The sequence below is a fragment of the Podarcis liolepis genome (genome assembly GCF_965112155.1).
Source record: "Podarcis liolepis genome assembly, chromosome: 4".
Lineage (NCBI taxonomy): Eukaryota > Metazoa > Chordata > Lepidosauria > Squamata > Lacertidae > Podarcis > Podarcis liolepis.
The window spans coordinates 86,852,819-86,996,997 of NC_139558.1; the positions used below are offsets into that span (position 1 = coordinate 86,852,819).

Genomic DNA, 144,179 nt, shown 5'->3' on the forward strand with positions numbered 1-144,179 from the left:
TCTCTCAAGTAACCTGGTCCTTAGCTCTATAGGGCTGTATATGTTAGTAAAACACCTTGGGCTTGGCCCAGGAACAGGTTGGCAGCCAGGGCAAATCCCACGGGGAGGGTGTTACGTTCTGAAAGTAGTTCCCCCTCCCCACAAGCAAGCTAGCAGCCACATTCTGCACCAACCCTCTGCCCTTCCTGGTTTTACTTTGCTTTTGCCGCTGTGTTTATAGTTCTAGATTTTTATGTTCCGTTTGCAACCTTTTATGGTTCTGCAGTTGACTGTAAACCACCCAGCAAACTTTTTGTTCTTGGGCAGTGCACAAATATTGTCAGTAAATCAATAGCTGCTCCCTCCCTTCAGAGGACCTGCTGCCTGCCAACTCCCAGAAAAAGCAAGACTGCTTCCATCACGGGCTGCGTGAGGTCCAGCTGCTCAGCTCCAAGATTTTGGCAGGGGCAGGGATGAAACTTAGCAGAGCAGATGCTCAGCACACAAAAAGGTCCTGGTTCAATACCTAGTGATTCCAGGTAATGGCAGAAGAGACCCATGCTGGAAACAGTGGAGAGCAGACGCCGGTCAGGGTTAAAAATAGTAAGCTATATAGACCAATGGTCTGGCTCAGTCTAAGGCAGCTTCCCACATTCCTGTTGGATGCTGTGGCATGAGGACTTGAAGTATCTTGGCTCTCTATTCACACCACGCAATGCAATTTCTGTCCATTTTAGATTGCATGTGCGATTTTCAAAACTCTTTGCAAACTGCTTTGGCAGCCCCTTGGGCTCCTATGTTGGGCTCTAAATGCTCCTATGTTGAACTCCCTGCCCCAAAGTTTTAGGTATTATCCCCTCTATTTGTGTCTTGCTGGCATTTGGAGACATTTCAACTCTGTCGTTGCTGAACTTTTTTTAAAAAAATAAATTATTTTATTAATGTATAAACCACATACATATACATTTACACAATACACGTACACAACACACTACCTTATCTTCATAACATAAAACATATCTACATTACTCTATATTACCTATACCATACATAAAGAAGGCTGATCACCGAAGAATTGATGCTTTTGAATTATGGTGCTGGAGGAGACTCTTGAGAGTCCCATGGACTGCAAGAAGATCAAACCTATCCATTCTTAAGGAAATCAGCCCTGAGTGCTCACTGGAAGGACAGATCCTGAAGCTGAGTCTCCAATACTTTGGCCACCTCATGAGAAGAGAAGACTCCCTGGAAAAGACTCTGATGTTGGGAAAGATGGAGGGCACAAGGAGAAGGGGACGACAGAGGACAAGATGGTTGGGCAGTGTTCTCGAAGCTACCAGCATGAGTTTGACCAAACTGCGGGAGGCAGTGGAAGACAGAAGTGCCTGGCATGCTCTGGTCCATGGGGTCATGAAGAGTCAGACATGACTAAACGACTAAACAACAACATACTATACATATCAACATACATACACACCTACCCCACACGGACACGGGAAAATATCTGTCGCTGAACTTCATGAACTGATTAGTAATAGTACTACTCTATTCTGCCTTAGTAAGACCACACCTGGAATATGGTGTCTCCAGTTCTGGGTGCCACAATTTAAGAAAGATCTTGACAAACTGGAACGCGTGCAGAGGAGGGAAAAAGCAAGATATACATTTTTGTAACAAAGAAATCAATAAATGTGAAGGGAGAAGAAACGCCGTGGTGCATCTGCAGCAGCAAAACTGGGCGCCTTCATCTGCCCCAGTTGCAATAAAATATGTCTCTCCCGTATTGGTCTCCACAGCCACAGCAGGCGCTGTAACTCTCCAATGGTTTGGAGCACTCCTCCACTGTCTCCTGAGACAGACAGATGCCAATGAATGAGTGCACATGTGGGCATTAGGCTACTCTGGGCAAGTGTGGCTGAGTCCAGGACCTACTGAGCCCTCAACTTACTTCTAGCGTGGCCCCCCTTTATATACAGAGGGCAGCGCTCTATTGAAAGAAATGTCTGAGGTCAACAACACCTCAGAGCACAATCATGGGAGGGGTTTTCCCGCTCTCTCTGCCGCTGCTTTTGGAAGCCCTGTGAGTTGCTGCAGGAGAGGGACTGGGAGCAACATCATGAGAGGGGTGTTTCCAGGGTTCGAAATTAGCAGGGCGCCAGATGCATTTTGCGCCTCGAGATTCTCCATTTGCAAGCACCTCAAAAAGCCTGGCGCCGTTTTTTGCGCCTGGCTGACACTCAAGGATTACTGAAACGTATGAGCTTTGAAGCCTCAAGGTATAAGCTAGGTTAGCCAATATGTTAAACAGTTTAATAATAGACTGCTTTGAAAACTCAAGTATGGTACCAATATTTTTACTGAAAACACCAAATTAAACATGTATCAACAATTTCTGCTAAAAGTGTGATATTAACAATGTGTCACTTCTTGTGAATTGTGTATTAATTCATGCTCATCAAAATAATAAATGAAAATTGTGGCCCACCACCCGACCCCAGTCTAGACATTCTGGACATAGACATTCTATTTTGGCCCCCATAACCCTGGTCCCAGAAGCCATTTGGCTCCTAGCTTTTCTATCCCAGTTTCTAACACTGGCTGTTTCTAGGACCAAGGTGATACCGTCCAGCTGTTTTGCTGTTACCAGGAGGTGCAATGTTGTGAGTGTAATCTTGCTGTATTTATAGTACCGAAATGTTTTCTTGCATGTTGCTATTTTCACGATCATGTTCCTGTTTTATTATGTTATTACGAAACTCCTCTTGCAACCGTTGGTTTTGAGGCGTATTCTTTTTTTTTCTTTGCTGTAAACTGCTTAGAGCATGTTCCTTTTTGTGGACAGGAGACATGCAAATAGTATAATCATGATGTTGATGATGTCGGCCCTCTCATTTCATGGGCCTTCAGAAGATGCAGTGGTACCCACTGCTAGGCCTGGCCAAAGGTGTATTGCAGTAGCACAACCACCAAAAAGATACAGGGGTCAAAAATAAGAAGAAGAACAATAAATGAGTCCCCAAACCCTTGTTTGGGTTAAAGATGGGCCCGGTGTCTGAACAGTATAACGACTACGGGTCTATGTCAAGTAGTCCACATCCAGTTTAAAGATTTTATTTTCAAGAAACTGTAGAGAGGCCATCTTTGTTGCAAGTCCATGCAACATCTTTTGTTTTGTAGCTGTGTGATTTGTGCTCATCCTGTATTGCAATGGCCACTGGCTATAAACAATAAAATTGATTGACTGACTGATACAAGACCTGCTCCCTGCCTTGCTAGCCTGTTTCCACCAGGCCTGGGAGGGCCCTGACTGACTCCAGCTACAAAAATGCTGCAGAAGCAAGCGGTCATCCTTGTTGTGAGGCCTGCAGGACCTGCTAGAGGGTGCTTACAGACGCTTGGGGGGGGATGTTGTTTAAGGGTTTAATGTTGGGGGTCAAGATTTAATTTTCAAGGAGCTTACTTTCTGCTGCTCTTGGTATTACATTTTTTGCAAAAAAATAAAATAAAATAGTGCCAGACTTTTTTTTTTACGTTGGGCCCGTTTCATTTTATTGTATACTTCTTGATACGCTTTTCTCTATTGCTTATGACCACTTGTTATATTTCTGTAATGATGAGAAAAGGTGAGTTAGCAGCTTATACAGTGGAGGCTCAGGTAGCGAACGTGATCCATGCAGGATTCATGTTTGCAACCCACAGAATTCGCAACCCACAGTGGCGCGTCTGCACACACGCGGGTTGCAATTCGGCGCTTCTGAGCATGTGCAAAGTGCAATTTAGCGCTTCTGCACATGCGCGACCGCCAAAACCCGGAAGTAACATGTTCTGGTACTTCCGGGTTTCGGTGGTCCGTAACCCGAAAAAACACAACCTGAAGCGTCTGTAACCCGAGGTATGACTGTACAATGGCATGGAGAAAGAGGAAAGAGAGTGGCTGGGGAAAACCAGCCAGATGGGCAGGGTATAAATAATAAATTATATTATTATTATTATTTCCTCCCACAGGTTTTGACCCTGTTGCTCTTAATCAACAATGGCCGCTGTTCCTTAATGCACAACTTTTTTGCAACCACCGCCTCCTTCCTTCGCTCAGTCCGCAGAGCGTGAGAATCTTCGCAGAACTGCAGAGTTGGAAGGGATCCCGAGGGTCATCTAGCCCAACCTCCTGCGACGCTGGAAACTTAGCTAAAGCATCCGTGGCAGATGGCCATCCAACCTCTGCTTTAAAACCTCCAAGGAAGGAGAGTCCACAACCTCCCGAGGGTTGCGCGTTCGATCCCCACGTCGGACGAAAGATGCCTGCATCGCGCGGGGAGGGAGGTATGAGGGGGGGCTGGACTAGATGACCCTGGAGGCCCCACCCAAATGCTACGATTCCCTCCCCCTTGCTCGCGCTCGGCGCTGCAAGTGGCCAGGCTCTCCCTCTCCGGGCGGGGCGCGCCGGAGACAAAAGGCCAATGGCGCGCCACTCCGGGCTCCCCGCCCAGGCCCGCATCCACCGCCCAGCCTCCTCCTAGCCCGTCACGTGGGAAGAGAGCCCCGCGGCTCCTCGCAGCAACAGGGGCAGGAGCAGAACCGCGTGGGGTCGGAGAGCAGCGCCTGCGATCGCCTCCTGTTCGTCGACCTTGTTCTCCTCGCTCTCTCTTCCCTCTCCACGAGGCCGCCATGGTGGCCGCGCTGCTGCTCGTCTGCTTTGCCGCCCTGTCGGGTAAGTCGCCTTTTTACTTCTTCTTCGGGGGCGGGGAAGACCCCCCGCCGCGAGCGAGAGAAAAAGGGAAAGTTGCCTTTGCTCCTCTCCACGGATCAGGTCCCCTCGCGCGCGCCTTCCCACGCCCTCTGCTTTTCGGAAAGGGATGCGTCCGAAGAAGGTTTGCTCATTTCCTTCTCTGTTGCAAGCGGGAACTTGCACGGATTTTTGTAATGTTTCCCCCCTCCTCCCGCCGCAGAGTCTGCTCAGCTCAAGAAGTGGGGTCGCCAGTTTTTAAAAGCCCCCGCTTTCTTAACCGTGAAAGTTATTTGGAGACCTCGGGGTATCTTTCGTGTGTGTGTTTGTGTGTTGTGCGCGCCGTCGAGGTTGCATGGCCGGCCGCAGAAAAGGAAGTGCACGTGCTTTTATTTTAATTTTTGCACGGAGAAGGTCCCCGGTTCAGTTCCAGCGCAGTTCCAAACCAAATCTCAGCTTTAAAAACAAAACAAAAACGGAGGGAATAGCAGGTCTGGACGGTCCCCAAATCCCTGCCTGTCATAATAGACAGTGCCAGAACAGATGGAGCAATGGGTCTTAGACGCTGTTTCATGTTTTCAGAGCAAATAGAACTGGGACGCCTTTCTTCCATCCCGACCGTGATCCTTTCTTGCACGGGAAAGGGACCTTCGTGTGAACGCAGCCAGAAATTGACCTACCACCAAGCAAGCAGTTTGCTTCTTGTTGGAAAATAGGTTTAGGGAGGATTGAGGTCGCTGAGGTTTGTGTCAGTCTGTGTGGCTTTATTGCAGTTCCGTGAGTAACAAACAGCGTGGTCTTGTTGTTGCTACCAAAAGAAAGAGGGTCGTTTCATTTCTAGCCCTTGGGAGGCTCTTGGGGGATGAAGTGTAAACTGCAAGCACTTCGCGATCCGTGCGAAATCATAGCAAAGGCCGGAGCATGTAAACAAAAGACTGACATGCTGAGGCAAAACATTGGCTTGGAAGTAAACCCTTCCAAGTAAGGCCTGCAGATCTTAAGACATGTTTGCTAAGATAAGAATCTCACCAATCAAAACTCTGTTCTCTCATTTATTTGCCAACAAAGGGCAAGTGTTGCTTTCTAGAGCAGCTTTTGCCCACCTGGTCCCCTCCAGATGTTTTTAACTACAACTTCCATCAGGCTCCAGCACAGCCTGGCTGATGAGAGCTGTGATTGAAAACATCTGGACTGAAGGGCACCAGGTTGCCAAAGGCTAGAATAGCTTGACCTGCTAAATCTTAATGACAAGGTCTACTTATAGGGGCAATAATTAGTATTAGCATTACAGTGGTACCTTGGGTTACATACGCTTCAGGTTATATACGCTTCAGGTTACAGACTCCGCTAACCCAGGAATATTACCTCGGGTTAAGAACTTTGCTTCAGGATGAGAACAGAAATAGTGCAGCAGCAGCAGGAGGCCCCATTAGCTAAAGTGGTGCTTCAGCTTAAGAACAGTTTCAGGTTAAGAATGGACCTCCGGAACAAATTAAGTACGTAACCAGAGGTACCACTGTATTTATGTAGGAAGCTCTACTTTTGCTTTTAGTCAACCATGGCTTCCTGCTTCATCCATGATTAACACCGGCCATGATTAGTTTAAAGCAGGCATAGTCAAACCTGGCCCTCCAGATGTTTTGGGACTACAAGTCCCATCATCTTTGACCACTGGTCCTGTTAGCTAGGGATGATGGGGTTGTAGTCCCAAAACATCTGGAGGGCCAAGTTTGCCTATGCCTGGTTTAAAGAATCCAGCTTCATAAGCTATGATTTAAAATGGTCTTGTTTTGAAACCGACTGCTGTTAATTGTTAAACCAACTTTAAACCATAGATTGCGCAGCTGGCTTCCTTTAATGAGCCATAGGTATTGTTAACCATGGTTCCTGGTTTGGGCAAAACCAAAAGTTATTTTTTCAAAGTCTTTCTCCCAGATGCAGAAGAGGATGGAGGGGGGTACCAAACCTTGAGTTTGCTGCAGATCATGCATGTTGCAGTGTACCATGGTTTAAATTTAGCATGACATGCTATGCATCTGTGTTGCGCTCTCACTTGCATTGGAGGAAGCAGGCAACGGTCCACTGCCTTCGTGTCTTTGGGGGAACTTGGAGGAACCGCAGTTGGTGCTCAGCACCCCAGTCGGTGACCCCACACCATCAGGGGGCATGTGCTGTAAAACCTGTCAGACTGATCGTGCCAACAAGTCTGAGTATCCACAAGGACATTGGGTCATTTGGTCCCCAGATTAGTGCCTGGAGGGTAGAAGAGCCCCTGAGAATATAGAAGAGAATATAGAAGTGGTTGATGTATAAAAAACCGTTTAGAGACTGCTCCTCATATATCTGGCCGGTATACAACAAAAATTACAAGAGAGAGTGTTGGCATCCATCTGTCTCGAGAGAGAGTGGAGTGCGCCTCCGGGGGTGAAATTAAATGGCTGCATTAGCAGCACCGAAGGGACCTCTCTGGGGCACAAGCCTGGGCAGTGTGCATGGAGTTTCTGGGCTGCCCAGATGGCAAGACTCCTCTCTTGGCCTCACTGACATGGTCCAAAGGAAAGCAGAGCAATACGTTCGGTACCAGCTTGGCTGGAGGAGTTGCCTGAAGGAGGCATACAAGGCACCCTCCAGCCATCTTAGGGACTCTATACTCCAGATTTGCATAGGGTTTACTCCTTGACCTTTTCTTCCCCCGAAAATACCTCGCAGGGCAGCAGAGGTTGAGGATCAAGGTTTTCCTTCTCCTGGATGGGCTACCTTCCCAGGTTGATGAGCCCCATCTGCCCCTCACATCCCTCTGCAGCAAGTGCATAAACCACCTTCTTGGGGCCACTATTGGTCTTGTCAGCTCAATTCGCCAGAGCCTGTCTTCGCATGCAGGGGAAGTCCCTCACCAAGGGTTTGAGACCAGTCGGCTACCCCTCACCTGGTTTAGCTAGCCAGTCAAAGCCATTTCCGAGGTGTGGCCTCCATTGCACGCTGACAGCTTCTGTGAGCCACAGGTGAGAGCTGAGTGCAGGGTAGGGGACCAAGGCTGGGCAAGCTACCCCAGAAGGAGCATGACATGCCCCCTACCACAGGTACAGTGGTACCTTGGGTTACATACGCTTCAGGTTACAGACTCCACTAACCCAGAAATAGTACCTTGGGTTAAGAACTTTGCTTCAGGATGAGAACAGAAATTGTGTGGTGGCAGCGGGAGGCCCCATTAGCTAAAGTGGTGCTTCAGCTTAAGAACAGTTTCAGGTTAAGAACGGACCTCCGGAACGAATTAAGTACGTAATCAGAGGTACCACTGTACTCCTCCTCTCCAAAAACCCTTCAAAAGAGACACAATTAAAGCATTAAAAGCAATGCATAAAAATGGCTGGCTCCTCTTGAAAGTTTAAGCCGCTGAATTGGCCTGTTGACATTAAAAAAAAGTCTTGAAGAGATGCCTGAAAATCAAAAGGTAGGGGTATCTGACAGGTGTGTGCTGCAAAGGTGTTCCACAGCATGGAACCAGTGGCGCTAAACACTCAACTTCTGGTTGAAGCCAAATGGGTTTCTGAAACACTGGGGGCAACTAACGTAGTTCCTCTGGATGATTTCAGTGATCTTGGTGCTATATAAGACTCGGATGAATCAGCCCCACACAGATGGAGCTGATGGAACAGCTGGCCTGACCTTGGAAAAGACCTAGGTAGAAAACATTGGCTAAGAAGATAGTTCAAGATTACATTATCTCTTTCTGGGTTGTAAATCGGTCTTCCTTGACCCTTGAGAAGCCTGAAGGGAACTGTGCTAAATTTAATGTGCTGTGAAATATCTAGCAGCTGAGGGACGTAGCACAGTTGCTCTGAAATAGATGTAGCATCTCAGGCAGCTTTTGAAATTTGCCAGGCGCATTTTGCATATTGGCCATTTGCAACCAAGTGAAGATAGCTGAGTGTCAGGATAGTGCCTGGCGTCTCTACCATCTGGAGGTACGTGCCTCCTTGAATCTGGAGTAGCAACACATCCTGTAGAATTCTAACAGTGATAGTTTATCTGCACAATCGGAATTAATTACAGGAACCAAAAAGTCCTATTGAAAAATACAACTTCCGAGCCGTCTGGCCCCAAAATGGCAACTAGGCATTCTGTTTTGGTGACAGCAAACCTGGTTGAAGGAGCCATTTGGCGCCTAGTTTTTATATCTGAATTTCTAACACTGACTCAAGATTCATTTGTGAAAAGGGGGGAACTTGCTAGCAATAAACATAACTTGCCTTCCTGTATCTAAAAAGAATTTATGACCCTTTGAGCTCATCTCAAGGCCCAGCCTGAAGTGGGTTGTAAATGGCCACTGCAATGTCTAGTGGAACTCATCTCACTGGGGACAATGTGGCCTGTTGTATCTTCTCCACCCCCCAAATTAGCAGATAATAATGTGAGCCTTATATGCAGGCAAGTGCAGAACATCGTGACACAAGGTAAACGAGGTGAAGTAGACAGAACGAAAAGGATGTGCATCAGCCATTTTATGTGGTTGCATTTCCTGTAACATCTACCAGAAAAGTCAAGTGGCTTTGAAAAGGTTTGGGGATTTGCAGGTTTTTGACAAGAGGTAAACAGACAATTTAAACACAGCTGATGCATCCAGTGTTATGCTTGGCTCCTGATATACTTCCCTCTGTCTTTCTTCTCCTTTTCCACCCTCCCGGTGTATTTTAGTTCACTGTTCCAACAATCTTTCTCAAGCTTGCGTGCCAGAGAGCAGCATCTGTATAGGAATCAACAGATCCATCAGTGTGGCTATTCTTACATATTGTGAAACAGTGTCATCCATGGACCAGTGCTGGTCCGCAATGTCTTCACTACAGGTTGGGTGGGATGCTTCAAGGACCAAATTTGGGACTGTTTCCTGGCCCATTGGGTGGGGGAAATCCCACTCCAGCACATCAGATAGCTTGAGAAGCACTTATAAAAATCATACTTTCACCACTTCAGTGAACTGCAGAAACATTGTTAGTAGGGCTGAGCCAAAGGGGGATATCTTGTGAATTTTTTCATCCGTGTAAGAAAGGCATCCCTTTGGGTAACTTCCCGAATTGCTGCAAAGGAAGACGGAAAAGTTTGCTTCTTTAGGAAGCACAGCTCTCACTCTGCATGGGTGTCATTGACTGGTAGGGGAGAATAATGATCCCCAATTGAGTAGGATCTCTCATGCAGCCAGTGCCGGAAGTATTAATAGTGCTCTGAACTGGTTTTGTCTGTGCTCAGAAACAACAGCAGGCAGCCAAATCGAATTGGGTAGCATTGCCAGGTGGTCTTGCTCACCACATAGGCATAGAAAGCGTTAGAATAGCAGTAGGGGAAACAATTGCAGCAAACAGCCTTAGGAGGAAGTGGAAGATTTACACTGCAGATTATATTGGAAAACATTGTTCATTGCATTTTTAAACCCCTCTTAAAACCAGTTTTCCCAGGGTGTAACTTGCTCCCTCTCCTCTTCCGAAAACACTACAGTGGAAACTTGGTTTTCGAACGTAATCTGTTCTGGAAGGCCGTTCAACTTGTGAAACATTTGAAAACCGAGGAGCAATGGGCAGTCGGCAAAATTCATTGAGAAAAAAGAGAAAAACTTGCAGTGGAATCCGTTCGACTTTCAGGGCACATTCGAAAACGGAAGCAATTACTTCCGGGTTTTCGGCGGTTGGCTTCCAAAACATTCGGCTTCTGAGATGCTCAAAAACTGAGGTTCCACTGTATTTTGAAATTAAGCTTTGTCCCCTCTTTGCTTTAAACCAGGTGTAGGCAAACTCAGCCCTCCAGAAATTTTGGGACTACAACTCCCATCATCCCTAGCTATCAGGACCAGTGGTCGGGGATGATAGGAATTGTAGTCCCAAAACATCTGGAGGGCCGAGTTTGCCTATGCCTGCTTTAAACCTTGCAGCTTCTCCCAAGGTGATTTTGCAGTGGTAGGGTGAGTGGTACCTGCTTAACTTGTCTCTGGGCCACCCTACAGTCATTTCACAGGTGTCCCAGGTACCTAGGTAAAGTTTTCTTTAAGGGGGGGGGGAATGCACATTATACCTTAGAAGGAGGGCTAAAAGCCATGAGAGCAATTTTAATTTTGGAGATTCCTGAGTGGGGGGGAGCAAGGGGGAAAGTGATGGGGTGGAGGAGAGATTTTCTGCATGCCATGAGTATTACCAAAAATGCCTGGAGATTCTTAGAGGTATTTGAAAAGGGTGAATTAGATATGGAGCATAACAGCCTGCAATTTCACTGTGCCCTGTGGCATAAGTTGGACCCTTGATCCCGCGCCACATCTCCAAAATAAAGACACAGACATCATGAGGGCAAGACATGCACCTTATTTTGTGGCTATGGAAACAAGACGGTGCCCCAGATTCCTAGTGTCAACAGACACTTCAGAACTTAAAAAGGAGGGCAGGCTTCTTTAACAGGTGGAGAAAAGCAACAGGTGTAATTTCTGTGTTTGGGAAAGTACCGGTTGAATGAATCATCAGAATGATTAATGGGACTGAACCCCTTGTCGAGAAAGCTTGTGGGTGGCCAGACTATATTTTGAAGGGGGGAAATGAACGAATTCCTATTCCCCACAAATAATCCAAATAAAAGCACACATTCTACTCATGTAAAAACACATTGATTCCTGGACCGTCCGCGGGCCGGATTGAGAATGCAATTGGGCCGGATCCGGCCCCTGGGCCTTAGTTTGCCTAAACGTGCTTTATAATTTATAGTATCATCCCATTCTCATATATATATGATGGCACTCATCTGTCTCAAGAGACAATGGAGGAGTGTGCCTTTGGGGGTAAAGTCAAACTATTGGAGAGTTTAGTGGCTGTAGAGACCAGTGCAGGAGAGACATGTTTTGTTACAGCTGGGGAAAATGAAGGTGTCCAGTTGTGCTGCTGCAGATGCACCATGGTGTTTCTTCTCTCTGCGTTGCTCCCGGAGGTCATTCGTACTCTGGTGACTGCTATACAAACACAACTTGACTATGTGTCTCCAAGCACTGCAGTTTTCTGCAAGGGATTGTCACATGGCAAAGCTGATGCTGCCAGCCTTCGTGTCATGTTTGCAGACACCTTTGCAACACAGAGTTGGTTTGGCAATGGCTCTGGTGCCTTAAGCCAGCTCCCCATAGAGCACGTATATGTGTGCGTGTGTGTACACACACACACACACACACACACGTCAGAAGCATATATTTTGGCAAAATTCCTTAAAAATAGCTCAACACCCTTTGTGTGCAGATTTTCACTTTTTGAAATATGGCGACTGCTGTGGGTTAAACCACAGAGCCTAGGACTTGCTGATCAGAAGGTTGGTGGTTCGAATCCCCGTGACGGTGAGCTCCCGTTACTCGGTCCCTGCTCCTGCCAACCTAGCAGTTCGAAAGCACGTCAAAGTGCAAGTAGATAAATAGGTACCGCTACAGCGGGAAGGTAAATGGCGTTTCCGTGCACTGCTGTGGTTCGCCAGAAGCGGCTTAGTCATGCTGGCCACATGACCTGGAAGCTGTACGCCGGCTCCCTCGGCCAATAAAGTGAGATGAGCACCGCAACCCCAGAGTCGGCCACAACTGGACCTAATGCTCAGGGGTCCCTTTACCTTTAACATATGCCCATCTACACACCATGATTACAGTGGTACCTTGGGTTATAGACACTTCAGATTACAGACTCTGCTAACCCAGAAATAGTACCTCGGGTTAAGAACTTTGCTTCAGGATGAGAACAGAAATTTTGCAGTGTAGCAGCAGCGGGAGGCCCCATTAGCTTAAAGTGGTACCTCAGGTTAAGAACAGCTTCAGGTTAAGAACAGACCTCCAGAACGAATTAAGTTCTTAACCTGAGGTACCACTGTCCATGTCTCATTTTTTAAATCTTGGCAGTGAGAAGGCAGTTTTCTGCTTCATATACCTTATAAAAGGTGACCAGGTTTTCTCATTTTGCTCTTTTCTGTGACTTACCCCCCCCCCCAAACCCTCATTTCTTTATTTTTACCAATTTCTTTGGGGAAAACAGCATGTTCCCCTCTCCTGGCATAGGCAAATGGAAGAGGGATGCTTTTGCTTTTCCAGTGGCCCAGCCAACATAGGAATCTGTGTTTAGCAGAGTGCTAATTCCTAACTGCAGTATTTTGCCCTGTCTCCTTATACAAGCTCTGCATATAGCCTTTATCTAATCTGCATCTCTTCCTTTTTCCGCTTAGTCCTTTTTTGGGGGCAGGGCATGACAATCCGCTTACCGCACACCTAGCGTGGGTTGCAGAAGCTCTTAGCAAGCAGTCCAGGAGAACAGACTGCCTACGTACAGATCTGCATGCTGCTGTGTTTATCCCAAAGCTGGTCTCTGGAGGTTGCCCAGTCACCCCTGCCTTGCCCTCTGTTCCTAAAAGCGTTGGGAGAGAGATACCGGGGGTGAAATGTCTATGTGCTCTGCCCTTCCCCTCATGTTCCTGGCTTTAGGGAGGATACTGTGGTTTGTTCAAGTGGCAACGAAACAGGGAAACGATGGTTTAAGTTGGGGATGGGGAACAGGTAGACCTCCTGCAGAGGTGGCTGGAGTCCTATCAGCACCAGCCAGTAGTCAAGGAAGATGGGAGTTGTAATCCAGAACATCTGGAGGGCCACAGGGTCCCCATCCCCAACAAGGCTAAGAAATCTAAATCTGATCCATTTCCTGATTCGGATGTCACTGACGAAGTTCAGCAAACCACAATATCTTCTCAAAGGAAAGTGTGGGGCCAGCGGTTAATGGCGAGAAAGCACAAAGACGCAAAGCTTTTTCCAATAAAGCATGGTAAATGATGTGATGTCTGAACCGGGCCACACTCAGCGTAGCCCCAGAATAGATCCCACCGGGGTCAATGGGATCTTCTCGCAATTAAGTTTGTGTGAGATTTCATTGCTCTGGTGAAAGGCCCTTCAAACAGGATATTCATCGAGCATACATTTCCAGAGAAACTCCTCTTCATGGGCAAGGCAGATCCCATCACACGATAACTTAATTGTCACAAGACATTACATATGACACAGTGGACATTCTGTTTCAGTGTATGTACAAACTCTCAGAGCGTTAAGACCTAGGCTGGAGGCGTAAAGATGTTTTTTTCGGACCGGTTCGGTTCATAGTGTTAACGTTGCCAAATCCAAGCTCCTGGAAATTGCCGTGAATATCCCAAGCTTTATGAGCCTTTCACCATAGTACTTGTAGTTGCAAGATTCTTGTGTTTAGCATGGGGTTGAGCAAGATCAGGGCCGAGGATGTGGATACAGCTGGCAACCTAGATCTGATGATGATGATGATGATGATAAAATGTTATTACTTATACCCCCCCCCAAATCTGGCTGGGCCTCCCCAGCCATTCTGGGCAGCTCCTGTTGGCATTCCATTCCTCCGCTGTGCAGACGTGTGGGATTGTTTTAATTACATGTCTGTGTTTTACATTCCAGCACTGATTGTTGGAGTCTTGTGAACGGAAGTTCCGTTCTGTATTGCTTTTGTTTCCTTCTTCTCTCTGAGAGCAAGGAGAGGAGCCATGTTTTTCTTTGTCCTGATTTGTATATATAAATAAACTAGCTTAGTGCTCACACCTCAGGCCTGGATTCTGCTGATGTTGTTTCTCTGCTAACCTGTGCTCAGTGTCTCTGGGCATGAGTCACAGAATCTCATCGGGGAGGAAGAATGATGGATTTCAGGAGTGGCACGCAGACCAGAGAGACGGGCTGGCATGCCAGATGTCATTTGCCTGGTCGCCCTCCTTGCCTGCCAGCCATTACCCCAACAGCTCCCAACAGAATATCAAAAACACGATAAAACATCAGCCATTAAGAACTTCCCTAAACAGGGCTGCCTTCTAAGACATTAGTAAAGGTAAAGGTACCCCTGACCATTAGGTCCAGTCATGTCCAGCATGACTAAGCCACTTCATTAGGTGCAGCATAACTAAGCCGCTTCTGGCGAACCAGAGCAGCGCACGGAAACGCCGTTTACCTTCCCGCCAGAGCGGTACCCATTTATCTACTTGCACTTTGACGTGCTTTCGAACTGCTAGGTTGGCAGGAGCAGGGACCGAGCAATGGGAGCTCACCCCGTAACGGGGATTCGAACCGCCGACCTTCTGATCAGCAAGTCCTAGGCTCTGTGGTTTAACCCACAGCGCCACCCGCGTCCCTCTAAGACATTAGATGTCTTCTAAAAGTCAGATAGTTGTTTATTTCCTTGACGTCTGATGGGAGGGCGTTCCACAGGGCGGGCACCACTACCAAGAAGGCCCTCTGCCTGGTTCCCTGTAACCTCGCTTCTCGCAGGGAGGGAACCACCAGAAGGCCCTTGGTGCTGGACCTCAGTGTCCGGGCAGAACAATGGGGGTGGAGACGCTCCTTCAGGTATCCTGGGCTGAGGCCATTTAGGGCTTTAAAGGTCAGCTCCAACACTTTGAATCCTAGCTTCCCCCACCTCTGGCAGGCAACTTTAATAGGTGGATGGGTTCTGCCCACCTCTCAGACTTGAAAGGTAAAATAATGCAAATGTATTTATCACTATGTTTTGTGTGTTTGTTTCAGTGACTGCTGCAGGACCGAACGTGACCTCCGCAGCTCCCCCTTCAAGTTCAATAACAAGTAGGTCTCTACTTATTTTTTTTTCCCCTTCTGCTTTACTAAGATGAAAGCACTTGCATCTGTGGCCCCCAAATCCAAGGCAAATGATTTGCTTATCCAAACGGCTTGTGGCAGGGGGGTTGCTTCTCTGTTCTGAGAAATTGCGTAACTGGCATTGGGAAAGAAGGATTGTGTTGAAGATGTCAAGGACATCCTTGTTGGAGTTGCTGCTCAGGAATGACTGATATACTTTTCACACATTGGGCAGGTCAGATTTATTATTATTATTTGGCTGAGAGTCTTCAGGTTGCAATTCCAATAAAGCACCCTTGCAAGCTATTCCATTTAGGGAGCAACCCTATGGCCAAGAGCCTTGGGATGCAGGTATCTGGCTCACAGGGCTACAGTTCCCAGAGTTTCCTCTGAGATTGATCATTAAACCACTCTGGGAACCGCAACTCGGAGGATGGGGGTCTCTTAACAACTCTCAGCACCCCTCACAAACTACATCTCCCAGAACCCTTTGGAGGAAGCCATGATGGTTTAAAATGCATGCCTGAAATAATGGTGTGTTGTTATATTCTGGAGTGACATCCGCAGTTGTATTTTAAGCTTTCTTTCTTTCTTTCTTTCTTTCTTTATCTATCTATCTATCTATCTATCTATCTATCTTATCCTATCCTATCCTATCCTATCCTATCCTATCCTGTCGTATCCTGCCTTCCAAAGGAGCCCGAGGCGGCAAACCAAAAGCATAATAAAATAATGCAATTAAAAATATAAACATTAAGAACATTGAAAACGATCTAATGATATGCATTCCTGTATCTAAAGCCCAAATACATACAAGTTAAGAGTAACTGAGTTCCCTATGTGCCCAGCACCCAATGAAATCCACACGTGGCACTCCAACGACCTTATTGTTATTCAGAAGAACTTTTTAAAAGTTATTTTCTTTCTCACCCGACGCCCATGAATCATAGCGTTAGAAGTGAATATGACGATCATCTAGTCCAGCCCCCTATAATGCAGGAAAATTTCTCCCATTGGGGGGGCTCAAATCCATGACGCTGATCTAAAGTTGTAGGGTTGATTGGTTGGTTCGTTTTTAATTATTCTGCTGACTTTTGAGAAACGTTTATTTTGGAGTTGTTGGTTCCAAACATCAAGCTCCAGTTTCTGTTTTTGGACCTAGAACAAAGGTACCGGGGGCAAAAAAAAAATGAAAAGGGGGGAGGGGACCCCCTAACTCAAAACAACAACCCAGCCTTTCAATGTTTCATCATAGATTAATTACCTGCTTTGGAGAAACCACAGCTGGGCATGTTGCCATGTGCGAGTTAAGGCAAGATGTGGCGCAAGTCATCGTTCCTTTGCCTTTCACTGGCAAAAAGCAAAAGTTGCCTTTTATTTGTAAAATGCTTTCTTCTCTATATTCTATTATTTGTCCTCCCTCCTTTTTGAACGCTCTGATGCTACTTTTGTCTTCTGTGTTGTTGGATTAATTTTGCTGCTCTTATAAACCTTGATACAGTGGTGCCTCGCAAGACGAAAAGAATCCGTTCTGTGATTCTCTTCATCTAGTGGTTTCTTCGTCTTGGGAAGCAAGCCCATTGAAGGATTAGCGCTATTAGTGGCTTTTAGCGGCTTATCTGCTGATCGGATCAGCTGATAAGCGGCTTAGCGGCTTAGAAAAGGGGGGGGGAACCAGCAGGAACTCGCAAGACATTGTCGTCTTGTGAAGGAAGCCCATAGGAAATTCGTTTTGCGAAGCACCTCCAAAACGGAAAACTATTTCGTCTAGCGAGTTTTCTGTCTTGCGAGGCATTCGTCTTGCGGGGCACCACTGTATTTTATTATGTGATTGAGGTTCAAGCGTTGTATTTGCAAAACGAGCTTGGCAATTGAAAAGTATTGAGCTTAATTTTACCCACAGCCCCATTCCTCAAGGCTGTGTGTGCGCGTGCACATGCTAAATGTTGATATTTTTATCTCAGAACTTTGTACATGTTCCAAGAGGGAACCAAGAAACAGCCTTAACTCTGTGCAACTGGGGATGCTTGACTCTGCAAATTCCCTAATTGTACAAACAGAGCCTACACACAAGCACTCTGTACATGCTCAGGCTCTTTTACGAGTTGCTCTGAATGTGTCACGAGGGCTGAATGGACAAATTCACCAGACTCAAGGCAGATAGAAGCCTCCCCATCACGGAGCTGGGTGTTCTGGTCTCCGGATGGAGGGGTGGGTTCAAACTGCATTTCTGGCACATCTGTTTTGGAGACCCAGTGTGGTGTAGTGGTTCAGATGTCAGACTCGGACCTGGGAGGCCCGGGTTCAAATCCCCATTCAACCATTGGACGACTTTCGGCCAGTCAGTTCCTCTCAGCCTAACTGACCTCACAGGGTTGTTTGGGGGGTTAACTGATAAAGGGGAAGAACAATGTATACCACCTTTGTGCTCTTTGGAGAAAAGCTAGGATATAAATAAAATAAATTAAAGTAGTGAGGGAGGGGCAGGAATTGTGGTTCCACTTCCTTCTCTATGCACAAACACAAACATTCCCTGTGATAGGTGGAGAGCATTGACGAGTCTATCTGTGAAATGTTCTCACACCTATTTGAGGACCTTCAAGCATCTACATTGACCCGTTGTATTGACTAAACAGGGACACGGGTGGTGCTGTGGGTAAAACCTCAGCGCCTAGGACTTGCCGATCGCATGGTCAGCGGTTCGAATCCCCGCGGCGGGGTGCGCTCCCGTCGTTCGGTCCCAGCGCCTGCCAACCTAGCAGTTTGAAAGCACCCCCGGGTGCAAGTAGATAAATAGGGACCGCTTACCACCGGGAAGGTAAACGGCGTTCCGTGTGCTGCGCTGGCTCGCCAGATGCAGCTTGCCATGCTGGCCACGTGACCCGGAAGTGTCTGCGGACAGCGCTGCCTCCCGGCCTATAGAGTGAGATGAGCGCACAACCCTAGAGTCTGGCAAGACTGGCCCGTACGGGCAGGCGTACCTTTACCTTTATTGACTAAACAGTGTGACTCGTTGCGGGTTTAACACGAGCATTGAAAGTGCTGCATGAAATAAAGCACGTATTGACACCCACCCACCCCCCAAAAGAGAGCACATTTTGATGTTTAGTGAAGGCCATCCTTTTTCTGGAGGGCTTTGCTTTCCATGTCTGCCTCATGTGTCTGATGTGTTCCTATATTTCACGCATGCTTTGCAAAGGAACAACGCTTCCTAATTGCTGCAAGGTGAGTACATCAGTGGAAGAGCCCGATGGCTAGCAAGCCTTAATTAACACTGTCTTTTGCATGGGGGGGTGTCATTATGCGCACTCTTGTACAACTCAAGAGATGGATGGGACGAGACTTGTTTGAGGATGTGTGCAGTTTCACTTGAGAAACCTCAGCTTGCAGGGTGCTGAAGTATTTCCTTTTTAAAGGTTTGCTGCAAAATGAGTCAGAGCAGCTTCTGCAACAGGCCTGTTAGCTTCTCGTTTGAAAACAGGCCTTTCCCCCTCACTAAAACATGGCTACAGTGGTACCTCGGGTTACATACACTTCAGGTTACAGACTCCGCTAACCCAGAAATAGTAACTTGGGTTAAGAACTTTGCTTCAGGATGAGAGCAGAAATTGTGTGGTGGCAGTGGCAGCGGGAGGCCCCATTAGCTAAAGTGGTGCTTCAGGTTAAGAACAGTTTCAGGTTAAGAACGGACCTCCAGAACAAATTAAGTTCTTAACCAGAGGTACCACTGTACTGAACTCTGGTCAGCTTGGCATGCAACAATTTGTTCAGGCTTGTGTTGTTAGGCACCAAAAAAAGTGCCCTGTGTTGCAAAACAGAACACACTGAAGAACAAGCAATACATCGGCTCATAAGATACTGACAATATTTTTATAACGCTATACTGTTTCAAAATTCACAAACCGAAGACATATAATATGTGCATGGAGTCACAAACGAATAAGAATCAAATAAACGTTCCATGAACAGGAATGGTAGGAGTGGTAAGTCACTATCAGAGATCACTGAAATGGAGGCAGAATACAGTGGTGCCTCGCAAGACGAAAATAATTCGTTCCGCGAGTCTTTTCGTCTTGCGATGTTTTTCGTCTTGCGAAGCACGGTCCGTCGCAACTGCGCCTCTTCAAGCGGCTTTAAGAAAAAAGCGCAAGACGTTTTCGTCTTGCGAAGCAAGCCCATAGGGAAATTCGTCTAGCGAAGCAACGCAAAACCGAAAAACCCTTTCATCTTGTGAGGCATTCGTTTTGCGGGGCACCACTGTACCTTTCCACAGTCAATATCCTACAAATGTGAGATGATGGGTGCTCCAAACATCGCAATAGGATGCTCCAAGCACAGCAGCAGACAGTACAGCTCTTCCAGGATAATGAACTGTTTCCGTGATAAATCTTCATCACCTAGCAATAATATGAAATGAAAACCAGTGAAAGAAATGGCAGGCCTGCATGTTAACCAACCAATAATAAATACATACCAAATTAATAGTCCCCAAAGGTACATTAAATGACCATGGATCAGCTATCATTAAAAAGTGTAGTAAGTGTTGGCAAAACCCAAGTGGCATTAAAATGACTCTCAACAGGTGCAGTGAATCACATAGAATTACAGGAAATTTAAAGGTACATTATCTGAAATATAGCAAAGAATATACAAACAGTAGCCATCTTGACAGAAAACTTAAGCAAAACAATTAAAATCTAATTCAGTATTTGTGTTGTTAGGCATCGGGGTCATGAGCCCTGAACAACCTCAGTGGTCACACGCCGGGGGGGCAACAAATGTTTTGTTTTGTTTTTCATTTGTACAATAGGTTAGTCCTAAGGGTCAGATAGAGCCTTGAGTTCCAGGTCTGAGGTTCCCCACCTCTGATGTAAATAATAGCAAAAATAAAGAAATTTGAGGATTGGGAAAAGATGCTTGGAAATTCCTGAGAATCCACTGAATTTTCTCGGTATCCTGCCAAAATGTGGATCATTACCAGGAATCAATCAACATTGACCAAGGCTGCTTTTTAGTGTAACAGGCAGCGCATACCTTTGTTCAAGCTGCTGCGCTATTCTCTACCTGCTTTTCAAAACACATCACTAAGGAATGCATACTTGATGTGAATTTGATTCCCTGCTCTCGGAGCATTGATGCAACCCATCTTCTTCCCGTTGCTGCAGCGGAAAGGGATGGGGGAGGTGTTTGTGGGTCTCCTTCCCAAAGGCTCAGCTTGGCTCCCCAAGGTTAAAACAAGGGAACGGAATGCCGTTTCACAAGTTCTGGTTGACATCTGATACTTTATCTTCATTGAGTCCTTGCTAAGTGGTAAGCAACAGTTTGATATGCAAAACACCCCATGGGGGGTGAGATTGGGGAAGATCATCGTGAAAATGTGGAGTGCAGTCTCTAAATACACAACATTATTATGCCGGCTCAGTCTATTGGATCCCATCAGCTCCAGCCAGCACAATTGTTCTGTATTCAAATGGCGTGCGTGCATCGCGTCATGTGACCAGTTATGCAGCTCTGCTCCCCCCAGTATTTTATTCAAGTTGACCCCCCTGTAGGGTGGTAGGCAAATTGAAGAAAGAATAATAAATTCCTGCAGAATTAAAAAAATGATGAATTATTGCTTAAATCGAGTCCCATGTAGTCTCTTTTAAACATTGGCTACTGGGTAGTCATAAAACTACTGTTTAGCCATAAATTTGTCTAATTTATGCTGGAAAAATGGGAGGAACATTGTTCCATATCTGGTGGAACTGCGAAAAAACCAAGACCTACTGGGGTATGATTCATGAAGAACTAAAAAAAAATGTTAAAAACATACAGTGGTACCTCGGGTTAAGAACTTAATTCGTTCTGGAGGTCCGTTCTTAACCTGAAACTGTTCTTAACCTGAAGCACCACTTTAGCTAATGGGGCTTGCCGCTGCACCGCCGGAGCACGATTTCTGTTCTCATCCTGAAGCAAAGTTCTTAACCCGAGGTACTATTTCTGGGTTAACGGAGTCTGTAACCTGAAGCATCTGTAACCTGAGGTACCACTGTACTTACAAAAGAAACCAGAGGCATATTTATTAGGCTTATTGGGAAAAGACATGCTGCAGAAAAAGAAATGAATTTTCTTACATGCTACAGGATACTATATGCCAGTAAATGGAAGAGCGAAGTAATACCCACAAAAGAAGACTGGCTATACAAATTAAGTCAATTTATAGAAATGGCAAAGCTAATGCCATACATAAGACAGACAAACCAAAAACTCAGACTAGAATGGCAGTGTTTCGAAGAATGCATGGACAAACACTGTTCAAGAAAGACTATGTTGATATGCTTAGATTAAAGGAGTAAAGTAGAAATTATTAATTAGGAATGTCATAATGAGATCAAAATTTAAAATTTAAAAAATGCAATGATGGTATTGAATGTGTAAGATAAGGAAGTCGAGATGTTGTGGAGGGGGGTCAAAGGGTGTGGTGGTGGGAAGATAAGGGGGTGGGAAGGATTTTTTATATGTAAATAGTAGCCTTATTTTTGTATGTCTTTGCACCTATAGGGTGCATTTTTTTCTGTATTACTAAAATTTAATAATAATAATAATAATAATAATAAACTTAGAAAAAAGAAAAAAACCTACTGTTTTGCCATGCCCGCAGGTGTTCTTCAACCAAATGCTACCACTCCTGCCCACAATGTGACAAACGCAACGACCCCTACTGCTCCTGCCACCACAGTTGGCACCAACGTAAGCACCAGTGCCCACCCTGAAAATAAAACAAGCGCAAAGCCCACCACAGTGAAACCTGTGTCTCCTAAGGTGACCACAGTGACTTCCAAGGCTACTTTGCCTTCTGCTTCTGCGACAGGTACGTGTTGATCTGCAGCTACGGTCCAGTAGGAAAGGAAAAGATCGATAGACTTATCCTTCATGGAATTGTTCCATCATAATAGTATTTTTATTATGTGTACTCCGCCCACCTGACTGGGTTACCCCAGCCGCTTTGAGTGGCTTCCAGCATATATAAAAACACGATAAAACATCAAACATTAAAAACTTCCCTAAACAGGGCTGCCTTCAGATGTCTTCTAAAAGTCAGATAGTTGTTTATTTCCTTGACATCTGATGGGATGGTGTTCCACAGGGCGGGTGCCACTACCGAGAAGGCCTTCTGCCTGCTTCCCTGTAACTTCACTTCTCACCGTGAGGGAACCGCCAGAAGGCCCTCGGAGCTGGACCTCAGTGTCCAGGTTGAATGATGGGGGTGGAGACGCTCTTTCAGGTACGCAGGGCCAAGTTGAGAGTTGGTTGTGAGAAATAAGGTACAAAGGTTCATTCGGGCAGTCTTCTGAGGACCTCATCTTTTTTAAGCCCCTCAGAAAAAGGGAGGTGGAAAAATGATAAAGACGAGGTTAAAAGCAGGGGTGAAGACATGTCATAAAGCTCTTGGGACTGTAGCCAGTCAGTGGTGTGATTTGACTGCAGTAAAAGAAGTCATGTGAACTGATAGATTTCATTCTGCACTGGTCAGACATTGTCATGGGTACTGTAATTGGTTCTGGATGCCACACTTTTAAGAATGATGCAGGTAAATCTGAACAGGCTTATAGGAAGGCAGTGAAGATGCTATATAAAAGTGGTCTTATGAGGGGGGTTGAAGGAACGCAGGTGGCGCTGTGGTCTAAACCACAGAGCCTAGGGCTTGCCGATCAGAAGATCGGCAGTTCGAATCCCCACGACGGGGTGAGATCCCGTTGCTCGGTCCCTGCTCCTGCCAACCTAGCAGTTCGAAAGCACATCAAAGTGCAAGTAGATAAATAGGTACCGCTCCGGTGGGAAGGTAAACGGCGTTTCCGTGCGCTGCTCTGGTACGCCGGAAGCGGCTTAGTCATGTTGGCCACATGACCCGGAAGCTGTGTGCCGGCTCCCTCAGCCAATAAAGCAAGATGAGCGCCGCAACCCCAGAGTTGGCCACGACTGGACCTAATGGTCAGGGGTCCCTTTACCTTTCCTTTATGAGGGGGGTTGAAGGAGCAGCATGTTTAGATTGGAGAAGATGAGGACCATGGTGGAGTGGGGGACATGATAGCACCCTCCAAATACTCCATCACACCGAAGAGGACCAAGACTTGTTCTCCGTTGCTCCAAAGGGCAGGACTATCTCTTAAAAGGAGGGTATTTTGGTTGAGATTCCTAGAATAGTTCAACAAACAGTCTCTCTTCACAGGGAATTATGTCTTGTTGCTCTGTAAGGGGTCTCTCTAATAACTCCCAGCATGCTTCACAAACTACACTTCCCAGAGTCCTTTGGGGGAAGCCATGACGGTGTGAAATGGTGCCCTGGTGCCATGACTATCGCTCAGCATTCTGGGGCATAAAACTTTGGGGAATGCACCTCGTATAATAAGTATGTCGGCTGGTTGTCTTGTCTTCTTTCAGTCACTCCCAAAGGCGCAGCGGCTCAAGTCTCATCCTCGGGGTTCAGCGCAGGCAGCTTCATCGGCGGCATCGTCTTGACGCTGGGACTTCTCGCGGTTGGCTACATCGGATGCAGGACGTACCACGCAAAACGGGGCGTCCAGTACCGAACCATGTATGTAGCGGTCAGTGGAGTGTTTCGTTGCTGACCTAGATTATGTTGGTTTTAATTTTTGTATTACATTGTGAGTCGCCTTTGAGATCACTTTTTTGTGACTAATAAGTTCCAACAAAACAAACAAACTTAAGAGGTCTCAGGTTTGATCCTGGCCACCTCCATGTATGAAACCTTGGGGAGTCATTGCCCACGAACAGATCTAAATGGATCTAAATTGTCTGGCACAGTGCAAGGCGACACTCTGCATTCACAGCCTGCGTGGCTCCAGTGAGCATCCAAAGTATAAGGTGTGGTATTCGGTGCTGCTCACACTCAGAGTAGACCCACTGGAGTTAATGGGCAGGACTTAAGGTTCATTAAGGTCCGTGGTTTGTAGTTAGTTGAACGCAGCCCATTGTGTGTGCCCTGGCAGTGCTGTGCTAGTATCCTCCTGCAACATTTTTGCAGAACTCCCGGGCCCCCAAAATGGCATTATACTGCCTTTGATTGCAGATTCACCCTCCTGGTGTCCCCCTTAGACTGGGCTCACAATCTTCACACATTTATTGCAGCGCAAGAACAAGTACTCTAGTGACCCAAATGCTTGCCTGTGTTTTCATCCATGCTGCAGTTTTTGTCCCTGTTCTAGGCAAGACTCGCATGAACGCCACGTTGCTTTGTTCTCCTGTCTAACCATGAAAGCCCTTTTTTTTGTTTGTTTGCTTGCTTGCTTCGTTTCATTTCGTTTGATGGCTTCCTTTGATTTTTCTCGGCATTGGGAGAGGCCAGGCTCTCTGTGACCTCCCCTCTTTTGAACTCCCTCAGCCACCTTGCTGCCCTCTTAGCTTCTGCTGCTTATCAGCGATAAACTTCCGTCCCTCCCTGCTGTTCGTAAAAAAACCCCACCTTACGAATGTGCACGTAGCCCCGTCTTGCTTCAGAATTGCTTCTTGCGTTAGCCCTTGAGCAAAGCTAAACTCCTCAGCAGTGCTGTTGGACTCTGAACGTTTAGCAGTGTGTTGGTGAGCTCTTTAGATTGAATGTGGGGAACTTTCAGCCCTCCAGATTTCTTGCATAAGTTCTTGGAGGCCAGACTGGGAGCAGCCTCCGGGACCATATAACACAGGTCCTAAAGGATCTACACTGGCTCCCAGTACGTTTCCAAGCACCATTCAAAGTGTTAGTGCTGACCTTTAAAGCCCTAAACGGCCTCGGCCCAGTATGCCTGATGGAGCATCTTCACCCCCATCGTTCAGCCCAGACACTGAGGTCCAGCTCCGAGGGCCTTCTTGGTGGTGGCACCCACCTTGTAGAAACTCTGCCATCAGATGTCAATGAGATAGGCAACTATTTGACTTTTAGAAGACCTGTTCAGGGAAGTTTTTAAGGGTTGATGTTTCATGACGTTTTTCATATATTGTTGGAAGCTGCCCAGAATGGCCGGGGTAACCTAATAATAATAATAATAATAATAATAATAATAATAATAATAATAATATAGACATGGTGGCTATACTCAGCCTCTCTGGTCAGAGGCTGCATACTTCTGAATACCAGTTTGCTGGAAACCACACAAAAGAGTACTTCTGCACTCATGTCCTGCTGGCAAGTTTGCCCCCATACATGTGGTTGGCCACTGAGAACAGGATGCCATAGAATTATAAGAATTGGAAGGGACCCAAGGGTCATCTATGACAGGCTTCCTCAAACTCAGCCTTCCAGATGTTTTGAGACTACAATTCCCATCATCCATGACCACAGGTCCTGCTAGCTAGGGATCATGGGAGTTGTAGGCCAAAAAACAGGGCTGAGTTTGAGGAAGCCTGATCTGTGACATACTAGAGGGACCAACAAGTTCATCTTATGCCCAGGTGTTTCTGAACTACAGCTCCCATCAGCCTTAGCAAGCATAATAATAATTTATTATTTGTACCCCGCCCATCCGGCTGGGTTTCCCCAGCCACTCTGGGCAGCTTCCAACAAAGATGGAAAATACATCAAAATGTCACACATTAAAAACTTCCCTGAACAGGGCTGCCTTCAGATGTCTTCTAAATGTTAGGTAGCTGTTTATTTCTTTGACATCTGATGGGAGGGTGTTCCACAGGGCAGGCGCCACTACCGAGAAGGCCCTCTGCCTGGTTCCCTGTAGCTTTGCTTCTTGCAATGAGGGAACCACCAGAAGGCCCTCGGCGCTGGACCTCAGCGTCCGGGCAGAATGATGGGGGTGGAGACGCTCCTTCAGGTATACTGCCAGGGATGATGGGAAGTTCAGCAACATCTGGAGGGCCAACAATTGCCCACACCTTTAGATGCCTAGGTGCGTTATTCCACTTGCTTCAAAATGTGCAAAGCCATGTCCCGGGCGCACCTCCTCCTCATTCTTCTGGCGGGGAGGATTAGACCTTTGCTCCAAAGTCAACTATCTTTAGGACAAAGGAAGAGGAATTGGCATGCCGGACATTGCCATGGCTTCTCAGCGAGCTCAGCCTGTTTTATCTTTGCATTTGTTTATTTGCAGTTCCAGACTCCCATTTATGCATGGAATGCTCAGCCCAAGGCTGGCTTCAGTGGTGGGGGGGTCCATCTAATCTCAACCATCCAGAGGTTTCCTTGCACTTAGCTTTGATGTGCTGTAGTTATCAAGCTGTGTTTTGCTAGTTCATTCATGCACATTTGTACGCCTGTGTGCAAGATCTTTCCGACATGCTTGCACATGTATATATCCTTGACATGTTTTCTTTGTTAACGTAGCTGGCTCCGTCATACCCCCCCTCCCATTTTTTAAAAGTAATGCTTGAAAATCCCTCATGTGTCCGCTACTTCTGCCCCCATATTAAGTAGGAAAATGCCAGTTATGATGGATTGGGGAGGGTATGTGGACAGAGGGAAGACTCACGCATGGCTTGATTGATTGATTGATTGATTGATTGATTGATTGAATTTATATCGCGCCCTTCCTCTCTAAGGAGCCCAGGGCATCAAATAGACAAACTATTGAAAAAGAAAACAAAGCAAAAACATTCTAAAGCAGCCTTTCTCAACCTGTGGGTCCCCAGATGTTATTGAACTACAACTCCCATCACCCCTAGCTAGCAAGGCCAGAGCTCAGGGATGATGAAAGTTGTAGTCCAACAACATCTGAGGACCCACAGGTTGAGAACTGCTGTTCTAAAGGAAGTTATAAACATTCTTCCATCCACTTGCAGGGACGGTATTTTTCTGCTGCCAAATGCCTGGGTAAACTGAAATTCAAATTCCTCCTGAAGGTTAATAATGATGAAGACAGACTCACCTTGCTAGGGAGCACATTCCACAAGCAGGGAGCTACCACTAAAAGGGCTCTGTCATGGGTTGGCACCAACCAGGGAGACCTTGGTGGGGGCACCACCAACAAGGCTGCACACAGTACTGTGACGCAGGGGGCCTATTCTGCTGCTCTCCCCTTCCCCACCCAATTTTGTAAGAGAGGGAACCCATGAATTGGGTTCGATCTCTGTTGGTAGTCCCTTCCCTTCCTACAGGCTTGAGCATTGTTGATCAGTCAGTGACTTCCTGCTTTTCCACCTCACAGTGCAGCATTATCTCTAGCTGTCTTGGCCTGAGAAACATTAGCAGCTGCCTTATACCAGATCACATAATTAGTCCATCTAATGGTAAACCTCTGGGATTCGCTGCTACTGGATCTTTTTCAGTGAAAATGCTAGAGAATAAGGCTTGGGTCCTACTGTACAGTGCACACTGCTGAACAGTGGTCACTCCCCATGGACTGTGGCTCAAACCCATAAGGTGGCCTTCCCCAAGGGGGTTCCCTCCAGATGTTTTGGACTACAACTACATCCGCTGAGGCTGATGGGTGTTCTAGGCTGAAACATCTGGCAAGCACTGCATTGAGAAAGACTGTCATAAAAAAACTTCACTGCTTAGATGTCACAGATACCCTAGGTAGCTTGAGTCTATTACTATTTATGACATTTTTAGTCACAGTGTAAGCAACTAACACTGAAATAATAATAATAATAATAATAATAATAATAATAATAATAATAATAATAATAATAATAATTTATTTATACACTGCCCATCTGGCTGGGTTTCCCCAGCCACTCTGGGCGGCTTCCAAAATACAATAACCTATTAAACATTAAAAGCTTCCCTAAACAGTTAAAACCAGTTAAAAACAATGGAAAACATTCCAACCAAGGAAGAGTAGCAGATTAAACTAATGGACTATTCTGAAATGTCAGAAACTTGCTGGAAGAATCGGAAACCAGGAAGAAACAACTTTTAATAAAGAACGGGGGGATTGTGTAAACTGTTTGGAAAATTATTGTGTACAAATAGGATCATCTTAAAACGCTTAGTTAAAACGATTGACTAAGAAATAGTGAGAGAATAAATGAAAATTGGACTATTGAGCAGGACTTCCGGTCGGTGCCAGCGCTTAATGGCGGTCCTAGCCCCGAGCTCCGGGGAAGGACTGCTTCGCAAGTTCGGGTCTTACCTGCTACGGCAAGCGGGGGACCCCTAAAATCCCAGGCGCTGAAGCCTGAGAACAAGGAGACTCGGTGGGCACCTTTGCGCCCCCCGGTACCGTGAAAGCGACACCGGGAGCGAGCGCGGTGCTGAGAGTCGCTACCCAGCCTGCGAAGTGAAGCCGCGTCGCCATTAGCGGAGAGCGCCGATTCCTTCCTGAAAAGAAAATTCGGACTGAATTCCCGTGAGTAAGACTTGAAAAATAACTGGGACCCTCTAAACTTTAAAATTTGAACTAAAAACGGGGGAGATCTAAACAAAGGAAGTCTGCCTCCCCCCGACTGCATGAAAGTGAAAGCAACGGAGCTCTAAACTTGCATCCGTTTAAACCAGCTCTTTAATCAGCTAAACCGGACATTTGGACCTTTGATCTCCCCTCCAGCTAGCAGGGCAGAGGGGAGGTGAATTGGACTAATAATTGCATGATCTATTGGAAGTTAAAAATCTCTGCCGTCTCACCCATCTGAAAGCATGAAACGGTCTGCCTTTTTTTTTTTTTTTAGCACACTGAACTGACTTTTCCCTGTAAAGTGATATTTTGATACAAAGTTCCCACAGTGTCTGGCTACTCTGTAGTATAAGAAGAAATAATACAAACTGGATAACTGTGGCAGCTTAAAGTTACAAGCTTTCTAGCAACATTGATTTGGACTGTGTTAAGCTCTTGTTTTGTATTCTGGACAATCTCCCCTGTTTTTTGGTACTTGGAACATTGTTCTATGGCCATTTTGATTTGCTCCCTCTAGAGGATAAAGTAAAGTTTGCCACAGCTTGACAGTGGAACTTTCCAAGGGAGAAAATTCCCGTGGGAAGTGACCTTGACATGAGTGGCCCACAAGAAGAGATAGTCACAAGAGCTAAGACCAAGCACCATCAGCAACAACAACAGCTGCAGCAACAACAGGCAAAGAAAAGAGGATCAATTTCAGGCCCAACAACTGGAGCAGCAGGAACAGCAGGACAAGATAAAGGGACAGCCGCCTCTATGGAAGCTGTGACAGATGCGCTGCTTAAGATCAACCAAACTTTGGAGTCTTTAACAAAACAGACCTCAGAGAACACACTAAAATTAGCAGAAATTTCAGTAAGATTAAACCAGAATACAGAATCTATAAATAAACTGGTGGAGGAAAATGCCACTACGCGTCAAATTGCGGAAGATGCCAAGGCTACGGCGGGAGAGACACAGGAGAAATTAGAGCATGACTCAACTTTGGCCTTGTGGGACTTACAGAGGAAAGAGAGAAACTTAAAATTAAGACTGATCCCGGAGAACGAAAGAGACAACCTTGTGGAATATCTGACACGGGAGTTTGTGGACTGCTGGGACCTTGAGGAAGACGAATTCAAAATTACGACTGCTTTTAGATTGGGAAAAAAGCAAGACAGAAAGACCCCGAGAGACTGTTTGATTACATTCAGATCCAAGGAGGAAAGAGACAAAATATTAAGACTACACTTTGAAAAGGCCCTGCAAATTGGAAATTCAACTGCACAGTTCTTCAAAGACATCCCAAAACATATTTTGGATTTAAGAAACTTCTACAAGGACTTAGCTCTTCTGCTAAAGAAAAATTCCATCCGTTTCAGGTGGGAGTTCCCACAAGGACTGTCATTTGACTACAAGTTAAAGAAGGTAAAAATAAAGACAATTCAAGATAAAGAAAAATTTTTGGCAAGATATCAGGAGGAGCTACAGAAGGGGATTGTGGACGTACTTGGAGAACAGAGGAGAGCACTGGAGATCCTGAATCTCTCGACTGGACAAAAACCACCACCATCAGAAGAAGAGCAACAACTTGGAGCTGTTGGAGGAGCCTTAGAAAAATAACAAGATGGCTCTGCAATTCCTTAGTTGGAATTGTAATGGACTCAATGTGCCTTTGAGGAGAAGACAAGTATTTCACATACTGAATAGAGAACAATTGGATTTGATATGTCTACAAGAAACTCACATAACCAGAGCCCACAGGAGACTACTTATAAATAAAAGGCTAGGACAAGAATTTATCTCATCAGACAAAGTCAAGAAGAGAGGAGTTGTAATATATGTTAAGGAAAAATGGGCTCCAAAAATGATATTTAAGGATGAACAAGGGAGATATCTGGCAGTGGAAATACAAATTCAAGGAGAAAAATTTTTAGTGGTTGGAATTTATGCGCCAAATGAAGGCAAATCGGACTTCTTTAAGAGACTTCATGAAACTCTTTCTGACTATTTGGATTACAATATGATAATCATGGGAGACATGAATGGTGTGGTCTCCACCAACATGGACAAGGCACAAAGACTAACAGTTAGTAAAGAAGGGAGACTCCCTAAGACTTTTTTTGAAATGACAGAAAATATGGACTTGATAGACATATGGAGAACAGGGAACCCTCTGGAGAGAGAGGGAACCTTCTTCTCCCAAGCAATGACGACCTGGACCAGAATTGATCAAATTTGGGTTACTAGTGGAATGGCTCCAAAGATTAAGAAAGTGGAAATCTGCCCAAAAACTTGCTCCGACCATAACGCCGTGAAGATGGAGATGAAACTTACAACAACTGGTCAATTCAGATGGAGAATGAATGACACCCTCTTTCGGGACAAGGAGATTCTTATGAAGGCCCAAAAGACTTTAAAAGATTATTTCGAAATAAATATGAGGACCGACGTGGAGAAAAGAGTGATCTGGGATGCAAGTAAAGCGGTCATGAGAGGATTCTTGATTCAACAAAATTCAATAAAGAGGAAAAAACAAAACGAGAAAAAAGAGAAGCTATTGGAAATGATAAAGGAAGGAGAGAGAAAATTAAGAACAAAACCAAAATCTCAGGACATCTTAAGAGAGATCAAGTTATATCAAACACAATATATGGAATTGATGAACCAAGAGATTGAATGGAAGATAAAGCAAATGAAGCAAAAGACTTTTGAATCAGCAAATAAATGTGGTAAACTCTTGGCATGGCAATTGAAGAAAAGGCAGAAACTAAATACAGTTACAAGCCTGGAGGTGGATGGAAAGAATATATCTAAACCTAATGAAATTAGAAACTGCTTCGTAAGTTATTTCAAAAAGCTTTACACTCAAGGCCCCCAAAATGAAGAAGATATAGACAAATTCCTGGGAAAATATGGATTACAAAACATCTCTCATCAAAGTAAGATGGACTTGAACCAGAGAATCTCAGAACAAGAGATAGAGGCTGCTATTCAGAACATGCAATTGGGCAAATCTCCGGGACCAGATGGACTGACTTCCAGATACTACAAATCGTTGAAGGAATGGCTAACTCAACCATTAAGAGAAGTGTGCAACGAGATCCTTGAGGGAAAAAGGGCCCCTGAATCGTGGCAAGAGGCATATATTTCACTCATACCAAAGTCAGAGACTGAAAAGACCCAACTTAAGAACTACCGCCCAATATCACTCCTCAATGTGGATTACAAAATTTTTGCAGACATTTTGGCAAAAAGATTTAAAAGAGTATTGATGGAGAAGATTCATAAGGACCAAGCAGGTTTTCTCCCCAAAAGACACCTGGCAGACAATGTAAGGAATGTAATAGACATTCTGGAAAAGCTAGAGGTGAATATAAACACTAAAGCAGTACTGATTTTTGTGGACGCGGAGAAGGCCTTTGACAACATTTCTTGGAGTTTTATGAGAAAGAATCTTCATGGGATGGGGGTAGGCCAGGGTTTTGAGAATGGTATGGCTGCAATATATTCTGAACAAAAAGCTAAACTGATTGTAAATAATGTTATGACGGAGGAACTTAAGATAGAAAAAGGAACACGACAGGGGTGCCCGATTTCCCCATTACTTTTTATTTCAGTTCTGGAGGTGTTGCTGAACATGATAAGAAATGACCAGCAGGTTAAAGGTGTGCAGGTCGGAGCTAAACATTACAAGTTAAGAGCGTTCGCAGATGACCTGGTATTGACTTTGCAAGAGCCAAACACTAGTACAAAAAAGGTTTTAGAAATAATACAACAGTTTGGCCAGGTAGCTGGATTTAAGTTGAACAAGCAAAAAACTAAAGTTTTAGGGAAAAACTTAACAGATATGGAAAAGGAGAAATTTCAAGAGGAAACAGGTTTGACTGTGGTAAAGAAGGTGAAATACCTAGGGGTTTATTTAACATCTAAAAATCTGAATTTGTACAAGGATAATTATGAAAAATGTTGGTCAGAAATTAAAAAAGATCTAGAAATATGGTCAAATTTGAAACTGTCAATGCTAGGCCGAATCGCTGTGATTAAAATGAATGTATTGCCTAGAATGCTTTTTCTGTTTCAGACCTTGCAGATTCTCGACAAGATGGAATGTTTCAAGAGGTGGCAGAAAGATATTTCGAAATTTGTCTGGCAGGGCAAAAAGCCCAGAATTAAATTCAAAATATTAACAGATGCCAAAGAAAGAGGGGGTTTTGCCCTGCCGGACTTAAAATTGTACTACGAGGCAGCAGCTTTCTGCTGGCTGAAAGAATGGATGCTCCTCGAGAACACTGATATCTTGGATCTGGAAGGTTTTAACAATGCTTTTGGTTGGCATGCATATCTTTGGTATGATAAAGTAAACAGCGCTTTTAAAAATCACATTGTTAGGAAAGCATTGATTAATGTCTGGATAAGATATAAAGATCTATTGGAAAATAAAACCCCTAGATGGGTGTCACCAGTGGAGGCCAAAGCAGTGAAGAGACTCAATACGGAGGCCGGATGGCCGAAGTATTGGGAAATCTTAGAACAGGATGGAGACAAGTTCAGACTACAAAGTCAGGAGAAATTGAAGCATAAAGTTGGAAACTGGTTTCAATATCGTCAAATAATGGAATTTTTTAAACAGGACAGGAAAATTGGTTTCCAGGTGGAAAAATCAAAATTAGAAACTGAACTGTTAGAACCCAATACTAAGATTTTATCTAGGATGTATAACTTGCTGTTGAAATGGAACACACAGGATGAAACAGTAAAATCTGCTATGATTAAGTGGGCTCAGGATGTTGGACATAACATCATGTCAGCTGACTGGGAATGGTTATGGAACACCGGTATTAAATTTACGGCATGTAATGCCTTAAAGGAAAACATTATGAAAATGGTATACAGGTGGTACATGACCCCAGTCAAGCTGGCAAAAATCTACCATTTGCCTGATAATAAATGTTGGAAGTGTAAAGAGACTGAAGGTACCTTTTATCACCTTTGGTGGACTTGCCCGAAGATTAAGGCCTTCTGGGAAATGATCTATAATGAAATGAAAAAGGTACTTAAATGTACCTTTCCCAAAAAGCCAGAGGCCTTTCTTCTGGGCATTGTCGGCCAATTGGTGACAAAGAAGGATAGAACTTTTTTTATGTATGCTACAACAGCGGCAAGAATACTCATCGCAAAGTATTGGAAGACACAAGATTTACCCACTCTGGAAGAATGGCAGATGAAAGTGATGGACTATATGACATTGGCCGAGATGACAGGCAGAATCCGTGACCAACGAAAAGAGACGGTGGAAGAAGACTGGAGAAAATTTAAAAGTTATCTGAAGGACTATTATAAACTTAATGAATGTTAAAAATGTCGTGGTTTTTAGAAACAAGGGGGTACAGGGATATATGGTTAGAAGATAGAAAAGGACTAAGCTGACAGAGATTTGAAAGCAATAATTGGGAGTTGCTAGTTGAAGTATGGACATTGGGATGCAGAGAGGGGGGGTATGGGGAAGTCCAAGAAAAGAGGTTTATAAGAAAATATGTACGAAACTATGCGTGTTTGTTTGTCATTTTCATTGTTTGTTTGTCTTTTTAAAACGTTGTAAAACCAATAAAAATTTTATAAAAAAAAAAAAGAAAATTGGACTATTGAGGAGATACAGTAAGAAAATTATAACCGAAGGAACCATGATAGTTTGGGGAGGGAAGCCAGATGGGATATTTGTATTGGATGTTCGTTTGAAAAATTGAAATATATATATATATATATATATATATATATATATATATTTACAAAATAAAAACAATGAAAACCGAAAAGCCAGAACACCACAAGTAAGCCGTATACTAAGAAGGTCCGCTACACACAATATATTGAGTGATGCTTCATCAGTGTAAATTTAATACTTAATGTTGTCTTCTTTTTTCCAGTGACGAACACGATGCCATAATTTAAAGCCTTCGCTCAGAAGACAAAGATGAAACCCCACTCTTGTTCCTGCTTTTAGAAGCAATCTCTTCCCCCTACGGAAAACAAGCTTTAAACTGTCCAGAGCCTACACTGGGTGCTTAATTGCTTTTTTGGGGGGGGGGTGTACCTTTCTGTAAAATTATGGTGGACCCAGATTCCGCAAGGATGCTGGAAATTTCAAAGTGCCTTCACTGAAGAGTTCTGAGGACCGTCTACACAACTGGTCCCTACTTGGGGACTGAAGACATGAGCTTAGTTAAAAGTTGCGACTTCTTAGCCATTACACGCTGAAAATCAGGGGATGTGGGCTCCACAACAGAACACAATGCTGTGAACATGCTTCTGTCTACCACTCTTAAAGTTACGCTGTCCTTCTGTTCAGCAAATAAACCAAGCTTCTGTTTTCAAGATGGCAGGTGAATCCACAAGCAACCTTTTTCACGTTGCTCTTCTTCAGTTTGTGGAATGAGGTTGTTTGGGCAGGGAGAAAAATATTTTTGTTAATGACCTGACGTTGCATGTGCCTTGAATTTTTGAGGAAAATATTTTTCTACTTTTAGCATATACAAGGGTGCGTGAAAGGGTTTTTTCATTCGGGCAGGAGAATTGTTTGCTTTCTTTCGTTTACCTTGTGTGTGTTTTTATAATGATGCATCATCTGTGTGCTAGTACCCACTGGGTTGGAGGTATATAATTCCAGTTAATTTTCAGCACAACCTTGCACCACAAAAGCAAAGGCGCGTTTGGCAGGGTACACTAGAATAATTGCTCCGCTGGTTCCGTGTGTGGTGAAATCTTACCAGGTTCAGTACTGTGTGTCATATGAATTGGCCATGGGACAGTGGAATACATGTTGCCGGCCTGCCTGATATATACAGTTCCTTGACTAGTTCATTGCTTGAATTCAGGCTTGTGTCTGTTAAATGTCGTTGAGAAGAAAGGCAGATTCGTAAGAAAGCTTCCACTAGGGATTATTTAAACTTGAATACATTCTGGGGATGTTTTTTTAAAGGACGAATCACTGTTTTGAGAGAAGCTTTGCGTGGCGTACACAATATATATTTCTTTTCCTGCTCTTGCCTCTGTTCTTTTTTTTATTTCATAGCGTAACATTTACCAGATGCAAAAGAGGGGAGTGCAGGCTTGTCCATGAGCCGTAATTCCTCTTCCAATGAACTAGTTTGCATTGTCACGCTAAGCCACAGTTTGTTTTAAACCATGGCTTCATCGCAGACCCCAGCAGCTACCATAAATAAGCCATAGTATGGATTGTGTTGCGCAAATAAGGACTGTGTTTCATAGGATGCTGTTTCAGACCTGTGGTGCCTTAAGCTCAGCATTGTCTTACAATGACTGGCTCTCCAGAGTTTCGGCAGGGGACATTCCCAGCTCTTCCTGCAGATGCCAGTCATTGGACCTGGGACCTTCTAGTTTTGCACAGCGACAGTATCGTAGCCAATGAGGTTAATCCGAGGCGCGATTATTGCTGATTGGACCTGGGACTTTCTGTGTGCAAAGCAAGATGCTGTGCCACTGAACTGTGGCCCATTCCTAAAACCACGAGCCATGAAACAGAAGGGGGGAAAGCCAGTATTTATTCTGGGTTTATTTCTAGCTTTTCACTCGTGTTGTGTTTGGAACAATCAGAGCACAATCTGGGTTTGCATGACATGTCCAGCCATGTTGTGCACGTTGACGATTAAGCCGTTGTTTGTAACAAACTATGGCTCAGCATGGCGTGCAAACCAATGTAATTTCAACTCTCTAAAAAGAGCTGTTCTCTGTCTCCAGCCTTGCTTGCTGCTGAGAAAAATTATGCACTGTTCACAGAGAGAAGGGAAGCTTAAACTCCTTTCATTTGTTGTTGTTGGGGGGCGGGACATCTCCTCTTCCTAGTTCAGACACAAAACTTCCTCCCAAGCTCCTGATTGTAGCCAGCAGACTTTCTCTTGCCCTCATGACTCCGACATCAGGTGCACATAAGGCTTTTTCTACTTCCCTCCCTTTTTGCATGGATGTAACTGTACAGATTATGGGATGCGGGCGGCGCTGTGGGTTAAACCACAGAGCCTAGGACTTGCCGATCAGAAGGTCAGCGGTTCGAATCCCCGCGACAGGGTGAGCTGCCGTTGCTCAGTCCCTGCTCCTGCCAACCTAGCAGTTCGAAAGCACGTCAAAGTGCAAGTAGATAAATAGGTACCGCTCCACGCGGAAGGTATACAGCGTTTCTGTGTGCTACTCTGGTTCACCAGAAGCGGCTTAGTCATGCTGGCCATATGACCTGGAAGCTGTATGCTGGCTCCCTCGGCCAGTAAAGCGAGATGAGCGCCCCAACCCCAGAGTCGGCCACGACTGGACCTAATGGTCAGGGGTCCCTTTACCTTTTTGACTGTACAGATTGCAGTGGAGTTCATACCTAAGTTGTTTTGAAATCTCTCTTTTTTAAAAACAAACAAACACAGAGAGTAATTAGCCAATGCACTTGTTTGTTTGTTTGCTTGCTGTTAATGTGCCCACTGTTTTGATGGTCTCTGATTACATATCGAAAGTTCCCTGAAGTTGATGGGGGGCAATTAATGCATCTGTTTCATCTCAGAAAAGAACATACTAGTTTTTCACCACATCTTCGATGGAAGATTATTGAAACTACTGCAATGTTCTAAGATATAAGAAGCAGAAGAAAGCATCACGGGGCTGGTTAATAGCTAAAGGCTGTCGAGCAATGCTATACTTACCATGTGCGAGTCTGTGAATTTTTTTAACAAACACTTCCCAAGGGAAGCAGCTGGCACTATATTTAGAAGCATTGTGTAATGGTGATTGTTGTGAATGCATCCAGTCTCCATGTACCCATAGGATGTTCCTAACAACCACTGCTAAGGGATGGATATTCATGATTGACAAATATCCCTCCAGGAAGCATATCTCAGTATTGCAAGTGGGAGTTCCTTTGAGTTACTTAGAAAACCCTTTGCTCTATTTAGCAGTTTTAAACCAGTTCAACGGACATTGCTTCTTCCTGAAGAATCTTGGCAACCAGGAAGTACATCTCCCGTTCCCAATCCCCATATTGCAATTCCTAGATTTTAGAATCAGTGTGAAGCTGGTATCTGTTTGTCACCAGGCTTCTGGGAGATTTTTGTAATCCTCTTCCCCACCCCTCTTTCCCTCAAAAAAAGTTTAATATTTAATATGCAAGAGTGCTTACTGTTAAAATGATGGAGTCTGTTCATTGAACAAGAAGATTGGGAATTGGGTTTCCATCTATTTTTAAAAAGATGAAACAATTAGATGATGCTCCAACCCCCCATTTTCCCCCCTGATGTGACAAGGATGCAAATTGTTCTGAGTAATTGTAATGAACATTCTTTTTTCTACCAAACAGTTGCCAGATTTATTCCAGAGGTTTTCAATATTTTTGAGTCCACGGCTCCCTTGACCAACTACATTCTTTCTGCATCTGCCCTGGGGAGAAATGCTCTCTGAGCCTTAGAAGCCCAATTATGTCCCCCCTTGCCTGCAGAACTGGCAGCCTCTCACCCTTTTCCAAACACCCTCCCTTGTGGATTGTTCCTTCAGCCTCCTCTCCCCTCTCCTTGGGAGTCCTCTGAGCCGCCACAGCTACCGCCCCTGCTCTCTGAGCTGCCCTCCCCCCAAAGAGAGGTGCCTCCTCACAATGCCCCACAGGGGCCTGAGAAGCACCCCCTAGCCAGCCCTAGAGACACCATTTGCCTGGGGAGCTTGTAGCCAGGGCTGCTGCAACAAACAGCTGTGCAAGCCTTTGGGAGGCAGAGATGCAAGAGGGCATCCGAGGAGGGAAGGGAAGGGAGACACACTGTTTGAAAACCACTGCTTTATTCAATTAAACTTGAGGGCCTTTATTCAACATTTTGCAACAGCTGGTAAGAAATACTCAGTTTCTGTATTTGACGGTTTCTTGTTGTCACCTACCTGCAGTATATATTTGATTTATCTCATTTTTTTCCTGCTGCCCTTCGCTCACAGAAATAAAGGTTAATGAAAACTTTTGTTTGCAATCTGAGTGCTTTAAGGGATCTTGGAGGTTACTCCCAAGCCTAACTTCTCAGCATGTTTGCATTCCTGTCTGTGGTGTAGTGGTTAAGAGCAGTGGACTCATAATCTGGTGAACCGGGTTCGCTTCCCCGCTCCTCCACATGCAGCTGCTGGGTGACCTTGGGCTAGTCACACTTCTCTGAAGTCTCTCAGCCCCACTTACCTCACAGAGTGTTTGTTGTGGGGGAGGAAGGGAAAGGAGATTGTTAGCTGCTTTGAGACTCTTTAGGGTAGTGATAAAGCGGGGTATCAAATCCAAACTACTACTACTACTACTTCATGACGTCTTTGCCAGCTTGGTCCTATCCACAGAATGGAAGATGGCAGAATCCCCAAGGTGCTCTACAGGGAGCTGACTTCAGGCACCAGGAGCATTGACTGACCAACTCTGTGTTACAAAGATGTCTGCAAATGTCTCATGAAGGCTGGCAACATCAACTCTGACCTGTGGGAATATATATATATATATATATCATTCTATAATGCTCAGATGAGACAGAGGTCCCCATAGCACTGAGGAGCGTATGATCCAGTGGAGAATCTGTGTTCTAGGTGTTGCTGAACTCACGCTGCCATCATTCTTGACCTTTAGCCATGTTAGCTGGGACTGATGGGAACTGGAGCTGAACCAAACCTGGAGGACAACAGCTTTCTCCACCCCAATCTTGTGTAAGGCCTAATTCTCGTATTGCTAATTATGCAGAGCCACTATGGGTCACCTTGGTGCATCTCAGTGCTCCCTCGTGTGGCAAGATATGACCTATTGCAGCCAGGTAAAGTACAGAATTTCACAAGTGCGACCTGCAGTGACACGTTACAACATGGATTGCCCCTGCTCAGGGTTTCAGCCAAGCCTTTTCCCTTCCACTTTTGGCAGTCAAGCATTCTACGTTCATGGAGCATGCTCAGTCTTTGCTGGACTTGGCTGAGCCCCACACCCCAATGTTCTTTGGTCTTCTGCAAGGGCCATGCCAAGTCAGCTCATTCTATGCAGAGAGCCCCAATACCCCAAGGACTGCCTCTCCATACATGAACCAACCCTACTCTTCCATCCTTGGAAGCCAGACCTTTCTTGGGTGCAGGAGGAAAGGAAGATGTCAGGAAGTTCTGGAAAAACTTGGGAAGTTGCCATATACCAAGGCAGACCAAGGGACCATCTAGCTCAGGCGTAGCCAACATTGAGAACCTCCAGATATTTTTGGACTACATCTTCCATCATCCCTGACTATTGGCCATGTTGCATTGGGCTGATGGGAGTTGTAGTCCAAAGCATCGAGAGAGCACCACATTACCCAACCCCTGAGCTAACTTATTAATATCTGCACTGCCAGGCAGTGGCTTTCTGGGGTCTGAAGCCATTTCAAACCCCGCCTGATGGTGGAATCTGGGTCCTCATTGCACAGCACGACCATCACTGAGGTACAGTCCATCCATTATTCACACGAATAAAAGAGCAGCTGAGAAATGATCACTCAGGATGAGGTTTCTTAGTGGCCTAATCTTTCCTGCCCTTTAACATAAACAGGAGGTTTTATGATGCTGACTTTCTGAAACCTTCCCCAGCCATTCAGCCTTTGCTTAGGAAACTGGTGTTTATCTTTGCCTTTTGTCTGCCTGGGTCTGTTCAAAACTGTTGTGCAAAAAAATTATATATAAAGGTCACAGGGAGTTCAGTCCTGCACAGCAGTTAAGCATTCCTATTTTTGCAGCAGTTCCTCAAGCAGGGCTGTCAGAAATGGTTTGTTTTATTTTCAAAGCTTCGACACTTTATTTTCAAAGCTTTCAACATCCGTGTGAGTGGGAAGGAAATTCACTTTGTTCCCGTTATGACGAACATTTCTATAGCTAAATATGTTATGCATTCTAGCTATAAGGGACTAAATTCATCCAAGCACTGATTATATAACTACATACCAACTCTTGAAACACCCAAGAGGCTTCTAATTCCTGCATTCCCTCCCACTCCAGCCCGTTCCCTGCCAAAATGCTCAACATTCTGCTCAAACTCAAAAGGCTGTGACTGGGAAGTGTTGCAAATTCATGTTTATAAATGTGCATATTTTCAATCCTGCACATGTGGGGGAAACTTGCCCCTTGTATGGATAGTGCCATAAAGTTTAGCCACTAGGTGGTGCTGGACATAGCTGTCTGCTGGGTGGAAGTCAGCAAACCTTTTCAACAGGGGGCTGGTCCACTGTCCCTCAGACCTTGTGGGGGGCCGGACTATATTCTGGGGGGGAAATGAACAAAGTCTTATGCCCCACAAATAACCCAGAGATGCATTTTAAATAAAAGGACACATTCCACTCATGTAAAAACACCAGGCAGGCCCCACAAATAACCCAGAGATGCATTTTAAATAAAAGGACACATTCTACACATGTAAAAACACGCTGATTTCCGGACCGTCCGCGGGCCGGATTTAGAAAGTGATTGGGCCGCATCCGGCCCCCCGGCCTTAGTTTGCCTACCCCTGTTCTTGTGTTTATTCTGTCCTTGATGGAGAAAAGCCAATGCAGACTGCACAAAGAAAACACAAAAACTCAGATTATATCTTTAATTATATATATCCATTGAGATCAGACATGGAATATTAGATAGAAATTAAGCAGGAAAGAATAATCACCAAATGCACAGGCAGTACCTGAAAACCAAGTTCATCTAGGGCAGTTTTCCAAGATAGTGATGTTATTACTCGGATTGTCACTTGCTCTCTCTGTTACACAGAAGCCTTCAAAATTTGGAGCTGAATGGCTGAATAAACTGAACTAATGTGATTTATTTAATTGTTGATGATCTCAATTAAAAGGCTGTGTGTGTGTTTATAGTGCCAGCATATATCAGGGAAGTGGAACCACAGGGCAGGGGCAAATGTTTTGCCCTCTTTGGCACCTTTTAGATGTTTTTGTCTGGCTAGAATGTGATGCCTCTCACCTGTCTACAGAGAGCAAGGTGGAGGTTAAGAAACCACTGACATTTGCATGGTTGGCATATAGGTAAAAGTGACATCCATTGCTTCACCCACTTCCATCTCTTCCACCAGTGGCATGAAGCATTTGAAATGAGCTAATGCAGACCCTGGGATGAAAAGATGAAAAACTTAAGTTGTCTTTAGAAACATCAAAATAGTTTTTCCTTTTAATATATTTAAGCTTCCAGCGTCACATATAATATGAAGACTTTGGAAAAAATATACATCTTCCATTAGGGCAGATTCTGCTAGGCGATGAACCAGTTTAACAAGAACACACACCCTGTTAATATGCAACATGGGCTGTAGGTACATATATTCCTCTTAGTTTCTCTGTGGCTCTAATGCAATCACAGCTAATAGGATACAAATATTATTGACACGTATGCAGAAAAGTATGTTTGCTTACGTTTTGACACAGCCAATAAGAACGACAAAGGCAACAAGTTTTTTTCTGAGGCTTAAAATTGAGGAGACCATAGAGGGACACACATACACGCAACAGCTGTTAAAGTTAAAAAGTTGTTGTAACAACCTCTTTTGACTGGAAATAGTGGAGGGAGAGGAGCCACCAAATAGATTTGGTTTCATAGTAGCAGAACAAACTCCCTCTGCTGCAACCAAGTATAATGGCAGGCAGCTAAAAGATGACAATATATATGCATCTGGTGCTCCCCAAACAAGTCTAGGAGTGTCCAAACACTTTAAATTACTGTTTCCAAACACACACATCCCACACACCAATTTGTCACATGGAGCTTGCGCTAAACTGGAACCACATAGGGTGTGATAAGGGGAAGCAGCTGCAGCAGTAGCAGTAGAACAAACAGATAATTATTTAGTTTCTGACACCCTGATGCAGCACCTCATTTAATTTTTTTTAATTTTCCACAGGATCTAGCAATGTTAGGTGCTTAAGAAACATTTTAAGAAGTTCAGCAAAAAGTTCAGAGTTAGAATCATTTGTTGCCTTCAAAGTTGTCCTTATGCACTGCTACCTACTTGGCTCGTGTCCTTTACGTTTTGACCAGCCTGCACCAGAAGCCTCAGCACTCCGGAGGGGGGGGGGTGATGCTAGAAAAGCTATTGTTAAGTGGACTTTATGATCAAGGAGCACAATTCCAACAATATTTGAAAGTCTATATGGCCACTAGAAGGCAAATATCTGAAATCAAGAGAACACAAGGGTGAGAGCACTGTAGTGACTAGCTATTGTTTAAACACAAGTATTTGGGAGCTGCATCCTACTTAAGATTTTAAAAACGCATGTGTAGATCTATAATACGGACAGTGCCTAAAACAGTTTTTCCTTCGCTTTAGTGATGGTAATGGAGCAAGTCTGAAAATGAGGCTGAAAATAAATTCCAACAATGTTCCTTGAACAACTTTTAATATTAAGTTTATTTCACAAATAATTTTTTAACATTATCAGATCATGTATAAAGCAACGTAGCACAAGTCTTTTGCATTGCATCTTGGTGGTATATAGCTTGTTTTATGACCAACTCAAGCAATTCCTGCATAGATGCTTCAATTATCAAACTTCTACTCATAATTCAGTCAGTTATCAGGGATGGGGAACCTGCAAATTCCTGGGAGCCATTAGACTCCAGCTCCCCAGTCACTCACAGTCAGCAGGGCCTATGGCTAAGGTTAGTGGGAGCTGCACTAAAACAACATATGGTAAAGCTACAGGTTCCTCAAATGTGGTCTATATAAAATATATTTTAGACTAACCAGTTATACGTGTCAGAAAGCTTCCCAATAGGTTAACAAATAATCAACAGCTACTTTTGTGAACCACAAACTGTAACACACCCTGCAAGGTTGCTCACCCCCATCTTTAGTAACATTTGGTTCCAAGGCACTACAAAACTAGACTGGATTAGCAATCCAGTCATTTGAGAAATAATAACTGACCCAAAAAAGTGCCCACTGGGCTGCAGTGTGAGGATCTTGCTGATCAAACTCATTTTATGCCCTTCATGAAAGAAATGTCCGCACTGTACCCTTGATTGTCCCTCTGCATATAGGGCATTTTCTAAGGGAAGGGGCACATTCTTTACACACAACTAAGTGGCCACATGGGATGAAGACAATGGACACTTCCTTGTCCATGCAAACTTTGCATGTTCTCTCTTCTTGCAATCGTCTCAGCTGTTCTTCCATGGGCAGGCCTGCAGGGGAGAAAACTTACGTTATATATGTTCCAAATTGCTGTATTTTACAATACAAAGAAATACCACTGTTTCCAAGTCTCTCCCCCTCCACCCCAAAAACTCCCTTTGTTTTCTTTTTCTGCATCCACCAATACACGTTGGAGTTATTCTAACTGACGAAGAGACTTCAAAATCAGAGATATAGTTTTCCTGGTATATATGCCCAAAGGTGTACCCATTCAGAAACTGCTCGCAAAAATGAATCATAGAATCATACAGTTGGAATAGACCACAAGGGCCATCGAGTCCAACCCCCTGCCAAGCAGGAAACACCATCAGAGCACTCTTGACATATGAGTCAAAAAGCAAATGTGAAGGTGTGCTTAATGATGCTATAGGGGAAAGAGGTGGAGGCTCCAGATAACAAAGTACCAGGGATGTGCAGAAGGCAAGTTTCCATTCCATTATTGTTACAAGAAGCAAGGACTGGAATTTGCTCACAATCATGGCACTTGCCCAGACTTCTTAACCTATGATTTCAAACTACAGATGTGGGAGAACTTTTATACAGTGGTACCTCAGTTTTCGAACGTTTCAGAAGTCAAGCGTTTTGGCTTTCAAACGCTGAAAACCTGGAAGTAACTGCTTCAGTTTTTGAATGCTTTTAGGAAGCCGAACGTGCCATGTGGCTTCCATATTGAGTTTTCCAGACGTAAATGCTTCCGGAAATGCACACTTCAGTTTTCGAACGTTTCAGAAGTCGAACTGTCTTCTGGAATAGATTACATTCGAAAACTGAGAAACCACTGTATATGGTGCTTCTCTATACCAAGTATCTGAAACTATTTAAAATGAGAGTTTTAAAATTTATTTTTATAAGCAATCCGTATTATTTCAAATGGTGTCCAAAGTTATTTTAGTGAATCCAGTTTTTACCTGAAACATCTTCTGTTGGAATATAAGGCATTTTCTTCTCCTCTAAAAAAAAAATTAAAAAAATTAGTTCTGTTCAATAAACTTAAGACTTCCTGCAAGCAATAAGCTGCCATACTAATAGACAGGGTTCTATGGTTTCCTGCATACGATCCCTAAAGCAAGGCCAATGACCTCTATTACTGCTCTGAATTATAACATGCTAAGGCTGTCATCTCTCAGAGAAGTGGCAATTAGATGTTAACCAGCACATTCTTTTCTCAAACTCACCGAACAAGTCTTTGTATAATACAAAATCGCACTCTTGTAAACAGTTTCTGAATATGTTTGCAGCTGTGTTTCCTTTCACCAAGATGGTATCAATCAGTTCTCTCGCTTGCAGTGGTGTCTGGGTTTTTTGTTTAATAACATGGTATTCAACGTCATTTATTACTTTGGATGTTAATAAACTTTCAAGGATAGGAAGCACACATGTCAAGCGCTGAAACAATGCATTTCGGTTCTTCCTGATTAAGGACAGATCTAAAATATAAATAATGAAAAATGATTATAGTTCAATTTGTTTAGCATTGGAAAATATAAGGAGAAATTTTGAAATCACAAGAGGGTGGGGGGAGAAAGGAATTGAAAATAATTTATGCTTCTGAAGCAAGTTTAGGTATGATAAAGAAAATACAACATTTCAACGTTCACAAAGCCTGCAGGTCTCCCTCCCCAGCCCTCCCTCACCTGAAAAATGAATGTCCCAAAAGGTTGGAAGAAAGTTGAATTATGCTTTAAGAACCATTTTCTTATGTGTTAACTTAGCATATAAAAGAGTATACTGTCTGGTGTACTGATGAAATGGATTGGGAGTGAATGCAGACAAAGCATTTGCATTGTATCATATTTACCTAGCTAGCCTATTCTGGACCAACTGAAGTTTCCAGGCCATTTTAAAAGGCAGCCCCACATTTAATAAATTGCAATAATCCAACTATGAGGTTACCAGAGCATGGATAACTGTAGCAAGGTTCTGTCCAAATAGGGGTGACACTGGCAAATCAGTGAAAGATGACAAAAGGCACTCCAAGAGCACTTCAAGTTATGAGTCTGCTGCTTTAGGATTAGTACAATGCCATCCAGAGAAAACTGATCACTACCTAATTGGGTAAACCAACCACCTAACAACAGTACCTCCAACTTGCCTAAACTGAATTTCATTTAGCCTCAAATGTAGAATAATAGTTTCCAAGTTACAGGAAGTAAAAGTCACAACTTTATTTTGCATTCACTTGACACACAGAGTCCAATGCCAGGTACCACAGTTTAAGAAGAATGTAGAAAAAATAATGAGTTCGGAGGGCAACAAAGATGGCTAATGGTACTGGAAGTAGGTCCTATGCAGAAAAACTGATGGAAGTGGATATACCGTATTTTTCTGGGTATTGGACGAGGTTTTTCAACTCAAAAATCATGTCCCAAAACTGGGGTCGTTCAATACACAGATAGTGCCATGGCGGCGGGGGGGGGGGGGGCGCAGCACCAGCCATTCGGTTGGCAGGAGCACGGCTTCCGATGCCGTGGCGAGCAATCTGGGGGATGTTTCCTGCCCACAGCTGCATGGGAGGGGGGGAGAAGCTGCGCGCCGCCAGCCAGCTCTTTGATGGGAGCGCAAATTCACCCGATACCACTGTGCGTGGGAAACGATCTAGGGAGTGTTTCCTGCCTGAAGCTGCGTGGGGGGAGAGGCTCAACAACTTGGGGCCATCTCCCCTCACTTTCTTAAAATTTAGTCCCCCCAAATGGGGAGGGGTGTTCTTATACAAGGGGGCATCTTATAGATGGAAAAGTACAGTATTTAGCCCAGAGGTTGATGGGAGAAACAGTAACACAATATCTGATGGATTGTCAACTAGCAACCATAGATGGCAGGACTAGATCTAATGAAAGCAATTTGATAATGGAATCCTTGAGGGCTGTGGGCTCTCCCCTTCTGGGAATCTTCCAAGTGGAAGCTGGGAAGCCATTTTTCAAGGAAGATTATGAAGAGAATTAAGCAACATAACAGATTCTATCCCTAGAGCTTTTTACATACCTGATGTTACTTCCTCTGCTTGTACCACCTTCTCTTCATTCTTCTCATCTCCTGCAGCAATGAGGTCGGACACAAGATCATTTACAGATTTATAATTCTCTCCGGTTGTTAAGATTTTACTCTGAACAGTCTGCTTGACTAGTCTTTTGCTGAATCCCATCTCCAAGGCAGCTTCAACCACTGGGGTTTTCATCATGATTGCATCTTCTGAAGCATTTTCACCAGGTCCAAAATGAATAACTGCTCAGAGAAAAATTTGTGGCATTGCTCATTAGATCCATATGGATTTTGAAAAATATGTTTTAAATTTAAATTAAAACAGAGAATAAGATCATGTTTACATCAGGTTCCATGTCCAACATTGAAAAAACCTTTGCTTTACTCTTATGCAAATTAACTTTTATATTAGGCTATACTAAAGGCATTTTCACACAAGAAGCTTACATCAGAAGTTTACATCAGGTTCCATGTCCAACATTGAAAAAACCTTTGCTTTACTCTTATGCAAATTAACTTTTATATTAGGCTATACTAAAGGCATTTTCACACAAGAAGCTTATGGATGTGAACATATTAAACTGTCTTATACCAAGTCAGACCACGGATCCATTTAGATTAGCAGCGACTCAGAACAGAAATCCAAAATCTCAGCAAAGGCTTTTCTGAATTGTACTATCAGGGACCTTTTTGACTAAACATACCAGGGACTGAATCTGGAACTGTAGGCACACAAAGAATGTGCTCACCTACAAAGCAATGAGACCTCCCCTTCAGAAACGTACAAACCCTATATCTTGCTGCAATAGGCAAGAACCAGCCAGCTTCTACTCCATAAGTAGAATCACTAATCAACTTACTAGATAGTAGGTTTGGAGGTTACAGCAGCTGATATAGGAACTATGCTTGACAGCAACACTAATTAATTCACTAGCTGTATTACTTTGGAAAAGCAGCTTTTTAAAGTCCAGAGCAAGCTATCAAACAAATATTTCAAGCCTCTATTATACAGTCTCCATAAGTGATCTTGGCTTTCTCCAACTTAGGTCAGATCAATTCACAGGATGATACCCAATATGAATCATATTCAAGTCCATTGATTTCATTGGGTTTACCCTGAGTATAACTTATTTGGATCACCAACAGTAAATTCAAAGCTATCCACAATAATTTTTTGCACCACTAGGGGGCCCCTATGAAAATGTTGAGATAGGTTTTGCTAGCAATCTCAATGAAGACTTTAAAAAGAAAACAACAGTCTTATCTGAGTGTGCTTTTTCAGGAACTGCACATTGAGTTTGGATTTTTTTGAAGTGTTTGCCATTGTTTTCCAATGAATTCTCATTTTTTGCAGTTTTTGTTATTTATTATACTTGCTGTAAGCTACTCTGAAGGTTCAATTACTGGTGGAAGAGCAGGAAAAGTTATTCATTATGTTCTTGCCAAGTTGTGGCAAGATATGAACTGCATCAACAGTCCACTTAGTAAGCAAGGCAATGCAAATAAGAATAAGACAAACAGAAGTCTCCTCATTTTGAGAGTACAATACCAAGTGACAACAAAGTTATTTTTGAGAATCCATATTTAAGTTGCTTTGTAAGACACAATACTTCTAGATAATTGATTAAAACCTGATAGTGCTAAGTGTTTTTGGTATTCCCTATTTAACAAACAGTGCTTTCATATTCCAAGTGTCCATACCAACTTAAATAGCTTGTAAAAAATACGTACTTGGCTCAACATTTTCATCCACAGGTGTATCTGAGGTGGATAACAGCTACAAAACACAGAAAGAGCGTTTTAAAATGAATGTAATTTTTGTGTATCAAAACAGAAGCGAACACAAGAAGTTTGCCAAAATTTAAACCACTTAAACAGTCACCCTAAACATCTGCATGCACTCTGTCCTGAACACCACAGCAATGTTCTTGTCAGACACTTTGAGGGCCGACTGTTGCTGTCACAATACATTGTCAACTGCCAGAAGAAAGGGGAAGCCCTCATCATCATCACTGCTTGTAGCTCCTATATGCAATTTTGATTGTTAGCTGCAGTGAGCACAGTAACAGATCACACGTCAAGCAATTTGCTCAATTAGCCACTTAGTCACTCAAACTATCTTAGGAAACCATCACAGTTGCCGTGCGAAATTGACAAGTTTCTACTGAATCATAGAAAACTCAGATGCTCTCTAAAAGACCACATCCTTTGACCTTGTCATTTAGTAAGTTCACACCTTTATTTGTAGCCACTTTCAGCATGCCTAACACATGGTTGGCTTTTACGTGATTAGGGGGAAGAGATTAAAATTAAAGGCTCTTCTAAAGAGCTTAGTTTGAAAGTGTTCAATTTAAAAATCTATGATGTACAGTGGTACCTCGGGTTACAGATGCTTCAGGTTACAGGCGCTTCAGGTTACAGACTCTGCTAACCCAGAAATAGTACCTCGGTTTAAAAACTTTGCTTCAGGATGAGAACAGAAATTGCGTGGTGGGAGGCCCTACTAGCTAAAGTGGTGATTCAGGTTAAGAACAGTTTCAGGTTAAGAATGGACCTCCAGAACGAATTAAGTTCTTAACCGAGGTACCACTGTAATACACAAGAATACTGCTGAAATCAGGGCAAAGTAGTTGTTTAAATACCTGTTCAAGAAGATGGGGGAATCTTACTTGAATCTGATGGACAAACTCTTGTCCTTTCATATGCCGCAGGTACTCACATCTAGAAGATAAAATGCAGTGTTTCAATTCTAATATACAGATTGTACATTGTTCCAGATACATGCAGAACAAAGTGCCTCAGATAAGCCATATGCATGCCCAGTTCTAAATGTTCACTTTTGAAGTGGAGTTTGTAATCTGGCATGACAACTCCTCCAGATACATAACATATTAACAGAGAATCTGCTCCGTTTAAACCACGGTCGGTCAATCTATGACCGAAAGGTCACATGCAGCCCTCAATCTAATTTCATGTGGGTAGGGGAAAGTCTGGATGGAATAAGCAGGGGAAATATGGAGGGAGAAATGAGAAGGGTGCAGAGAAAGCCTTCTGAGAATGATCAGTTCAGTCCCCTGCAAAAACTATTTAGTCACTCCCTGGCAGCCCACTTGGCAGGGGAAAAAAGAAAATAGAATATAGTCTGCTTACTGCTAGCATCTGCCCCCAACAGATTGCACCAAGGGGAGTACAACTCTCAGCAGGAGAAAAACAATACTCCTCTTAAAATAGATCTCTTTGGGATACTAGTTTTGCCTTTCAGTTCCAAATATATTAAGATTAGGACCATAATTGCTACTATTTCAAAGAAGTTTAGATGTACCTTGGAAACCATTTAGCATGTTCTACCCATGGATCATCCCCAGACTCCCAACACCTGAGTCCACCATCACAGCAGAAACATTTAACATCATCATTGCGACCTGAAGAGGGGAGGGGAAAAACAGTTTATATAATATTTTTAAAGATGCGTTCAGCAGTCACTGATTAAATAGTTCAAAAAAAATTTAAATAGAGTCCAAGTGACCAAAAATAGGCAGCTCACTTACCCACATAATAGAAGCCAGCATCTGCAAGCCGCGGTGGCTGAACTGGAACTGCAGCTGGCCAGCTTTTGAAAGTGTTGAGGCGCATTACGTAGGTCTGCATGCTCATATTGGAGACTGTGAAACTGGTCTGGTCACACATTTGTTCCACAAAAGGGCAGTTTGGAAAGTGCCTCCGATGTTCCGACATGGCATTATCCTTAGGCTCCCAGTTACTCAGTTGACCACCACAGGCAAAACAAGCCACCTTGTCCGCAGGCCCAATGTAATAAAATCCAGCTTTTGCCAAAGAAGATGGTGACAGAAATGTCAGTGGCCATGACTCAAAAGTGTGCAGTCTGTCGTCCTCTGCACTCATTGCATAATTGACTGTTTTAGGTCTCAAATGGGACAAGTCTTCAACTGCCCTGGATGTGACTGGATCATGAGGAAAGCTTGAAAAGCTTCCACTGAAATAGCCAACTTGATCCATATTTGCTGCTGGTGTCGGGGAATGCGAAGAAGAAAGGCCAAAGCCAGTTGGAGGTGAAAAGGCAGAATTAAATGATGAACCGAGATTGTTCAATGGAGTCAAACTCTTCACAAAGTTGCAGCTAGGGTAGAGTTGCTTATGCTTGTCCAGAGCCTTGTCACCTTTTTTCCAGTTATCCAACATCAAGCCACAACTAAAACATTTTACTTTGTCTTTCACACCAGTGTAATAGAAACCAGCACGGGCGAGACTCCTTTCAGATACAGGTACATTCTGAGGGAAAGTTGAAAAGGTGGACATCCTGTAGAGTTCACATGACAGATCGTACGTCAGTTCACTTACATCACTGCTATTCCTCAGTTTGGACGGTAATGAATCATATATGTTCATGACGATGAAATAAGATAGGAGAATGGGACGAGTCTGAAGCCTGGGAGATAGTTTTGTGCAAATCTGATTAACTTCCAGGCCATAATAAAATAAAAACCTGAAAGCAAAACATTGCATGCAATTTCTTTATAAAGTATCTCTTTCATTCAGTACTTTCATCTTTCTGGCTAAACATAATTTGTTCTCTTTTTCAAAATGCACACTTCCTTAAAACACTGTAGTTCCTTCTTTCTTACAAGAGCTAATGTTCCCCTTCTCATTATGGCAGAAGGGAGAAAGCCTTAAAAATAAAGTGTGAAGAAGAAAACTAAATAGCCTGTAAACTTGGACATGAGTCCCACCCAAACCAAAGAAAGTCCAAATAAATTAAGTTAGTATCAGGCTGCAGCATTAGTTTCCAAATCCTGTTACTATGTAGAAAATAAAAGTGCAGAAATGCAGGGTATTAAGGAAACGTGGAATCTGTAGGCATATGTATGACTTGCTTGTAGTTGGCTACATATGCTGAGAAGCCTTTTCCCCTTTAAAGTCAAATTAAACCAGGAATGTATGGGTTGTTCCCAACTAGGTTTTACGTAAAGGAGACCCACTGAAAGTAGTGGATGCAAATCTCCATTGATTTCAGTGGTGCTACTCTGAATATGACAAATATAGGATACCACCCTGTTTTGAAACTATGGTACATAAATACATCTGCTCCCTCTTAAGATTAGTTTAATTCTTGCCAAGAAGATACTCAAGGATTTCCCCTCAAATACATCAATGAAGTTTTGGAACTATTAAGCTAAGGGTGATCTCTGCAAACCACTATTGCTCTTGCCCTGGACACCAACAAGCTTTAATCAGCCCTAGAACATTTTCTTTCCTTATGTTGTTGCTGAAGTTTTATAGCATAATTTTAACCAGGTTGCTTTACTATTATTAGAAGTTTATTGTGTTTAACATAATTATATTGCTTAGGAGAGGAAAAATGGAACATCAGTAGGGCTGTATAGAAAGTTAATAAATAATAATAATACTCATTAGCTAAAATATTTAGGCAAGTCATGTCTCTCCTTAGTAAAAGCAAAAATAATTTTAGTATTTATGCACAAAACTATCTCCCAGACTTCAGACTCAAGTCCCTTTTAAGGGGCTTAGGCAGCCATATTGCAATATTGGGTCCACAAGGAGAAACAGTAAATGTAATGTGTGATAAACACAAGGTTACCAAGACCTGCATGAAGAGAAAAAGATATATGAGCTTCTTTAAAAAGTTACAGTATACTGTGCGTGTACACAGTTGTAAAGCACTACAAATATTCAATGGCAATAAACTTCACTTCACAGTTATATTTTTAGCCAGAGTCTAATAACTTGTCTATGCCAACTGTTAGAATGGACTGGTGTTGAACTGAAGCCAATTTAGCCCACAAAGCATCCTTTGTGCCTATACTGAAAGACCATAAAGGAATCAGTGTTAACACCACTGATGTAGAGTTGAGCAGTTCAGGTTAGCTGCAAATCTCTCAGAATGGTGGTGGGGAGCAGGGATCAAGATTCCCTGCTAACTGTACACAAGAGAAGGCCATATATGTAGGCTCCCATAAGTTGATATTCACCTGCACATAGGAAGCACTCATATCTGCCAATGTGTAAGCTTTCTACGCAGGGATTTTTATGTGGAAAACAAGGCATCCTCTGAAAGCTCTGACACTGAGGTCAATGCTTCCTCTGAAAGCTTACTGACATTGAGGTCAACGCTTCCAATTGCGCAGTGTATTTAACTATTTCAAAAGTTGTTCTGAAATTGACTGCCGATTACTACAGGTATTATTATATCAAAATTATTTTGGTTCACAGTGCTTTGGTCACAAACAATCAATACTTTTCAGAATTCCATTATGCTTAACATGTGACTTTTTATACACAGACTTTCCATCTAGGAAAGTGCCTGTGCTGCATGATGTACCACACACCATCATGGAGTGAACACATGCATATTTATATCCAGGGCAGAAAGAGATCTTAAGTTCACAGTTCTTCAGAACTCAAAAAATAGCATTTCTGAAGTATGGGAACACAGAAAATTAATGAGTTAATTAGAAAACTAAACAGTCTGTTAAGTAGTATCTAAATGAGCTAGCAGCCATAAATTAAGTGCATCTCAGCTACTGCCTCTTTGGAGGAGCTAAGGCATATTTTAAGTGCCTGATGTAGGTAGGCATCCTTAATACTCAAGTCTTGTACACCTACACTTTCTGAGTAATTAGCAAATCATTTTAACAAAGCAATACACCATTGGCTGTCAGCAGGGATCCATTTTTTCCTATGACAGACAACTCTAAGGTTATGTCAGACTTTAAAAAATAAATGGCACTTTGGATTTTTAGCATCTTCAAATAAAGTTATTTTTTATTTCCTATGAATCTGTCTGTGATAGTCTAGATAAAATCCCATACTCAAATAAATTAAATTACAGACCCTTATTAGCCTATTCTATTATTTGATACCATAAGGCTAGCACATGTACTGCAGCATAACCTTTCATGCATTCATCAGATGTTTGAAGAGCCAACATCAGAGGATAGGTATATAAAGCACATAGTGTGTGAAGAAAAAAAGGTATTATAAAAATAAAACAAAGTGAGGTCAAAAGGAGAAAAGGGATGATTTACAGAATACAAAATGAGATTTAGGCACAAACAATAAAAGATCCAGAATGTCTAAACTAGTAATGGGCTGACAGTAAAAGATGAACAGCACACATTACTACCCACAATAACAGAGATATGACAAGTCTATCAAGTAACCCTGGCTGTGCTACAAGTATATACCTATTTGCCTATACTGTGTTCCTACTATGTGAACCGCCCTGAAGCCTCCGGGTATAGGGCAGTATATAAATTCAATAAATAAATTAATATTATTATTTTAAGACGTTTAAGTATACTCAGCTGAATTAAAGTGGAACAGCAGTCTAAGATATAAAAGCACCTATTTATTAGACTTGCACTGCAGGATTGCAAAATAACAGTGCAGTCCACATAGGTCAAAGGAACATCAAACAAAAGGATGAAAGGTCTGGTGTGAGCAAATGGAAAACTACAAGTGTGAGGCCATTAAAGGAGGAATGAATAAAATGTCAACAGACTGTGCTAGATGACAATGAGGAGAAACAATAGTTACATTCCAAAAGTAATAACTAAAGGGAACAGTGGATTCAAAGTACCAGCAAAGTTTAGTAGCAGTTGTTAAAGCAGGATAGGAATGAAGTGATAAGGTACCCATCATCTACTGCTATCTTCACGTCCTGCTCTGACCACTGGAAGAGTATCCGTCTGGCTGCTGTTATAAACAGAATGCCGGACTTTGATAGACCCAGGTCTGAAGTGCTTGGTCGTCCCTTGATTTTATCAGTTGCTCACATCAGCTGATAATGTGAACATGTGGCTCTGATCTAGGTAGCCACAGAGACTGCATGCTACTCTATTTAGCATTAGCACATCAATTTCTTTTCATCTCTGAATCCAGCTGTCGCATCAATACGTAGTAGCCTCCAATTTATGCCTTCCACTTTCATGTCCCATTCCTAGCAATTCTCCCTAGTCATCACAGTAACATGAAACCACTTTCAAACTGTTCTAGGAAGCTTATCATTAACTACAGACAAACTTCTCAGAAAAGAAACCTGACCACCTCTAACTAGCATTTTCTTGCAATGTACAACAACTGCAGGAAGGGAGGCTATGTCCTAAGACCCTAGTCTTCAAATGACTGCCCAGTTGCTAATAATCTCATTCTGTTTGTAACCTGCTTTGGGGGGGGGGGGCTTTTTAAACAATCAAGCAGCATAGAAATTATATATATATATATATATATATATATATATATATATATATATATATATATGTATATGTATGTTCAAGTTAACTTTGTAAGCTTACTTGGAGGTGACTCAACAAAATAGTAAGCTCAGCCCTTACATAATATGCTTACTCCCCTAAGCCCCACTGTGCTCTGTGGGGCTTTGCCCACCGGGCAGCTTGAAGACTGCAGTCCCACCCCCTCTTTCCCTCTCTCCATCAACTGCCGTGCACTGCCGATTTGTCAACTTTGCGGTTAAGCTGTGCGGCTTTAATTTCGTAACCCCACCCCCACCCGCAAAAAAAATTAAATGCACACCACGCCTGTTTTGATCGGGCACTTACGTGTCCTCCTCCTACGAGCCCAAAGTTTCAGCTCCCCGCCCGGTTTAAATCGCGATAGTTGGCAGTGGCCCGATTTTTTAAAAAATATTCGCTTAAGCAGCTGCGTGTGTGTGTGAAAAAACAAAACTGCTCCTAACCGCCGAGTTCGTCGCCCTAATTCTTTTTGCAAAACGCTTTGAGGTTCCTCCGTTTAAAGCTGAAGCGGCACAAGGAGACACATTGCACTGTTCTGCACTTAAAAAGAATTTTTCGCATTTTTAAAGCCCTGGGACCGTCGTGTGAACAAAGGGCGAGCTACGGATGATGACGACGATGATGATAGTAGTAGTAGTGTGTAGTTATAACAGTATTATAATGATAAAAAGAACAGCAGTAGTATACTATTATACGGTAATATTATTAGTATATTGTTATGCAGCAATATTACTAGTATATTGCTATATATATATATATATATATATGCGTGTTGTTATACAGAAATAACGTATAAAACTAATAATAAAAATGATAGCAGCAGCAGTAGCAAAAGTGTAAAAAGAACAACACTCCCCCCCCCCAAACGCCCTCCAGCAGCAGCGGCGGCACAATAAGGCCCCACCCCGACCCCGACCCCTCGGCCTCACTTACCGTCAGGCCCTCCCAGGCGGATTTGGAAGTCTCCGCCGGCCGCCTACCGGCCCCTATATACTGGGGGAGGGTGGGAAAGGGAAGCTACGAAACAAGAGACTCGGAAAAAACCAAGGAGCGGGGCCAGAAAGCCGAGCGGGGCCCGCCCCCAAAGGAGGAGGGGAAATAACTCGAGGACGGAAATTCCTGTCATCAACCGCAGGCTCCTCCTCCACAGGCCTCGGGTTTCTTCCACAAACGGAAAAAGCCCCTCGCAGCAGAACAAGCCAGGCTCTGCGGCCGTTGCGGCGCATGCGCGGTTAAGCGCCCTGCGCGAGGACTGCCTGTTTTTATATTTACTTCAGGTATATTTACCTCAGGCTTGGTTGGATCCGAGGGAGGAGCAACGGCGGCAGCAGTGGCGGCGTCCTGGGTCATGATAAGAGCTGAAGCGACGCCTGCCCGCGGCAGCGTCCCCTCAGGTGGACGCCAGGCCATTCCACACGACGCTTGACGGTGGTGTGTGGGGTTTTTTATTTTTTTATTTTGCCTTCACGTTATGTTTTGCTTTGCTTGCTAGTTCCTGAGTGCTGCTGCTGCGTTTGTAAAGGGAACGCGGTTTAGGCCAGGAGGCGTTCCGTTTCTGAGGGGAGTCTTATTTATCGGAAGCCGTTTATGGAGAAGTTCTGTCGGGGTCGAATTGTCCTCCGCAGAGCCGGCCCAAGACCTTTTGCCGCCTGAGGCGGTCCACAAAAATGGCGCCTCTCCCGCCCCGCCGCCCGGGAAGAAGCGGGGAGCGGAGGTCGACCTCGGGACCCTGCCGACCCTGCCGCCTGAGGCGGTCGCCTCACCTTGTCTTGTGGGTGGGCCGGCCCTGATGCCCAGTCACGTTTAAAGATAGAAGCCATGATAAGGAAGGGGGAAGCAGGAAGGGCGTTGATGTTGCCCATCATGAGTGAGCAGCTGGACGGCAGACTCCGCAGCCACATGCAGGTCACACACTTCCCCCTCCGTGGTGAGATATATCCTGCTTCTCTCTGGGTTGCAGTTGCTGTTTCTACATTTGTGTCTAGACGTAGAGGAACACAGGAAGCTGCCTTATACGGAGTCAGACCTGTTGGGGCATCGAACTCAGGGTTGTTCTGCATTACTGGCAGCTGCTTTCCCCTTGGGGTTTCAGGCAGGGGGACATTCCCAGCCCTGCTTTGGAGTTTCTGCATGCAAAGCAGATGCTCTGCCCCTGAGCTGTGGCCTTTCCGAAATGTATAGTGTGCAAGTCTTTCCCCCTTTCTTTTGGTGATGGCTTTCCTATTTTGTGTGTGTATGGTTTGAGGCTGAATTCCAGTATTATCAGGATGAGGAATCGGTGTCCCTCCAGAGTCTTTGGATTGGGAGCATCACCCTCAGGCTGCATGGCTAGTGGTCAGGAATGATGGGAGTCCAGCAACATCTGTTGGGACACAAATTCCTCAGTACATCTGGTCCCATTGAAATCAGGGTGGTTAATTTCTGAATAGACATATACATGATTACGCTGTAATTCTTTTTAGGGGAAAGGAGTTGTATGTGTGCTAAATTAAGGTTGGCAATGCACAGGGGAGGACCACAGGTTGTTATGAGTGACAAGAAAAACAAATACAGTCTAACACACTCTTGCTCTAATTCTTACTCCTGTCCACTTTTCCCTACCCCTTTTCTTCAGAGATTCAAAGTATATTTTATCAGTTAAGGCTAACTGTGCTCAACCTCGGTGAGTGTAAACCCCTACTGAGTAAGCATGCATAGGATTGGGCTGTCAGATTCTCAAACTGAAGGACAAGACCCAAGAGTGGACACTTGCAGGGGTGAAGTGGGAGGTGATCTGCTACTTTTAGGAGATAAGGAAGCAGTTAGCCTAGTCATGTAGTGTCATCCTGCTAATGGTGCAAGGGTCTTCCTGGAACCTAGAATCCCCTGCGCACGTCAGCCTTCCTGCTATTCTGTCAGCAGCCTTGAAGCAAGGTCATTACTCTGTGTGGGTTGCAAAACTCTTTGCCAAGTTGCAGCATACCTGAAAAAACAGTCAATTTTTAGTTGCCTGAATTCTGCATATGCCCAAACGCATGAAGTTTACATATGAAGACTTGTGCAGTTGTTAATTTTGTGTATCTGTGACATAACTGGAGGAAAGAGAGGCAGGGGGAGGACTCTATGGATGTAATTCTCCTAGGCAACAGTGATTATGTACATGGACGGGATAGCTCAACCTTGACAGGTGCAACCGTGCAACCTATGTATTTCTTGGTGCAGTTCAAAAATCTGTAGTTGTAAATCACTGTAATAACAAGATAGTCATTACAATATTTTTAATGTCCCTATAGCATATTTATTCTGTGCTCAAAGACATTTCATTCTCCATAACCCTAACAAGCTTGTAATGTAGGCCAGTGTTACTGTCTGCATGTTATAGATGGGATGGGGCTTACAGTGAAAGAGTGGCTTACATACGGCTGCCCAGTTAGTTCATGTGAAATTTTCCTTTCAGAAAATTTCCAGTATGGGAAAAGAAACTGAGAAGAGTTAGGGTGAATACAGTGAAAATCTGTCACTGCTACATAGTAATAACAAAGAATGGGGGAAATTCAATTGATCATAGAAAGTAAACACCATTATTTCTTTTAAATCAATGCAAATTAATCTTGTACCAGCTTGGCAGTATTTGTCCAGGACATTAGGTACTTTTTGTCTAGGGGAAACCCAGCTGAACTATATTTTCACTTCACATGACCTTTTACGAAAGGGGGAATTCCACTCCCTGAATTATTTCCTGTGTGTCATGCCATTCTGGCAGACAGCCAGATTTGGGTTTTTTTCTTTTACAGTGCTGGAGATTTGTTTGAAATGACATACAAAAAGATTGTCTGACTACTAAAAGTTTCTTTTTAATAAAATTCTGGACTCTCCCCAGTTTTCCCTTATCCCTTTGGTTTCACAATCATTTTTCTTCCTTCAGTATCTGACTTCATGGGGTTTTATATGCAACAGTGAAAGGTACTGTATATTTAAGATCACTCATGCTAGTTGTGAATTATTGTTATTATTCCATTTCATACTTCCCCTTTATAGGGCCCAAGAGAGGGTTACAGTAATTTAAAAATGCAATATTTTAATTGCTGTTGTTGTTGTTGTTATTTACTTTTTTACTATCCTTTAAATTTTAATGCATCTGTAGGACAAGGATGTGGTTTGAGGCAAATCACCCATTTCTCAGCCCACATTGCCAGGAAGCCTAGGAGAGGGAAAAGAGAGTTTTGCTGCCATGTAGTGAACTTTAATCCTTCTGGCACAGTATCAGTCCTTATTGCCTCCCCCCAACCCATAAGGGAAATTTTGATCAACAATAAACCTTTTAATAGGATCACTGTAAAATATCAAAATGAGAAATCCAGTAAAATAGAAAAAGCAATCTTGTGAGTAGATATTTTAGACAAAATTTCTTTCTGCATGTAAGATTTGGGGGAAATTCCATGACAGAGCTCAATACAGGTAAATGATAATAATTGTGTATTTTTAAAATCATTAAATAAGGGACATTTTAAAAAGTCAATGATTCTGTATAGATAATTAAAATCACAATGTAATTTTCTGTATAAATATGTGACTATTAATCTGACACTTGAGGCCAAATCCCATATCTCTTTAAAATACAGACAGTAGGTTTGCTCAACTCAGATGTACCTAAGACATGACTTAAACACTCTTTCATAGATAATGAAGTAGCAGATTTCAAGTGTCTAGCCAATACACTATTTGTAGATTCAAAGGTTTAGAATAAGTGACCTTTCAAAAATTTGATGAGCTTCTTCAGTATTGCCTAATAACGATTTCTGTAAATAATTTACTTCGTAGTACACTATTGTAACTGTACCTAAGCCTAAGTACAGCTAACCAACCTGGTACCTAGTGCAGCTCTTTCAAGAGTGGTGTAACATGGTCACAGTTAGGTGCCTCAGTCAGTAGAATAGCTGTTGCATTCTGCACTAGCTGCAGCTTCTAGGACAGCCCCACAGGGTAATCTAGTCCGGAGGTGACCAGTGCATTTCTTTCCAGGGATGATTATAGTTGTGTATCAAACCAGCCAAGTATGGTAGAAAATGCTCCTTGCTACTGAGGCCACCTTAACGTCCAGTGGCAATGATGGGTCCAGGAGCACCCCCACACTATGTACTTGCTCCTTTAGAGAGAATTGCAACCCCATTTCTGAAGGAATTACCTAAATCCTGGAAAGAGAACCACAACCCACAGGACCTCCATCTTTTGGGGATTTAGTCTTCCATTGCATCCAGGCTCCGGTCCAGAACTTGTACAACCTCACCTCACTCAGATGGAAGAGAGAAATAGAGCTGAGTGTCATCAGTATATCAATGGCACCGTGTTCTAATTCCCATAATGGTCCCTCCTAGCAGTTTCATATAGATGTTAAACACCATTAGGGACAAAATGACATTTTGTGATACCCTATATTGTAACTGCCAGGGGCCTGACATAGACTCACCCAACACCACTCTGGAACTGACCCAGTGGGTAGGAGTGGAACAAGTGTATAACAGTTCATTCCTCCAGCTACCAACTCATGGAGTCAGTCCAGTATTAGCCCATGGTCAGTGGTATCAAAAGCTGCTAAGGGAGCAAGCAAGAGTAACAGGGTCACACATGTACAGAAAAGGAGGAAACAAAGGAAAAGGAAATGGAACTTTTAACGTCATTGCTGTGAGTTCTAGTTAAATGACTAGCAAAAAACTGTACACTCTACATTTCTTGCTAGGAAGCAACTTTGTCATTTTATTTATTTGAAATATTTATAAACTCAACATATAGCAGTGTACAACAACGAGAAAATATAAGGCAAAACAAACTATTTCCAAGGAGGAATTTGATACTATCTGCACACTCATTCATCCTTTTGAGAAAGCTTGCAGAAATAGAACTTTTAGCATCCAGTGGAAGGTCTACTGTGTTGGAGATTGTCTACTTTCAAAATGCTCTGTGTTTCACAAGGTAGGTGCCACTGAACTGAAGGAGCAACCACCATGGATTGAACCTCTGGCACGGCACCACAAGGAAGACCTCCTTAGATGACCACGGTAAACAGGCAGGTATAGAAGGGGTAAAGCAATCTCTCACATCCTGGTCCCAAGTTATGTAGGGCTTTATACACTAGCAGTAAGACCTTACATTTTGCTCAGTAACATAGTGGCAGTTGGTGAAGTTTAGTGCTGATGTTATGTGTTGACAGACAGCAACCCTGGCTGCAGGGGCAGCCCGAGACCTCACTCATTTCACAAAATCACTAAGAAGGTGCCTACAACATTTGCCCCCATTTCTTTCTTTCTAGGAAAGTTAGACACTTCTTTAAAAAAAATGAAAGCTCAGAGTCCGGGGCACCTGCCCTGGGTCACTAATGTAAGTCTTCATGGGTGCCAGGATGGCAACCCCTGCCTTAAAATGATTTTTTCATTCTCTTTGATTAGTCATTGATTGCTTCAGATGTCTTGTAAAGACTTACTGCTTTTTGCCCAGACTACCTGACTCGTAAGATTTGGCCCTGTTGTTACTGATTTCATCTTCATTACTGATCTTTATGGTGTATCTTTTTTAAAATGTTGCATTTTTTTGTTTACCATATAGAGTTTTTCTTAATATTAAGCAGTTTGGAAATGCTTTTAAATAAATAAATAATCTATATTTACTCTCTGTGCCAGTTTTGGTCTGTGTTTTACTAGATTCGGTGTCATGTTTGTGCATATGGTTTTTTTGTTTTTAAATTTCATTTAAATAAAACAATGAGTGTAATAAAGATGTAACAAATACAATAAACAAGCAAACATGCCAGTCCATATGCCTAGAATAGCCACCTCTCAGGTATGTTTCATCCAGCCTCCCAAAATCCAGTGTTGCTTTCATGTTACCTGTGTAACAAATGCCTATCCTTATCTGTGGTCTCTGTACCTGTGCAGAGTAGGCTAATACACACACACACACACACACGTGTGTTTCTAGTCCATACTGTTGCAGAGGACAATTTTAAAGCATGCTTTTAATGTTTCTAAGAAAAGACCTCTGGGTAGGAATTCTAAGAAGTCCGTTATTTTGCCTTTTCACTTTTTGAATTTCTTTTCAGGGTGTAATTTGTGCCACAGCAAACAAAAGATTAGAAATAGAACTGTTTATTCCTGGGGTGTAGTTCTAGAAAATGTAAAGCAATAATAAGTGATTTAGGCTGTAGCCAAGGACCTGCTTCCTAATACAGTAGCATTAAGGCACATGACAAATAGGAATGCATCATACAAATTTGCATAAAGACTCCATGGTTGTGCATTAGCCATTCTCACTGGTTGCAGAAGGGGAGGCGGGGATACCATAATGATTAGTCAGGTCCACATAGTCTCACAAGTATTTGCTGCCCACCCAAAAGGTCATTAGATGCAGATTTAGGAATTTTTCCATTACATGTCTTGCAGTGCAGGTCAAATCCTCCCACACAGATGAACCCCAGGCACGATTTTTACATTGCTTTCTGCTTCTCCAACTGGTAGTGGGGAAATTCTTGTGGATAAATATTAAGTAATAATAAAGAAACTGGAAATGAATAATGTGTGTTTTGAGTTTCCTGAGATGACTAAACATTCATGCTTATGTTAAGAAATGACCCCTCAAATTTAAAATAATTCAGAAATATAAAATAATAATACACTAAGATTTTTTGCCAAAGTGATGGTCCTTCTAGACTAAATGTCCATTTATTCCTTCTCTCTGTTTCCTGCTACTTAACAAACTCCTGATCGACAAGATGATCTCTCTTCATATCCCTTAACTGCTAAGCTTACTTAGGAGCCCTTGATAAGGACCAAGTACACTGGGCCAGCTGAATCATGTCTATTTATATGCTTGTTGACACTTTCAAAGAACTTGTAATAGGTTTGGAAGATAGGGCTTGCTTTTGCAGAAGCCATGCCTGTTCTGCTTCAACAATATTTCTTTTTTTATGTGTTTAGTTGTTTTATCTTTAAATACATGTTCCACCCGTTTTCCCTAGACAGACATTAAGCTAACCTGTAATTTCCAGGATCTCCAAATAGATCCCTTTTAAAAAGGGAGTGCAAGTGGCTCAGTGGTCTAAACCACTGAGCCTCTTGGGCTTGCTGATTGGAAGGTTGACAGTTTGAATCCATGTGGCAGGGGACCTCTCCTTGCTCTGTCCCAGCTTCTGCCAACCTAGCAGTTCAAAAGCATACCAGTGCAAGTAGATGAATAGGTACCGCTGCAGCGGGAAGGTAAACTGCATTTCTGTGTGCTCTGGCACTCATCATGGTACCAGTAGCAGTTTAGTTGTTTTGGCCACATGACCCAGAAAGCTGTCTGTACAAATGCCAGCTCCCTCAGCCTGAAAAGTGAGATGAGCTCTGCACCCCATAGTTGCCTTTGACGGGACTTAACTGTCCAGTGGTCCTTCATCTTTGTTACCCTTTTTGAAAATTGATATTGCTTTGGCTACTTTCCAGTTCTCTAGTATGGAGGCTGATCTGGGAGAGGAGTTACATATTTTTGTTAAAAGTTCTTTGATAATTTTGGGGGTGATGCCATCTAGACCTGGCAAATCCTCAGTTTTTATTTTGTCTATTAGGCCTAGAGCTTCATCTCTTATGACTATGCTGCCTCAGTTCCTCAGATCCCCCTCCTGCAAAAATTAATTCAGTTGTGAAGACAGATGCAAAGAATTTGTTAAGCTTCTCCGCAATCTCCTTTAGCACAGGTTTGACTCCCTTATCATCCAAAGGTCCAACTACCTCCCTAGACTGTCTCCTCCTGTTTGTTTGCATCCGTCTGTCTCGAGAGAGACAATGGAGTGCGCTTCTAGAAGTGAAGTCAGACCACTGCATTAACAGCACCAAACTGACGTCCCTGGGGTCCAAAGGAAAACAGAGCAATACATTTCGTACTAGCTTGGTTGCAGGAGTTGCAGGAAGGAGGTTTGCAAGGCGCCATCCAACTGTCTTAAGGACTCCACTCTGGATTTGTGTAGGGTTTACTTCTTAGCCTTTTCTTGTGAAGATATTCCACAAGACAGTGGAGGGGAAGGTCTCCTGCTACTAGCATATTTAATGAACATCTTGTTGTTGGTCTTAATGTGGTTCTGCTCTCTTTTTTAAAAGAAGATGTATAGGACCAGTCTTTTTTAAAAACAACAACTACAGTATATGCCATGGGGAAAATCAACACCTTCAGACAAAGAGGGATATTTATTTAGGTTTACTCATAGGGAGTTGGACAAATACATCCTTACCTGGGTTTAACCTCACAACACTCTTGTGAGGAAACGTAAGCTGTGAGGTCTACTTTGGTCTATGCTGTGAGCCTGAGCTTGGGTCCTTTGTAATCCACACTTGGCATACTGTAGCTTTCATGATGACAAATGAAGGTGATAATGGATGCTAAAGTTTTCTCTGGACTTTTTGATGAGCAAACTCTGACTTGGCCAAAATATAATTTTGACTAAGTGGAAATTATTTGGTCTACTGTCTCCTCCCTCATCAAAGTTAGTCAAAGCTGATGAGTATATTTTTAGTGAACTGTTGTGAAGCATATCAATTGCAGCCTTCTCCATTTTAACAGTTTCCTTACATTTTATGAGCAATACAAACTGTCCCTGCAGCTTAAACACATTTGTAGGTGGTTTTTGTTCAACAGTGAATAGGTTTCCTTAATTGAAAAAAAATATAATTTTCCTATCAATTTTTATCATGCAGGAAATGTATGACAAACATAAGGCAGATTTATACATTTTCCAGACGCCTTCCTTCCATGACATTTAACAATATAATTAGGTGGTGATGTCACTGCGGAACTGGGTTGGGAAAAGGAATTGAATACACAATTGCATCCTGCATATTTCAAGCCACACCTATACAGACCCATCCACATCATTCAGGAAATTGTGTTTCATAAAAGGACAGCATGACACTTCCACGTTCAGCAAATGAGACAAAAAGTCCATGTGGGCAAAAAGGATGCATTGGTAAAATATTAATTGATTAATCTGGTAATCAGCTTTGCAGATCTAGCATACACATAGATATGGCAGTGAAAATCCACCGTAATGGATTCTGCATGGATTCTGCACATTCTGCATGTCTACAATAGTATTCATTTAATAATCTACCCAAGGAAATAAGTGAACCAAATGCCATCAGTTAGTTTCGTTTCACAAATAATGACTTCAGCCTGAGGAGAAAATGAAACTAACATGTAATCAAGTTCAGGACACAGAAAAGAAATGCTGATGTTGAATCAAGGCAATTCTTTTCCCTTTCTCTTTGGTTTAAGTCATTCTAAAACAGCTGCTTACAAAAGGGCTACCATTCAACTGATGTAGGGATAATTAGATTCTTTGTGGTGAAATGCCCCAGAGCTTTTTGACTAAACCTTCATTAGTAGATCCAAGTAACAAGATGAGTGCATATTTCTACATAAAGTGTATAATATTTCTTTGTGATTATACTTAAAAGACACACAGAGAGAAAATGCTCTATAGCTTCCCCTTGTTACATCAGTAATAAAATAAACAGGGTTCAGTTGGGAGACTTTCAGGTAGTTTGCTCCTGTATAGTAAGACAAATGTCAGATACCTTAATGCTAAGTCAAAGATAGCCACAGCCTTATCCATGATAACTATGGCTGGGAAGTTGCTCTCAGCATAGAAATGTACATGCATACTTGTCCATGTGGAAGAAAAACATCAACCTTTGTATGTTGCTGACCTCATTGCTCTCAAGGTTTTTGCATCTCACTTTAGAAAATGCAAATGGAAAACTTGATAAGCTGTTGAAAGTCTCTTGAGCCAGGCTTGGATACAAACAGCACTGGCTCATAAAACCCTACCTCAAAGAAGAGACAAGCTTCTAAATCCCCTGAAATCTTTGCTTCAGATAAAAATCCAAGCCAGAGAAGGATTCTACTCATCCCTACCAGCACTCACCGTCCCCAACTCCCCAAACTGCTGTTCCCTGTCAAGCATGCTGCTACCCAGTGTGTGTGTGTGGGAGAGAGAGGTGGGGGGCATAGGTACCAAATCTAGGGGTGCAGTCACTTGCCACCCTTAATCTTTTTTTCTGGTGACAAAGCACCCCTAATATTTTCTCCCCAACCCGCACGCCTTCCTGCCTCCCAACCTCCCTTCCTCAGTCTGCTGCCTCATAGTTGGAGGCCACATGCCTGGGCAGCGGCCATAGAAGAGGTGTGCACCCAGCTGGAGGAAGGCAGCTGACCAAGGGAGGGAGGCTGAATGAGTGCCCTGGCCATGCTGCCAATGCCCACACTGCCACTGACCCCTATGTTTTGTTCAAGTTGGCTCCACTGGTGAGGGGCAGGCCTTCCTCTAGCAGCTCATCACAGCAATAACTTCCTAGTATCTCCTGTGCAGCCTTCTCTCTGTGTGCTTGCCATTCCCACCACTACTTAACAGGGCAGGGGAGAGACAGAGAATGTGTGTGTGTGTCCATGTGAGAAAGGATTAGCAGGGAGGAATTTTGAGGTTGTCAAGAGCTGGAGTGGATGGGTGACAGCATTTTCTGAAATCCCCAGATTGACTTGAGGAAACAATGGGAGTTTCTTTGGAAGATCCGTATCATTTCCAAGTTAATCCAAAGAGAGATTTGGAGAGCTTGCTCCTCTCTACTCAAAGCCACTTTATGCCAATTTAATTATTAGGGATTCCCACCAAGAACCCATTGGTGGGGCTGCTTCAAATTCTCTGTTAGAGATCCCTAGTCATCTGAGAGAACTACCATTGTCAAGGTTCCCTCTCAACAAGTTTAGACAAGACATTTAAAACAAGTTTAAGCTCGTATGGTAAATAAACGCTGGACCACAATCTCCTGGCTGCCTGCTGTATGTTGACAGATTCTCCATTTGTCTGGTAACACAAAGGTAGTTGTGAGGGTAAAAACTCCCTTCTTTGTTTTTGAGGGTAAAAACTCCCTTCTTTGTTTATAGCAATGCTAAGGAAATGTCCAGTCCTTCTTGGACTGGACTGGTTCCAGAAAACTCTTTGTTGGCACTCTGTTAAGGTCTTTCCACGTAATGCGTTTCCAGCACAACTCACAAGTTATTTCTTGTACCCAACCAATGTTGTAGTAACATTACATTTTCAGAGCAACTCTTTTCTGAGATAGCTCTTTTTATTTGGTGCGTGGCAGAAACATGAATCTTGTAGACATTTTTTCCAAACATAATGACATAATTCTCCATGTGTAGATATGCACACCCACACAAATCCGTAGGGCTTAGAAAGTCCTAGTAGAAGAGAACTCAGCTAGCGCTAAAAAAAAGTGGAGACTGAAGCAATACCCCATAATTTTGTAAAATGCAGTATTTTTATTAACAGGCCATTGGGCTATGGTCATTCAAAGGCAAGTACCACACAAAGTCTAAAATATAGTAGGGGTGTGTTTTGAAAACTTAGATGGAAAAGGCTTCTAGTTACAAAACAGAACAGCAAGTTTACACAATTAAGGGAAATGATATATATTTGAAGAGAAATATGTACTAAATCCCAAGGACAGAATGTTCCTTGCTGCCATGGGCTTTGGGGGTGGGGGGACTTTGGGTATTTCTTTTACACAATATTGACAAAGTTCACGAGGGCAGAGGAGAGTCTCGTTGGAAGTTCATATGTGTCGTAACGCTGATAAACATCTTAGAAAGATGGCCATCCCTGTACAAACTCCTGGTGATAAGAATGGAAGCAAACCTGGAAAGAATTCAATGACTTCTGGCTGTTTGACAGAGCTTCCCTTCCTCCCAGCCCCCAACTCTGCTCTGGAGGGTTGGGGCGCAGAATGTGTAGGGAGATTCCTCAGGAATGCAGAGTTGGGAGCAGGGAGGGCAAACAGGCAGAAGTCATTGAGTTAATGGGATTTGGGGGTTATTTTCTGCCTAGCATTCCAGATAAGAAAACTGAGGAAGTTGATACCAAGAGGTACATCCTGGCTACTCGGGGTATTCCCCGATAGTAGTATTAACAGAATTAGGAGTGTCTGCCATTAAAGGGGAAGGGGAACAGAGCAACCCCAAACCATTAACCAAAGCAAGGCAGCTGCCTCAGGCACCAGATGGAAGTGGGGATAGTGGAAGCATTTTCACCTTGTTCCTCCTGAAGCCATGTGGCATGACTGACTTTTTGCCCTGAGGTGTGGTGCAGGATGCTGAGGTGTGGTGCAGGATGCTGCCCCGTTGCTGGTGCTGAAGTAAGGTTTAACTACTAGGCAGGTCAGTTTCTGTATCTGTTAAGGGGGCAGGATGTAACATCCTTTGCCTCAGGCAAGGATGTCAAAAACTCTGGCAAAGGAAAGAAAGGAGCAGGGAGTACTTGCATTTGGCGCCTGGTACTGGTAGTTGATAGGACGCGGGTGGCGCTGTGGTCTAAACCACAGAGCCTAGGACTTGCCGATCAGAAGGTCAGCGGTTCGAATCCCCGTGATGGGGTGAGCCCCCGTTGCTTGGTCCCTGCTCCTGCCCACCTAGCAGTTCGAAAGCACATCAAAGTGCAAGTAGATAAATAGGTACCGCTCCGGAGGGAAGGTAAACGGCGTTTCCGTGTGCTGCTCTGGTTTGCCAGAAGCAGCTTAGTCATGCTGGCCACATGACCCGGAAGCTGTACGCCAGCTCCCTCGGCCAGTAAAGTGAGATGAGTGCCGCAACCCCAGAGTCGTTCATGACTGGACCTAATGGTCAGGGGTCCATTTACCTTTATTGGTAGTTGATAGGGATGGGGCTTACTGACCCAGCTCTTGTCTAATTTGTCCCTCAGAGTTTCTAGTCCTTATGCCAGGGAGGATAGTCTCCAATCACCAGTGGCGTAGCGTGGGGGGTGCAGGGGGGGCCGGCCGCACCGGGCGCAATATCTGGGGGTTAGTGTTAGGGGGCACAAATCCACGGGTTAGGGGGCGCAAATTACTTGCCTTGCCCCGGGTGCTGACAACCCACGCTACGCCACTGCCAATCACCCTCCAGATTTTGCTCTGCTTTTCTTGAAAAGGGATGCAATCTTTCAATCTGTTCCAATCTTTCACTCATTAGTTAATCAAGGGTGTGTGTGTGTGTGTGTGTGTGTGTGTGTGTTTCTCAATTGGTCAAAAATAACCCATCATCATGAGACCAAAGACTCTCTTGTCTTTTTTCTGTGTGGCTAAACTGATCCTTGAAAGGTCGTTCTCAACTTTAAAACAGGGTGTGGATGTGCATTTTGTGGCACCAGGAAGGGTCTGCACTATACTGCTTTGTTTTAGCACCACCGTGTGGTGTGAAAGAATAAAAGGAAAAGGAAATTGCTGGCTAAGATGACTTTACCATTTAGAACATGAAACTTGAAACCAAGAGTCACTGTGTCATAAGAAGAAAAACAGGTTCTCCTTCTTCTTTGGTGATCACTCGTAGCCAAGTAAGCTTGTCTTCCATAACAGTGAGTCCGTAAGTGACTGTGGAGGCTAATTCTGGATCCACACATCCTTCCACAGTGGGGACCTAGGTTTTCGGGTGGGAGTTGATCATGGTGAGGATTTGCCAAACGTGCCTTTCTCTTAGCTCATTGCTCCTTTTCACCCTGAGTTTGAATGTCTTCAAAGTCCATGACACCTTTGGTAAAGGCTGTTCTCCTATTGGAGCACTCACAGGCCAGTGATTCCCTGTTATCAGTGCTTATACCACATTTTTAAAGATTTGCCTTGAGAGTGTCTTTAAACCTCTTTTGTTGTCCATCGGAATGGTCATTTTCCATTCTTAAGTTGGGAACAGAGTAGTTTTGGAAGATGATAATCAGGCATCCAAACAACATGACCAGTCTAATGAAGTTGATGTTGCTAAGTATAGGTTACTCCTCAATGAGATCCATCCCCACAATGGTAAGGTGATTTGAATACAGATCAAAAGAGATTGTCAGGTGCATATAGTAGCTTACTATCACAAGTGTTTCACCCTTTTGTTAATCAAACAGGAACAGGATGACCAAAGATAGGCAAGGTAAGAATTAGGTAGGAAAAACTGGATTATAGGAATCACTCATTTCACAGTCCCCTCCCATATACACTGGCATGACTTGGCAAAAAGATATTTAAAAAGCTAGGTTCAACGGCTAATTAGCTCTCCTAGCTCATTGGGACTCTGCACACTTTCACTTTACTTTAGGGACAGGTATACTTTCTTCCCCCCTTCTCCTAGTGAGGGTTTATGGCAAAATTGCTATGCCTATGCTTCCATAGGTCTTTAGAATAGTTAGGGAATCTTTTACTCTTTAATAAGGTGTGTATGTATGGTCTTCCTCAAGTATCTGAGGAAGCTAAATAAATTCCACCACACAACAAATCATGCTACCTTCAGGATCAGAAATGGCATGCCTCTGAATACGAGTTACTGAAGAGCATCATTCCTTCATGTGCAGCTTCTGGGCTAGTTAACCACTGTGGCAAACAATATTGAACTAAATAAGCACTTTATCTGATCCAGCAGCTTAGCCATTTAGGATTCTGATTTCAGTTTCTGTTTTGAAGGTGAAGGAGAGTTGGGCAAATGTATTCGCTCCACGTCTTTCTCATAATCAGGGCCATAGCTGTCAATCTTCCCTTTTTTTGCAGGAAATTCCCTTATTCCAGCGCCATTTCCCACTGCTATCCTGGATTGTTAGATATCCCGTAGACTGTCCCCGGGACAGGTGAGGCTACTGATCCCTTATTTTCAAATCTGAAAGTTGACAGCCATGATCAGGGCACATTGACAAGAGAAAGGGCTTACAGTGCCATCCTCTGCATGCTTGCTCAGAAATGAGCGTTCAGTGCAGCTTGATCCCCAGTTAGTATGGTCAGGGTGCAATATTTAATATAATGGGACTTCAGAGTAGATACAGCTGGGATTGCACTGTTCAACTGGTAGTGAGTCTCCACATTAAAAAAAAAAGTTTAAAAGGTGGTAGTATTTATGCTGTCATCAGTACCCAGGATCAAAAGATTAACAATGTGAATTCCTTCTTGCGTGGACCACTTTTCTAAGTACTATGTATAGGAAAAGCAGTTAATGTACCTTGTGAACTGCTCTGAGATCTTAAGATGAAGAAATAATAATAAAACACTTTAAAGACCTACTTTCTGCATTTGCCCTCTCATCATTCTTACTTACCTTTGTTCCCTATGCAATGGCTTTCCATGCAAACAGCCTGCCGCTGCTCTGATTCATTCAGCAATTTCACAAGCCTGTGTGACCTTCGAGCACCCAATCCTCCCTTGGGAACCAGCTGATTAAAGAGAAGAGTGACTGATTGTGTTCCTACCCAGCTGTCTCCCAGGAACGAGAAAGACCATGTAGGAGAGGACTGAGCACAATATTGCCATTGTTAAAACTTGCCCAACTGTAGCCGTGGCTTCTCAGGATATAAATGGTTGCAAGTTTCCTTAATATTCTCTATAATGATCTTTGAGAGATTAAAGGCCAGAACATGACTGGCTGCACCAGCAAGCAAGAATTCAGAAGGGTGCCTGAACAGCCACTGTGCAGGTGGAAATATCATAAGCAGCGATGCTATGAGTCTATCAAGATCATCACACAGGTGCCGCAGAATGGGGTACTAGACATCATGACTAATAGCCAGTGCTGTCAGTAGATAACACACTAGACATTAGATAACACACATTAGATAACACACTAGTTCAGTGTTAGATAGATGGTGGCAGAACAGGAGATACCTGACGTTTTCTCATTCCAGCTGAGTTCAGTTCCAGGATCACCTCAGTTGAGGAGAAAAGCACCTCAAGGATAGTCTTTTTTTTTACAACCCTTGGTAATTTCAAAACTGGATTGCTGCAATACACCCTAAGTGAAACTTCCATTGTGGAAAATGCAGCTGGATTGCTGACAGGAATGGGTCTGTCAGCAAAGTTCTGTACCGGCTGCTGATTCTCTACCAGGTCAAGTTTAAGATGTTACTATTGGTTTGCTATCAATTCATGGATCACCTTACCCCATACACGGCTGTTTGATCATTTCAGTCTGCAGAACTTGCAGTTTTTTACAAGTGTGACACTATCTCTGTCAAGCGTTTGCGAGGGGCTGCCCTATTTTTGTGGCAGGACCTGAGCTCTAAAAATCCCTGACTGTTGACATTAGGCATTACTATGCTCTTTCAGACACCTGTTAAAAGTCTCTAATCACCCTCCCTAATTAAAGCCCAAATTTAATCTCTTGGAAACAAGTAACATGACACACTCGCCAACATTTCTCCTATGAAAATAGGGACGGCCCATTCCATAATGATAATTTTACTATTTATACCCCACACATCTTACTGGGTTGCCCCAGCCACTCTGGGCAGCTTCCAATGTATGAAAACATTAAAACATTAAACTTTAAAAACCCCAAAAACCTTCCCTATACAGGATTGCCTTCAGACGGCTCAGGGGTTGAATAACTCCATACCCGCCAACATTTCTCCAATGAAAATAGGGGAAATAGGAAAAGTAGGACATTCAGGGATCAAATCAGAAACTGGGATGGCTTCTCTAAATCGGGGATGTCCCTGGAAAATAGGGGCACTTGGAGGGTCTGCCATTACCACTCCACAACAATCTGTAGTATAGTATTTCTTGCCTTGGCAAAAACCTTTCATGTGAGTTACGCTATATCCCCACGCAACAAAAAAGGCAATTACCAGGCATGGTTTGCAATGTGCCAACCAGGCCTAGAAGCCTTAGTTGCTCCTCTGTGTGAAATGTACACACGTATGCACCAGCTGTGTGTGTTGTGTTTGCACTGGTACACAGAATAGGCTAGTTTATGGGATGGCGGGGGCAGTGGGTGGACGATCAGTCAGTCACACTTTTGGTGTGCGCGCTTGGCCCATTTTCAAGGTGTCGTTTCATCAGCTTACAAGGTCAAGGGATAGCAAAGGTGGAAGAAACAAGGTTATGAAATACGAATCCATGCCTAGGACAGGGTTTGCTAAACTTTTTGGATCAGAGGGCACATTTGGGATTTTTGAGAAAGTGCTGTGGGTGCCAGGCATAAAATGGCTGCCCTGGGGTGTGTGGCGTAGCACAAAATGGCTCCCCTTTTCTGAGTCAGACCTTTGGTCCACCTAGCTCAGTGTTATCTACCTGGACTGGCAGCAGCTCTTCATGGTTTGACAGAGGACATTCCCAGCCCTCCTGGGGTCAAAACAGGGAGATTCTGCACAGTGGCATAGCGTGGGGGGTGCAGGGGGGGCCGGCTGCACCGGGCGCAACATCTGGGGGGGGGCGCTCGCACTCGCAGCTCTCTGTCCCTACCGGGTTAGGGGGCGCAAATTACTTGCCTTGCCCCGGGTGCTGACAACCCACGCTACGCCACTGATTCTGCATGCCAAGCAGATACCCTCAAGTTCTTTTTGTGGGCTTTCCTGCTGGGCCTCTGAGGGAACAGGAAGCTGCCCTAGATACACCTTTGGAATGATCCAATAGGGCTTTTCTTATCTTTTTACGTAGGAACCTACAGTGAGCCTCCTGGATCAGGCCCAGGGCCCATCTAGTCCAGCATCCTGTTCTCACAGTGGCTAGCCAGATCCCTGTAGGAAACCCTGCATCTTCTGAAGGCAGACTTAAGGGGTGCAGTACGTCTTAGGAGCTTGGTTATTACAGTGGTACCTTGGGTTACAGATGCTTCAGGTTACAGACGCTTCAGGTTACAGACTCTGCTAACCCAGAAATAGTACCTCGGGTTAAGAACTTTGCTTCAGGATGAGAACAGAAATCGCACAGCAGCAGCGGGAGGCCCCATTAGCTAAAATGGTACCTCAGGTTAAGAACAGTTTCAGGTTAAGAACGGACCCCCAGAACGAATTAAGTTCTTAACCAGAGGTACCACTGTATAGGTTTGGGAGACACTGACATAAATGAAACCTAATCAGTTCAGTGGGAAAGAAGGACAGTTTGTTTAAAGTGGCAGCCTGTCTGAAGAAAGCAGTAGCACTAACAGCTAGGCCTGGTTAGGCCAACGTGCCCAGACCTGAAGTTTCACCTTTGCCTGTTTGTTCATGGAACGTTTGGTTCACAAAAGTACATCTGAAGGGAAGGGCGTTCTCCTGAAATATGTTGTTGCCCATCTCCTTTGTCAGCTGTGCAAGAGGGGGGAAAGCAAATAAATGGAAACACAGCTCAGTAGGCGGCTCAGAGGGTTAGTGTGCCTTAAAACCGCTTTGGGCAAAGGCCTGCCTGGCAAAATCAAAAACGGGCTGAGCATGTCTTTAAAGCCCAAACGCAGGTGTCAACAAACCCATGAAGGGGTCTGTGGACAAGCTGAGAGCCTAGTGACCCTTTTGGCCTTCCACCATCTAACTGCCCTCCCAGATGGCTTTGCACATTAATTCATTGCAATAAGTGCCTGCAAGCTGAATGAGGATGTTGCAGACCACGGCTTTTATCAAATTCCCAGTCTCTCCTTCTTCACTCTCCTGCTCTGTGAATCCAACCTACTGTTGCCTGGTCTCTGGCTAGGTGCATAACTTCCTGCTGCGCATCCCTGCCTTTGCAGCCCCATCTGAAAAAATAAATCTGCTGTACTTGTTCCACTGGAAGACGACCAAGCTTTCTCACACGGTGACAATACCTACAGAACCCAGCCCTTTCCTGGATTTGTGGTTTCTAGAACAAATGTGTTTCAAGTCAAGAGGAAAATGCACTTACTGCAATATAGCTTCCTGAAACTTTGTACCACAGGGATGTCAACCAGTGGCCCTCCAGTTCCCCTGTTGATGGGAACTGGAGCCTTAAAACAAAGAAACCAAGCCTTATGAGGAACGGTTTAGGGAACTGGTTATGTTTAACCTGGAAAAGAAGAGACTCAGAGGAGATATGATAGCCATCTTCAAATATCTCAAGCGCTGTCACATGAAAGAGGAAACAGGCTTGTATTCTTCTGCTCTAGAGCAGTGTTTCCCAACCTTTTTTGGGCAAAGGCACACTTGTTTCATGAAAAAAATCTCGAGGCACACCACCATTACAGCCCCGTGACGTCAGCGCGCAGCGTCACGCCGGGAGGGACATGAATTGCTAGCAAATTACATAATCACCTCCTTGAGGGCTGGCTCATCTTCTCCGAAGGCAGAACCCCATTAATTAACAGCACAGACTCACACCATAGCCAAGGCGAGGGGGGAAAACCTCAGTCATGCACAGTCATGCACATGTGGGGGCTAAATGAGGACGAAGACCGGGCAGAGAGCAGGGTTCAAATCACCCCACCTGGCCAGGACAATCCCTGGGTGCTCCCTTGGGCCACTCGCCTGACCCACCTCGCAGGGCTGTTGTTGCGAGGATAACACGGGGAGAACCACGCGCGCCCCCGGGAGCTCCTTGGAGGAGAAAGCGGGCGATGAATGCAATGCACGAAATATATGAGAGGCGACCAGGTTTTGCAGGTGAGGGGCCCCCGCCAGCCTCCGCTTCCAACACCCGGCACAACGACGCCGAAGTTTCCCCCCGGGCTCGGCTCGGGGAGCAGCGCTGCTCCCCCCCGGCTCCCCTTCGCCCTCCCGGCTCTCTCTGCCGCCCAGTGGGGACCCCCCCTCACCTGCCAAGTCCGGAGCGCCGGTGGAAGTTGCATGCATGCACGCAGGGTGCCGCGTTGCCATTGCATTGCACTGCACTCCATGCAACGCCTGCACACATGCATTGCCTTGCACGCCCGCCAAGGGGTCTCCCCGCGGTCCGATGCGTCCCCTCCGGCGCGGATGCAGCATTGCAAAAATACCCCCCCCGACGCAGCCCTACCTGGGGGGCAGCCTCCGCCGCTCCGCCTCCGTGGGGATCCCCGGGCTCCATCCTGCCGCCCGATCTCCGCGGGGGCGCAGGCAGGCTGCGTGGGGTCTGCGCGGAAGAGCCCCTGCCCGCCCGGCCGCCGCCGCTGCGCTCATTCCATGGCCGGGAGAAGAGCGCTTCAAACAAAACGCCCGGCCCGCCAGGCCACGCTGGGAAACATAGTTCGCGCACCCCGCACGGGCGCGGAGCCCAAGGGCGAGGGGACTACGGATCCCGGCAGCCCCCGCGCCGGGGACGGAGGGGGAGAGGCCGGGTGCAGGGATGGAGGGACGGGTGGGCGAGCGAGTGAGTGAGTGGCAGCCGCCAAGCCTTGGCCGAGAGCCAGGAAGGGCCTCCCCGGAGGAGGAGGAGGAGGGAGGCGCAGAGCGGGAGGGAGGGAGGGAACCCCAGGGGTCATCTAGTGACGGCGCCCCAATCGAAAATTTGACTTAAAAAAAAAAATCTTTCGAATTTTTTAATTTTTCCCGCGGCACACCAGGCAACATCTCGCGGCACACTAGTGTGCCGCGGAACAGTGGTTGGGAAACACTGCTCTAGAGGGTAGGACCCGAACCAATGGCTTCAAGTCACATGAACGGAGTTCTGACTAAGGAAGAATTTCTTGACAGTAAGAGCAGTTCAACAGTGGAACGGGCTCCCTCAGGAGGTGGAGGACTCTCCTTCCTTGGAGTTTTTTAAGCAGAGGTTGGATGGCCATCTGCCATGGATGCTTTGGTTGAGATTCCTGCATTGCAGGGGGTTAGACTAGATGGCTCTTGGGGGTCCCTTCCAACTCATTTTATGATTCTGTGAACATCTGGAGGGCTCCAGCTCTGCCTTAGCAGGACGGGTGAGAAGCAGCCCTTCCCCAGCCGAAGTGGCTCCTTGGGTCACTTGGTGGGACCTTCTGTCTCCATCAGTGACATATAACAACAACAACAACAACAACAACAACAACAACAATTTATCATTTACACCCTGCCCATCTGGCTAAGTTTCCCCAGCCACTCTGGGCGGCTTCCAATCAAGAGTTAAAAACAATACAGCATTAAAGATTAAAAACTTCCCTAAACAGGGCTGCCTTCAGATGTCTTTTAAAGATAAGATAGCTGCTTATTTCCTTCACATCTGAAGGGAGGGTGTTCCACAGGGCGGGCGCCACTACCAAGAAGGCCCCGTCTGGTTCCCTGTAACCTCACTTCTCGCAACGAGGGAACCGCCAGAAGGCCCTCAGCGCTGGATCTCAGTGTCCGGGCTGAACGATGGGGGTGGAGACGCTCCCTCAGGTATACAGGACCGACGCTTTAAAGGTCAGTTAGGGCTTTAAAGGTCAGCACCAACACTTTGAATTGTGCTCGGAAATGTACTGGGAGCCAATGCAGATCTCTCAGGACCGGTGTATATAATATAATCTTGCCATGTAATCAATGGCAACCAACCCTGATGGCTTTGTCCTGCCTCCATCACTGGAGGCAGAATGCTCCTGAATACCAGGACCCGCAGGTGTGCAGAGTCCTGCTGTGCTCAGGTCCCATTTGCAGACTTCCTAGGAGAACAGGGCACAATGGACCGCTGGCCTGATCCCACAGGCTCCTTCTTGTTTCGTATGTCATACTTCAGCTGCATTTTCCATGGGTTCCCCTCCTCCCAGTCAGAACACAACGAAGCAGAGCACACCCTAAAAGGCAGTGTGCTTTTTGACAAAATCTCTCCCGCTATAAATCTGGAAGCCTTCTTGGTACACGGCTCGGCCGTCCACTTGAAAAAGCCACACACGCTTGTTGTGCTGAAATTTTTTAATAGCCCCACAGTTCTTGCCAGGCCTGTCAGCGAAGCAGCAAGTTTTACAACTCTGTTGCTGTGCAACCAGATAGATGTCAGCTTGCTAGTGTGTTCTGTTTTGTCTGAACCAGAATTCTTGGCAGAGGCTGTCTGGCCGCCCCATCCCAAATTCAGCCTTGAGCTTCTTTGGTCGAAGCGCCTCTGGATAGGCGCTTCCAAAGCAGGAAGGACCTCATAGGAAGCGGGGAGTGGGGGGGGGGTGAGAAGTGCCAGTAAAGAGGTCCAGAGTAACTGGGTTTCCACAAAAGCTGCTCTGTGCCAGCATGTGGAACATCAGCCTAGTCGACATCTGGCCTGCAGGTGCCAGGCACCTCTGAAAACAGAATCACTTGATAAACCAAACATCTGGAAGTCTCCCTAGAAAAACATCTGCATCTCCAAACACAGTCAGATCCCCCCCCCCCTTGATGATACTCAATTCAAATGCAGTCAGGAATGGAAGTCAGGAATGCAGAAGGAAGAGCATCTCACTTTTTTCTTTTAAAAGTTACAAATTCTGTGCCTAGAATTCATGGTGCTATGTCATTTGCATACATGTAGTTATCATATAGTTCATATTCATAATTTGAAGCCATGGGGAAGAACTGGGGGGGGGGGGGGCAGAAACGGATCCCATGCGGAAATATTTCTTTAACTTCTTTCTCAATTGCTTTTCAAGGCTGGAAACTTCCCAAGGCAGTTTTCAATAATAAAAGCGAACATACCATTTCGTAGAATCGTAGAATTGCAGAGTTGGAAGGAATCTCAGCTAAAACAGCCATGACAGGTGGCCACCCAACCTCTGCTTTAAAAAGCATTCCAAATACCATATATTGTTGTTATTGCTATATTTAGATTAATTCAATATAATGCCAGGCACTGGACATTTGAAGTGAAATAGCCTGTTTAAAAGGTAAGGTGGCTACTGGAAAATGCAATTACGAACTTAGCCAAGCCCCCAAAACATAGGAAGATAGGAAGCTGCCTTATACCAATTCAGACTGTTGGTTCACCTGTCTCATGATTTTCTACACTTGCTGGAAACCTGAGTTTGGGAAACCCTGGTTGAGACCGACCAGCAATGGTTCTGCAGGGTTTCGGGCAGGGGTCTCTCCTAGGATAAACCAGAAGAGAACCAAGGAGCAGCATGTGAAATTAACAGCCAGATAAAACAAACAGGTCACAACTGATGGAGCCAGTTGTATAATACCTCTAGATGTGGCAAATAAAAACAGAACAAGAAATGCTTGCAGAAACTTTACAGGACAGACACTACTCAGATAGGGCATATCCTAAGTAATATGATCATGTAGCCAAGTAATGCTTCTGAGCTGGGCATCTTTAAAATTGCCCACAGGAGCAAGAGCAGAGTTATTCCTTTTGCTGCAGATGTGTTTACCATATTTTTCGCTCTATATGACGCACCAGACCACAAGACGCACCTAGTTTTTGGAGGAGGAAAACAAGAAAAAAAACTTTCTGAATCTCAGAAGCCAGAACAGCAAGAGGGATCGCTGTGCAGTGAAAGCAGCAATCCCTCTTGCTGTTCTGGCTTCTGGGATAGCTGCGCAGCCTGAATTTGCTCCATAAGACGCACACACATTTCCCCTTACTTTTTAGGAGGGAAAAAGTGAGTCTTATAGAGCAAAAAATACAGTACTTTGAGATTTCAAATGGGGGTGTGGTCAACAGACTAAGGACTTGGGAGAGGCACTTTTTTCATGTTGCTTCTTATTCCAAGTTAATGAAAACAAATGTCACCATAATCTAGGGTGTTAGTCATGCCATTGTCGACAGTTTTATTTAGCCCTGATAAGGTTTCAAATTATTTAGGGCCTTCCTGCAACTCAGCTGAACATCCCACTCCCCTCAAAAGACACACCAATAGCAAGGCTGATGTCCTAAACGTGATGGTCAACCACGTAAGGTTTCAATATGACTAAGTCTGGAAAGAAAAAAATAGAATCTTAGAGAGATCTTAGAGATTGTCTAACCTAACGGTCTCCCAGAGCTGGAAATCCACTGCAACAACATCCCTGAAAGGAGGACATCCAACCAGTCCTACTATTGAAGCAGCACATACTGTCAAGAAGTTGTTCTTCTCAGTACTGAAGAGTTGGAAGGGACCCTGTCTAATTCCTTTTTATTGTAAAAGTTACCGCCCACAATGCTGGAAAACTGGGCAGATTGGGAGCGGGGGAATCCTCATACTGGAAAAGGCCCAAAACAGGCGCTGCACAGGAGACGGTCAATGTTTGTAGCTGCAGGTGGTGGTCTGCTCTGCAGTCTGTGGTCCAAGGAGACAAAAAAAGGCCAGCTCCACAATGCATTGGGCTGCAGGCTTGCACAGAAACCATTTGCCTGGCTGCCTGCGGCAAGTAAGGATTTCCCCCAGCAAGGAAACTTTCTGAGCCGCTGGCTACTCTTTTCTGATAATAAAGAGCTAACCCAAGTGGATTGTGTTTTGGTCAAAGGCAAGGTGCCAGTTCCTGAAAACTGCAGAAGTGGGGAGAGGGGTCTTGTGTTCCTGTTCATGGGTTTTCCACGGGCATCTAGTTGACCACCGTGCGAACAGGCTGCTAGACTAGATGGGCCACTGGCCTGATCCTGCAAACCTCTTCTTTCATTCTTATTTGCAAAGCTACTTGGAGCTATGTAGCATTGAGGGCTTCACATGGGCTGTAGCACACCACTTCAAGGATCCCGTCATGTACCACTAAGCATATGAACATATTATATATAATATTCAAAAGAACTGCAAGATTGAAGTGGGGTGGGGAATAATTTAATGATTAAATACTACAAGTATTTAAGTATTATATCTACAAGTATTATACACACTCACATACACTTAAATTGTTGTAACCTGCCCTGGGGCTTTCTGATGAAGGGCAGGTAAGAACTCAAAATAATTATGATTATCAGCCTTCCTGGATCAAGCCGTCTAGTCCAGGACTATATTCCTACAGTGGGAAGCCAGATGCCAATGGGAAACCAGAAAGCAACACGTGAGTGTACCCGTCCTCTTCTGACTTGCGAGTCCCTCAGCAACCGGTATTCAGAGTAAACCACCAATACAGGAAAATACAGTGGACACTTGGGTTGTGAACATGATCCATGCGGGAAGCACGTTCGCAACCTGCAGCGCCGTGTCTGTGCATGCACAGGTTGCGATTCTGCGCAAGTGTCGAAACCTGGAAGTAACCCGTTCCGGTACTTCCAGGTTTGGTGCAGTGCGCAACCTGAAACCGCGCAACCCGAAGCACCTGTAACCCGAGGTATGACTGGGATACATGTATCCCAGGTATTAAGCGTTCTGAGGAACACTGACAGACTGAGAATTGGTAAATAAAAAGGGAACGCAAGACTGCCCATGCTTGAAGATCTGAAGTTTTCCTTCAAAAACATTCCTTATTGGAACTATGTAAAGCAATAAAGGAGAGGACTTATTCAGTGGTGGTGACCTGCTTTCCCATATTAAGTTTAGTACAGTGGTACCTCAGGTTAAGTACTTAATTCGTTCTGGAGGTCCGTACTTAACCTGAAACTGTTCTTAACTTGAAGCACCACTTTAGCTAATGGGGCCTTCCGCTGCCGCTGTGCCGCCGCAGCACGATTTTTGTTCTCATCGTGAAGCAAAGTTCTTAACCTGAAGCACTATTTCTGGGTTAGCAGAGTCTGTAACCTGAAGCATATGTAACCTGAAGCGTATGTAACCTGAGGTACCACTGTAGTGCAGTTTTAGAGCTTTTTGTTGTTTAGTGCCATGGAATCTACTGAATAAAGTATGATATACAAAAATACAAGCAAAGCTGGGAAACGCACTAAACATTGTTTAATGCCATGCCCCCCCAAATGATGTTACGAACATCGTAACCCTTATGGTCTTCTGCTGACTTTGCTGGTTTCTGCTGATAACATCACTTGATATGAGGAAAGTTCTGAACACGGCACATATGTGCTGCTAGACGAGGATGGCGTCTGGAAAAAAAATCTTAATTTTCTTTCCCTCTCCCCCCAATAAAATACCTTTATTTGTTGCAAAGTTGATTTCTGCCACCTGTGGAGAAAACATTGGCATAACGGCCAGAGTTTTACTTGTCCTTGGTCAAAGAGACCTTATCCAAAGACTTGCATGTGTGAATGTACTGCCGCCCCCTCACTACACACACAAGCCAATGAGGTTGGGCTGGCTGATTGTACAATATAAAAATGGTGACTGCCAGCAAACAGTTTATAGAATTTGACAAACACGGATATGTAAAATTTGATTGCTTTTTTTTTTTTAAAAAAAAATTAAACGTCTAAGGATTCTGCATTAGCTGTAAAGACCTGGTACAAAATTCCTCGTGCCTCTGCATTACGATGTGTTTAAATGTGGAAAAAACAAACAAGACACAGTAAGCGCAAAGTATATATTTATATCATGTAAAACAAAAAAAGCAATGGGAAAAAGTATTACATAAAAGAAAATGTAACAGAATTTACTACGGTACCTAACAGAGGCATGCTCTATAAAGAAAATATAACATTCATAACTTTATATATATTTGCAAAAGTTGAGTTTCAGAGTTCTCTAATAGAAAACATTTTAAAATATGGAAGTTTTTCACCCTAAAGTGTCGTTTTAGACACACACACGCACACGCACACCTGCATCTTGTATAAAAAAAATCCCACTATGATTGCAAGTGAAGTCGTTTTAATATGGATTCTCCAGATGTGCAAAAACTAAGTTACTGTTAATCACTCCAAAATTGTCTTTTCACCTTTTGCATTGCTTGAGCTCCAACACTGATTGGTACAATTTTTGATCCATATGATTTATAGAAACAGTACACATTCCAAAGAAGTTATGCTGTCAGACATACACAAGAATTCATAAGCTTCCATTGCAATCTGAACATAACTGTACTTTAAAAAAATCTTGAAGCTATAAAGTTAGGACAGTGATCTGTTTAAATATATACACCAATCAATACAAAATACTACTCATAACACTTTTCTTTCTTTCTTTCTTTCTCTTTCTTTCTTTCTTTCTTTCTTTCTTTCTGCATTTCAATACACACACAAAAGTTAAGCCACTCTGTCAAGTGATCAATTTGAATAAAAATCTAGACTGGCTTGTTTTTCTTCTCCTGTTAACGGTACAAATAATCTCTAAGGCACATTTCCCATCAAATGAAGAGGCTTATAAGGTAACTTGCGTTAAGTACTACATAAACGGTTTAGTGTTAAGAGAAATTCAAGAATTCCCAGTTTTATGTCGGTACCTCTCCAGCAGTGCTACTCCAATACAGTATAAGCTGTGTAGTGTATGTACAGCAAGGAAAAAAATAATAATTAAAAAGTTCCAACCTTAAAGCTGTGACCAAGAAAAGCAAACAGAAACTGTTTCTGTGCACTTCTATGCAATACCCAGGATAGGAATTCAGCAATTTCTACTTGAGGCTCAAAACAGATATAAGTGGTCCTCCAATATCTGGATATAAATGAGCTCACCGAAAAGCAGGAACGCTCAATGTCCAACTTCTCTTCACTTATACAACTGCTAAAGTCCAATTATATTTTGTGTCAGTTTGCCTTTTGAAAGGATCTTTGGAAAAATGTGGGGAGACTAGGAATAAAGGAATCCTCTTAATGGGAGTGCGATGTGTTCTTACAACTATGTCACAAATAATGACTTAGGAGTTAACATGGTGTTGCGGAAGGGAGCCACTGAGCCTCTTGGCCAAAGCTTTGCTTTTAGGTTTCATCCCACACGTCAGCTAGGGAGTGGGGTAAAATGAACCTAGGAGATATTGTTGACATTAAAACTTAACACGCAAAGTTTCAGCCTGAACGGTCTTTTGATGGCCAGGTTATAAACCCTTGAAAATAAGGACAATGAATGAATGGGAATGTTGAAAGATCCAGATGGTACTAGCTGGTGCCAACGCATTACGGAAAAAACCAAAACTTCATAGCTTATACTGTAACATTGATTCATGCTCATTTTGTTCACTTAAAAATACTCTTTGGAAAACGTCACAATTCCTACAATCAACTTCGAGGACAATCATTTCTGGTAAAAATAGTTCATGGTTTCAAGATGTACTCGGCTCCTCGACTTCAGTGCTAATCTCTACTACTAAAATACACTACTACTTGCTCACGTTACAATCTAACACATATCTTTACAATCTTCTATATGCACCATGGGCTTATTCGTCAGTATGCTTCTGAATGCGCCTTAACTTTTAGTGTTCATGCTGCTAGCGTTGTAAACTCAAGATGACAGTGCAGGTGATACCATAAAACTAACTATACGAAGGCATCTCGATTTTTATCCATCAGGGACTTTAGAATCTCAAGCCACCAATTTCATCAACATTTTAAAAAGCTCTCTCAAAAAGGGCAAGAGCTGTCCCGTGATGAAGAACCATAGTATACTTTTTTTTTGCTGTGTTTAAAACTCATGATATAAAAGCCATACAGGTTGGTCACTTTCAAGCGGTAGTCCTAAAAACATTTTGATGGATGTCAATTCCTCTGAAATTATTGGCGCGAATAAGCGTATTTAGGAATAGTGTTCAGTAGGAGTTCCAACTTTTAAAATTTGCTTTGAATTCTGGTACAGGCACAAAAGATAAGCCACCGGTCCTTTAGTCTAATAATACATTCAAAGCTATCTTTTAAAAAGTTATAAGCAAAACATAGAACTATAGATATTCACTGGCTATCTGGCTATACTAGTTAGGTATAAAAAAAGTCAACCATTTCAGACTTAAATAAGACTAGGTGAAGTCAGGAAATTTAGTTTTCATTATTTAAAAATATGAAACAAAAAAACCCACAAAACTGAAAACAGTTAACTTCTTAACCTACTGCTATATATATATTTTTAAAAAGAAGGCCTAGAATTTGAAAAAAAAAAAGCTAAAATAAGAGGCAACAATCAAGATTCTAATGATTTTTTTGTGTAAAATGAATCAATTATGGTGCCATAAAATGTGAACAAGCTAATAAAGAGAACTTTTAAGTAGATAATGACGGGCTTAATCCAATAGAAAAATCACGGCTGTGCATATTTCATTCCTTTCAACGTTGATCAAGCAGCCATAGTGTCTGATGGACTGTGCCCAATAGTAAGATCTCGGCCTTCTTCTGATCCTTATCTCCAAATCCGTATTGACTTCTATTCCATCAGATACATCATTTTTGGCTTACTGGACCAGTAAGTCATGTTTTTTTTTTGCAGCTTGCCACAGGCAAAAGAGCAAAACTCCAAGCAAAGCATAGCCAGCTACAAGAAGGGATGTGCAGAGTTGAATTCATAAAACATCTGCATTATTAGGTAAAAGGGCATACAAAACAGATAGCAGGACAAAAGGAATGGCAGTCATCATCCAAAACAGGGCCCTCGCCACTTCCCCATCCTTCCCTCTCTCCATTACGACCATGTGGAACAGTAGTTGCAACAGCAAAAAAAAAAAGGATAAAACAAAACATCTAATTCTTCAGAGTCAACTGTGAAAGAGGTCAGCAGTAAAACAGCAGCGTTTGGACAAGGAGGAACAAAACATTGGATGAAAAAGAATCTGGAGTATTTTGTTCATTTACTTGTTTTCCTCTCTGATCATAAGCCAAGAAGCCGTTGCCGAACAGGCTTGTTTTCAACATCAGGTACGTGTCTTATCTCCTTAGATCCTTCCAAGATTTCAAACTCCGTCTCCCTGAGGCCCCTATAACCAGGTAAGAAAACTTTCTTTATCTAGCTTGGTGGCTGCCAATACGGATTCCATGTCATTAAGGATGTCGGAACTCAAAGCCTCCTGTAGGCTTGGCATCAGTTCCTCTCCTTCTATATTCATTGCATCTCCTTCCAGCGTCCCAAGGTCCACGTTTGTCCCCGGAATGGCTTCAAGGTAATCTGGAAAGCGGTTCTGGTGGGAGGGTATGTTGCTTTGGTTGATAGTGTCACCTGGATGCAGAACAAATGCAAAACAGGAACATCACATTCACCAAAAGAGATCATCTAACGGCATATGAGCTGGAGAAATTTGAGGACTTGGTCCCAACATGGAAGCCAGTGAGCTGCATCACATCTCCAAAGACTCTTGACTGACCCGTTCTCTTCATTAACCTTTGCACTCAACATATGGGCAACATAGGTTTTAAGAAGAAAAAACAACAACCTCCAGTGGCCAGACCTGGAGAAAAGGTAGTGGTGGGCAACCTTTCTGGAAAGCAGCTTGTAAGAAAAGATTAAAATACAAGACAGCATGCAAATCCAGTACATAAGTGTGTGCCACCCTGCCCTAATTTGTTGTGATTTTGCCGCTAGTCTACAGCGGTATGTGTGAGTCCGCTGCAGCCAGGCCATGGGCCTCTGTGGACAAATGCTACACATCCCTGCTGTCTTGTAGAACCATGGGGCAGGCCATTTGCACACCTGGCAGCAAATGCATAGGACAGGTATTTCCCACAGGGATGGTGGGAACCACTCTATGAGTAACGGACTCATATTCACAATTCAGTCAAAGATTCGCATCAACCTTAATATTAAATTATATATGATGCATTGTTTAAAAAATATTTTAAAAATATTTAAGCAAACAAACAAAAGCCAGAAGCAAGATTACCTACTGTAAACCTCCAGCAAAGGGTCAACCCACCTCCTCCTAGGCAACTGTTTCCCTTATTAAACTGCTCTTATCATTAAAAACCTTTACATGTTCAACCGAAGCCCACCCTCCTCTAACTTCAACCCATTGGATCTTGTCCCCTGTAACAGGACATAAGCTACCAAAATTGAAAAAAATCTCAAGATTTCTACTAAAAGGAAAGGATGCAAACCTGTATCCATTTCATCGACACTGTTGAGGAAGTCATCTGGAGTTCTGGGGACGCTGTAACTGCTCATGCTAAGGCCACTGTCTGTGCTCTCATCTCTCGAGTGGTAAGTTCCACTGTAAAGGGGAAATCATCTTAGTTTTAACCAAGAACACTGAAGCACTCATTACCCCGAAGCATAAAGGCAAGTTTAATTCTGTTCTCATGTTTTTTAAAAAGAGAGATTACAAAAAACGGAAAAGAAAACTCTTTGGCTTCTCGATTCTGCGCGGAATATTCAATCCTGCAACAACAACAAAAGCACATGCATCGATGAGGCAAGTCTCCCTTCAGTAGAAGTACGGACTTGGCAAAGAACTCTTAACTTCTGGCTCCGTCTAAACTCAAATCCCCCCGGTTTACTATCCCTAGTACTTCAAGACTCCCATAAAAGTGCCTGGCTTAAAACCGTCTATCAAAAACTTCACTCTTGTGGCCTATCCCTACAACACCTACTCACTATGGGCCCTACTAAAGCAAACAGTCTAATTGGTCAACGTCTAAACGATATCGAGCAGCAGAACAACCTGGCCACTAGAAGGAAATTCAGCCCTTGGTTTTCCACCTCTCCATTTTGATTCTCTAGCCCCATATCTGCACAAACTTATTATCCCAAAATACAGACGTGCTTTTACACTTGCAAGACTGGATGTTTTGCCATCTGCGGTACTTGAGGGTTGATTCCAAAAGATCCCGCCTGAGAAATGCCTTTGCCCCTATGGAGATGGTAGCACCGAAACAGCGGCACACGTCCTCCTGTCTTGTACTCTTTACAAAGACCTGAGGAACAAGATCATCACCCCACTCGTACTAACCATCCCAGAGCACTCAACCACTGCCACCATGTCCTTTCTTCTATTAGATCAAAATGAGCAGATAACAACAAAGGTTGCTAGGTTCATAGCAGGGACAATCAGAATAAGGGCCACTAACTGACTGCTGATTCAGGACTTTAAATTGTGCTCTTATATCCAATTTCCTTTTCTGCGTATACTGTAATGTTTTACTGTTGCTATGCAAATAAAGTTTTATCTACCTACCTACCTATCTATCTATCACATGCATCCATGCCTAAAGCAAACACCAAAAAGGACCCGGCATTTTTTGGAACAATTTGTTCAGGCTGTTCAAGTGAAATATCCAGCCCCAAGTTTTTTTGCTATTGTTGTAGATACAGTTTGGTCAAGGTATGGTACCTGTGATGATGGGGAGAGGCAGGTTTGGGATGTGGATTTCATAACTGGTTAGAGATTGTGAACCAAAAAGAGAGGTGAGGGGTAGAAGGGGGGGTTCCCTGAGAAGGGAAATGAGGCTGGTAATTGGTGTGGGGACACAGATCTCTTCCTGGGATCCTTAGGATATGCCAGCACTTTATGTATTTCTGTAAAAAATAACTGATATTTCACATATACCAGGCCTAAGTAGCACCCCCTCCAATTAAAAAAGGTTCCCAAATGTGTGTGTAACACATTTAAGACACGCGGGACAGATTTCAAGTAACAAAAAGGCCTGCACCAGACTCTCAGAATGCTCAGGCTTCAGGATGCTGTAGCAGAAGGAAAATGAGACCAAGTCAATGTGGCTTGGGAGTTATTTAACAAAGTGATTCTACTAGTGCAAGGACTGTAGGCTCCCCTTCCTTCTCATCTCCCATTCTTCCCCTAAATCTGTTCTGGGTTCCTACCACTTTCTGGTGCAGATTCGGGGAGGTGCGCAGAGAAGATGAACGGAACCTCTGTTGCGCATCTGAAAGTCCTTGCGCTGGTGGAAGCATTTGGTTGGATGCCAGCCGAGAAGTGGGCAATGTGCTTACTTTTGCTACGTAGAGGGGACAGAGCCAGACTGGTGGGATCACTCCCTCCCACAGGACCCTAAAGCACGTATTGTGAGGCTGCCGCAACTCAGTGTAGCCCCACCTACAGTGATGGAATGTGAAAAGCTGCCCAAAAGCCAAGCGGGAGAAGGAAGCAGTCAGAGAAAAGGATGCCATTCCCTCCTACACCCCCCAACTCTCAAATCCTTGCTTAGAGCCACCTGACAAGAGAGAGGGGAGAGAGAGAGAGAGAGAGAGAGAGAGAGAGGCAGGCAGGCAGGCAGGCAGGCAGGCAGGCAGGAAGGAAGGAAGGAAGGAAGGAGGTGGCAGAGAGAGAGAAAAGGGAAGACTCAACATCTTTTCGTAGAAAAAAAAGGTCTTCTATCCCTGAACTAAATAATGCAAAAATGGCTTGTAGACCTTTCAACACACACATGAAATGTTATAAGCTACAATATCCACATTTATGCTCTGGAGTTATTCACCATAGCAGGAGTACATTGTAACATAGACCAGCGACAGAAAGTCTGTATATTCAGTCGTAATGAATATAATCTGCACATCCTGTGTGTGGGAAGGAAGATTAAGGCAACAATTTACACTGTCCTGGCATCTGGTACTGCCAACGTCCTATAGTCAATGAAATCGATTAGGCTGTTGAGACACCAGGAAGTTCTACTGAAATATATGCAAATGTGGTTATGACTGAGAAAACTTATATCAGGCCTCTGAATGTCATGTCCTCAGTGTAAGACGTCAGGAGAAAACTTATATACATATATCCCCAGTTTTTCTGAGCTCCTCAAATCTATATATTTACCGTTTTCAAGCATATCTTTGCAACAATGAGGGCTAGGAACATTTCTTTAAAAATAGATGCAGAAAACAGTTCACAAGGATCTATCTAAACAGGCTTCACAAATGAATGCCCAAAAAAAAGCCCTGTTAGCCTGTAACCTCTGCAACTTGATATGTAAAAACCTTATCACTGTTTCCTCTGTAAATGCTACAAAGGATAAAAATAGAACCAGGGCTGCTGCAGAAACTCCTTAAAGTGAGCCCAACGTTAGATCTCATTGCTAAACTTTTGAAAAGCTTTTCTGAGTCAGTAATTCTAAACGGCTGTTCATCAATTGACTTGTGCCGGGGCAAACATGTTATGACTTTGAAGACGAACCCTTCCTACAAGTCTGAACAGTTGACTTCCTCCCGCAGGAGACAGCTTTTAATCCTCAACTTAAAAAACAAAGCAAAACAAAACAAAATCTGGACTTTCCATTTAAGGAAAGATTCATTTACAGCTGTGGTTCTTGGAAAAGACAGATGTTCCAAACAGACGATTACATGCACCAAACAGAATCTTTTCTCTCTCTCTTTTTTTTTTGCAAAGCAAAACCACCAATTGTAGTTACAGCTACTAACCTGTTAAGAAAAGGATCCGAACTATTTGTGGTCATTGTTCTCAGTTCTTGAGACATTCCAGGAGAGGACACTGGATTTTGCGGAACTCCATCCTGTTCCATGCTGGGAAGCTGACTGCGAAGAGCCAATTCCTGCCGACCAAGTTGTAGCCGCGTTAGTATATTCTGTGTACAAAGTTCAAAATCCATCGGCACCACTAAAGAACAGGCAAGAACAGGCATCCACACTATGCACAACCAGAAGGGTGCCCATTTCACCTTTGTTTCACATTGTCCCAGCACACATTTTAATGCAAATCCTGCAATAACAATAACAATTATTATTTTATTAATTATATGCCGCCCATCTGACTGGGTTGCCCCAGCCACTCTGGGCATACCTATGTAAGAGTACGAATACAATTCCTCCCTCTAGTCTAGAATTCTGCATCTCATCTCAGAGCTGCATTTGGTTCAGAGCTACACATACATATTCCAAGTAAATCTGATGCAAATTGCCAAGGGAAGGCAAGGAAGGTGATCCTGAGATGGAACTGTGGAGTCAACCGGTTCTAACGACACAAAATACAGTTTAGCAGTGGAGGCACACATTCATTGTGATTTATTCACTTCCAGGAAGCGCATGTCTGCCTATTTAGCCAATGGCAGGCAGGCAGGCTGCGGCACTAGCAAAACCCTTTCCCTTAAAGAGGAGATATTTCCAGGGGGCTCTGAGTAATTTTTTTCTCTGAAAAAAAAATTGGTAGACCATGTAAGTTTGAGAACCTCTGCCCTAGCCACTCATTGAACTGCTATGTTATAGGCGCCTGGAAGTTAAAATTGCTGGGGTTCTGGTTTAATAATTCCCACTTGAAACAAATGTGGAAAATTTCAAGAGCAGCAGCAGTAGCCAATGTGGTGCTCTTCAAATGTTGCTCTGTGATTTTCTAACACCAATTCCTAATGTGTACAATATCCTCTGTTTTTAGTATTTTCGGGGAGGGGGTGAACCTTAGGCAGCAGTATTCATTATTCTGGGAATAACTGAACTCAATGGGGCTTACTTCTGAGTAGACATATATAGGATTGCACTGCTGGGAAATGTATGATACATTTTTATTTCAATACAGTACTTCAAAAGCATATTGGAAAGGTTCAGATTTTTGTCCTTGTTTCAAAAATATATACTATTCTATATATAAAAAGTAACATCTGAAAAAAAAATCTGGCTGAAAACTATTTTTATTTCATTGCTTTTTTAAAAATAAAAAACCCTATGTCAAACTTTTCTAACGGCCCTTGGGAAAGAAAGAGACTTAACACTCATTGTTAGTACAAAATTCTAATTTTGGATATTGAAAAATGAGCCAAAACAATCCATCAACTCCTTAGAGAAGCTACTCTAAAAATGAGGTTAGCTTTCTGAAAACTATCCAGTTGGTCTCTTAAAGGCATTTAGTTGTGTGTTTTTCTCTCTCTCTCAAGAGTCAGAAGGTCTACATAACTTCACTGCTTGTCCCTAAATGTGAAATCCTTAGCTTGGTTTTTAAAAAGGAGGGGTATCAAGCATCTTCTAAACATTTCCTTCACTCAAAATTTCATTTTCTGGCATTCCAGTTCTGGCTTCTTGTACATTCATTAATAGATGCTACAAAAATGTGCACAAATGTCACAAGTAAAACACTTCACAGGATCAAATTCCCATGCTTCACTCAAGCTCAGCCATTAAATAAGAAAGTGTTTGGCAGTGGGCAATGCTAAAGCCCCATCTGAGCCACACCAGGAACCAAATTAGAACTCTGGAAAAAAATCTACCCCAACAGCGAAGAAGTGAGCCTTCAAAATATGGCTTGCTGTTTGTTTTGGGGGTAGCTGACAAATCCAATTCAAACCCTCCCCCCTTAATATTTGCTTTAAAGGATGGAATGTATTGCATATGTAACAACTGCTATTTTTAAAGTACCTATCTTAGTAATTAATATGTGCGATCCCATTAAACTACTGTACTGTATCTTCCTCAGTTTGTCGGCGTCTAATTTCACTCAGTTTTTCCAGCTCAACTTAATCAAAGGTTTTTCTATAGCCACTTCTGCATAGAAAGAAGGTAGGCGAAGTCCAATTTCCAAATAATGTGTCTGAAAGATTTTGGCTGCTGGAACACTTGCTAAAAGGGTTCTCTATTACAGTAACTCTGGATTCTTTAACGGTGCTGTTGTATATAAACGGACAAATCATTTATGGCCCAGCCAAAAACCAGGATTAACCATTCCCAAAATAGTTTTTCAATATTGGTTGTGCTTTTCACATGCTCCACCACAGGTGGAGAGGAAAAATCACATCGGGCAGCCTGACATTTCCAGCACCAGAAAACAGTGCTATGATGCAGCCTATTAAGTTTTGATGGCATCAGATACCATCTATATAACACTTTTATATTTACTGGTTACTTCTATTGTAGTGAAGGAGACATTCTATTCAAAGCGCTTATGGCAATGAACACATAATTTATATCATTCCCATAAATGCTCTGGAATCACAATTCTTAAATCTTTGCACCACTGGATATTAAAAATTACTGCTCATCTTTGCAAATTCATCAACATACTTTCTAGGACTTAAGCAGGCTCCTTACATTTCCATTCCTAGTAATTTTTCACAATGGGACACCGGACACAACCCATAGTGATTTTTGCAGGAAGTAATCTCAAAAGCTGGCAGGAACCGCTTATATGGTTCTATTGCCATATTCCCTGCAGGAACAAGGATGCAAAAACCAAATGCAAAACATTTTTCTATCAGCATATAGCAACATATAAATTCTCACCATCAAGACAAATAACAGGTGATATTAAGATGGGCTTTAACAATAAGCTGTCTTCACAAACCTTAATAAAAACATCAACAACAACAATTTCCCTTGCTTATCCTTCACCATAGGGTCCCAGGGCGAGTTACAAAAACAACATAGAAATACAAGTTTAAAATCAGTTAAAACAATTTACAACCAGAAGGAGAGGTCCTAAAATCTCTGTTGTCATAGAACAGGATCAGGTCGTGCATCTTAGAATCATGCAACAAAAGCTGTACAGTGAAGTTGCCAGACGTACCTTTGAGGGGAGAGATCTTGTGGGCTTCTACAGAGAATGCCCTTCCCTGGGCTACCAACCCCTCTACTTTGAGGGAACTCAGCGGAAGAGGTGGTCTTTCAAATATTTGGGGGCTATGTCTTTAGGCTTTGCAACACTAATTAATTTGAGGACGTTGAATTGGACCCAGAAACAAACTGGCAAACTATTATAGATGTTTTGAAACAAGTTATAATAATAATAGCAATAATTTATTATTTATACCCCGCCCATCTGGCTGGGTTTCCCCAGCCACTCTGGGCGGCTTCCAACAAAATATTAAAAATACAATAAAACATTGGACATTAAAAACTTCCCTAAAAAGTTGTGCAAGTTCTAAATGGGGTCCGAGCTCGTAATCTCGAATTTTGGATCAGTTGAAATTTCCGAGTCATTGTCCTGGGCAGCCTCAAAGGGAGTGTGCTGCAACAATCTGATGTGGAAGTTGCCATTGCATAGAATACTGTGGCCAAGTCACCTCTGTCCAAAGACGACCTAGCTAGTGAACCAGCTGTAGATGGAAACAGGCACTCCCAACTAGTGACTATGTTTGAATGATACAAGTACTTTCATGCTAGTAGGAACCTATTCCTTTAAGGGGAGCGCAACCCTATCCAGAACAAGCAGTCTACCCAACCTTTCAGACTCAAGAACATGAAAAACATAACAACTTCTTCCTTATCAAGATTCAGATTCAATCTGCCCTATTCAATAATTATCCAACAGGTGTGCAAGGAAGGGAGCTTTTCCTCCCTAAGAAATAGCCTCTGCAGAGGGGGGAAAGTGCTGAAAGCCTACTTCTCAACAGGAAGTGATCTAGATTCCACCTTGGTTGAAGGACTGGCCAAATGCGTGTTCTAGAGAAGTTTATGCTCTATTTTGTCAAAGGAATCATGAGATCACACAACAGAATAAAGCAAGTGCATATGGAATTGATTTACAGCAGTGTTTATCACGGCATACAGAACACTAACCAATTCTATAAATAAGCCAACTGTAGGTATGTATCAAACTTTATTTTACTTTTTATGTGTCTGAATGCTGCAAGGAATACAGTTGCCAAAAATGAATGGAATCTTCCAAATTACTTTCGGCAGAACTGCAGAAGACTCTCATTTCCCATAGAATTGGATTATTTAAATTTGATCCAAAATAAATCCATCCCACTAATGGCCCTAAATCTTTTTAATGCTTTTTTTTCTAAGCCAGGCACCCCAAAACTCGGCCTTCCAGATGTTTTGGGACTACAACTCCCATCATCCCTAGCTAACAGGACCAGTGGTCAGGGATGATGGGAACTGTAGTCCCAAAACATCTGGAGGGCCGAGTTTGGGGGTGCCTGTTCTAAGCAGTGGCCCCTCTCTCATACTGGTGGCCTATTTGCCCTGAAAGCAGCTGAACAGAGTTTCAGGGTTTGTCTGCATTTGAACACTAGCAGATTATTTCAGAGGACTGAGGTTCAATAAATGAGGCCCAGATTCTACAGGATCATGTTATAGCCACACCCTTTTCCAGCATCACTGGGCTAGTTCTCAAGTCTTAAGACAACAAGCCAGTGATTGGCTAGTGCTAAAAAAAACTGCTCATACCAATAGTCTACTCCAGTGTTTCCCAAACGTTTTTGGGCAACGGCACACCTGTTTACCGGAAAAAAATCTCGCGGCACACCACCATTAAAGCCCCGCCCCGTGACGTCAGCGCGCAGCGTCACGCCGGGAGGGACGCACAAAAGTCAAAGTTTTTTCCCTCCCCGCGAAGCAACGAAAGAGGGCGCCTCAACACCGGGAGGTGGGCAGGGAGCGGGGGGAGCGGCCAGACGGGCTCCGCTGGGGGACTTTCGGCTGCCGGAGGCGGGGAAGGGGCGGCTGCAGCGGACCCGGAAGTGGTTGCGCCCATCGGGGGCGGTGGGAGCGCGCCGTGCGGGTTGGTGGGTGGGGGAAGGAGAGGAAGAGGAGGGGGCGGCGGCGGCGGCCGGAGGCTGGACGGATCCGCGCAGGGACGGCGCGCGAGCCGGGAGGAGGCGCGAAGAAGGAGGCAAGGCGAGAGCAGTGCGGCTCGGGATGCATTCGGACTGCCGGCTGCTGCGCCCGAGACGCGGGGTATGGTGAGCAGCCCGGAGCGCCCGCTCCCCCGGGGGACCCGGCCGGCGCTGGCCTCCCTCCTCCTCCTCCTGTTGCTGCTCAGGCGGGACGCGGCGGCGCAGAAAGGTGCGTGCGGGAGCCCCGCCGGGAGGGGAGGGACCAGAGCCTTCCCGCCTTTCTTGCTTGGCGCCCACCCAAAAGCCCGCCGGGTTTTCGCGCCTTCCTCCAGTAGGCCGGCCGAAGCGAGCGGCGATGGGATGTGGGAGCTCGCTCGCTCGCCGCCCCGCGTGTGCTCGCCGCCGCCGCCCCGCCTCTCGCCGCCCGCCTCGCCCGCCTCCCTCCCACGGCACACCAGCCGGTGTCTCACGGCACACTAGTGTGCCGCGGAACACCGGTTGGGAAACACTGGTCTACTCACATGGCCAGTAAAAGCACTTTTCATTTGAAAGAAGCTCTGACCTCACAAGCCAGTTTGCAGCTTCCATGTTTACACACTGCTCATGCCAGGTAGTTTAGCACATGTCAGCCATGGGCATTTTGCCAAAGTTGCCTTTCTCTGAATCTTCATCCATGCAGACAGAATGCTAACAACTTCTCGCAAAACAACAATCAGCTGTGAAGTCCTAAGACTTTCTCCTGAAACAAAGAAGGCGACCCACTTCGGTGTCATGGTGCAAATACTTCACAGATGCTGAGTATACGCGAAGCTAAATTTCCACTTAAACACACAGCGGCTCCCTTGAAGCCCAATTTTTCATTCAAACAAAAAAAGTGCTCCTGGCTTTTGAAAATATTTTTAATAAATCAAGTGTTTCAGATTTAAACACGAGGGACTGAACATAACTTATGCACAGAAAAATAAAAGAACACGGCAAAAGCTAAAGAATCCCACAACAGTATCAGTCGCTGAGCTCTCTTGATTTCATCATACCACATGTATTCAAAACCCTAGACACGTTTCCGCTATGTTTTAATTTACTCTGTATCACACACCTTACCTGTTCCATTGTAATTTGTTACTGGCATGTTTCCTGTTTTCCATCACAAGAGAATCAATAAAAAACACATATATGTGAAAAATTAATAGCCACAATGGCTACAACAATTAGGGTGGATTTGCTTTTCCAGTGAAAGCCAACCAAACTCGGAGCTGGTGCAGAATCTTGACTTAGCCATAGCTCCAAATTATGTTTATGCTTTGAGGAGCTGAGTGCTCCTTCACGTCCCCCCTCCTGGCAAACACATAATTCAAGCATTTAGAAAAATGCCAACCTATGGTTTGCCTCAAGCCAGGCCAGGAGCACGGAGTCACCACACACAAGCAAAGGAAGCGTGAGGCTTCTCAAAAGATTGCACACATACCACCAAATTATGGTTTGGCAGCACATGAGAACAATATGAAGCTTGCTTGCCCATGAAAATAGCTGCTTATGTGAATGGACTAACATGGCAGGAGGGGATTCATGAAACAGTGCAGCTTCTCTTGAGCAGTTAGAAAATACATTGCCTGCAAATAATTGCTCACACAAGTGATCTGCTCTGTGTGTTTTTCCAGTCACAGGAGGAGGAATAACAATCCACCAGGAGTTTTTCTGTAGCTATACTATTCACATGAATGGACCATTCACATGAAACAGGCCGTAGTTAACTTCTGCCCATTTCACAATGTATACATGCTTGTGTCAGTCAACATCCTGCTTTGAAGCTAACTACATAGGACTCACTTTCTCCCTGGGGAAAAAAGAGAGAAGAGAGCCTTGTTTATTTTTCTGAAGCACTACCTGTACGTAGTAGCCATTTCTCTCTCTCTCTCCCCCCAGAAAATAACTTCTTAGTGTTAGATTGCATCAAGCAACTCCTTCATCAGTTCTGAACAGCCTAAAAACTGCTCAGCAACCCGGAATGAATAGTATGTGCTTCTGAGGTCTGGCAAAGACTTTGAGCCACATTGGGAGAAGATGGAACACCATGACATCTGACTCATAATCACTCACTCACACACTTATTAAAGCTTTATTATTATTATTTCGCCAGGAATCTGAACACAGAAGGGCTCAGTTTTGAACTGAAGTCCTGAGTGAACACACAACCTCACTATTCACAACACCACATGCAATATATGCAAACACATTGGGTGGAATATGGATAGACTTCAGGTCTGGGCTTTGGCGCATTCGCTCCAGGTCCATGGTTTTAGTAACAAGTAAATTTGCCTAGTCTGCCAGGCCCGCAGCCAGATGCAGGCAAGCAAACAGCAATTTCAATAAAAAGGTTGTCAGAAAGAAGTCCAAATACTTTTAAGATAGACGTCTAGCCAGACTGGTTTTTACAAATTCAAATTCCTCATTTCAACTAACCTTGGTTAAAAGCATCAGTTACTTGCCAACAGGACAGACAAAAGGGAATTACTTTTTCACACAGCATATTAGATTGTGGGTGGCTGTGTGTTATGATGATTTTGCTATGAGAGGCAGTTGGTGGGGAACGTGACCAAAATACTACTATTGCACTTATGTCCTTCTTGTGGGCTTCCCACAGGCTCCCAAATCGCCACACTAGGAACAGAATGCATGGCTAGACGGGTCTTTGAATTCATCCCAGAACGGCTGTCACCTTTCATTTGAAGCACATTATTATAGGGCAGGTGATGGCGTCAATGTCCTTTAGTCCAAGAGCTAAGCTACATATTATGCAAATCGATGTAGTGGAGTCCTTCCTGGATTGTACTACTATATAGACTGCAGGTAGGATATCGTATTTTACAGCTTTAAAGGAGCTGCCGCCGAATTGCCCATTACATCCAAACTGGCCTACTGGTTTATTCTTGGGAGTACATACCAAGATACGAAAAAAGGATCAGGCAGAGTCTGTTGCTGATCTGCATCCCCAGCAATAAACATATTTTAGACCATACACTTTCTTAAAAGCGGTGCGAATTTAACACAACTTATATATAATCTTTCTGTATTCCATTGTTTTCCTTGATAGCTATTTTCAGTCTTATGGAAGAGCCTGTTTTACACGCATTACTATTATTCCTCTCCCCAAAAGGACCGTCCTCTTAAGGGCACATTTTAGCCACTTTGTTTCAAGGCTCAGTAGCAAGCACAAAAGGCTGCAAGCAAGGCAGCATGCAAATGTAATAGTATGATAGTAAGCCCTGCTTAGATCCTGATCGCTGCATCACCTTGCTTGTATAGACTGACAAAACACGGGCTAAAATGCAATCCCACTGATGATGTACAATCCAGGACAGACTAGCACAGATTAGCAGAATGCAGAATGGTCCGCAGCTAATACATTTGGATTCCTCTCAATCCATTGCATGTTACAAGCATTTTAATACGGTAGGCTGTAAAAAAAAGTAGGGGGTGAGGCTTATATTGGAGATAACTTGAGAGCTATTAAGGTAAGCAGGCCAAGCAACTGCAAGAAGAGCACAAAATCTTCAGGTCACTAACCAAACTGATGTCTGGGGGGGGGGGGGAGAGAATCCCCCCTCCTTCACAGAGTGTGGCAAGGAGTTTACTTTCACTGTAAAAACAACCACCACTCTACATGATGACTTCCACTTTAAGATTTGATTCTGTGTGCTGCAACCCAGACTCTATCCCAGGCGGGTATTTTTACTGGGGTGCAAAACTTGACTTCACTCTTCTAGCTGTGGCAGCCCCAGAATAAATGTGTCCCAAGCCTACACCAGCCCATTTCCATTTGTTTGAGGTCAATGTGCACGAGCCCAATAGCTTAAAAATGGAAAACATTTTATTTCGGCAAATTAATGGCATACATTAACGTGGGAGGGGAAGTGAATCACCGATTTTATAACACTAGGCAAGGACAGGCACCATCAAAACAGGCTGCTGCAGAAACTTAAAGGAAAAGAGAGAGGCGGTGCTCTGTTTCAACGTTTTAAAGAATCAGCATTGGGTTATTTTGCTCATCTGCTTGCCCTAAGGTAGGATATCTTACTTACCTAAGCATTCAGCAGACACCTGCCAGCTCAGCCTGTTTTTTCTTTAAAACTTTCAAGGAAAGGTGCTTCCTACAACTTACCTGGGCAATTAATTTTGTCGCCACCCCCACCCAGCTTATGTTTGAACCTTTAAAAAATCTATCCCCCTACAGTTTCAAACAGTTACTTCTTGACCCATATGACCAGTAGAGTGGATGAACAGTTTGTTTTAGAGTTGTCTAACCTTAATTTTTTTAAAAAAACAAACAAACTCTGACAACATGCTTCCTTATGACTTCTTTAGGGAAAATATTTGCTGGAACTCATAACTTGCTGAAACCTCTGTATGCTGCTTGTGGGTTTCCTCTGCGTTCTTTCAAACAACTGTCTTCGATTAGCCAGAATGGGTCATACAAGGACCAAGTACTTATGGCAGTATTACTTTCCTGTTGATCCAGGTAAGAAGATATAAGGAGCACTAAGAGGGGGAAGGGATTGGACCACTTTGGCTCCTGACACATGAAGCAGGGTAGGGAAAATCATGACTAACTCATTAAAATGGGTAATCATTTGTGTAAGATTAACTTGAGGGGTAGTCATTGTGGTGCCCCCCTTTCCCGATGTTGCTAGACTACAACTCCCATCATCCCTGATGGGACTTATGATCAAACAACACATTGAGGGTATCACTTGGCTACCCATAGTTTAGCTGTTCTTGCCTAAGCCATAGATCATATACATGGCACAATGCGTTACAAAAGGAGGGCAATTAGGGTGTTTGTTTGTCTCAGAGATTACTTATGCCCAGCCAATAAGCCGATATCTCCTGAGACTTGTTCCCACATTGTACTAGTAACGTATGGGGGGTTTAGAAAACCTAAGTCAGTGGTTTGTGCACATACACCCCCCCCCCCCGCGGACCACTTGCAAACTGCTAAGCACTTAATGATTTTTCTGCCTGTTGTAGAAATTGTAATGTAGATGCTGTTTGACTTTTAATTTCATTGCTACGTGTATCGCATTTTATTGTATTCCAGAGATTTCAAGATATAATACAATAACAGTGAAAATGCTATCAAAATCATTATATGGATGTGCCATTTCCTGTCTTCAAATTCGCAGACACCTGAATGAAGCTCATGGAACACTGGTGGCCCAGGGTTCAAGATTTCAGAACCTCTGACCTATTTTCCCCCCCATGCAATCTGCTTCCTCCCTTTCCCATGGGCAGATGATGAAGACTATCCTGTGACATGAGAACTAGATTTGTTGTGTTGACATAGTAGAAGAGGATGGCTTGACTTTGTGGTAGTTTGAATAAAGCACACGGCAGAATTCCTACCTTTCCAAGGAAAATATAATATAAGCAGTTAAGTTAAAAAATAAATAAATCTTGGGTTTATGGTAAAGCTTGGATCCAACAGCTTTGATTCTCACACACATTCTGAAAAGGATGCCAAAATGTGCAAACCACAGGAGTTGAAAGGCCTGACAAATGTATTCGAAGGCAAGTAATTTGCTCATGAAGCCAAACTTGAGAAGATGGAAGAAATTCCAGAGCCACTTAAAGGTACAGAAATGAGCATGGAGGTGGCAAGGACAGAACACAGCAGACAACACAGTATAGTTTTGCTTTGGTTTCTGTCACTTGTCTGTTACACCGAACACAGGAGTTTATCAAAAGGTTCTCTCAAGCAATTTCAAGCACACCTTTCAATATAAAAGCTGAAAGTTTCATTAGCTAGGACCAATATAAGGAACATACAGCCTACTGGGATCAATGTTTCATGTCTTGCAGCTTTAAAGACAACTGCAAATATGAAGGTATATTTGATATTAAGAGTTCTGCTAAGAAGGAATACTTTGCAGGAGAAAGAACTCACGTGGATCAAATTTCCTTTTCCAATCACGATTTAATCAATCACTTTACGGAGCTAGGAAGTATTTCTTCTCAGATGAGACAATTTCGGATGTTGTGATCTTCCTTTCTTCTATATCACCTTGTTCACAATTTTATCAAGAACTTAGCAGGATTCTACACATATCTCTATCTCCTGCTACCTGCTTACAGCACACAGAGAGATAACCTATCAATTCTATGATTCTATCATGGGCCATTATTGCATAGTGGATCTTGTACTAAATAGCTTAATATGTGAATTCCAACAGGAGAGGAAGCTGCGCTTTAGATTTCCAAGTGGCTCTGAAAATGTTAGACCAAAATCATTTTAAAACACAAAATGCTAAATCAACAGGATCTCACTAAAATGTAGAAATTGGAGTCAGCACCACTAAGAATTGGAGTCACAAACAGAAGCAGTGCTGAGCAAAACATAGCTCTAAAACCAACAGAAATATTAGGCTGATTCTAATAAAAGCAAAAACCTGATAAAGGGTATCAGCATTGCGATGTTTTTATGTGAAACAGCTTTGTCCCAATTCTCGCAGTGAAAGAAGGAAGAAAATACCATGCAGTTTGCTTAGTGATGCTCCTAAGCTTTACAAGAACCTGCCATGGGAAGTTTAAATTGGCCAAATCCAACAGCTTGCCCTGACAAAGCAAATGAATGACAGTCAGTCATGAGTTTCTGATAGAAGGCAGCTCTGAGTGTACAAGCTCTGGTGGTAACAACTTCCAAGCAATAAAGATCTTGGTAGATTCTCCAGAGCTACCAGATGAATTTATTGAGCCAGATTCTACTATTTACTAGAATCGGATGATTAAAAACAGCATGGGGCGAGTAGAGCATAGCACTGAGGTTGAGTACGTTGTTCTGCACACAGAAAAACAAAACTTCATTGCCTGACGGCAAAGCCCATAAACTGATGAGATAAAAACAAACTACTGGGTTGAAGCAGCAAGCCAAACTGAGTTGGAATGCCATGTGATGACACATACAAGATCATGAAGACAAAACCAGTGTGCTGTAGCAGATGGAATGTTGGCCTGGGCCAAGGAGATCAGAGTTTAAAACCCAGCTCAACTATGAAGCAAAGCAAATGACGTTGTTGAAGCCACTAACTCTCAGCTCCTTATTTCTGAGAATTTTCTGTTTAAGGGACAACCACATCTATGTCACCCTGAGCTCCTTAGAACGAGGGCACTTCTATGATGAACAGAACAAAGTTTTCAAGAGTTCTGCTTGCATGATGTTGTGTCGCCTCGCTCCTTTTGTAGCCTATAAAAAAAGTTTTACTCAAGGCTCTGCGGCCACCGCAAGAAGGTAAAAGAATCCAGGCCTGCATCAAGCTGATGTTACACCCTTGTCACTGAACAGCTAAATTATGAGGCATCTCAGCTGCCACAAAGGATTTTTGAGAGATATCAGATTTGTATAGCAAATCTAAAAATGAGAGGAAAGGCTGTTAATATAAAAGCACCTACAAATCTTGATATTTAGTTCAGCTTACTCGATAACTGAAGTTTTATGGCTGTGTGTCAATGTTGAGGTGAAAGGAGCTAGAACACTGCTAGAGGAAGAAGATTTGCAAGACTGACTGGGAGTCATATTGAATAGTGCTGATGCAACATAGGCTCTTGAAGTTGGAACAGAAATCTTGTCTCTTCTTCCTACTGGAACCTTTTAGGAGTGTTGAGGTCTCAAGTACCCAAGAGAGAACTTTACAGCAATACAGCTTTGTCTTCAGCATTATTCCTGGCAGTGAGAAATGCTATCTGGGAATCACAGCATCATGTTTGAGAAAAACACAGAGCAAGCAAGACGGTGTATTTTATTAAGCCAACTAGAGCTCCTTTTTCAGGCATGCTGAGGTTACTGGCAGGCTGTGGTTCATAAAATACAAACAGCTTCATATAGCCCAAGCACCTTGTACAGCTGATCTAAGTTAAAAAATGTTTCTTATCTTGCTGAAACATTTGTTAGGAGCCTACCTGACGTTTTGGAGAATTTGCTGTGCTGGGATTGATATTCCGCAATGCCTAAGAGTAAAAGAAATAAGATGGGTAAGCATTACTCTTTTTTTTTCTTTTCTTTTCTGCTGAGCGTGGTTGGGGTAGCTAGGCTGATTTGACAAACACATCACTCTCTTAGCATTCTGACGAGGCTAGTTCCTGAGACAGCCAAAGATGACAAAAGGGTAAGGGAGTTAAGAGCTGACAAAAGCTGCTGCATAATGGAACAAGACGCTTAGGGGTGCTTACAGAGCACACGAACACATGTCATTTAACAGATAGGGGACATGAAGGTAGAGAACACGGTCTGGCCTGAAGTTAGTCAACTTCTCAAGAGGAAGTTACCGAAGAAGAAATCCAAAATTAGAAGCCTTATCTAAAAGCATGCTGGCACGGCGGCATATGAATTTGTTTGAGGATTAATAGCAAAGCAGTTATAGGAAAAGCTTAGACTATTTCAGCTGAAAAGACCCTTCTTTTTAACTTGTCCAGAGAAAAGTCATCTTAAGTTTTGTTTTTAAGGAAGTGACACACATTCTGCAATAATCCAGTTTACACAAAGTAGTTGTGCCTGCAAATATTTCTTCGGTACAGAATGTAGTGCGAGAGTTAGACTCCAGAATAAGGGCAGTTAAAGCAAGAGGCGATGAAGTCAAAAGCCTGAGGAAGTGATCTCCCAAGAGCATGAAAATATTTCATGAAGCAGGACCCATCACCCAAAGGGGAAAAGAAGTTTAAAGAGGTTAGGATGTCTGCGATGCCCCATAACCTTCACAAAAGGTGATGCCAGACGTTTGAGGCAAGGAGCTAATCAATAATTAGCAAAAGATCTAGGACAGGAAGCGCTGGTTGAGAGCGACAGTTCTAGAAGGTAAGCTTAATTGTCTCTTTGGGGTTCATGCCTCCAGGGTTATTTTAAAAAAAGAAAAGCAAAAGCAGCAATCAGCCTACAACCACATTGGAAAAACCATTAAAAGCTTTTAAAAACTAATTAAAACTGAAGTGAAAACAATCACTTAATCCAGTTTGCTTTTAAGAAAGCTAGGCTCTTGAGAATAGCTTGCAACATACACGTTGCCTAATGTGGATGAATTCTCCCAGCCCACCCTTCTGTCTCGTAAATCACAGCGAAGCTGTACATAATGGGATGCGTGTGTACCATTGGCACACTCACATCAAGAATCTTTATCCAATGCCAAGGTTTAGCAAAATGCTAGTGACAAATTTCACATTTGCTTAGGAGGCCAGGGGTGGAGTGGGGATGAAGTGGTTGCTCTTAGATGGCTATTGTGAAGTAAATCCATGATGCCCAAATCATGAATCCAGTGACAGAGTTCATAACCTGGAGTTCTCATGAATGGTTCTGATTTTGTCAAATAGCAACTCATACTTAACTCACCACTACAAGATGTGATGATGGAAACAGGTATAGATGACTTCTTTTTTTACAAAAAAGTGGGGCAAACTCTGAAGACGTGTCTATCAATGGCTATAAGCTACGAGAGCTAAAGGAAACCTCCATGTACAGAGGCACTATACCTCCAAAAACAAGGATGCTAGGGACTGTTAACAAGGCCACTATCTTCATGCCTTGCCTGCGAACTTTCAGAAGAACTTGGTTGGTTCCTGATGGAAACAAAGCAGTGGACTAAATAGCCCTACAGCCCAACTGCAGTTCATATGTCCTTATGGACCGCTTTGTTTTTATAGACACTGTGGGGAGCATTTTAACTACAAAGGAGTTGGGAGGCCTCAACTCAACAAGGCCAATTCCATTTTACAGGCTCTGTCCTCTGTGAAGCTGGAGAACTCGATAGGAACAATTTTTCCATGCAGAGCATTAATAGCTTTTGCAAAGCATCCCAGCAGGTTGCAGTCCATGTGGCAGTGTTTTAAGTGCTGAAAGGAGCGCCAATGCTAGGAAGCCTTGCAGGAGAGGTGGGAAGGGGGGAACCCACCTTGCAACAGACGTATTCTGAAGAGGCAATTGACCCTGAGATACATTCACAGCTGTGGTGGTCCTGTCTGCTTGCAGCAATGTCACTTTGCTTGGGCAGTTTAGTGGAGGAAACATTCCTTAGGGTGCATAGGTCTGAATGCTTACCTTCCACACAAAAACAAGGTACCTCTTTCTTCCTCCAATCTATTGATGCTTGCTGGAACTACAAGTGGATGAGCACAGCGCCACCCACACATGCACAAGCAGCAATTTATGTTAGAGTGGAAGCGCTTGTCTAACCTGCGGCCTCACCTGCCGAAGCAGTTCTTGGTGTTTCAGCCGCAACCTCTCTTTTTCCATCTGCAGTTGCTGTAGCCTCATCTGCTGCTGTTGATTGGAGTTGCTGCCCCCCAGAACTCCACCAGGCGGACTTTGGGGGGCTATTGGGGGCGGCTGCTTCACGGGAGCACTTTGGCTGATTCTCTGGCTCATAGCTGTGGAGGCAAGCAATAGGGCAGGCGTTTTAAAAAGCAACTTGAAAGCCGAAGTTCAGAAAGCTATCCATTTGCGTTTCCAAATGGATTTAAGGTAGACATCCAAAGTCATACAGTGGTACCTCGGGACTACGAACAGCCCTGTTAACTAAATATTCAGGAAATGAACTCCACAAAACCAGAAGTAGGTGTTCCGGTTAGCGAACTTTGCCTCGGAAGATGAATGGAAGCCGAACAGTGGAAGGGCACCGGTGGCGGGAGGCCTAGGTCTAAGAACGCTTTGGTTTAAGAACAGACTTCTGGAACAAATTAAGTTCATAAACCGAGATACCACTGCACATTATCATGGCCCAAAATGTGACTGTGTAACAGGCTTTATGGATAATTTTGGCATAAAGGTATAAAATAAGTAGTGGCGAGTTTCATTTCAAAATTTCATTTCAAAATGGCAGACGCCACAGGCAAAGATATGGCTCAGCTCAAGCTTGTTGCTTATTTCTAGAGGCTGCTTAGATTCTGAAGAAGTGTGCATGCACACAAAAGCTCATACCAATAACAAACTTAGTTGGTTAGTTTTTTTAATTTTGTTTCAACTACAGCAGACCAACACGGTTACCTACCTGTTACTAGATTCTGACAATTAGGCTTGACAAGGCTTGCTTCATTACTTTATCTATAAAGTCTCTAGCCCTCATTGCTGCCCGTGGTTGAATACATTCATGTAGCATCTGTGGTGAGCTCTGATAGAGCAACATTTGCAGTCCCCCTATTCATTCATTCATTTTGGCTTTTTACCCATCTAGTCATTTCTACCCTTTTCTAAATTCCAGTGCTACTGAAAACAGCTGTTGCCGAAAGCGTACCAGTTATAAACTGCACAAGCAATTTATGTGCAGTTTATTCAGAGTGCGGAACCAGGGTTTTCTTGGTGATAAAAATATTGTAGGAGATCTATCTCGGTCCATAACTTTCCAGTACGCATTTATTGTGGGGTTTTTATATACACAGAGATTTTTCAAGTACCCAGTATATACCCGTATTTATTAAATTCCTATGCCTCCCCATAACCACTGGGCAGCATACATAAAATGCTAAACATGGTTTAAAAAACTGAAACATTTAATTCTACTACAGAAGAAGTGTTGTGGGCTGTTTTCTATTTTATTTATGCTGTCCATTCTCTGAATAAACTGGCAGGCCACTTAAGACTCTAGATTAACTTTCATATCTCAAATATGTATAATTGAAGTAAACACTGAAGCACCATTCACGGCATCATCCCCAAAATATCAGCCTTATGGTTGCTCTAAATCCAAACTGCGAGGAAGGTGTTCAACAGAATGGAGCATTGTAGTACATTTTCTCATCACATTTAATGTCAGAAGTTTAAAAGGAAGGAGATTTGCAATTATAGGTGGCAAATGGTAAATATAAGATGATTCTGAGATGAAATAATCTGAATTTAAACCAGCCTCTCGCTTGTTAGTATGCATTAACTCAGAGAGCCTCTGTTCTGAAGACCTAGACATTGTATGTAACTAGAATGCTTGCGTACCTTTCCCCCTTTTTCATTTCTTTTGCGTTAAATCATGGGCAAATCATACACAACTGCTGTGTGCTATAATCACAAGCAGAAGTGGAAATGGAAAAGGACGAAATGTAAAACTTAGGAATCAACAGCACAAAATAAATTCCTGTTTGTAAATACAAATATGTGTTTAAAAGAGAGAGAGAGAGAGAGAGAGGAAAAGGAAAAGAAATGCTTTTTGAATGTCAGAATACTGAAGAAAAGGACAAATCCTAAAACAACTCTGTCTTGGGTTGTGTTTTGGGATGCACCCACACCCAGAACTTTTACCAACCAGGGATTACAGAACTGAAGTCTTCTCTTAGCTGATAGAGACCATGGATTTAGATAATCCAGCAAACTTCACAGTGAATTCCACAACAGGAGGCCCTGCACTGCTTGAAAAGCCAATTCTGAAACGAGGGGGAAGTTAAAAACTAGTTGCTCGTACTGTACAAAGAGTGGGCTCTTTAAAAATAATAAATAAATAAAAGCCTCAATATGCATGTCCAACTTCCCTTGTGTGCATCAAAAGCAGTTGTTAAAATCATGGTCATAAGACAGTTTAATTTTGATGTCTTTTAAGTATTTAGTGATCCAAATCTCTCCCTATTGCTGAGAACAACCATCTTCCCATATATTTTCAACCAGAACAGTCTAATAAAAGGGGAGAACAAACTGAATTCAGAACAGCGGCGGCCGGGAAGATAGAAAGCAGGACGCCGAGATGACAGTTCCTCCCTAGGGAGGCTCACTTCACAATTTGGTTTACATCAAGAGCTCTCAAAGTCAGTTTAAACTAACCAAGCACTTGGGCAGCAAGGCTGCTATTCCGATTACACGTTTTAGCCAACTGGGCTGCTCCTAGGTCATAGAAACAAAATACATTTGACGATAAATATAGGCTCATGTAGAAATTGTGCCAGTTTCCATTTCGGTTGTAAATAGACAGCCATCGGCCAGCTCCACTGGGCTGTAGATCAAACCCAGGCTATTTATAGGCATGTGGCAAAAAATAACCAAACACTTTCAATTCCTTGAACATATTCTCAGCCAGTTCCAAGACGCTCAAATGATTAGCATTTAAGAACGCAATTCCTCCAGGAAAGATCTCCTACAGGAGGCAAAATAAAAAGCAACAGGGTGAGAGTGGGGGGCTGGAGTCACACGGGTACTTCTTGGCCCTGCCACTGTAATTCATAAAATGGAAGGAGGGGGCTGCCATGATTTTATGAAAAAAGGCAATGCCCCCAATACCTTCGCAGTGCAGAAGGGACACGTTGCTTAAAAAAGAAAAAAAAAACACTGAATGAATATATCCAGGCTTATCTGAAAACTACCAGGGTTCAGTCTGCAAATGGAGCACATCAAGAAAAATTAAAAATGTCTTCATTGTGTTATGGATTATTATACAGGTAGCCAGGGCTATTAAATAGCTTAGCAGGGGTCCAGCTTTGGAAAAAAACATTTGTTTGTGCTATTAAACATCCTATACTTGGCAAGCAACACTTTTTATTGGGGCGGGGAGATCATCGATGAGCAATCAAAGGAAGAAATGTTGCACAGCAAAGCCCATACAAATAAAGGCTTAGCTGTGCAACCTTCATAAAGGTAAAGGGACCCCTCACCGTTAGGTCCAGTCGTGGACGACTCTGGGGTTGCGGTGCTCATCTTGTTTTACTGGTCGAGGAAGCCGGCGTACAGCTCATGTGGCCAGCATGACTAAGCCGCTTCTGGCGAACCAGAGCAGGGCACGCCAACGCCGTTTACCTTCCCACCGGAGTGATAGCTATTTATCTACTTGCACGTTGACTTTTGAACTGCTAGGTTGGCAGGAGCAGGGACCGAGCAACGGGAGCTCACCCTGATCGGCAAGCCCTAGGCTCTGTGGTTTAACCCACAGCACCACCCGCGTCCCTATTAAAAACTGATTTCCTGCATGCAAAGTTTTTACGTACCTTCAACTCCACTTTGGAGGTTCGAGAAAGACATCTAATGATCTTTAAATAGTTAGCTTATTTTTAAAGTCTGCCCAGACGGAGAAGGTGGGGAGGGAGGCAAAATGACTTCCTTTATCTGCTAGAGCTAGGATTTAACCAGCTTCCTGTTCCTTACTTTCATGGGTATCAAGGAAGTATTTAACTATGAGGGTCAACACCCACAAATGGGGCAAGTAACAAAGACCTCACAGGCAGACGAGGAACAAAAATGTCTTTATTTCAAAGAGGAAAGAGAGGGATTTAGGAGGAAAGAGGGATTTGGAGCAAGGAATGAGGGGAGCAGCATTTTATAGCACATACCATTTAGCTACATTGTTTTTCTTAACGATCACACTTTAGTAAGTTAGCATTTTAGGACAGAATACAGTCTCTTCAGTTTTTCTACTCTACGTCTGCAACTTGGATGAAGTTTTAAGAATATTCTATAATCAGTAGGAATCAAGATACTAGGAATACCCCACCCCTTTCTATCTCAAGAGCAAGGACTGTGTCGTTCTTGGTCGTATTGATTGGTTATCTTTACAGAGAGTGGGACAAAGGGAATGCAAACTTTTATTTTATTTATTCAATTTCTGTACCACCCTTTGTCAGAAGATCACCATATTTAAGACTATTAATATTCTCTGCAATGCAAAATTCAGCAATATCTTGCATTAATGCAGGCTGCATTTGCTCCTTTCAAAAATATGGAGCAATCGTAGGCAGGACCCTGGCATTTTTGCTTCTTTTACATAAGGCTCCCACTGTTTGTATAAATCAAGTAAGAACTGGTCCCCTTGTATTCTCCACAAAGGAAGAATAATAGAAGTTATGACTAAGCTGTTTAACTTTGAAGTGTCAGCATAGTACACAAACTTCAACTGGCAAATCTGCAATTTATATTTTGCATTACAAGTATACTATAACCTTCCATTAACTTTGTTTTCATCCTCACATATGAACTGTGCATGGCACCAAGAGCAATTAAAATGGAGGGGAACTCTTTTGTATAGTATTTCTGGGGCTGAAGTTTGCAAGTGCCTTTGTGCATTCATTACGTTTAAACAATACCTTAAACAACATTTTTGCTTTTGAGGGCAAGCCTGACCCAATGCAACTGTTCAATCCTTTGCACTGTGGTAGGAAGTAGCTTGGATGGGTGGAAGTCTCCCTCTGTCCAGCCCCAAACCTTGGTCCATAGAGTAATGCTAGCATCTCTACTCTGGAAGAAGCAATGATTTCCATCACCTGCCAAAAGCTCTTGAACAAGGCATTTGGAAGGCAGGGAGGGGCTGATCTGGCCCTGGATCCAGAGCCAGCCGCACTGGCATAATTTGACAACATTGAGCCCAATCCATACCTGAATGCCAGGCTTTGGTGCAACCAAGTAGGGTTTTGCTTCGCTCACTTTTCACACCAGCTGATGTGAGTGGCAGGACCAAGATGCAGCTACACCATTCACACACACACACACACACACACACACACACACACACACAGCTGCCCAGCTGGGATTAGGATTATATCATGTGACACAGAGCTACTTCTTACTTTTGGGAACTTGAAAGCACCAATTTTCTAACTGTCAACTCCCTCTTGAATCCTTTGAACCACCAGCAGTGCAGTCGTACCTTGGTTGTCAAATGGAATCCATTCCAGAAGTCCGTTCGACTTCCGAAAACCAGGGCACAGGTTCCGATTGGCTGCAGGAGCTTCCTGCACTCAATCGGAAGCAGCGGCGGACGATCAGCTTCCAAAGAACGTTCGCAAACCGAAACACTCACTTCCAGGTTTGTGGAGTTCAGGAGCCAAAATAGACGAGTACGAAGGCGTTTGACAACGAAGGTACGACTGTACTTTAGAGGTACAGTTCTCCAAATGTGAAGTGCTCCTGTTGAAAGACGAGGGGTGTTTTCCTGTTCTGAGTACGTGGCCCTAGTCACATGCTGCCAAACACGCATGCTTGCCACTTCCCTATGGTTAGATTCGACTCCAATGATGTTTTGAGATAGCGACAGGCTGATCATGCAGGTACAACTCATGCCCATGTATCCTAGTCCCTGACATTGTGCACGTACCATAAGCATAATTCCTTCCTTCAAGCATTATAGGAGCAGGATGGGATTCAAGACGAAAGGAACTGGCAGTTGTGCTTTTCTGGTAATGAGAGGCCTGGTCTTGCTCCACTCACCTTCTGGGCCCTCAAATTGTCATGAGAATTGAGCAAGTGTTACCTCTCATTCACCCTACCTAGTTATACTTCAAGAGGCTCACGTCTGCTGCTACTTCACTTGGGAGAGGCTTCCTATAAAAACCACATATACTGTAAAATGGAGAGGAAGTACCCAGACAGGTTGCATCTTTCTCCAGCCAATGTGTCAAGAATTTATAAAGAAGGTCACTAAATTTTGAACGGTTTACGTAAGACTACCCACCTACCCACCTGAAAGGGTGAACAGCTGAATCAAAAAGAAGCTGGAATGTGTAAACAAGATGCTTCATTTAATTACCAGTGCTTGTATTCCAGTGAGAACAATACAGGGAAATGAGGACCACTTCATGATCCCACAAGTTGGCAAGGAAGGGGAATTCCTTGGTGGCCGAGTCTCAATGTGTTTGATTTCTTTTGTTCCAAAATGCCTGAACAATTGGGCACATGCTACTTGGTTTCTTTCTTTCTTTCTTTCTTTCTTTCTTTCTTTCTTTCTTTCTTTCTTTCTTTCTTTCTTAAGTTCTACATCTTATGTAGTAATAGAAGCTTCCTGTGGAGGAGGGTTAATTTCTGAGTTTTGCTCAGAAATTACATTTATTTCTCCTCCTTGGTGCTTTTTTTCAGTGTTTGCAGTGGAAATCAGACTGCAATGAGAGTCCATCTATTCTTGTGAACAAAGCATTTTGAAGTCTCCTAAATCACTGAGTGAGTTTGTTTTTTTAAAAAAAATCTACTTTTAACCTAGAGTTGCTAAATACAGTGGTACCTCGGATTAAGAACTTAATTCGTTCCGGAGGTCCATTCTTAATCTTTAGCTTATGGGGCCTCCAGCTGCCACCGTGCCGCTGCTGCGTGATTTCTGTTCTCATCCTGAAGCAAAGTTCTTAACCCAAGGTACTATTTCTGGGTTAGCGGAGTCGTCTGTAACCTGAAGCGTCTGTAACCCAAGGTAACACTGTACACATTTCTTAAAAGGGAGGAGGAGTGTGAAACAGGGCATTTTGGTACCTCAGATGGAAAACCCACATTCCCCTCAACTTAAACATGGTGCTCAGTTTACAAAGCAATTCATCTGCATGCTCTGAACTGGAAAGAACAACAGATGAACCAACACACAGTTGTTCATTGCAGCGGGTTTTGTACTGGACATCTATTCTACAGTTACATCTGCAGAATTCCATACCATAGCTCACATCATCCGAGCGTCTCCCAATCACCAGCAGCAGATTATTATTTTTTTGTACGGGTGGGTGGGATTATCATGGGGAGATCCTGATCTGTGAAAATTGATTCTGTTTGATTTGTGGGAAGGAAAGTTAAGATTCAAACCACTAATTTTGGATTTTCATATGCACTGTGAGCCAGAAGGGGAAAAGGTCAGGCGAGAGAAGGGTGCGAGCAGAACAAATTCCCTTGGCACAGACATTTGAAAACTGAAACACAGCCATCACTACCATGTAGAACTTAGAACGTTTCGAGGAAGGCTCCTTTCTCTGTTCAATAGCAGGCTGTCTCCCATTTGCCATCGCCCTCAATCAAAGAAGTCCACATGCTTGTGCTTCTCTTTCCCCTTCCCCCTTCAGCCGAGCTCTTTAACTGAAAAGGCCTGGAACAGATTAAAAGTTCAACCACAGAATAATTTTTTTTTAAAAAAAAAAAAATCTTCTGGCGTGTACTCAAGTCTGTCTGCACTATGCATACACACTGGGCCCAAAAAGGGAAACTATGCAGTGAAAAAAATAAAACAGCTGTATGCCTCTCTTTTTTGGATATTGAAGCTTTTGAGTTTAACTGATGCAGCACTTCACATCTTAGGAAAGGATGGAATGCTTAAGACAAGTAGTTGCATTGCTCGGAGTGAGGAGACACCACTATTCACAGCAGATTGAGTGTGTTTTTTCCAGCTTGTGACCTTTGCTCTAGCTCCTTATTCCAGATAGCCTTTAACAACTCTTGCAAGTAAAAGTGGGGGGGGGGGGAGGGGGAGAGAAAGAGATCAATGCATGGGGGAAAGGAGCAAAAAACGAAATAACCCCCCCCAACCCTTTCCTTCTCAGATCATCAACACATGGCCCTGACATGACACTTTGCAGATCACTCTTTCCTGGGAGAAGCAGAGGTTGCCTCGACCCTACCAAACATGGTTTGGTTCTCACAGTAACACAGTTCTAAGAGCTGCAGCTCTAAAATCATTTTGGTATGATCACCAAAAAATATTTTGAGCTGCCAGCACTCAGTGTAGTGATGGGCAAGTAGCCATTCAGTGTGCCTAAATAGCAACCTGCTTGGTCATCATTTCTTCCAGGTATCCAGGCAAGGAAAGTTTTTCAACCTAACAGTTGGTTCCTCTTCTACTGCCTTTCAGGTCACTGCTGAGCCACACAGGGTGGACCAATTTAAAATTACAAGGCTATTTAAATCAAATCACAGGGAAAGGGGCCAATTCATATCAAGTTCCCCATCTTTTGATTCATCTATTTCTTGAACAACTATGAATTTTAATTGGTTACTAATACAGTTAAAGCCTATCTGCTTGCCACTAAACAGAACATTTTACTACATAGGCGCACTGTTAACAGTTGCTCTGTTACAAAGCCCACTAAAGATATAAATCCATTAAGAGGAGTAATTGTGAAATTACGAGTTTCCGTTTGGCTTTATATACACATCCAGGCACTAAACAAGATCATTTACGGTTAAGTGCTCCAAACTTCCCAGAAGTAATGGCTGGTAATATTTTCATGGTATGGAAAGTGTCCATGCTAGTCTACATTTTCAGTTCACACAATAAATTATTCCACTTTGGAGCTAGCTATTTTAGTGCTTGACCTTAGGACAATTTTTTTTTTTTTTTGCCTCAGGTTCATCTTTTGAATAAAAAAAATCAGGCTTTTAACTCAGTGTATCTAGTAAGGTATACTTTCTGCAGGGAAGTGATCTGGGGTGTTTCAGAGTGTAATACAGGCATAGGCAAACTCGGCCCTCCAGATGTTTTGGGACTACAACTCCCATCATCCCTGACCACTGGTCCCGTTAGCTAGGGATGATGGGAGTTGTAGTCCCAAAACATCTGGAAGGCCAAGTTTTCCTATGTCTGGTGTAATACCCTGAAGCACAAATGTTGTCATTCGTGAATATAATAAAAGGGGAACAAATCTGTTACAGTACAAAGAAAGCTTTACTGCATCTGTGAGCAAGCACCCTGCTTTTGAAATTGTATAGCTATGAAAGCTTTTGCAACATACAAAGCTGCCTAAAACTTGACAAGTTAGTTCTAATTCCTAGCTGACATTCACTCTTCAAGACATACAGCCAGTTTCACTGCAACTGCAATTATTCAACCGGCCTACAAAGACCTTCCAAGTGACACAAGCCAATGGCAGTGGTGGAACAAAAAATGGTTTTCTGACCACTATCTTCATTCCACCTCCATAAACACCTTAACAAACCATCACCAAACAACCACAGGTACAGTTATACCAATCAGATTACAGCTCCTCCTATACAGCCACCCAGTGAAATCACAGCATTTCTGGAGAGTTTGATGCTTGGGTATGTGATTTCTCAAGGGTATCCGCTTATTTAAAGAGAGAAATGAAGGTCATGTAGCACGAGCCATCAATGGTTTAAGATTTCCAGCAGGGGTGGTGGACAGAAAAATGCATACCATGATGTTTTTGAAACTCTTTCCCCATACTATACAATGTCGTTTCAGGAGTGGAGGCACCCTTTTACCTTTCTTGTTCTCCCCATTTCTTCTATCTGGCAGTAAAGCGGTTAGGCTGAGGCTGCCAGGCAATCCTGCACTTGACCTCCAGTAGGACTGAACTATCTAGAACAGAGCAGAAAGGCTTTGGGTGCGTGGGAAAGGAGAAAGACATCTCTTCTTCCTTCCCTGCTGCTGAATGGTCCTCTTCCCCTAAGTTCTTAGACATCACTGCAATGTTGCTGCTTTATCCTAGCTGGAACTCTGAACAAGAGAACTCCTTAGAACACATTGCACTATTCCATTGTGGTTCATCACTTTTTCTTAAGTTCCATAGCACCTCAAATTTACTAGGTGTTTTGGCAGTCTGGTGTCAGAATGCTTCTCATACTGAACTGACCCAAGATCTAAAGATGAAGGACAGGAAACAAACAAACAAACAAACAAACAAACAAACAAACAAACAAACAAACAGGGCAGGGCACTAGTATGGTGTCTCACTAACTCTTGAGCTCCCTGATCTTTTGCAGTCCTCAGCCTTCTTCCTCTCCACAAACAAAATAGGGCTGTTAAACTTTTTGCTTTAGTTAACTGTATCGTGAAGAGTCAGGAGGCTTATTTAGCACTGAAAGGTGCAATTCTAACCCTACTTACCTGGGAGCAAGCCCCACTGAATTCAATGGGACTTACCACTGCGCAGGCATGGCTAGGATTTTGCTGTAAAACATTAACACACAAATACGAGTAGTGAGATCTAATACGGGAAAAACAAGAGCTGTCGAGTCTTCCAGCAGTGTGCACTTGTGAAGTTAATGCACCTCCCTGAAGAGGCCCACAGCTGTTGATAGGTCAAAAGCCCTGTGAAGCTTCAAAGCCTTTTGTACACCTTCAGCCTGACCTACTCAGTGATCTGCACATTATTTTCATTTCACTGCACTAAGGCCAAGACAAAACTTCAGAAGCCACAAGTATCTGCTTTCTTGCCAGTATCACGTCTGTTGTGTGGTTCTTTATAAGGACGCATGTACGGGTATAACATTCTAAAATAAAGAACCAGCCAGCAGAGTTACTGCATTTTTAAAGAGTATCTTAACTTCACATATCCTGCTTTCCTTTACAGAAATACCCAACAGCTTCCCTAAGATTCCAATATCCCTTTTAAGTACCAATGCTCAAGTTTAACAATGTGGCGTCACCACAAGCCTTCAGAGCATTCCCTGGCCATAGCTGTCTATCCCATATTAGTGGCCCTGTGCATGCATATTTAACATTATTTTCTCTTATCCAATATTATTATATCCTTACTAAACAAAAGAAATTAATAAACAGGTACCCAAATAAGCCTCGGTAAAGCCTATATAATATTTTGTGGAGAAGTTTCCATTAAGGCCAAAACAATTGTTTTTAAACACAACATGCCAATTTTTAGCTTTCTTGGGGGGGTGGAAATATTGTTTATGTGAATTCCAACCAATTTCAAAACTGCAATCCTAAATACTTACTAGTGAGTAAACCCCACTGGACACAGTAGGGCTTTCTCCTGAGTAAACACGCACAAGATTTTTCTGTGTGTGACACTAAAAAGTTTACTTTCAAGTCATTAGAAACCGCTCCTTCAGGAAGCTGGTTTCAAGTTCTGATTTCCCAATAAGCTACAGGAAGACAGAAAATGAAACCAAAAGGACCACACAGACGAATTCTAAAGGAATTGACATGGGGGGGGGGTATCCAAAAGGTGGCGCTTGGCCCTGGATCTTAGGCAGGTCAATCAAAAAATCATGTTTTTGTAAGAAAAAGATCAACAACTTTTGGGGTGTCATGGCTTTTACTTTTTCAAATATGGCAGCTCTCTAAATGGCCTACATAAAATTGATCGCCAAAAAGCATGGTTGCAAACATGGTTTGCTGCCCTGTTACCCACGCACTCCCTTCCACTCCCCAGCCCCAGGCGAAGAATCCCTTATTCACCAAGTATTTCAGCATCCTTCACAGCTGTTCAGCTTTGTAAAAGGGCATGCCTGGATCTCTCAACCATGCCAACAGATAAGAAGAGACAACACTCGTGTGTTGCTAGATTTGGAACAAACACTACAGTGCACCCAGTTCTTTGCTATAAACAAGTTTCCAAAGCTTTATGCATTATGTATCTGCTGAGGGGTTCTCCCATTGATCATTACAGCAAACTATAGTGCAAGGTTTATAACAATGCAAGTTATAAAACAAGTCTTGCTGGCATAGCAAAGAAAAAATAATGACGATTTTATATTAATGCGGACAATTGGATGGCAAGTACTTCTACTGCCAAGTAAACCCATGAGTGCAACAAAAACGGGCAACCCTTAAGACAAAGATCCTATAAAATCCTGAACCTTGGCATTAAAGCGGTTGTCACCTGTAATCTAACCTTGGATGCCAACCATTGGCTGAGGCATTGTGACATCACAGAATGTTCACAACAGTCCTACTTGCTGAGAAGAAGGGACAGTCACGTGCTTGCAATGTTGTTGCTGTGTAAGGAGTGGAAAATCAGCCATGGAAAAGCAAATGCATGCATTGATTAGCATAAGGGACTGAATCAGAGGTGCTTGGAAGATCAAGTCCTAAGAAATTGAGGGGGATTTACTTCAAGGAAAAGTAAAGGCTGAAAAGCTGAGTGGAAAGAGGACTCATGAGGCAGATCAGCTGTCTCTAATCCCTTTAGTGTATAAAGCTAGTGTAGATAGAAGCTTGAAGACCAAGCCATGAACTAGAATAATTCTGGGTCAAATTGTTTCCCTGAACTAAGCAGCCTAAGCCCTCTATGGGCATCATTAGGCTAACTTTACAGAATCGTTATAACAATTGTCAGCGTAAGTAAAGCATGTCAAACATTGTAAAGATGCAACATATTATTCAAGGAGCCTACAATACAAGAATCTGAGGAAGGGGTGGGAAGGAGGCTGCAGAAAACTCGAATGTGGTGGGCTGGAAGTGTCAATGAGAGGAGGACACTGGGGGGAAATCTATCCCACTGCCTAGGGACGGGAGTGTTATGTGTTAACAGAAGTGGGCAGAGGCACAAGACAGTTAAAGAGACATGAGGTACGGAGATAGGTGGGGGTGAATTTTAGAAATTAATCTGAAATACTTAGCCAAGTCTTTGGCTACAGGTAGCCAGTAAAAAGGAAAAAATATATGTTATATTTACCTAAGTACAAAGGTGTCTTAAGGGAGGGGAAACAAAAAAAAAAAGAGTCTTAAGTGAGAGGAACTTTTACCAAAGCGTGGGTCAAGCCTTGGATCTAGCCAAGATGTGGTCTTGTTCTTATGGTTTATGTAGTAAATTTCTCCATCCTGGGTCATGGCTTGTTCCCATCCATCAGGGAGCGGGCCTGTAACACAGAAGGAAGCAATTCATAGTAGGCTCTGCTTTGCCCCTACTGAAAAAGTTAGCCAATTTTTATTAAGAACCCCCAAAAATGATTTACACAGCACACAGCACACATGAAACTAATAGTTTCAGTCTCTAGTAGCTCTGGAGGTGTGGGGGACAGAGAAAGATGCTGTGTTATAGTAACACATTCGTTTCGCGCATCTGGAGTGAAAAATCTCAAACTACCCCAGAGTTCACCCTATTTTTTATTTGCTCAAAATTTGCCCTATTCCCAAGATGTAACGCAGGTGGTGGTAAATACACATGCAGGAGACTAGTCTCTGGGCCCAAAATCCTCATAGTTTGTATGTATAAAGCAACTATTTCTGTCTTTGTTTCTCCTTTATCGCCTTTTAGGAGCAGCTGAACATTCAATATTCCAGAAGCGTTTAGGATCTACTTTTGGCTTCCTTTGTGTCCTTGTTTAGTTTTTCTAAATGATTCCCCATATGTTGCACTTCATTTTTAAAGAATGTGAGTTGGCTGGCAATTTGTGGAGTCATTAGGAGGGTTGCAAAAAGTGTTACGACACTGTAGCAGGCAATTAGAGGCTCCTGTATTTTCTCCTGGACTCAGTGCAGGCCAGTATGGGCCATACTAAGATGGACTTGGGCTGAGTAGACCACAGTCAGAGACTCACTAGATAAGATGCCCTGCCAGATACTTTCTCCGTTACTATCTATAGAATGGAAACAGTGATCACCCACTTCTTTCAGGACTGACAAGAGCATCGATGAACTAGAAACTGTGATGCATTTTGTACACTAAAATAACTATGTAGACTGTTAATCATAGAAGCATTCGTTTATTGGCGGGAAACAGCAATGTTCTATTTTTCTTCAGTGTCCCATCTTAATGAGCAGTGAGCTAATGTTCAGCATCAAAACATCACAGAAGCACAACATGCTCCACTTATCTCCAATGCAAATTCCAAATACGCCCATTAATTATGTAAATGTATGCATATGAAGTAGAAAGTGAAGAGGGTTAACTAATAGGCTTTCAGTGTTGCTCATCCACTGAGCAGAGAGAATGAAGTCTTAAGTTAGGAAGGACCACCCAAGATAGCACATATGGAGAGATTTGAAGAGTACGTTAAAGAGGAAAGTTTATTAGTAATTCATTACGCTGCCTTTCCACAACACTCAAAAGGAAGGGGGTAAAAATTGTATTTCACAGTAACTCAGATACCGCCATGCCCACCATCTTTGCACCTCCAGTTCTTATCCTCCCTCAGCAGCAGGAAGGTTCCCTTCTCTCTTTCCTCTTATTATCCATTGCTGCCTTTTATGCCCTGAAATCCCTCCCAGATTTTCTAGTGTCATCTACTTCCCTTCAAAATCTACATTGTCCATGAAGCTGTTCTTGACCCTCCATTCACCCAATTTCAACAAAATCTAAGTACCTGTCCCCCCCCCCCATGTTCTAGACTGTCAACAAACATCTGGATGAGAGGATCCAGTAGGCATCTCAAATTGGAAGGCTGTAGGAAATGGGGTTCTGCAAGGAACTCCACTGGGACCAGTGCTTTCTAACTTGCTTTAAAAAGGATTCGGAATTAGGAGTTTGCAGTGAAGTAATCAAGTTTGATGATGATGCTATGGCTTTGTACTACTACTTCCATCATTGGAAGCAGTATGCCTCTGAAAGCCAACTGCTAGGAACTGCAAGTGAGAAAAATGATGTTGCAGTCATGTCCTGCTTGTGGGCCTCCCATAGGCCTCTGAACACCAGCCTCTGGGGATCATGAAACGCAGCGGGCTATCACACTCATATACTGCTTGTTAGCTTTCCATGGGCATCTGGTTAGACACTGTGAGAACAGAATTCGGAACTAAATTAGCTCTTGGTTTAATTCAGTTGGCTTTTCTTATACCCCCCTGTTCTCTTTCAGCTGTCAACTCTTGGACTGAAAGCCACCAGGGCCAGGACCTATTTTAGCTCATGCTGCAAAGCACTAAGTACATGGACAGGAAGTATTTTAGCAATCAGGATTTCTCGTTATTTTTATTTTTAAAAGATAATGGCCAACCCAAGATTACTTAATAAGTTGCATTGCTAAGGATGAATTCGAACACATCCAGTATTTTATCCTGGACACTCCACCAGGATTTCCACAGTGCATACATTGTAAAAACTCCCACCTTCTTCAAAAAATGCATAGGTGTGTAATAAAAGAAGGCACAGGAAAACAAATGTAGCAGAAACATAGTTTGCTCCTGTTCCACTTTCAAAGCAGCATAAATCCCTTGCATAAATAGCGTAGGGCCGTAGGCAAAGCAGAAAGTATGCCACGAGATTTGAAAACAAGCTATATTTATGCCAGCTTTTACTAGACTAGACCCAATGGTGGGTCTCTACCAACAGGAGTTTGCAAGTGCAGGACGTATCACTGGCTGCTGCAATATTGCCCATTTTTGGCACAAATTCTGCTCGTTGCAAGTGGAGACACAGAATCACACTGCACAAAATGAGTGGACCACATTTTGTCATTGTGGCTGCAGCTACATCTGGGGTAGTTTAACACTGTTATGACTCCTGTCCCCTTCCATTCACCCCAATACCCATGCGTCATGCTCTTTCCATGTTCTTTGATACTTATAAGTATCTCACTCCAGGCAAACCACTTAGTAGCTATCATTATTAACCAAAGGAATTAGCAATATGCATTACTGTACACACACACACACACACACACACACACACACTGAATCAAGACTACCATGCAGCCTTTCAGAAGCACCACCACTTCCCAACTGAGGACTTTGAAAGGGAAGAAAAATCATAACTTTGCCCCCCCCCCACCTTTCGGTGGATAGAGTAATTGACTGATTCTCAATTTGATCTTTTGTTGTGGCTGCAAGTGTGCCTCCCCTCCCACAACACAATCAAACACAGTACCAAATGTGTCATTGCAGTAGGCCTCCCCCCAAAATTTCCAGTTTCTCTCTCATCCATGCCCAACTTCCCACTTCAATCATCACATGAAAAGTTGCAACCACCATCATTACTTTTGATAAACTACAAAAACTAAAGCTGCAGAAAGTGACAATTCCTGCATAATCTGAGCTCTTAAAAGTCACCATCCAATGTTATGTGATCCATCTGTAATCTTTATTAAAGCCATACAATTTCACATCCGAGAAGCCAGGTGTTCAAGTTTTAAAAATGCAGTTGTGTAACTCAATAATATACAAAATAGCTAGCACAGAATTCAGAGCTACAGTACCCCTGAGAGCTTGTTTGGACTAGGGATGGAGAACCTAAGGCCCTCCAAATATCGTTGGACTACAACTCTCATTGTTTCTGTCTATTGGCTTACTCAGTGAGTCTGATGGGAAGTGGAGTCCAACAACATCTAGAGGCCAATTGGTTTCCCACCCCTAGTTTAGATAAAGCAAGAAGTGGGTATACAATAAGAAAAGCAATGGCAAGGAAAGTTGCTTTGCTCTGTCTTTCCAACAAAGAATCAGCATGGAACAGGGAACTCATCTTAACACTGCACCTATGTACAATCACCACAACTGTTCCCCATCTGGCATTCAGACAGCTGAAGGACTAGCATAGGTTAAGGGCCTGTAGCTGCATGGCACATGTCTCAAGAGTTTAGAGCTGGTTCCCCACTTCAGTCAACCTCCATGAATTGGAAAGTGACAGAAACTGCAACAGGAGGGAGCCAGACCTAGCATTTTAATTAGTGCCATGTTTTAAAGTAATGCCTGTAGAGGAGGACCACTGGCTTTTTTCGAATGAGAGATCGACTGTCATAGGCAAGAATGGGTTGTGCAGTTACTGAGCCACTTCCCAAAAAAGGGATCGAACAAAGCAGTGTTGACTTTTTCAAAAGGTTTTGCATGAGCCAAATGTTAGGAAAAACACCATGAAATCACACCAGATAGGAGAGAAATACATCACGATTGTAATAAAAATGAAAGCAGAAAAAGGCAGGAGAGATTTAAGAGGACGAGAGAGAAAAACAAGAGAAGGGGTTATGTTGACTAACATGTAGTAACTCGAGCAGCATATGAACTTTGATACTGTTTAAAAGCAGACTTTAATATTTCAAAAGAAACAGTTTCATCTCACTTCTCTATCTTGGAAGTACAGTGGGTCCCTTGTTAATTATACAAATCTGTATTATTTTTAATTGGGTGTTCTACCTCCTCGGTGGAAGCACCAGTATATAGCAATTATATGGGACATAAACTATTTAGGAACTGAAGCATATGTAGTAATGACAGACTGCACTTCAGCAATGCATAACTTTTCACTGTGAAATACTAAACTGCTTGATGCAACTTCATTGAAGATTTTGTTGATTTCTCCTTACCAGTTGCTGAATTCATGATGCTCTGTTGCACTGGAGGACTTGTGGGAGCTGTAACATTCATCTGAGAAAGGAGGGCCTTCCTTGGATCCTGCCATGTTGTTGTCTGATCAATGTGACTGAGACAAAACAGAACGAGGAATTTAGAAAACATGCTATTGCAATACTCAAGGTTACAAGTAACTGGAAAAGAAAGCACCAAAACATGAGGCCGCACAAAAGGAGTATCAGATGATTTGTTCTTCACAAAGAATAGCCCCAATCATTGGAGGCATGGGCTAGCATCTAAAAAAACTGCATAGTTCAACTTACCCAACAGGCATTTGGCTTGAGTGCTCCACCAACAGCAGGTTCCCATGGCATATAATGAACTATTTTTGAAACAGGAGCATCTTGTAATACAAATTTGTGGTATGGTATGGGAGGGTCTGCTGTTTAAAGGCCAGAAACAACCTCACCGGAAAGTCTGCAAGAGGGGCATGTCTAAAGTGGCTCTTCGGACCTCCACCATAACATGTTGGTCTGCTGTCAAACAATACAGGTTCCAGCTGCTTTGGCGTAAGGACAAAAATTGTCAGGGGAGTCAGCTAAAACTAGAGGGCTACACAAGGACGGGGACTACAGGAGACAACATCAATTCTGAATGCAGTCAGCTGAGGGATGACCATCTTTGACATGTTTCCATGCTTCCAATGGTAATAGGGAGTATAATTAGCATTCTTATATAAAAAGATTTTTCCAAATATAAATTTAACCATGAAAGGGGGGGCAAGTAACTGTTTATAGATCAAAAAAGAACAGTATTATTTTGGATGACACAAAAACCTAACTATTTTCACTGGCGGTGGGGAGGCTAGTCACATTTCACCTAAATATTAGTAATGTTTTGTTGTTATGCAACTGCCCAATTACAATGAATCTGCTACCAACAAGGCAAGCTAACTCATGCATAAATGTTGCTTCCTCCCAACCCGCCTTTAAAGTGTGTTTTTGCTACCTGCTTCATTTCCACTTCCTCAAATCTGCTTACTCAGAATTCCAGGAACACAAACAGCAGAGAAATGCACTTGGGATTAGATATCAGACTGCTCTAATGAGCCAGTTGTCATTCTCTGGAACATGTGCATGCCTGTTGCATCACAGGCAACCCGCCTGAGGAGAAGGCCAGGAAAAGATGACACCAGTGTACACAGACACAAACTAAGTTTCATTTCCTTGCCTCCATTCTCTACATACACACACACCTTTTTTTTCCTTTTGCCCAATCAGCTTAAGCTTTCTTTCACCAAATGCTTTTGGGCCAATAGTAATGCTGCTGCAACCCACAGTCCTCTGTTCCATTTAGTACATTTGTGATTTTTAGCCATTTTGGGCACACATTTTAGATAAGCCCCACAGGAATGGAAACAAGACAGCATGGTTCTTGAACTTTTTTTGTGCTTTAGATAACCATTTTAGTTTGTAGTGGTTTGCAGACAAGCACATTTATTTATATCATTGGTTTTCAGACAGTATGCCGTGGCAACACGGGGTGCCTGAATGGTGGTCAGGGGTGCCGCGGTAAACACTAGCCTCTGTCCCTCTTTCCTTCCCTCCTTCCTCTGATGCATTCTTGAGTCTCTGCCTCCCAAACGCTTGCATGGCTGTTTGTTGCAGCAGCCCTGGCTACAAATTCCCCAGGCAAGTGGTGCCTCTAGGACTGGCCAGGGGGTGCTTCCCAGGCCCCTGTGGGGCAGTGTGAGGAGACAGCTCTCTTTGGTGTAGGGGGGTGCAGCTCAGAGACCAGGGGCGGCAGCTGCAGCTGCCCAAAGGACTCCCAAAAGAGAGGGGAGGAGGCTGAGGGAACACTCCACAAAAGAGGGTGTTTGAAAAAGGGTGAGGGGCTGCCAGCTCTGCAGGCAAGGGGTGACATAACTGGGCTCCTGAGTCCCACAGGGGTGCCACAGAAAGAATGCAGATTGTCAAGGGAGCCATGGATTCAAAAAGGTTGAAAACCTCCAATTTTTATTATTACTGCCATAGCAAGGCCACTCAAAAGTTGTTCATGTATTGAACATACTGATAAACAAAAAGTGCAAGCACAATTCGGTAAGGTAGTGGGCATGTTTGTGCACATCTGGCAACACATAGATTTGTCAGACAAGTCACTGCTATTCAGAGCCAAAAAACTATCCTGGCCAAACTTTCAGATTTACTTATTTATTTAGCTATTTCAACATGGTCAAACAGACTTCTGAGTGCACAATGATCTTTCTTAGTTCAGCTTTAGATAATTTCATGTTTAAGTCTTCATGAAGAGGGAGTGCCGAAAGTTTTAGATTATTTTTCCAATCCTCTTTTAATAAACATCCATTAAAATAACAACTAATCCCCGCCCTCCCTTCTTTCTCACACACACAGTGGAAAAATAAGCTCAGATCACAATAAAGCTTTTGAAAAAATAATGCTAAAAAGTTAGAGCAACTGATGAAGCGAATGTACATTTGTGGCAAAACGTATCAGCAATTTCTCCCTGATCCCTCTAGAGCCAAATTAAATATTTTGGACTGCCTGCTTTGTGCTGTTTACAAAGAGTTTGGCTCCCACTCCTTTCGTAAAGACTGTTCTTCAGAGGCAAATCTCTGGCTCCCTACTCGGCTTATGTCTCATGTTACAGTTTCCATAACCAACTTCTTTTAGAGAGGAAAGAACAGAGCATTGAGAGGTTAAGAAGTTTCATGACTTTTGAAACAACACATTTATTCAGCGAGCAAGAAATAAGTGCTAGGTAGTGGGCCTTAAAACACACTAGGAAGAGATGACTAGAAATGAATAGGGAGAAAAGCAGGCATATACTCAAGCTATCGTTTACCACTATTTCTAACAATTGAAGAATCTTGTGGAACCTTGAAGACTAACAAATTGTTTTTGGCATAAGGTTGCATGGACTCAATCCCACTTCATCAGATGCAGGCTTGAGTCCATGAAAGCTTATGCTATAATAAATAGGTTAGTCTTTATGGGGTGCCATTAGACTTTTTGATTGTTTTTGCTACAAGAGACTCCCAGCTACGTTGTAGGGGGATTTGGGTACCTCTGCAGCTAACTGCACAGGCTGCTCCCCTTTACAATGCTTTGCTAGGCAAATCAGGGTTCAGGAAACAGCATGGAGGTCTACTAGGAAACAGTACAAGTAGCTATGCTCAAAATACTGACCAGATTAACTGGGGCTCTCTAGCTCCTGAATAGTAACCCTCTCTTATCTAAACGGGGGGCATGGGTGACGCTGTGGTCTAAAGCACTGAGTCTCTTGGGCTTGCCGATCGGAAGGTCGGCGGTTTGAAATCCCGCGACAGAGTGAGCTCCCATTGCTCAGTCCAAGCTCCTGCAAACCTAGCAGTTCAAAAGCACGTCAAAGTGCAAGTACCACTCCGGTGGAAAGGTAAACGGCGTTTCCGTGCACTGCTCTGGTTTCGCCAGAAGCGGCTTAGTCATGCTGGCCACATGACCTGGAAGCTGTCTGCAGACAAGCAATGGCTCCCTTGGCCAGTAAAGCGAGATGAGCGCCGCAACCCCAGAGTCGTTAACAACTGGACTTAACTGTCAGGGGTCCTTTACCTTTACCTTATCTAAAGGTCCATTCTCAACTGACTTTTATGTTATGTACTGAAGTTCTCACCCTGGGCCAGCAGGGGGATACTGTAGATAGTTATGCAAATAAGGGATCGAAAGTGACGTTCAGTGATTGGATAGTTTTAGAAATTGTTACAATTATGTGTACTGGAGCTCTATATATAAGCAGGCTGACTGAACCCTTCAGCTCAGTTCTGTTCTGGCCTCTGAATAAACAAGAGCTGTTTGAAGAATCGCTGTGTCGTCTGATATGTTCACCCACAACTTAACACTTTATTTCAACCATATTACCATTATTATTATTTTTGGTAACATAGTTTTTATTCATTTTCATCTTCAAGCTATCAACATGGTTGCACACGCACACACACACACACACACACACACACACTAAGAGTGTTTGACATGCAATAATTACATAGCATTAAAAACAAAAAATGAAGCAAGAACAGTCAGATAAACATTTCTGAATATATCAACAAAGTTGTGTCAAAAGTGTAGATAACCAAAATTATTAGTCATTACATACAGTGGTACCTCGGGTTACAAACACTTCGGGTTACAGACTCCGCTAACCCGGAAGTAGTACCTCGGGTTCAGAACTTTACCTCAGGATGAGAACAGAAATCATGCGGCAGTGGCACGGCAGCAGTGGGAGGCCCCATTAGTTAAAGTGGTACCTCAGGTGAAGAACAGTTTCAGGTTAAGAAAGGACCTCCAGAACGAATTAAGTTCTTAACCCGAGGTACCACTGTATATGAAATGATGTATTGTAGTATGTATTGCTTAGCTTGGTGACCATAAGTAAAAAGTTATTTTGTATCAACAACAATGAGAATTTATGGGAATGGCGAGGCTACTGTTTTACCATATCCCTTGTTATTTGTATAATCAATAGTCACACCAGACTAGCCATGTTTCTTTTGTCCTCTTGCTACGTTTAATTTTTGTTTTTTGTTTTGTTTTTTTGCGGCTACAGCCAGCAAAGAAAGGGATATTAAGGGGAGGAGGAGAAGAAAAGCTTGGGGCGCATGTTGATGATAAGCACCCACTCCCCACCTCTGCACACTGTGTTCACCTCTGGCCTGTCATTAACAAAAAAATTAAATAAAGAGACTCACTCACTGAGATTATTTTTCATCTCCTATTCCAGCTCCTCCTAGTCTTCTCTCTTTCACACACACACATATTGTTTAGGCAAGGCCATAACAAAATTATGCAAGTGTAAAAGCAAGCTGCAGCCTGACTCTCACTCACTTTCTTTAAAAAATGTGCAGAGGACTGGAAAACCTGCAACTTGATTTGGTTGGGGGCACTGATTATCACTTTGCTAAACTCTTGTGACCTTCTGAATGCTAACAATTGGTGGAGGCAGGGGAGAAAGGATTAGCAGAAGAGTGTAGCTCCAAGCAAGTTGACTACAGTATTTCCCCCCCCCTTGTCCTGCCACGCCTCCCCCCCCCCGCCCTGCTGCCAGAGGTGGGACTTAGCAACGCACACTGATTGCTCTTTGAATGCTTATTGGCCAGAGACTAAAAACTGGTCCCAGAGATACAGAGCTGATTTTATCAATGAACATGTGAGGTAGTGGAGGCATGGGAATCAGCAAGAGTGTTGCTTCTGGCTGGCAGACTAGCCAGTCTTGTTTGAGGTAAAGATTCATTTACCCTGAGAGTGAAAAAAATTAACAAGGGTGGGCGAGAGGCAGGAGGGACTGAGCTCTTCTGTCCTTGGGGTTCTGGGATTTCAGGGGTGGCTATGCCCACTTGCCCAAGCTGACCAGCCATCCTGGGCCAGAAGAATGCAGTCTCCGCACTTTCTTCTGACCACAACACTGGAGAAAACCAGAGGATGCTGACTCTTCTTCCTTGGAGGTTTTTAAGCAGAGGTTGAGTGGCCATCTGTCATGGATGCTCTAGCTGAGATTCCTGCATTGCAGGGGGCTGGACTGGATGACCCTCGGGGTCCCTTCCAACTCTGCATTTCTATGATTCTATGATTGTAGGAAGCCTTTCTCTGAGTCACCCTCTGTCCACCTGTATGTGTGACAGAGTATCATTTCTTTTCATATCCAGATTGATTTCTTCATAAATGCTTACCCCTTTGTATTCCTCCTCTTGCTTGGAGCAGAAAATTCTGGGGAAGATTAGGGCACACAACCACTTCTACAATCAAAGCTGCATTGCTGTGTCAGGAGAGATATGCCACCTGTTGCATTCCACAGCCCTGCAGTTCTTTTTTCCTGTATATGAATCCTTTGTATTGTGGGTTTTTGTTTTTAACCCAATGACCCCATTTCCCTTTATGGAAACAAGCAAGCAGTATAGGCTGAATCCACGAAGCAGAACGATGCAAAAGATGGCTTTGACAACAGAATAGTTTTTTAGTTCAACTCCAGCTCTCCTTAATTTTCTCACCAGCAGTCAATTCAAAATAATGCAATGGAAGGCTGGCATTTAAAATGCTCAGCAGGCTGACTGCTCAGATTTATGGCCCACTTACCAAGCCTATGTTTGTTGTGAAATTGTTATTTATAAAGTCACATGCTAGGGCTTGTTCCCAAGCTTGCTAAACCTACACGCTTAATTGACTCTCCGGACAATGCTTTATTGTCAGCTAATCTTTCCACAGTTCCTCACACAAAAATGTATGATCTCTTGTTTGGGTTACACTGTTTGCATGTTCACTCTTGTCTATTTTCAGAATTGTCAACACAAAGTTGCAACTCATTACAGTGAAAATATATGAATGAAAGACTACAATTATTAATGCCACAGCCAATAGGCAGGAAGTCAGTTTTTATCACACTACCAAATGTAGCAAAATAGACATTGAGGAATTCTCAACCGAAAGTTCATTGACGTATTGATAAGCACACCCCTCTATCTAGAGTTGTGAATATCTGGAAGCAAAGATTAAACAATTACACTTTAAATATTTACTATGCCTAGAACAGGAAAGGCATCGCCTTTCAAATAGCTTGGAAATCATTAGCCTATTTATAACCAGGGTAGTAAACCTAGGTTCACAAGGGCAAAATGAAGAAACTTATCTATGGCACAATTCCAACTAAAGTTAAGCATTAATGGGCTCTTTTCCCTCTCCAAGAACTAATGATTAACAAGTTGCATATTTATTACTTCATTGTTATTGTTTTTTTAAAAAAAATAAAAGTTCATTTTTTCCAAACTACATTAGAATAAACATGCCATTTTTGTAAAAAATAATAATAATGGGAAATACCAAGAATTTAAACTGTTGTTGTCACTGGGTGGGGGCATCTCAATAACTCAGAAAGACTGAATCCCCTGTACATTCACAGCTCCTGGGATGGCCTTGGGACCTTAAATGTAATTCTGTCTTTCTTTACCAAGAGTTCAGTGAATGTCGATACCTGCAGCACACACATCTAGGGATAGATAAACCGTATTTGTAGGGTCACGGGCAGCGTTGATACACTTGGCAGAGAACAGGAACAAGGCAGTCTACTATAGCAAAGTCATAGCAGTTTGCAGCCAACTGGGGGTCAAGCCAGGAAAAGAGAGATGAGAAGAGGAAAAATGAGAGCAAAGGAGAATAGTGACTGGGCTGCAGGAACGAACACAAATGTAAGAGAAATAAATGGACTGGCAGAAGGTGTGCTGAGTAAAGCAACCAACAGGTAGATGCAGCACAACAAGGAGAAATCAGAAGTGAGATTAAAAGGAGGATCCTGCATCAGAGGCCAAAACAATAGGTAGCAATAGCAAGGAGATGATGACTCCTTGAATCAAACTTAAGTACTTGTCTTACTGGTCCACAAGTTTCATAAGAATAGAAAGAAATGCCACAACCACTTCGATTAGTGTAGTGCAATAAGTACTTGGGCGCAACGTCACCCAGTTTTCCCTGAGTCAGCTTGCAGAACAATGAACAGACATTCTCTTTGCCACCTTCAGGATTGCCCAGTTAATATGACTTCCTAGCAAGCAGTTGATCCTCCCGTTTCCCTAGTCAGTCTGGACTCAGGGAAGGGACTCAGATTTCTGGGACATGGTGACCCGTGATGGATTTCCAAGGCACAACCTGCATTAGGGAATCCTAGTGTCTCCATATACTCCTTCTTCAGGGTATCACTGCCCCCAAAGAGGAAGGAATTGATGCCGCACAGGGCCTCCCAACTCCAGCAGGCATAGAATGCTGGATGCATGCAACGTGATGAATTAGCTCTGGAAATGGGACAGGGGAAACTGCTTTAAATGTTTTTTTAAAAAACAAACTTACACCACAGTTACCATTAAGGCACTTCAATTAAAAAAAAATCATTGCAAGTCAGGTTACATGCATATCCATTAACCCTGCACATAGATGAAGCCACGAATTGTCAGACAATTTTGCTCTTTCATGCAAGAGAAAGAAGGGTGGGGGGAAATGTCTCTCACTAATTGCAGATCCACGCCAAGGGCCAAATAAGGGGAGCACATCCCTGTTGGGTCTGCTGGACTCCTCAATAGAGTTTAATACAATTGACCATGGTAACCTTCTGAATCACTCAGGCTAGGATAAGCTTCAGGCACAACATTATTCAGTTCTAGTACTTTCTTGAAGGTCTTTTCCAGGGGATGCTGCTGGAGGGGTCCCGTTTGATGTCACTGGCACCCCACAAGGACCAGTTCTGTTCCTCGTGCTTCTTAACTTTCCCAGTGGAGAGGAATTGTACAGGGATCTGGGCTGTGTTATCAATGTGCGAATAACCCCTGGGCAGGGCCTTTTTTCAGCCATAACTCACCGGAACGGAGTTCCGGCACCTCTTTGGTGTGTTCCGGCACCCCGTCACTGGGGGCTGCGTGCCAGAAGAGGTGGGCAGCACGGTGCTCTGTGTTGAACAATGGAGGCTGCCGTCATCACAGCGCTTTGTGTTGTGCAGCAGATGCTGTGGCCGGCATGGCGATCATTGTGGCATTGCTGAGGTGGCACAAGCAGGCAAAGAAGATAAGCTTTTTTAGGGGCGAGCTCAACAACTTTGGCACCTCTTTTTCTAGGAAAAAAAAAAGCCCTGCTCCTGGGACAGTTCAGTCAGTAGAGCATGAGACTCAGGGCCGTGCGTTCAAGCCCCACATTGGGCAAAAGATTCCTGCACTGCAAGGGTTCAGACTGAATGACCCTTACGGTCCCTTCCAACTGTATACAATTCTATGACACGCACTTCTTTTTCTCCATCAGATATCAGGGGACCTGCCAAAGGTAGTAACAGACTCAAGGTGGAGTGAAGTTTAATCCAGAAAAGGTGCTCCATTTGAAGACAAATGCAAGACTCTGGAATAGGGATTCAGCCTGTTTCGGATGGGGCAGCACTCCCCTTGGAAAACAAAGGAATAGGGCTTGCAGTTTGTGGGTACTCCTGAATCTAACTTTGCATCTTTATGCTATGTTCATGGAAACTGAGATATGAAAGCTAGGAGCTAAATGACACCTTAAACCTAGGTTACGGGCACCGCAACAGAGTATGTAGGCACAATTTTTTATAAGAAGAATAGAAAGCTGAAAACGAACGAACTGCAGCTAAAATCTTATGTTCATTTTTCACATGGTCTAGGACTTATCTGAAGACTGCAAAAAAAGAAAATATAACCATACTTCACCTGCCTGCCCCCCTAATATTCTTAGGAGGGTCCCTTCTCCAGTCTTCAGAGAGTGGCTGGAAGTGGGGAGGCAGAAAAAAGGTCCTCTTTTCTTTCCTGCAGTCACAGTTTTAATCTGAAATCTTATGTGCAATACTGCGTCCAGAGCTCAGAAGCTGCTCACATTAATGAAATTCCTGTCACAAAACACACCTATAACAATGGGAGTTTCGAACACTGTTCATGGGCGCCTTTGCACAGCTTAGATTGTGCTTGATCCTGAGAAAAATCAAACCTGGCCACAGTAACATGCCTTATTTAAATTCAGATTGCAGTGAATTTTACTTGAAGAGTCTTCAGAAACTTCCAGCTAGTCAAGAACATTAGTGGATGCTCACTGATGGGATAATAATATACCTGTTCTGCAGCAGATGTGCCGGATGCCATTTTGTTTGCCAGGACCATACAATTAAAATCTTATTGCCTATAAAGATCTAGATGGCTTAGAACCAAGAAAACTATCATCCTGTCCACTTCCTATGATCTACAGAAGAGGCCCATCTCCATGTACAGTGGTACCTCGGGTTACAGATGCTTCAGGTTACAGACGCTTCAGGTTGCAGACTCCGCTAACCCAGAAATAGTACCTCAGGTTAAGAACTTTCCTTCAAGATGAAAACAGAAATCGCGTGGCAGCAGTGCAGCGGCAGTGGGAGGCCCCATTAGCTAAAGTGGTACCTCAGGTTAAGAACAGTTTCAGGTTAAGAATGGACCTCCAGAACGAATTAAGTTCTTAACCCGAGGTACCACTGTACTGCCTGGGGCTGGCGCATACTTTGAGTCTCAGAGACTGTTCCCAGAGTTTGGAATATCTGATCCTGGAAGATCCATTTGGTTTCCCTCGAATTGGTTTTTACCAACAGGTTAAAAAGTTGGCAAACATTGGTCTTACTGGACCGTTTATTTTTACGTGCTACGTTTATATTTGAGAATTTTTGTTTTTATGCTCGGTTTTTTAAAAAAGAAAATAGGACAGTTGTTGTTATAAACCACTATGAGCTATGCAAATGCATTGTGAGGGTGAGGTATAAATTTTCAAAATAAAAATAAAGCATTATGGGGATCAAACCTGCAACCTTGGTGTTATTATCAGCCTCAGGCTCTAACCAACCGAGCTATCCAGTTCAATAGTGTATTTACTGTGGGCTTCCTACTGAAGCCAGCAGTGAGCAAGCTCCAGCCTGACAATATCCTTCGCTTAAGGACAGAACTACTCATGCAGTTTAACAAAGGCCTAAAGCTATATTGGCTGTGAGTCTAGGAAGACCTACTCCATGCCTTGCAGTCCTTTTTCTACCTTCCCTGGGAGGGCAGAGCCCTGACTGACTCCAGCTACAAAAGCTGAGGCTGCTGAAGAGGCCAGAGACCATCTTGGCTGTCTCTTAGCGCAGACTCGGGTCATTGAGACTGAGATTCCACAGCTGCCACCCACCATAAACCACCATTGGGCAGGGCTAGCAGCAACAGCAGCAGTTATGTTCTGTACAATGGACCCTCCAAATACGAATTAAATTTGTTCCGGGGGTCTGTACTTAACTCGAAAAGTCCATAACTGGAGGCGCCGCTTCTGTGCACACGCCATTGCAATAAGAGCACTTCTGTGCATGCAACCCGAAAGTTACGTATCCAGAGTGGTACGTAACTCGAGGGTCTACTGTACTTACAATATTTTGATCTCTTGTTATGTTGTTTTTACGTTTGACTTCCTTTACTGGTGTTTTCTTTTGAAATGTTTAAGATTTTTTTCTGTTAACGTTGCTGTGTTAAACGTACATTCTGTAGCTGATCCTCCGCGAACATCCGCCTTGTCTAGTGTCCATTCCGGCGAACGTCCATGGCAAACCCAGAAGTACCAGAACGGGTTACTTCCAGGTTTGCCCCGCGCGCATGTGCAGAAGCGCTAAATCGAGCTTTGTGCATGTGCAGAAGCACAAACCGTTCCGCACGCATGCACAGACGCAGCGCTTTGCCCTGCATCCTTTTCGGCTAGCGGCCTGGGCTCCGTAATGGATCCCGGCTGCAAAACAAGGTACGACTGTAATAAGAATTTGAAATTGGAATACTTATGTTATTAAAGTATTGCTTAGTTGTATTAATTTTTGAACTGGCGTCTTATGGATGCAGATAAGCCAAATGCTTATTTTACTTCACTGTAAACTAATCAGCAGGCAATACATACTGCTATGATATTGGTAGTTTGCTAGCTTTTTGTCACACCTCAAACATGAATGGCTAAGACAAGGTGGGTTTTCCTGTATCATTTTACGCCATGCGGCTGCAGAGACTAACATTCATATTTCAAAAATTAAGTTGATAAAATCAAGGGCATGAGGGAAAATATAGTGTTACAACTCCCAGAAAGATTCCATCAGTGGTGTCTCTGAAAATCTTGCACATCGCTTGGGAAGACAGGCGAACTAATATCAGTGTACTGGAAGAAGCAAAGATCACCTCTGTCGAAGCAATGATTCTTCAATATCAACTTTGTTGGACTGGTCATGTTGTGCGGATGCCTGATGATTGACTTCCAAAGCAACTACTCTATTCCGAACTTAAAAATGGAAAGCGTAATGCTGGTGGTCAACAAAAGAGGTTTAAAGACTGTCTCAAGGCAAATCTTAAACAATGTAGTATAAACACTGACAACAGGGAAACACTGGCCTGCAAGCACTCCAGTTGGAGAACAGCCTTTACCAAAGGTGTCATGGGCTTTGAAGACAATCAAACTCAGGACGCAAGGGAGAAACGTGCTAAGAGGAGGCACGCTTGGCAAATCCACATCGTGATCAACTCCTGCCCGGAAACCAATGTCCCCACTGTGGAAGGACGTGTGGATCCAGAATTGGCCTCCACAGTCACTTACAGATTCATTGTTAAAACCATGTTTATGGAAGACAATCTTACTCGGCTACGAGTGATCGCCAAAGAAGATGTATGTTTGATTCTTGAAAGTATGCAGAACCAAATGCCACACCAAAACATAGTTTGGCATCACAAAAAAGGAGATGCAGGCCTAAGGTCCTTGTACTCCCCCTTCCTTCATGAGATAAACTTTAGGTGGCAATTTATCACAAACCATGGCCAACCACTTCAACTGAACCTGGCAGACTATAGTATTTATATTTAGTGCCAAACCACACACAGAATCACAGAAGCGTAGAGCTGGAAGGGACCCTGAGGATTATCTCGTTCAACCCCCTGCAATGCAGGAATATGCAGCTGTCCCATATGGGGATTGAACCTGCAACCCTGGCATTATGAGCACCATTCTCTAACCACCTGAGCTATGTTCCTTGCTTTACAATGTTAAGAGAAGATAGGCCCCCACCCAAAAGAAGCTTACGTAACAAAATGTGATGAGGACACAGGAAAAAAGGCACATTAGTCTGATGCTTACATCTGCTCATTTTTGTAATGCCAGAACAAACGTGTGGCATGTGTGGCAAGTGGGTGCCCAGAAGAGAGAAACTGTTCATGCATGCTTATCCCTGCCAAACTTCCTGAAAGTAGTAGCAACAGCATGATGGGAAACCCATTACACTCTGCTCAGAGAATAAACATCTCCTGCTTTGCAACCACATAGTCACAAATTACCACACCAAAATTTACTCTAGCTTTTCAAAGTTCAGCAATTAAATAAGCAAGGTTAACTAGAGAAAGTGGTCGTGCACATCCTTATTTGGACAAGCCCAACAGTAACATTTGACTTATTAAGATCATTGGGAAAATTGACAAGTATGACCAGTCATGAATACTGCTGTGCAGAAGACAAAATCCAACACCCTTCTGCTCAGTAAGCCTGGTTTGTGTTGCATATTTCTTTCAGAAGGTATATTCAGACACAGACAGCTATATGCAATGCCCATGTAAAAGATTGTGTGTACTCTATGTGTTTGCCGAAACAGCTAAATCTTGCCTACACACACACACTTCAACATGCACATGCCCCTTAATGTTCTGTTAACCTCAGAATTGGTGGTAAATATTGCAGAAGTTGGGTATGTAGGTGTAGATATGTTTACATGTCACAGCAAAGCGCAGGGAGACAAGACCACTTCCACTGCCTCAGATTCAACGTAAACAGTTTATAGTTTATGTGCCTTCTCTACAGAAGTTAATAAGCAACACCATGAAGCTGCAAACACTGCAAACACTGCAAAAAGCTACAAACTGCAAGGTTTACTGAATTTAAATATTTAGTTTGCTTTTCATATAGTAAAAATAGAATGTAAACTTTGTGTTTTGTTTAGTCTTTCTAGAACAAAACCACCATTAATTCAGCCTAACCTTTTTGGGGGAGCGCATAGATAGATAGATAGATAGTAACTTGCAGAGTGGAAAGAAAGCAACTTATGATAATTAGGATGCATTTATATTATTGTAAAACAACCTGAAAACTTTGTTATTAGCCTACATGTAAATACTGTAAATATTTTTTAACTTGATGTAACTGATATGGTTGCTCCTCCAACAGGAAGAGTTCTAGCAAGATGCCAGAGCGTTGCGCAGTTTCCCATCCCCTTATGAAAATTCAATTTTCAAGGTTTGTAGGAACAGCAGAGACGGAGACCTGTATCCAACACTGGCCATTCCCAAGAGTAGACCAACTGCAACTGATGAATGTGACTCACTTGGATCCATTAAGTCTAATCAGAGTAAAACTTAGTAGTTGGATATAGCTAGCACGAATTTATGCCTATTTGCATTTGCAGTAGGGTACTACTCATGATATGAGTCACAATCAATTATATTCTGAACTCAGAAGTATTAGCATTCTCCAAGCAAGATGTTTGAACGCAATAGTAGGAGCCTGCTTCATAAACAACATGTTAAAAAATTAAAGTAACGATGATGTATTAGTGAAGGAACACCCACCTAAAAACCGCTCCAACCGGTTTGTCTTTATGTTGGAATCTCTCCCTTCTTCTTAAGCAACTTAATGCTCTAAATTCTGTGGCCTCTGGCAAAGACACCATGCATTAACTCAGACCCTAACTCCCAACACGCACACACAAAATATTCCAAAATGAATCTCAAGATGAATAGAATTTTATAGGAGTTCAAATCTAGGCCAATATGGCTGCTGGGTATTAAGTTTCATACTCCCTCAGGTTACTAGAACAAAGGCGGGGTGGGGGGGGGAGTATTTCTGAGGTCAGCCATAACAGATCAATTGAAATATTTGCTGGGGTAAACACTAAGCTGCGGCTCAGAATGAATAAAAAAAGCAATCCTTCGAAGCCCTTTGTACAACATGATGTATGATTTTCTATTTGGGTTTCCTAGCACATCCCTTACCTGATGCAAACTTAAAAGCTGGGGCGGGAAATGCTTAAAGAGACTCAATTGCTCTTTCCTCAACTCTGCCCACGTGACCTCTCTAGTTATTATTTCAGCTAAGTTAACTTGCTTTGAAAGTTATTAACCTATTCCTCCCTACTTTTTGCTGGGAAAGCGAAGAACCGGAAGCCATTTTAAGAGAGCAAAGTTTACACAGCAAAAGTTTTGAACTCTTCCTTCAGCAGAACTAAAGGGTGGAGGAATCAATTAAGATTGCAAGTCAATCTCCACCTTGCTCAGCAGCTCTGCATAAACAGGATTCAGGTTGCAGCCCCGAGGAAAGAAATGTAGAAGAAGAAAAAACCTTTAAGGTACTAATTGATTGTTAACAGTAAAAGCTAAAGAACTGTCAACGCTGCTTTAGAAAATTAATTTCAGCATGGATTCCTACAGATGGGAGATACTTGAATGTTTAAAACATTTTAGTCAGCTCTGATCACGAGCCAAAACTGCTAGCTTCCAGTTTTTACCCCTCTCCCATCAAAAGTTGAAAGGCCTTGCCATTAGTTGACGCACCTCAGGCAGCAGAGTTTGAGTGTCATAAGATAGACCTGACCCCAAGAAGCAAAATCCAGCAGAAAGCACTCCTCCAAAATGAACAGAATCTGTATGAGACGGTTCTGCTAAAGTTAATGGGGAATATGAAGATGCTGCAATTTGGATTTTCCACCTCCGGTATCAAATCTATTAAGGTAAATGATGTTGAAACAGAGTACTATAAAGACCTTGCAACTTGCATAGGGGTAACGACATCCCAGAGTAGAACTGTCAAGCTTGTTTATATTTGATAATTGGGGGGGGGGGAATACTCTTTGCCATTTTCATCATTTTACTTTCAGTGTGTAGCCTTCAGTAGCTTGGGTACCAATCCCTGCAAGATTCCTGTTTGTAACGTTCACATAATGTATAGGTTTTGGAATCCTATGTGATGATGGCCATATATTTAGATGTAATGAAAGGGAGATTAGGTAAGTTCACGAATAAGTCTATTGGTCATGACTATGGAGCCTCCATTTCAAAGCGTGTATATCATCGAATCAAAGTTCCCAGGCAAAAAGGGTGGAGCTGTTGCTTGTGGCTCCCAGAGGCACCTGGTTGACCACTGTACAAAGCAGAATGCTGAAGTAGGTGGAGCTTTGACCTAATAAGAGTGCCATCGGATAAGACCACCCTTCCACAACAATCCTCATGGCCTGCTGGTATGTTCAACAGTGCTAGTCACACCAAGAAAGTCATGAATGGCGGTGGCACAAGAGTTGTATTGGCTGTTCTCTAATGCTCTTCCTCCCAGGTGTTTGCCTAAGCTCAAGCGGGAATGTTTTCTAGAGGCAATGTTTATTCTGGCAGGCATCTTACGTCCAGGGATGGGCATGGGGTTATCAGCAGTGTTTTCCGTGATTTACAAATGCTTTTATTTTCAAATGTAGTAATCTACCTTTACCTTATCAGATTGAATTTTTGTGTTTTCTTTCCCACTGTCTCCTCTTACCGGACACTCATACTCAAACTATACCAAACAAGTTTGCAGCTGATGCAATATTAATGGTCTGCATGCCTTCTTCCCCACCAAACATGCACAACTTTATCCAATAGAAGATCTCAAGATTTTATCAACTTTAGTTATATCTCAACTTAATAACCTTGCCGTTGTCATACTATTAGCTTGTCCAATCCTCTTAAGAATTTTAATGGCTATGCTTTTCCGAAAGACCACAATTAAATTCAAGTTGATTTGCCAAAGGCAAGTGGTATGAATACCAATCTGAAGAGCCAGCAACTTTCCTAAGGTCTTTTAAATGTATTGAACTGCAAAGTTCAGTGAACAATTTGGTTTTGCAGGAGGTGCCAAACAGCTTAAAATGAAACCCAATACTGTATAGTGGTTAGAGGGTTGGACCACAGAAGTTCAGATTTGGATCCAGTTAGCCTTTTATTTACATTCTCATCCAGTTTATAGTGGGGAAGGATGGACTGAGACGTAGCAATGAGATGAGGACTTGATTTGTCAATGCTTTTGCCCATCTCAAAGTAGCTTTCCAATAAAAGCTAGCTTCTGACTAGGTCATTACCAAGGCAATACAAAGACATAAGTTCCAGTATTTGTCTCCAAGATCCAAAACTCTCACCATATCCACTGGGACAACCTTTGAAAAGCAGCATTCTAATTATTTGGTAAGCGGTTTCCCTCAATTTGAAAGGCTTCTGTGTATCTATTGTTACTGAATTTTATGGCTGAGCGTTATTATTTTATTTATATAATGAACTGCCCTGAAAACACTAAAGATACAGGTTAGTAATTTAATACAGTACATTTACTCCTTCCGAAGTACTGAAAACTGGACAGTGCAATTACATTTAAAAGAACTTTTACAGCACAGGTGAATGAAATGCTGTCTTGCCTTGGGGCAAACCAAGTCCTGGACATGCCTGAACTATATTTTTCAGTACAGCCAAAGCATAAATGTTTTAGGTGCTTATTTCAGATAAATGGATGGGCTCATAAGTAGGCCAAGGGAGAGCCCTAGACTCTAGCAGTGCCTAGTTCTATACCACGACTAAGACAGACAGAGGCATTGCACTTGGTGGTCTCTGTTCCTCAAGAAAGGAAGAAGCCATGAAGGAACAAAAGCATAACAGCTCCTCCCTTTTGGCTGCTTGCATTTCAATGGTTGTTTGGAGAAGAGCAGGAAGAGGAGTCATATGTGGCTGTCAGGTAGGAAAACCCAGCTCTGCCAAAACACACCAAGGAAGCCCTGCCTCTCTTTTTGGAAAATCTGGTTCTGTGCGCACACCTGCATGAATTCCTGTTCTTCAGAAAACAAATTCCTGTTATTCCTGAAAGATGAAAGACGTTTCCTTTAACAAAATGTTTTAAATGAGTCTTCATTTATTCAGCCACTTGCAATTACATTAAATGGTTGCCAATTGTGAAATCAATGCAGGGCAGGAAATGTTTTAAACAAGACTTGTACTGTTAAGCATTGGTCAGTATCGCTGAAGCAGTCAATTTCTATTTAGGATAAAGCAAGTCCTCAATTTACGTGGGGGTAAATTCTGGGGGCCCTGTCTAAAGCCAAAATCAATGTATAATCAGAAGACACTGGGTGCAATGGCAGTTGGCATTGCCAAAGTCCCCCCCCAAAAAACGCTAGCCCCCTTTTTAATGTTGCTAAACAAGGTTTGCCAATTGTGTAAAGCTAAATGTGTGTAAGTTGTGAGCTTACTGTATTAAGGTTTCCTGTGTGAAAATAGAGGGTGAAATTATCATTATCACTATATAAAACAGCAGGCATGTCAGCTTCAATAAATTAAAGGACCAACGAGACAATAAATTAGCTCCATTTCTGTGCTATATCTATCTCTTTCTAAGATTCCCCTGACAAGGGAACTTATCCAAAATGCACTGGGCTTTTAAATAAATTGCTTGTGGCACTCCTGAAAACTCACCTCTTTGGGGTTTCACCAAACAGCTGAAACCTCTATTTTCCATCTAGTTGAAAAATATTTTGCCAAATTCAGATCCTTTGCTTTTGGAAAATTAAATCTTCAAGTAAGTGACCTTGATTTGCTGCTATACAACGAACCAAGCAGACTTGTCTCATCTTTACAAAGACATAATGTTCCAAATTTATATAAAGGTTCTATTTAGTTCTGCAAATGACAGTTCCTTACACCAGGGACCCCCGCCCCCAAATTTTGCCTGGTCTTCATAGCCAAGTCAAAATTTGTGGTCCCTGGAGTCCCCTTCTGCACAATTCTACGTATGTTTACTTAGAGGCAAGACTCACGTCATTCAATGGGGATTACTCCCAACATATTGGAGCATACTGTTTTGTTTCCAGCTTCACACAGCGAAATACAGTGCAAGTTCAAGAGCTTGCAAAATAAGTTTGCATAGCATGAATTTCAAAAGGACATTTATTTAAATATTTTCCTTTGGTAATTTAAGATGTACCGTGAGACATCACATTGCTCATAAAACCATAAACCAGATGAGAACTAACCGGTTTAACTACTCTTGCTCTCTAGCTACGTTGGGGGAGGGGTTGGAGAAGAAAATAATGAGACAGCAGGGTGAGGGGTTAGAGGAGCAAGTGCCATGATTTATAACCAACTCTTGTTTGCCTCTTGGGGAGGTCAAGACCTGAGCAAATAAAGGCGCTTCCATGGCAGCCGTATAAAGTTGCTAGAAAGCCCTCTGCTATAGTATTTGGGCAGCCAGAAACATGAACAAACAATTTCCGTTCTTTAAAGGAACAACATCCTGTTTCACAGTTGGAAGTTTTGATTTTCCTGTACAATGAAACCAACCTTAGGGCCAAAGTACATGAGTCGGCGACAGACTGGGGTGGGATATCAATTTTTATAGCAAAAGGGAAATGTGCAGAGAAGGGGGTGAGCCCCCCTCCCGCACCTACAATTTAAGTGAATACCAGAGCTTGGTTGAGGGGGAGAAACCTAATGGCAGTGGTTTTAGCATCCCATCAAACATTAACTCCTTTTGTTTTGGGGCAGGCCTGGGTTTAAGTAAACTCATTTGCAGCAATTGCTTATAGTCTGGCCTTAGAGCAAATGTGAGGAAACTATGGACCTACAAATGCTGCTGAACTACAACCATCAGCTCCAGCAAGCATTTTTCCATGTACAAGACATCCCCATGTATAAGACAACCCCTATTTTTTTTAACCCTAAATTAAGAAATCAGGACAGAGCCAAAGCCTGAACTCGAACCCGGGCCACCTGGGCCAGATCCCAAACCCAGGCTGCCCGAGCCAGATCCCAACCCCAAACCCAGACCACCAGTGCCAGAACCCGAACCAAAGCCAGGGCTGCCCGCACCAGAGCTAGAACCCAAACCCTGTGCATTCACCATGTATAAGACAACCCCCAATTTTTGACTTTTTGTTTTTAGCAAAAAAAACCCACACACCTCTGTCATATACACGGAAAAATATGGTACACCTTTGTCCTGCTGCAGTGACTATTTTATCAGTTTGTTTTATATCAGTTTGTTTGTGTTTAAAATACAATGCAAACTGCCTTGAGAACTTTTAATTAGTAGGTGGGGTATAAATACTCCTAAATAAATAACTAAAATCATCGTCACCACTACCTTAATGAAACAACTCTTTAGCATGTATTTATTTTCACTTATCAGCCACCTTGGAGGCCTGTTATCAAACAGGAAGGTAGGGTTTATTTTAAATGAACAGAAGTACACCACCACACGCTGCCATTGACAGAAAAATCAACACTTATTTCCTAGGACTGCCCTACTTTGAACTATGATATATTATGCTTTTGTGTTTCACCGTGTGGCCTATATGTTCATAAGTATATCTGCTTAAAATCCCTCCTTTCCAATCTTTTTCCAGCAGCTCTGCACGTAGCAGAGCACTCACTCCAAGGATGTTATCAGTGTTTTGTTTTTTAAGCTGCAGTGCGGTATTTAGCATGTCACTCTTGCCTTCAATGCCCACCCACCAAGCTGCCAGCGCTCCCTTTCTCTCATAGCTTTGCCTCAAGAAGACTAAGGCAAATAGGCAGACACTCCCCCAAGCTCCCTAGATAGGACAGTTATTTTGCAAAGCTGCATTTTCCACACCAGCATTTCAACACTGATTTCTCTCAGCAAAATTTAAGTTTTCGGATTACAGATATCTTTTGCTCTATTTGTATCCAACAAGAACTTTACAACACAAACATTTGCCTGGTGCCTGCTGATTTTAAAATGTTTGCAATTATTTGGCAACTGCTACACAGTCGTACCTTGGAAGTGGAATGGAATCCGTTCCGGAAGTCAGTTCGACTTCCAAAATGTTTGGAAATCAAAGCACGGCTTCTGGTTGGCTGCAGGAAGGTCCTGTAGCCAATTGGAAGCCGCGGAAGCCCCGTTGGACTTTTGGCTTCCAAAAATAGTTTGCAAACTGGAACAGTCACATCTGGGTTTGCGGCGTTTGGGAGCCAAAACATCCGAGAACTATGCAGTTCAAAAACCAAAGTACGACTGTATTCTTGCCATCAGAACTGAACATACCAGTAAATCAAAGTCTCATTGTGTCAAACAGATCCTTGGTAGCAGGACCATGCCACAAATATTACTCTGGATCTCTAAGGAGTATACCAACTCTGTGGCAACTGGGACCGCTTGGATCCCCAATTTTATATCTCACTTCTCCTCCAGGAATCTCAAGGCAGTGAACATAAGACTTACCAAATAATATCCTACCCAGGCCTTTGACAAATTATTGTCTCAGCCCGGCCAACCTCACAGAAACATTACGCAGCTGAAACACAGCTCCTTATTTGCCCGCCTGAGCACCTTGGAAGATAGGTGGCAAACACAGATGCAGTGTCTTTTTTTTTAAGGGGGTACTCAAGGGTACGCAGTACCAGCACCCCTTTTTGTTGTTGTTAAAAAGTGTGGCACTTACTCTAACAACTTCATGGTGAGTACCTACATCTGTTTTTTCTAGGAAAAAAGCACTGCACAGATGCATATGTGCACCCTCATGTTGCATCCGGACAGAATAGGAGTGTGATCATACGAGCATCATGACATGATTTATGCTCCCCACAGAGAGGTGATGTTTAGAAGCCACATGAGAATTTATCAATATCACCAAGACACTAGGTTTGGTGGCACAGTCAGAGCTCAATGCACTTTGCATACAGTCTATACCAGTACTCATCTTCTGCTTTCACACAATCCAGTACTACGTACAAGTAAGGTACAACAGAGAAGTCACACTAGAGAATTTCAACCAAGTGTGCAAGAAATAAAAGGAAAGGCAAAAAGCAAGCTGCCCAATAACTGCCCACAACACGCACACACACAAAGGATGAAACGGCAACAGTTGGCACAAGACCAATTCACAACACATTAGTACTGAGTACGTGGGAAAAGTCTGTTCATTTTGAGAACTACATGAATCTATGTGGTCAATACACCCATAACAAAAACAGGAGCAATGCTAAAAGTGCAATTCATCTGCCTATATCTTCAGAAGTTGGCACACATGCCTTCAGAATGAATGGGATTTGCACCAGAAAAAGAACATTCAGGACCA

General features: G+C 43.2%; 3 protein-coding genes and 2 long non-coding RNA genes across 19 annotated transcripts in view; 2 read left to right on the forward strand and 3 right to left on the reverse strand.

Moving 5' to 3' along the window:
- Positions 1 to 4,344: 4,344 nt before the first annotated feature.
- TMEM123 (transmembrane protein 123) lies at positions 4,345 to 38,643 on the forward strand (the record flags this gene model as incomplete). The annotated part of the gene is made up of 5 exons (XM_083499980.1): positions 4,345 to 4,687; positions 15,276 to 15,332; positions 21,988 to 22,197; positions 23,769 to 23,922; positions 34,576 to 38,643. 5 exons carry the CDS (start codon positions 4,345 to 4,347, stop codon positions 34,598 to 34,600), a joined length of 789 nt encoding a protein of 262 aa, XP_083356106.1. The 3' UTR covers positions 34,601 to 38,643.
- Positions 38,644 to 43,043: 4,400 nt separating this feature from the next.
- On the reverse strand, positions 43,044 to 56,346 carry BIRC2 (baculoviral IAP repeat containing 2). Of its 8 annotated transcripts, none has more exons than XM_083499696.1 (9): positions 56,051 to 56,346; positions 50,375 to 51,273; positions 50,149 to 50,248; positions 49,469 to 49,547; positions 48,558 to 48,603; positions 46,830 to 47,069; positions 45,023 to 45,274; positions 44,756 to 44,797; positions 43,044 to 43,837 (listed from the first exon to the last, which is right to left on the reverse strand). In XM_083499696.1, the coding sequence occupies exons 2-9, from the start codon at positions 51,231 to 51,233 to the stop codon at positions 43,644 to 43,646; spliced, it is 1,812 nt and encodes a 603-aa protein (XP_083355822.1). In that variant the 5' UTR covers positions 51,234 to 51,273; positions 56,051 to 56,346; the 3' UTR covers positions 43,044 to 43,643. The 8 variants fall into 8 exon arrangements, with proteins under 8 accessions (XP_083355822.1, XP_083355821.1, XP_083355818.1 ...); XM_083499695.1 differs by having other exon boundaries at positions 50,375 to 51,330; XM_083499692.1 differs by having other exon boundaries at positions 46,830 to 46,880; positions 50,375 to 52,449; positions 56,051 to 56,320.
- A 704-nt stretch (positions 56,347 to 57,050) lies between these two features.
- Positions 57,051 to 61,761, forward strand: LOC310705404. The gene is made up of 2 exons (XR_014525238.1): positions 57,051 to 59,329; positions 61,067 to 61,761. It is a non-coding gene; the product is annotated as an uncharacterized lncRNA (long non-coding RNA).
- A 20,339-nt stretch (positions 61,762 to 82,100) lies between these two features.
- YAP1 (Yes1 associated transcriptional regulator) overlaps positions 82,101 to 144,179 on the reverse strand; it is an 80,857-nt gene continuing 18,778 nt past the window's right edge. The window contains exons 3-9 of one of the 8 annotated variants that reach the window (XM_083499736.1): positions 122,501 to 122,616; positions 118,016 to 118,129; positions 105,101 to 105,294; positions 102,841 to 102,888; positions 89,810 to 89,940; positions 86,539 to 86,651; positions 82,101 to 85,663 (exon numbers count right to left, since the gene is read on the reverse strand). In XM_083499736.1, coding sequence (XP_083355862.1) covers positions 85,425 to 85,663; positions 86,539 to 86,651; positions 89,810 to 89,940; positions 102,841 to 102,888; positions 105,101 to 105,294; positions 118,016 to 118,129; positions 122,501 to 122,616 — 955 coding nt within the window. In that variant the 3' untranslated portion in view covers positions 82,101 to 85,424. The remainder of the gene's footprint in view (positions 85,664 to 86,538; positions 86,652 to 89,809; positions 89,941 to 102,840; positions 102,889 to 105,100; positions 105,295 to 118,015; positions 118,130 to 122,500; positions 122,617 to 144,179) is intronic. The other 7 variants (XM_083499737.1, XM_083499740.1, XM_083499738.1 and 4 more) reach the window with 7 other exon arrangements.
- LOC310705501 lies at positions 90,731 to 95,491 on the reverse strand. The gene is made up of 2 exons (XR_014525349.1): positions 95,408 to 95,491; positions 90,731 to 94,511 (listed from the first exon to the last, which is right to left on the reverse strand). It is a non-coding gene; the product is annotated as an uncharacterized lncRNA (long non-coding RNA).

Bases quoted from the DNA above. Each gene is read 5' to 3' on its own strand.
- BIRC2 (XM_083499693.1), bottom strand. From the start codon at position 51,350: ATGCAATGTTTTGCTTTCAGGTTTTTATTTTATTATGGCCTGGAAGTT. The intron at 45,275-46,829 runs GTATGTAAAAAG...TTTATATTTTAG, and splicing joins AGCAGAGGAAGTAACATCAG to ATCTGTCCTTAATCAGGAAG. The intron at 43,838-44,755 runs GTAAAAACTGGA...TCTCCCCTGCAG, and splicing joins TCCAACAGAAGATGTTTCAG to GCCTGCCCATGGAAGAACAG.